This window comes from Lepidochelys olivacea (genome assembly GCF_965140295.1).
Source record: "Lepidochelys olivacea isolate rLepOli2 genome assembly, chromosome: 9".
In the NCBI taxonomy this organism is placed as follows: Eukaryota; Metazoa; Chordata; order Testudines; family Cheloniidae; genus Lepidochelys; species Lepidochelys olivacea.
The window spans coordinates 18327065-18439186 of NC_140419.1; the positions used below are offsets into that span (position 1 = coordinate 18327065).

A 112122-nucleotide genomic window follows, 5' to 3' on the forward strand; every position below is an offset into this window, starting at 1 on the left:
CTTTTCTTACCATTCATGGACAAGTATTGGCAGGGTTGAGACCTCATAAAGTAGACCCCTGGCAGTAAGTCTCAGAGCTGAGGTCGACTGATTTGCATGTGCAGAGCTCACACTATGGGGCTAAAAATATCAGTGTAAACATTTGGGCTCAGGCTGGAGCCTGGGCTCTAAAACCCTGACCTGGGTTCTGAGACTTGCTGCCTCTTTTTTTGGCGGCGGGGGGGACGGGACAGGACGGGACTAAGGGGACGCTTGCAGCCTTGACATACCCATAGGCTGCATACTCTTTAGGGCAGGGGAACCTGGTCTACCTTTGTGCTTATACAGCACCTTGCACATAGGCATCCCAACCTGATATGGGTCTCCGAGAACTACCGTAATATAATTATGATCTAAACCCAAACATAGGATAAAAGGTCAAATCTTGCCCACTCTTTTTGCCAAGTTGCATCATTTATTACCTGGTGAAACTTCACTGAAATCAATAAGATTGTGCCTGGCAGTGGGCACGATGAGAATTGGCAAGGTCGGACTCCAAATTTGCTGTATACTGTGATGTAAAAGCTGGTTCACTTAAAACAAATCTTATTTTGTAGTATGTAAAAAAGGTCGCTTTGACAGGAGGGCTTTGTAGTGTATTTGATTAAATGGTGCCATTGCCATTCCTTTATAGCTATACTGTACTTCTAGTCATGCTTGCAAATAGCCCTCTTATGCAAACACCTCCATTTTAACCAATAACCAGAGGAGAGAAGGGAGGGAAGCTTAGCTAGCTTTGTATACGTTGCCAGGAAACATTTGTAAGCACCAAGAATAAGGAAAGCAAAGGACTCTGCACATTCCTTTAGTTTAAACTCTTTATTCGAGAGTAAAAAAAGTTGTAGAGCTTACCAAAGTGTTCTGCAAAAATAATGGAGTTATAATCACAACATTAATTATCACAATATTAACGACAAGGTAAGTAAAATGGATTTTCAATAGCTGACTTTCTAATGCGTATTCAGATATCAAATGGAAATGTTTGTACACTTGCTTTCAGTATTAGTTAGTTACAATCCAAGGAAGCCAGGTACACCGTACCTTTTACAGATAGAATGTTGGAGACTATCTTTAATGGTCTGGTATGTTATGAAATAAAATTAAAAGTCAAGAGTTAAAAATGTTTTTATTGCTTTATTTAAATTGACCTTTTCCATCTTGATGTACGTTGTCTCAGAATTTGAGCTATTGGATTTCTACAAAAAAAACTTTAAAAAAAAATAAATAAAATTCTTCTTCTTAAAGGACAAATACTGAGCCAAGTACTCCCCAATGTGCCAGAAGATGTTAAAGTGAATCAAGCATGAGCTACACAAATCTTTCACTTAACGACTTCCAGCCCAGTGCTGGGTGTCTGACCTCAGACAGAACAGAAGACACTGCAGCAATGAAAAATGTTGTGGAACAACTTGAAAACAGACTAAGTATTTATGATTTTATGAAAATGCAGGAGATTTTTATGGTAAGTGAATTTCCTAATTAAAATATTAATTGAAAGGATTTTGAGTTGCGTATCAAGGAAATATAGAAAGCATTTTCAATTGTGTTTATACTGTCATATGGTATCAAGAAAAGCGTGTCTGTGTCTGCATAAGGAAATATAGGATGTAGAAACAGACAAAATTCTGTTAGTTGGGTGTGAATCCAAGATTAGGACAAGAAGCAATGGGCTTAAAGTGCAGCAAGGAAGGTTTAGGTTGGACATTAGGAAAAGCTTCCTAACTGTCAGGGTGCTTAAACGCTGGATAAATTTGCCTAGGGAGATTTTTAAGAGCAGGTTAGACAAACACCTGTCAGGAATGGTCTAGATCAGAGGTGGGCAAACTACGGCCCGCGGGCCACATCCGGCCAGCGGGACCCTCCTACCCTGCCCCTGAGCTCCTGCCCGGGGAGGCTAGTCCCAGCCCCTCCCCTGCTGTTCCCCCCTCCCCTGCAACCTCAGCACGCCGCAGTTGCAGAGTCTGACCCGGTGCTCTGGGCGGCGTGGCTGTAACGTGGAGAGGGGGCGGAGGGTTGGATAGAGGGCAGGAGAGTTCGAGGGGGCGGTGAGTGGTCGGGGGTGCGGATAGGGGTCGGGGCAGTCAGGGGACAGGAAGAAGGGGTGGTTGGATGGGGCAGGGGTTCCAGGGGGCAGTCAGGAATGAGAGGAGGGGTTGGATGGGAGCGAGAAGCAGGGGGGGTTGGATGGGGGTGAGGGCTGGGCCACCCCTGGCTGTTTGGGGAGGCACAGACTCCCGTAACCGGCCCTCCATACAATTTTGGAAACTCGATGTGGCCCTCAGGCCCAAAAGTTTGCTCCCCCCCGGTCTAGATAATACTTAGTCCTGCCATGAGTGCAGGGGACTGGACTAGATGACCTCTCGAGGTCACTTCCAGTCCTGTGATTCTATGATTAGAAATACTAGTCAAGTGAAGAAAAAAAAACACCCAGTAATCAGGAATAATAGGTTACTATCTGGGAAGGGGAAGAGGCAACAATAATCTCACTGCCTAAAAGTGAGGCAATCAAAGAAAGGTTTATCTTTTTTTTCCCAGGACCAGCTTTAAATAAAACTCCTGTACATATTCAACATGACACAATACAACCCTAGCTTTAGGCGAACAAGGGGCCATTCACCTAGCACTATTCTTCAGGAAGCCATGCTGCTTTTCTGTGCAGCCATGACTCAGGCAAATACTGACCACAATTAGAGATGGGCTGAAATCAGAAACTTCGATGATTTCAAACCTCTTCCAGTTTCAGGCAGATTATGTGGCTCAGATTTAAATTCCTGGACTAGAACCCACCCCATCTGTTTTGGTGCTGTGTTGGATCTAGGAGAGGAAGGGGCCTGTTGTCTGGTTGAGATGCGGCCAAAATACCATGAGTAAATGATGGAAGTCATATGAAAATATCCGGTCTCATGAGATTTCTGCCCACTTGGAGCTGAAATATCACAAAAACATCTTGTGATTTTGGGAGTCATTTCATTCAAATCTTGATTTGCTCCTAAATCTGAGCCTATAGGCTGGGGGCAAATTCTGATGTCAGTTACACCAGTGTAAAATTGGAGTATCTCCACTCACTACAGTGGTCTCAGGATTTACAGTTTTTCCAGATTATGTCTGTGTAAATTAAATCAGAATCTGACCCACTTCCTTTTCAGTCTATCTCTAATCATGACATCTGTTGTTGGAGTGCAGTGGCAAAACATTTCCATGAAAAATAATGACACTTGCAATGGCCCAGTTGCCTTGAGAGAGCAAGATAACACTCTTCACTGCTATACAAGGTACCTGGCTTGAGCCCCTGTCCAAGTCACACAGCTGATTAAAAAGGGGCTTTGACATGCATATAAGGGTGTCCCAGTAAATGATCAGATGCAAAATTATGACAAAGACACAGGGATTTAGGAGGTTGAGTGAAGAGGGACCAAAAAGGTTGATGTGGGGGAAAAATAGAGTTGTTCAGACTTACAACTTAGATTCAGTGTTTTCCTGTCCTCAGACAGAATAGCTTTTCTTGATGGTAAATATGTTCTCTTGGGAGGACAGCCCTATTAGCAGTTGCCATCAATAATCTCCACAGGCGCTGCATTCATAAAGCGGAGTCTTAGGGCTTGTCAACACAGTGCGGGAAAGTGCTCTACAGGGGTGTGATTTGTAGAGCTCTCTAACTGCCTCCTGTAGACCCTGCTGGCATGCGCTTTTCAGTAGCTTTTAGTGTGTGCCAGCAGGGTCTACATGGGCCAGTTAGAGCACGCTACAAATCACATCCCTGTAGAGTGCTTCACTGCATCATGTAGACAAGTCCTTATGTAAAACATGGGCTGCATCCATGAAGCAGACACAGAATTAGGAAAGGTGGGCTTGTGCCTTAAAGCACTGGATTGGGATTTGGAAAATCTGGGGTTCATTCTTGGTTCTGAGAGGCTAAATTCATTAAGGTACTCAGATACTACAATTATGAGGGGTGGAGTGAGGGATAAAGTGCTTAGATAGATAAAGTGACAAAGTAGCCCAGAGAAGAGAGGCCTATGACACTGCAAAAGGGAAAATGCCCTTTCTTTTCTTCTTCTTTTTTTTTTTTTGGTACAGTATAATTCTCTTTTCACTTACAGTGGGATATATCTGGAGTAACTCTGGTGAAGTTGGCAGGGATATACCAGTATGAAACTGGTTTAAATGAGGGGAGATTCAGGCCTGATAGCCAAATGTTCTAAACCTACTTGAATAAGCCTCTGTGACACCTGAGCACTGAAGAAAAAAAAATATGAACTGAGTCTTACTTACAGTTTATATACTGCTGTGAGTAATGAATGTTTTTAGGTAAACTGCCCCAGAGCCCAATTTATTTGCACAGAAATGTTTCCTCAATATCTAATTAAGAGTCATGGAATCATAGATTTTAAGGTCAGAAGGGACCATTATGATTGTCTAGTCTGACCTCCTGCACAACACAGGCCACAGAATCTCACCCACCAACTCCTGTAACAAACCCCTAACCTATGCCTGAGCTACTGAAGTCCTCAAATCCCGGTTAAAAGACTTTAAGGTGCAGAGAATCCTCCAGCAAGTGACCCGTGCCCCACGCTGCAGAGGAAGGCGAAAAACCCCCATGGCCTCTGCCAATCTGCCCTGGAGGAAAATTCCTTCCCGACCCCAAATATGGTGATCAGCTAAACCCTGAGCATGTGGACAAGACTCACCAACCAGACACACAGGAAGGAATTCTCTGTAGTAACTCAGATCCAACCCCATCTAACATCCCATCACAGGCCATTGGGCATATCTACCGCTAATAGTCGAAGATCAATTAATTGCCAAAATTAGGCAATCCTATCATATCATCTTCTCCATAAACTTATAAAGCTTAGTCTTGAAGCCAGATATGTCTTTTGCCCCATCTGCTTCCCTTGGAAGGCTGTTCCAGAACTTCACTCCTCTGATGGTTAGAAACCTTCATCTAATTTCAAGTCTAAACTTCCTGATGGCCGGTTTATATCCATTTGTTCTTGTGTCTACATTGGTACTGAGCTTAAATAATTCTTCTCCCTCCATGGTATTTATCCCTCTGATATATTTATAGATAGCAATCATATCTACTCTCAGCCTTCTTTTGGTGAGGCTAAACAAGCCAAGCTCTTTGAGTCTCCTTTCGTAAGACAGGTTTTCCATTCCTCGGATCATCCTAGTAGCCCTTTTCTGTACCTGTTCCAGTTTGAATTCATCCTTCTTAAACTTGGGAGACAAGAACTCCACAGATACCTAAATTAGACTTTTCAAAGAGGAAATATGTTTTGCTCACTTCATTAGATTGTAGATTTTGGCACAGCAGAACTTTATTTTATGAAATACAAGCAATAATACCACCTGAAGATGAAGCTGAGGATCAACCTGTTGACTGCTCTTCTGTGTGGAGGTGCTTCTCATGAACATGCAAGCAACACTGCTGTAATTTCCTGCCAAGATACAGTACGATAATACGGAAGTAGCAGGCATTAGCAGAGTAATGCCCAGGGAAGGTACAACTAAGGCAAAGGAAGCTATTTGTAATCACAGACTTCGTTAGACCCAAATTTAACCACCTGCCTGACACAATGGAATAATTAGATCTCAAAAGCTCGATTTGACCAATCCTCGCTTATTGAGAAGTCAAGTATTACGGGTGACCTCACTCTAGTGCTTCATCTGCAAGGACGTTGAGCCCAGCAGGACATGCTCAGTGATCGCACTACGTGCTTCACAGGGATTAAAAGAACTTGTCTGCTATTGCTCTTCATTTGCCAGTTTACCAGTATCAACACACACAAGAAGATACCACTTTAAATAAACTGTGCATAGCTACCATTTCCCCCCAATGCACAATATACATTGCACGTACAACATGCAAGACAAGGAGACAAGAGACAGACAAGGATGAGGTATAAACATCTTGACAGATCAGAGAGCCTTTATTTAGTGATTGCAACACAAAATTATTTGTGTTAGCTTGACATGATAAAAAGTTGCTTCTGAGCGTAGTTTTTGCTTTTAAGGCAAAAAGCATTTGTGGCCTTTGGGTCTTCGTGTTCAGGGCAGATGGACTGGACTGCATTTGGATCCCCTTCCTGTCTGTAGCTGTGCTGTGCTAGGAAATAGCTTTATAATAGCTTTCAGGGGTATAATTTTTAGTGCAGGCTTCATATTTGTTTCCAGTTGCTCTGCTTTTGTGGCCTTTGAGACTGCTTAAAATTGATGGAGTTCATTTTGTGCAACAAACACCTGAAAACTGCCATTTATTTTCATAGCTGCAGTCACTGTGTGTGTTCAGCCTAAGAACTGCAATTTATATTTCTCTCCAGACTATCGGTCACTGTCCTTTGAGCCTAATTTGGGGAACAAATGGAATGATGCATCACCTAACATGCTTGAGATACATGGACTTTACTATGGGTGTGGTCCAGCTGCAACCAACCATTGTTTCTATTTACCTCCAAACTATGTCCTCAGTGCTGTGTGCTGCAGCCTTATCTGGACACAACCCTCCCATCTCCATCCCCACCCCTGGCATGCCTGTCTAGCTCTCAGCCTGGTTTCTGAAGGGGTCCTCGAGAGGCAGCCTTATATATGGCTTCCACAGTGCTTGCACCAGGGGAATCCCCACACAGCTGGCAGCAGCAAATTCACAGGTCTATGTTGTAGCCATGGGGGCCTGAAGAATGGACTTTCATCTCAAACAGTCCCTTTCAAGTCTTCTTCCTTTGGCAAGAGTCAGCATGGGAGGGTGTGACAAACTGACACTTTCCTGAAATAGCCTGACTGAACTTTACTGAGTTAAGTTAAACCTTACTGAATTTATTTTAATATCTTTAGGGTCCACTGTATTAAAAATGCAATTGGGTATGTGGTAGTGTGTGAATACACCTTTTCTAGGAGACAGACTAATACAATCTGTGGAACTTCAATGGGTTTTTTGGAACAATACCCAGGAAGTGGATTTCCTCGGAGGTACCAGGGGTAAGGGACATGCAAATGGCCCGCTTCGACTCACCCTTTTGAAGCTATTCTCTGGAGAGGAAAACCCATTGTCTACTAATTACCTCTTCCTGGCAACTCCAAATCAAACACCCCTGAACTGTATCAAGGGTGGACTAAGCATTTTATGAGTATGCTTGTTCTGAACTGAAGCTGTGTTGGACTTGTGACTGCAAAGGAAAGCTCTAGGGTGGGATGTTAATGGACAGCTCCTGCCAGAGCACATGTAACAGTTGGGTGATGTCTGGTAAGCTTGTGTAGGTTCTTCTATTGTTTTTAATGTTTTCCATGTAGTGCTTTTACCTTAAGAATAAAATAGGCTTGCATAGAAAAAGCTGTGGGGTGACCATAACTGTGAACAGTCACACTGTTAACCATCTCTGAAGAGAAAGCAAGCAGGCATGCTTGGAGAGCCTCTCTCTGCTGGGATTAATACATGGAAGGCAGGGAATTGTGCAGCCTCGGAATGCCCTGATCAGAAAGGAGAGAGATGTGGATCTTCACCCAAGAAAGGCAATGGCTGGAGTGCTGGAAGCCTGAGAGTGGGTACCCTTGCTTGCTCACTGAGGTGAGATACAGATGCAGTTGCTCTGAACTGACAGAGGGTTTAGGCTTCTTAAACCCCTCAGAATTGCATCTTCCAATCTCATTTGTAGTCAGCCTCATTCTCATTCCTTCAGCCTAAGTTCTCTTTAAAAGTGTACCTTGAGCATGTTGGAGATCACCCCACCATTTGCAGTCATCTTGTTCTCAACTGCTGCAAGACTGCAACTTGCTGGGATCATCCAAGTATCTTCTTATTTGTGACAAAATCAAACCAACTGCTGTTAAAAATACACTGTAACTTTTGACACCTGTTTTAAAAAAACTTTAAAAAACCTATTTAGTTTCCTCTCCTCAGATGTTAATGGCCATGTTTCTGCTCCAAATAACAGAGATATCATCACTACTGCATTTATCATTCTTATCTTAGTTGTCACACAGCATCCTGCCACCCAGACAGAGGCCCTGAAGATGCTGAAATGCCATCGATGCAAAACCTATCTGGTGTGTGACTTCTTCGGCTATAGAACCTTCCGATGTCAACCAACAGCCCAGATAGATAAAACTATTCACCTATAGTTCCCCAGATTCTCCTTCTTCCCTTTTTTAAAGATGGGCCCTATATTTGCCTTTTTCCAAACGTCCGGCACCTCCCTCCATCACCACAAGTTTTCAAAGATAATAGCCAATGGCTCTACAATCACATCAGCCAACTCCCTCAGCACCCTTGGATGCATTGTATCTGGCCCCATGGACTTATGCATGTCCAGCTTTTCTAAATAGTCCTTAACCTGTTCTTTCACCACAGAGGGCTGCTCACCTCCTCCCCATACTGTGATGCCCAGTGTAGCAGTCTGGGAACTGACCTTGTCTGAGAAGACCGAGGCAAAAAAAGCATTGAGTACTTCAGCTTTTTCCACATCATCTGTCACTAGGTTGCATCCCCCATTCAGTAAGGGTCCCACACTTTCCCTGACCACCTTTGTGTTGCTAATATACCTGTAGAAACCCTTCTTGTTCCCTTCATATCCCTTGCTAGCTGCAACGCAAATTGTGCTTTGGCCTTCCTGATTACACCCCTGCATGCTCGAGCAATATTTTTATACTCCTCCCATGTCATCTGTCCAAGTTTCCACTTCTTGTAAGCTTCTTTTTTTTTTGTTTAAGCTCACCAAAGATTTCTGTGGTCTCTGGTTGCCTGCCTTATTTGCTATTCTTTCTGCACATCAGAATGCAGGTTTGTTCCTGCACCCTCAATTAGGCTTCTTTAAAATACAGTGAGCTCTCCTGGATTCCTTTCCCCCTCATATTAGCCTTGCAGGGGATCCTGCCTATCAGTTCCCTGAGGGAGTCAAAGTCTGCTTTTCTGAAGTCCAGGGTCTGTATTCTGCTGCTCTCCTTTTTTCCTTTTGTCAGGATCCTGAACTCAACCATCTCATGGTCACTGCTGCCCAGGTTGCCACCCACTTCTACTTCCCCTACCAATTCTTCCCTGTTTGTGAGCAGCAGATCAAGTGGAGCATGGCCGATAGCTGGTTCCTCCAGCACTTGCACTAGGAAGTTGTCCCCAACACTCTCCAAAAACTTCCTGGATTGTCTGTACAGTGCTGTATTGCTCTCCTAGCGGATGTCAGGATGATTGAAGTTCTCCATGAGAACCAGGGCCTGTGCTCCGGAAACTTCTGTTAAGTCAAGTTCAGGAAAATGGTCTTTTCCTGCAATTACATTCTTCTTCAGGTGCTTGCTTATGTCCATTCCACTCCACGGACAGGGAGGCCATTTGCTTGTTGGACTTCTGTGTGAAACACTACATCCACCTTGAAGCTTCCCACTTCCTGGGAGCCCAGAACGCTCTGGCAGATCACCTCATCAGGTCTTTCTCTTCTCACCACAAGTGGTCCCTTCATCCAGAAGTGACCAGATCATCTTCCAGAGGTGGGGGTTCCCCTTGTAGACCTGTTCGCAACCAAGCATAACAGGAAATGTCAGCAGTTTTGCTTTCTACGCAGTCATAGCAGGCTCTCTCTCAGATGCCTTCTTACTACCATGGACAGAGCTCCTGTTCTATGTATTTCTGCCCATTCTTCTGGTGCACAAGGTCCTTCTGAAAGTCAAGCAGGACAAAGCAAGGGTTATTCTTATAGCCCTTGCATAGCTGTGACAACGATGGTTCGGCATGCTGCTGGATCTGCCAGTAGCATCCCCGCTGCTGCTCCCACCCCTCCTGGACCTGACTTCGCAAGATCATGGCTGCTTGCTCCACCCGAACCTCAGGGCCATCCCCCTGACCATATGGAAGCTCCATGGTTGAACCTGGTGGAGCAGACATGTTCAGAACAAATCTGCCAACCCTTGCTAGGTAGTAGGAAATGGTCCACTAGAGTGACTTACCTAGCCAAATGGGAGCGTTTTTCTGTGTGGCCTCTCACAAACTTGGTCACCCCTCCAGTTGGTGTTGGAATACCTGCTCCATCTGAAACAACAGGGCCTAGCCATTTCATCGATCAAGGTGCATCTGGCAGCAATCTCAGCCTTCCACCCTCCAATGGATGGTAGGTCGGTCTTCTCACATGAAAAGTCCATTTGCTTTCTCAAGGGGTTAGAGAGACTTTACCCTCAAATTCAGAAACCTATCCCACCTTGGGACCTAAACCTGGTCCTCTCAAGACTCATGGGCCCTCCCTTTAAGCCAGTGGCATTGTGCCCTCAGTTGTCTTTCTCCTGGAAGGTTGGCTGCCTAGTAGCGAATACTTCATCCAGGAGGGTCTCAGAAATCAGAGCCCTTCTGTCAGATCCTCCCATATACAGTGTTCTTTAAGGACAAGGTTCAACTGCCCCCTCTCCTCCCCCCCAAATGTTCCTCTCAAAGGTGGTCTAGTAGTTTCATAATAATCAGGCTATTTTCCTACCCATTTTCTTCCCAAAACTGCACAAGCATGCAGAGGAGCAGAGTCTCCACATGCTGGACCTGCCCTGGTCTTCCACGCTGAGAGAACCAAGCTAGTCTGTAAATCCATGCAGCTCTTTGTGGCAGTAGCAGACAGGACGAAAGGCCTACTGGTTTCAACCCAGAGAATTTCATCCTGGATCACTTTCTGCATTTGTATGTGCTTTGAGAAGGTGGTGTCCCACCTCTTGCCATCTTGAAAGCCCTATCGATGGAAGCTCAGGCTTGGCTCTGGCGGGGCTTCGGATGTAAGGGGCAGGGCTGAGGGCTAGCCTCCCCCAGCTGGTGGTTCACACGCCGCCCATGCTTCAAAGACTGTGTTATCCCAGACTCTTAGGCAGAAAACCATCCAGAAAATAATATAATTGAAATTTTAATAAACAAGTGAAACCACTGATGTGGGATGGAAGGTTGGAGGGGTTTGTTTTTTTCCATCAACCTGCAGACTAGTTACATGCTGTCTGCCTCCTTACAATCTTTCATTAACATACCATATTCAGTGGATGGTGAAAATAGTGGAGGAGTAAGATAGACTGGTGCATCTGTTCTGGAGCAACATATCAATCTACTTGAGAGGCTTTTCACAGTAGCTGGCAGTGATTCTGCTGTACATTTTCATTAAAAGTATATTTAGTAGTTGAATCAAATTGACCAGAGAAGCACAGAATCAAAAGATGGGGGAAAATAAAAGGAAGGTATATCAATAGAGGGAGTACAGAAGAATCCTTCTCACTGGGGCACCTCAGTAGACAATTTATCCTGATTAAGGCTCTGATTCTGGAAACACTTAAGCTCATGTAACTATTCATTTGCTTAAAATTGAGCATGTGCCTATGAGTTTGCAGGATCAGGGCCTAAGAGCTGTGCCTATTAAAAATGAAAAATCTTGAAATAAAAGACTCCAGTGAACCTTTTTTTTTCAAAAAAATCTTTATATTCAATGCTCTTTAAATAAAGCATGCTTAGCTCTCTCTCTGTACTGCATCTTTAAATTTCTAAGCCGTGTGATTCTCTGCAGGGATGGCTGATATTCTGAGAGTCCTAGGCTAAAAAAGGAGCAAACTCTTTCTCATGTCACATTTTAACATCTCAGTGAATTGAGATCAAATTGGGTAAATACAAAACATATCCCTGGAGATGGCTGTCTCATTTACATGGCAATGTCTTGATGCTGAACACATCACAGTGGGAAAATGTTAAATTAGCTCCTGAATTAATATTACATTAAGATGTAAATATATGATGCTGGGAAATGCAAGATTGGGAATGGGTATAGAACTTTTCATTTCTAAGCTGCTGCTATCAATCCTCCCCAGGTTGAGAGCGTAACCATCTGAGGGATGTTAGGTATCCCAATGAGATTCTCAAGGTGTGCATGAGGGGGGACTCAGCCCTGTTTCTGATGGACAACTGTTCACCACACAGGGCTGGCCTTACCATAAGGCGAACTGAGGTGGCCGCCTCAGGTGCCAGACTGGGGGGGGGGGGAAACCACTAGGACCCAGAATGTAGAAAATTGTGTCTGCTGCTGGTGCATCTGTATTCTCTCTGCTTGAGATGCACAGAGATGGTGGAGTGCTGTGCTGGAGGAAGGAGGGCACAAGAGACATAACAGGCAGGCAGGAGAAAAGGTGAGAGGGAATAACAGAAAGCAGCAGGAGCTGCAGGGAGAGAGAGGAGGAGGAGCCTCTTATGTATCTCTCTAGCACCCCCAGGAGCCTGGACTGATTAACACCAGCTTCGCAGGGAGCTGCCTGTTTCCTGCTGCTTCCCTGAACCCACTTGAGGAGAACAGGCAGTCAATTGAAGTAGTAGGAGCCAGTTAGGCCCTTAAGACGCTGATATCTTCCCTCACTAAGGCCCTGCTACCAGCCTGCTTATTTGTCCCCTTCAGTTGAGTGTTGAGAGCCACTATAGCTGGCACAGAACAGCAGTCATGAGTAAAAGAAGAAAACGCACCTCTGGGGCAGCATTCAGAAAAAGAAAGAAAGCAAAGGAAGCTTTTCTATCTAAGCAGGAAGGACCTCTCCTGAGATACATAGACACAAATGTACACGGCGAGCCTTCTGGCCCCAGTGAGGATGTGAGTGGTGAGGAGATGCCTGATCTTCCAGTTAGTCAGAGTGCAGGTGACCAGGCAGCTACTGCAGCATCCATATCTCCATCTCAAATGGATGCAACCATGCACATTCCTGAAGAAAAGTGTAGATCAGAGAAGAGTGTGGTGGAGGTGCAAGAAACAGCTGCTGCTGAGTTTAGTTCCTTAAGTCTAGATGATCCAGGACTGTAGACCCACTTGAGCAGTAGCCTGAGGGACTTCCTTGTACTGCGTGGACCACAGCAAGTGAAAAACTTCATGTTCCCCAAAGAAAATGAAAATAGAAGTTTCCATCCAACACATTACTGGCATGAAATCCCCAGTGGTGACAAAGTGGAGAGGCCATGGCTTATGTACTCAAAACCCAAAATGCTGCATACTGTTTTTGTTGCAAACTCTTCCAGTCTAATGTTCCAGCCACACTGGGTTCTACAGGAACAAAGGACTGGAAAAATCTGGCTAGAAATCTGGCATGCCATGAGAAGGCATAATATCACCAGAGAGCATTCCATAGGTGGAAAGAGTTTGAGATGAGACTAAGGTTAAAGGCCATCATAGATGATCAGCATCAAGAGAAGATTGCATCAGTCTCTTTATTGGCAAAATGTTCTGAAAAGGCTCATTGCCATTGTGAGAATGCTTGCTACCCAAAACCTAGCACTGCATGGCACTTCAGATCAGCTGTATGTGTCAAACAATGGAAACTTCCTTAAAATTATGGAGCTGATGGCTGAGTTTGATGCTGTACTCCAGGAGCATCTAAGAAGAGTCACCACCCAAGAAATGTACACACACCACTACCTTGGAAAAACCATTCAAAATGAGATCGTACAGTTACTGGCAACAAAAGTCAAACAGAAGATTGTGGCAGATCTGAAGTCAGCAAGATATTTCTCTGTTATTCTGGACTGCACACCTGACATCAGCCATATGGAACAAATTACTTTAATGGTGTGTTTTGTAACAACAACAGAACCTAGTGAAAATGTTCCTGCAATGGTGACTGTCAGAGAGCATTTTCTAGAATTTTCTAGAATTTATTGACATTGATGATACTAAAGGAGCTGGTATGACAAATGTGCTTCTTAAAAAGCTGGAAGATACGGGAATTGTGATAGCTGACATGAGAGGTCAGGGCTATGATATTGGTGCCAACATAAGAGGAAAGAACAGAGGAGCGCAGACACGGATCCAAGAGTTAAACCCTTGAGCGTATTTTTGTCCCATGCAGTTCTCATTCATTGAACTTGGGGGTCAGTGATGCAGCGTCAGCTTCTAGTGAGGCTGCTGGATTTTTTAATGTAATTCCAAGCATCTATGTATTTTTCTCTGCATCACCTCATCGATGGCAAATTTTGAAGCAACATTTGGGAACATCCTCTCTGACACTGAAACCACTGAGTTCCACACGATGGGAAAGTTGAGTGGAGGCGATAAAGCCTATCAAACACCAAATTGGGAAAGTAGATGATGCCATAGTTGCCATTATGGAGGATAATGGTATGACGGGAACTGTTTGTAGGAGAACAGTGGAATCACCAGAAATATACATAACTTCAAATTTCTGTGTGGCTTAGTGTTGTGGCATGACACACTGTTTGAAATAAATGTTGTAAGCAAGAGACTCCAAGGTGTTGACCTTGCTATATCTGGAGCAATGGAACAAATGGACAAAGCAAAGTCATACCTACAGTCTTACCGGTCAGATGAGGGATTTCAAAACGTTCTGAAGAGTGCACAGAAGTTGGCAGAGGAACTTGACACTGAAGCTATTTTCCCACCCATTCAAAAATACAAAAATCACTGAAGAAGATGACATTTTGATTACGAGGCATGGGATAATCCCATAAGAGACCCCAAGCAACAATTCAAAGTGGAATTTTTTTAACCAGGTGCTAGATTGTGCAATACAGTCAGCTGAAGAATGTTTCATGCAGCTCAAGGAACAGCAGTATATTTGGGATGTTGTATGATATTCCAAAACGCCTCACTATACCTGAAGAAGACCTACACCATCAATGAAGGGCACTAGAGACAGTGTTGACACATGATGACATGCACAATATTGATTCAAGTGATTTAGGCGATGAACTGAAAGCCTTTTCAAGATACATTTCAGCAGGATTAACGCCAAAGGCTGTTCTGGAATATATGTGCACAGATAAGATGACCACTGTCTTTCTAAATGCTTTTGTTGCTCTGCTCATACTTCTAACACTTCCTGTAACAGTTGCCAGTGGAGAACGCAACTTCTCCACGCTGAAGTTAATAAAAACACATCTATGCTCCACAATGACACAGGAGAGGCTGGTCGGCCTTGCAGCCATCTCAGCAGAGCATGAGCTGGTCCAGACTGTTGACCTTCAGCAGGAAGCAGTTCAAATCTTTGCAACCAAGAAGGCACGGAAAGCACCACTTTGATTATTCAAACCGATAAAAATGCCAGTGTTTACTATGCAGACAAGAAAAGTTACATTTGCTGTTCAGGCGTTTGAAAGTTAAGTGTTACTTAAAATTTTTGAACAAGGCATTTTAAGTTGTTAGTTCTCTTTTATTGGGGTAGGTAGCAGAGCAGTACCAAGAGAGGAGTAGAACAGGAAGAAGGCAGAATTGAGACCTCTCAAAGTTTTGGCCCAAGCGAGGGGACATGGGGGCATCATTTGAGCTCCCTGCCTCAGGTGCCAAAATGTTGTGGGCTGGCCCTGTCACCTCATCACCATTGCAAAGGTGCTGGTCATCCAGAACTCCTACTGCCCTCACTGTGGGCACGGTGCAGCACTTTTGAAAATCAGGCCACAAAAGTGGAGATCCCTGTTCTCCTACACAAAAGTAAAATAAAAGTTCCTGTGTCAATACAAGATAATTTGCATTCTAGGATAGAGTGTCATTGATGTGAGACATGGAAAAACAAGATAGGTAACAAAGAAATACTAATGGGATGCAAATAGGAGAAATAATTAAACCTGATTTTCCACAAAGTAACGAATTTACTTTTTCTTTTCATTTCTTTTATCTTTTTTACTTAATATAAAAACGGATGTGTCAGCATCTGCTTGTTTTTTCAGTAACTAATTGCAATAGTGAGCTTGCATGAGGTATTGCATTCAGAGCCTTTTTTAAAAAAAAATGTAAGTACACTTAATTTGATGGCATGAGCAAATGAATGGACTCAGAAAAAATTTGCAGAGTTGACTGAATGGCTCAGGAGATTAGTAATAAGATGCAGAGCCTTCCAGCCAAGTTCACCAGGTCAAATCCAGCCCAGTGACTAAAAATCACTACTATCTGACAGCTATTCAATAGTCCGTATGCAAAGAGGTTTTGGTCACAGGGGTCCACAGTTTAAAATAAAATGCACCATTGCAACTTTGTTATCAATCTCAGCAGAATTTTCTTTTGGGGGGGGGTGATGGGTGATATTCATCCCTGTGCAGAGAGCCACAAGGGTTAAGTGGTGCATGTGGCCTTGTGTTTGGTCCTCTGCACAAAGGAAAATTTTATCCTGGCTGTCTAGAGAACTTTGACTCCAGGGCTGTCAATCTGGTGTGTTATACAGATATTTCATTGTTAAAATATCTACATGACCCTCTTGTGAAGGGGCAGACTCCTTTGATCAGGTTTTGTAAAATAGTTCATTATTACAAACTGAATGTGCCTTTAGATACACGGGTAAGATTACCACTTGGTCTGTGGCAAATCCATGTTTTTGCTTGTTAGCAAGGGGGCACCAGTGCAACTACTGTTGTCTCACTCTGTCCTTTTTGAAGTCTCCAGGTTTAAATGGAAGAGTGGTCATGACTAGAGAAGAGTTCACAGAGCAGATGTGTGCAGTGATCAGACCAAGTACTAAAGAAGAATTTGGTGAGATGTTTGATAAGATAGATTTGACCCGAGATGGTATCATTGACTGGGACAAAGTGACCTCTTTCATGCTCTTAGACCTTAATGAGAAGGATGAACGAATGAGATCATCAGTCATTCCCCAGTGGAAGAATCTCCGACTTCTTTCACCCATCCACAAAGATATAATTCAAAAAGTAACTTTTTTGAAAGGCTCCAGCTGTTACCTGACTGTAAGTAGAAATGGATTGCTGGGAGTCTGGGGAGAAAACTTAAAGCTACAGAGAACTCTGCAGGTTACTACAGAAGCTATCAAACTGAAAGATCTCTGGGTGACAACGCTGGTCTCGCTAGCAAATGTAAACAAGGTATAAAACCCCCTTTTTAAAAAGTCTGTTAGTACTTGTAAAATATGAAATTGATAACCGCTGAAGTTCTCTGGTTATTCGCCAGACCGGTACAGCATGAGGAATGATGAAGACTATTGCACTTTTGCCAGGTGGTGAATGTCAGCCAAAAGTGCTGGGTTCAAAGTCTGTAGAATCCCTCTTGGCAAATAAGTAAACCAGCACCCAGAAACCAGGGGAAACTAAATGCACCTCCCTGGGTGCCTTTAAGAGGCAAAACTTCCACACATTCAAACACTTAGACTGTGCAGAAACAAGGACATCTTTATTAAGGGAAAGGCACACAGTCATAAGCTTGGAAAAACATAGCAACAAAATAGATGTATAGATAAGGAGTAAAATATCCACCCCTTCCAGTAGCTTTGGCAGTAACTCTGGGTAACTCCCTTGCCACCCAGCTTACACAGTTAAATAAGGAAGTTCCCACTCATGTCATTAGGTCCTGGGGTATCTTCTGTGACCTTCAGAGAGTCAGACACCCCCTCTTTTAAATCTTATTCCAGTCCCATTCACTCTTATGGCCCACCCCAAAACTGCCATCCTTAGGTCAAGGAGAGTTTGAAAGGGCTCCCTTTACAGGGTCTTAGATCAGCTAGAAAGGGCACTGTTTAAAAGCAGTAGTATTCCCTCCCCATATCTACACCTTGCTGAGAGTTGAACGTGCTTCCTTGTTGCTTTCAACCCATGTTATCCCAAAAACTGAGAGACCATAACTAGTCCTGGTCTATACTACAAACTTATGTTGGTGTAACTACATCATTCAGGGGTATGGAAAATCCACACTCCTGAGCAGTGACACTCGCCAAACTCCTGGTGTAGACAGAGCTTTGCTGATGGGAGGGCTTCTCCCCTTAACATAGCAATTGCCTCTTGGGGAGGTGGAGTACCCATGTTAATGGGAGAAGCTCTCCTGTCAGCACAGATAGCTTCTTTGCTAAGTGCTAGAGTGGCGCAGCTGAATTGCTGCAGTGCTGTAAGTGTAGACAAGCCATATATCCCTGAACACTAACAATGGACTAGCCACATACTTTATATTAAATGAAGCTCCATGTGGTTACTTTGTCTAAGAATGATATCCCCTAATAAAGCTTAGCGACATTTGTAAAGTCAGGTGTTAAGAGGATAGCAGCTTCAATGCTCAGATACCGGTAGGATCTGTAAGAGTTTGAAAGTCAGTCACTGGATTTGCATGCGGTACATTCAGATGTGTTTTAACTAGTTACCGTATCTTTACTAGGGCTGGATGAACAATTTACACTTTTCAGAGAAATTGTAACCTTTTGTTCAGTTCCTAAATTGTCAGAACACATTGCAACTTTCTCACTTTTAATCTTTAGTCAAAATGATACATTAGATCATATTTGCAAACAAACCTTGGTTCATAGTTCATTTGCTCAGTTTGTTGCAAGTATTTGATATTAAAAAAATTGAAGCTGTTTTGATTGGACACATCGGTCACTTGATGGGGGCAGATCCCCTGCTACATTCAGCTCCCACTGGTACAACATAATGTGCAACTCTCTCAAGGAGCCAGTTATGGCTCCCTGATTCTGTGCCTTGGTCTAAGCACAGGTTAGCACAGGGATATAGGGACCTTATACTGACTGGGAATAGCCTGAACACAGAGTTTTACTGAGAGGAAGTTTCCAGACTTTTGAATCTTCCCTATCCTCATACATTTTTGCTACCTGCCCTGGCTGGATGAGAGTAACTCTTAGCATCACGTTTGCATAATCTTAATACTTACAATTTTGAATTTAAAGTTCAATTTTGGAATGAACATTCCTGCCAGCCAGTTTGATTGCTAGAATTCCGAAAGGTAACCTAAAGGAGTTTTAAATGTAGGCTGTAATGTTCCAGAAAATAATTGGAGATTCTTTGTTGCAAATTTGTCTTCCTATAATTTTGACCAGTTCATTAAAGATTATATATACAATCTGTCCTATATTAAAGGATATTTTAACTGCTTAATCTAGCAATGTTGTTCTACCCCTCCCCATCTCCTTCCTCCAGATAGCTATTGCTTTTACGAACAAAGAAATCTGCTTCTATGATCTGAATTCCAAGCAAGGATTGTCTTGTCAGTACAGGCTGCATGGCCTCCAGGGAACAGTGATATGTATGGACTATTGGTATAACCCTCATGATGAAAATGAAGCTATTCTAACATTGGGGGATGTCTCTGGACAGGCAAGTATGGTATAAACAAGACTAAAAGGTTGGCACAGAGAGTTCCCTATTTCTCAGCAGATAACTGTCGTTAGTGGCTGAATCATATAATTGTATCATCGTTATACTTTGTCAGATAGCTGTGCCATTTTCACCCTGGATTTGTTTGAGTAGTAACAGCAGTCTAACAAGGTAGCGACTGATAAAATCAGAAAGCCGGCCCATTCTCGAATAAAACACTAAAGTGAATGACAGTATTAAAAAAAAAAAAATCCAAGTAGCACACACTGATACTATGCATAGTATTACATATGAAAAGGCAGAATACAGATTATAGCTATGTTACAAAATCATAGTGGTCACAGATAAAAAAGACCTCTCAGGGCATTTAGGCTACCTCCTGCCAGTGTAGAATTATTCCCTACAGTGCATTTTCTACAATTTTGTCCAGCAATGTGATTCCTACCTCCTAGCTTGAAAGATTGAAGCCACAGCTTCACTATTAAGGAGCTTCTCCTACTACTCAGAATAAATTGTCTCAGTTGCATCCCATTACTCAGCCATACACCTTATACTGCACTAAACAATCTGTTTCCAGATTACTCCTGTCAATTACTTTTAGATTTGTCACCCCCTTATTTGTCACATAGCCAAACTATACAGATTTAGCTCTTTTAATCTCTGCTCATAAGGAAATCCCTGAAGCCTTATTAAAGAAGATAACCATAGCAATGATACTGAAACTCTAATATCTGAAAGTTATGAATTTGTAATAAGGTAGAGAGTTTGTGCTGTATCAGTTTAGCTACCTTGCTATCAGCAGGGATGGATACCACTTTGTACAAAAGCCCAGTTTGAGCAGCCTCAGTCAGTCCTTGACTTAGTCAACAGTGGCTTAAATCACATCAACTGGAGGAAAAAAGGCACACTCCGTAAACATAATATAAACAAGTCAAATAGCACTTTATCCTCAGGGCTTCTACTTCTATCTTCCTCCCTTGTACTTCCAAATGATTTTAAGTCTTTCAGAGGCAGGTTCTGATTACCAGGCGCTTGGCCTTTTCTTGCAGGATTGTCAAACCTGAGAAGGGGCCTGTTAAGCCAATTGGCTGGCAGAAAATTGTTATCCTGTGAAGTCCCAAGTTCATCTACACCCCCCCTTCCCGCCCTGGCCTTTATACTTGGGTTTGCCCTTATTAACTACATCCGGTGGGGGCTTGTTCCTCCATAATTGACATTTCTCCTAAATGGGGTTGCATTTGCTGTCTGCAGGCAGAGAATGTTCTTAATCTCTTCCTGCCTGCATTTGGTATGGGGTCTGTAGATCACCCCCCTTTTTTTTGTTAAATAAAAGTTCTTTCTTTCTTTCTCAGGTTCAAGCCATTTCCTTTACCACTGCTCTGATCTCTTTGTTTGAACGACCTGCTAGCTCCCCTGAAGGTGAAGAAGCAACTGTGACCATTAATTGGCAGGAGCTGGTCTCTGGGTATCACAAATGCTGCTATACGTTAAAGCACAAACTTCATTATAAAGATTGGGTAAAGCAAGGTACTGAATCTGAACAACAATGAAAGCTTAAAAAAATCCCATGCTGTAATTATATTCGTTACTAAAAGCTGATGGTCTACTTGTGTTTAGAAGCTATTGCTAATTGCATGTCTAGGGAAACTGGTACTGTATCTATAGTAATGAGTATCACTCATGCGGAGAGAATTATTTTTCCCTTGAAGGCTTACTGCTGGACACAGTTCATCTTTGCACCTGAACTCTCATGATGAGCAGAGGGAAGCAGTTGTGGTTACTAGTATCTGTGTAACTGCAGCCTGGTTCTCTTCATAATAACTATTATTTTCATGTCAAGAGGTTTGTGATGGTGTACACAGGCTTATTGGTGCCCCTTGGAAAGGATCCTGAAGCCCTGCCCCAATAGTGTCTCTGGCCAGGCCTTGCAAACTAGTAAACAGCATGAGGCACTGGGGATTAATTTCTGGGCAAGTTCAGAGACAGCACAGGGCGGTGTTACCAGCTAATTTGCTAATTAGGTACAGCTGAGACCATTTTGGCTAAGCTCCTTAAAAGACAGGAGATAATGACATACAGGAGACCAAAAGCCAGGGCAGGGAGTTCTGTGGGAAACATAGGAGCTGCCGTATATGGTGTATGCATTTTGTATGTTTTGAGTTTATGTGGAAAACTACCTGAATTGTATGGTTAAAGACTTTTGTCAACTTGGGGTGCAGTGCGATCCTGGTCCCACTGAAGTCTGTGTCAGTGCTCCCATTGACTTCAATGGAGCTAGCATATCATGTTTGTCGTTAGCTGGGGATAAACTAGAACATCCCAACTCAGGGAGCATGAGGTGTGCTCAAAGCTGTGAATTTCTTCTTTTAAAATTCTGCCTTAGTCCTGTTACAGCTTGGTGCTAGGAGTAGGGTATTGGACACCCTCTGGGCAAGAGAGGGGTATTATCAAATAACTAGTACAATAGCAGCAAGTACTGCAACAACATTAGTGGTTCTAGGAGCTGCTGCTTTAGAGGTTCACCACCCTGCCCCAATAGGGCTCTGGAAGATTACTTGGCCAAAGACCATGAGGGTCTATAGGTGACAGTATTGGGCTGAATGGGGGGTATCCTCTGTGACTCGCTGGTACAATTCTGGTCAGACCTGTTCCTCCTGAATCCCTACCACAGCTGGGAGCCTGAAGGATGGATTGGGCCTCTTATTAGATCCAGCTCAAGACTCACCCAGTTGGAGATCTATTGGACTCCACTGCACTGGAACAACAAGATGGACATTCTGACATAAATGAGCATAACTCTGGTACTATGGAAGAAGTAGCTTGTATAATAGAACACTATGTCCCAACCAACTGGCTTAACAGGCCCCTTCTCAGGTTTGACAATCCTTCAAGAAGACACCAAGCACCTGGTAATCTGAGGAATCACTGGAGTTGTCAGGGGCGTGGCTTCCAGGTGGGTGCCTGGAATCTTCACGGAGATACTTCCAAGGGATCGCTGGCTATGGTTTCTCTAGAGGATCAGACCATGGGGTGAAAGGCATCTGACTCAGTAATTTATTTTTGGTGTGTGGAACCAAGGCAGGTTAGCAGGGGTTTCCTCTAGGAGGCATAGAAATAATAAATATGAGGCCAAAGATCCTTGCAAATATACCTGCTCACTTCTTCTCCTTGTGAGATTTTGATTACAAGGATTCCTTGCCCCTTTCTGTAGATCAAACAGCTGAATGTTTGTATTCATGCACACCAGGCCTCTGTTCATTCCTGAGCAGCTATATGGACCAGACTGTGCAAACCCAGGGAGGTGTATGGGGGCTGCAACTGTCTGTGCGCCTGTGCAGGAGCTGAAAGGATGGAGAGAGTGGGCAGCTCCTTTACACTTTTCCCCCAGGGACTCTCCCATGGATCAGTCAGAATCTGGCTGTGAGTAATAAAGCACAGTCATGGTGTCTGGCTCTGGTACCTACCCTAAGAAAAGCCAGCATTTTCATTACTTCAAATCAGCTCAGTCATTTCACATTAACATGCAAGCATTTCAAAGTGTGTCTTTAAAAATCTAGTAGCCCCAAACGCTGTTTACCCCTAGATGACCCTGTTAGCTGCTGGGACTAGTAGGTGCACATAGGCACCAACTTCTCCTGGCGCCGGTGGATGCTCGACCCCCACTCACCCCTGGCCCCGCCCTGACTCCACCCCCGCCCTGCCCCAATTCCAACCCCTTCCCCAAAGTTCCTGCCCCAACTCTGCTCCCTCCCTCCCCTTTTAGACTCCTTCCCCAAATTCCCGCTCCAACCCCGCCTCTTCCCCTGAGCGCGCCACGTTTACACTCCTCCTCCTCCCTCCCACAGCTTGTTACACCGCGAGGAGTGCTGGGAGGAGAAGCGGGGACATGGCGCACTCAGGGGAGGAGGCGGAGGTGAGCTGGGGCGGGGCAGGGCAGGGAGCTTGGCTGCTGCCAATTTTTCCCCGTGGGTTCTCCAGCCCCTATTGGTGCATGCTATGTTCTGCGTGTTTTACTACAGCTCAGTGCTGATAGGAACACATGCTCTCCTGTAAAGCCCTCCCTTTGCTTCTCCTGCATTCAAGGGTGGGGAACAGTTGCAGTCTCTGCACTGAGCAGGTACATTGCTTACTCCAGGCACCCCAGCATTGGACATCACTCTAATGGAGCAGGGATCAGGCAGAGCCTATTGCCCCACCACTCCTACAACTAGCCATACAGAGTGGGCTGAGGTGGGGGCAGGGGGGAGGCAGGCTGTACAATGTGCACTCTCCCCCTCTGTAGGATTGACAGTTAGGAACTGTGCCTCCCCCAGGTACAATCCCTTCCTGAGCATCCCTGGGGCAGGTGTGGCTCTGACCTGCTTCCTGCTCTGGCCTGAGCCTAACTGCCACAATTGGGCCCGCAGGGAGAGCGAGTGCTTTTTGTTTTTAACTACATAAATTCTGAGAGAAATGTGAAATGTACACCGATCTAAGTAACTGCAAATCAGGCATTTAGGTCTGCTTTTTATTGATGTGGGATGCACGAAGCATGAAAGATAGATCAGCGGGGTATTATAATGAATGCCCCTCTAGAGTGCTGCACAAATTCAGCATTTAGGGCAAAGGCAGTAAAGTCATACAACATTCTGATCTAGTTCCAAATGGATCCCATTAAAGGGAGTTTATTGCATTCTGAGCTGTAATATCTCGTTTTCTTACATTGGCAAAGTAAGCAGTTTTGCAGTTTGAGACTTAGAACACCTAGTGGTGTCTAGAAGGACTTTTCGCTCTATCCACACACACAAATGCATCGTGTGAGGGCACAGATCCTGGCGCTCCATTAAGGAAACCTATTTATCCAGATGGATTTATGGCATGGATTTCCTGATGTGCTCATCTGGGCCATACATGGGGAGACTACATAGTTGGTAGTGCCCAAAAGTACCTTCCAAAAAAGTGTCCCAAAGCAGCTCAGGCTTCTTATTACTAGCCTGTGTCATCTAGTGCAACTCCCAGCACAAGTAAAGAGCTCCTCTACCCTGTCCTACTGAGTGTTAAAACCATACTACTCTTCAGTATGACCTGCGATGGCATCTGAATGACACCTCCAGGTAATTCTTGGGTTCCTCTTCCTCATCTCTTCTTCATTTCCTGTGCTGAACTATTATGTAGTGCTGCGTTGAACCCAATGTACATGCAGAACTAAATCTTGAGGTGCCTGAGCACCAACTCCTCCCATTTTAAGGTGAATAGCTTGCAAAAGCACTTCATAATTCTTCTGGATCAGCTATATGAGATCAATGCAATAAGTAACATTAGTGTTTACTGTTCCATCACCTCAATGACCACTTCTTAGGTCTCTTTGTAATAAACTTGTATTTTCCTTTTTCTGTTGTCAAGCCAGTATACTTGATCTTGGGTCCTCACTGACAAACTCCAAATAATTTCTCCTCTTTCTCTTTGTTACAACCCCTGAAGGACATACAAACCACCATAAGAAAGATTCTTTGCAACACCTCTTCAAAGCTTCTCATATCTGATGAGTTCAGCTTCTCTTTAAGGTTGCATCTTGGAATCCTTTTTGTAGCCCTTCCTGGAACTACTTTCATTTTACTGAGACCCCTTTATTATTTTGGCATTCAAAATAGCATAATTAGCTGGTTTTAGTCTTTCTACCTAGGCCTACTGAAGTCAATGGAAAGGCTCCCGTTGGCTTATCGGTCTTTGGATCAAGCCCTTACTAAGGCTTATGGGTGAAATTCACTCTTGTGCAGAAGGCTAGTTCAAGGTCAATGCACTACTTAATTCCTATTTTGAGGATTTAAGTGGTGTGTAAGCCTTGCCTTGGGCCTTGCTTAGGGGTGAATTTCACTCTATTTGTTGGTTATCATACAATCCCTGGCTAAACAATTTCAGTTCAAAATTCACCCACTTCCTAACTGCTCCCAATCTATGGTACTTTCCCCTGGATTTTGAGTAGCTCATATAATTCTCTTCAAGAGTCAGAATTTTTCATTTCTATTTTTTCTTTTCCAGGAAAAAAAAATCTAAACCCTTCTGGCAGAACCATTCATGGAGCACTGTAATAGAAGTAATTCCATCTTTACAGAAAGGATTTTTCTCTCTTCTCAGATTGGAGATGTATAATTTTGCATTTTGAATGGAGAATATTTCAGATGTGGTATTAAATGACCTTGAAATACTATCAAGGGGAGGTAGCTGGAGGAGGAATTACACATACTCAAGGGGCTTTAAATAAGTGAGAAGGCCATTGTTACTAACAAGTGGTTCATGTATAGAAGGGGAGATGATAGAATACAAGAAGCCTCAATGCAGTGCAATATGGATAGATTCCAGACATACCTGAGTTACCACAAGGACAAAAGAAGTTAAGGGGGAGGGGGGGAAGAGAATAGAGGGAATAAATACAAGCTCAGCATTTCCAAATGATGTTGGAGCCTTGAGACCATGAATGTGTTAAAGTTGAGAGGAAAATAACACAAGAAACAGCATAACTTATAAAGGCAGAGATAGTACCTGAGACCTTGATAAAACACTTTATAGATAGCCAATGTCATTTAGATGTCCTGTACTCTCTGTCCTTTATTTGTCTACCAAGGCTAAAGTTACAGATTTGGGGAGAGAATAGATTGGTAAACTCACAGTACAGGGAAATGGTTTATTCAACGTGTGGGAACTTCAGATAAAAGGCAAATATATATAGGGTTTTTTTGGTTTTTTTTTAAAGATGGGATTTAATCAACTTACATGAAGACTTGAAAGAATAGTGATAAGTTTTCTTGTCTACTGTCATTCATAAGAAAGGGCTATAGTTCACTGAGAAGGATGCAAATACTGCAGCAAAATGATACTTTCTGAAAATAACTGGAAGTAATTTTGTGGCAATACAAACAGTGTTACAATGGAACAGGAGGTGTTATAGAGAGGGGAAAACAAAGTCTAGGGTCCCCATTCCACAGTCCTAATGCAGGCAAACCCTCATTAAAGTCCATGGAATTTTTGACAGTACACTTGTGCACAAGGAGGTAGATTTTCAAAAGCACAAGTAACAGTTAGGCACCTAACTCCCAAGGACTCTCAGTGTGATGTAGGTGCCCAACTGCCATTTGTGCACTGGAAAATCTCATCTTTGGTCTGAAAAACGTGCATGAGTGGGGAAAGGTGAAAGACGTTACATGCTTTCTTGATGGGAAGGAATATTTTGGGCTTGTTGAGGTTTCTGTTGAACAAAACATAATGAAAATTTACTCAGAGTATTCAAAATCTGTTGGTAAATACAATGGTGAGAAGGGGCATGGTTGAATTGCAAAAATGTTAGGAAATATTTTAGTGAGAAAGGCAGTAATGGTAGATCCAGGAAAGGAGTGGGTGTGCCTTTCCCCACTTCCCAGATGGGAGCAAAATGGCAGGAATCCAGCATAAACTGAGTCATGGGAGCTGGATGAAGGGGAAAGCTTCTCCAAGGAAGGCTCCATCTTGCCACAAAGCCCCTTTGCCCTTTGTAACATGGAGTGTAGCATTGTATGGCCACAGAGTGTGGCCTGGGACATGAGTTGTGAAATGCTTGCTCAGCATGGCGCATTCCCCTTTCAGAACAGTGATTCTTACCCTAAAAAAATCCATCTGAACAAGCACTAACTCCCTCTTCCTGGCTTTTGCAGAACACACATGAACTGTAGTTGCCTGGGGGAGCAGGACAGCAAATCACAGTGTGGCTTGTTGCCATTGCTGAAAGGACAAAACAGAGGGGCTCAGACCCACATAGGAAACTGCATATGATCTGAGATTCACAAAGTCTTAAGTGACAATTCCAGAGGATCTTTGACTCCTCTTAAACTTGCTGGTCCCATGGGATCGTGCACTTTGCTGGCTGTTCTACAAAAGCTACTGGACCCTGGAGAGCCACGTGACACTATTTGCAAAGATGAACACTTATTACAATAAAAGGGATTCCTTAGTCAAAGGTGCATCAATGAGAATGGAAAGTAGAGGTAGCTGTGGGTCCACTTTCTGTCAGTTATAATTTGTGATACTGCCTCTATTGTGGGGCTATATTCTGCATTTGCAAGGACTTGCTGATCTAATTAGGTCTTTTAATAGGTCACTAATTTTTCTGATAATATCAGAGGGTAATGTTAGGATTGTCCATGTTTGTGAATGGAATAAAATTGTTCATCACGCTTATTGGAAGAACACTTTGGGGTCAGATCCTTACCTGGTGTAAAATAGGGTAATTCCAAATGAAATCAATAGAGCTATGCTAATTTATAGCACCCGAGGATCTGGACATAGAGAATATTTCCAAGGACAAAGCTACTCGTTGCAAAACATTTGGAAATAAAATTACTTTTTTTCAATGCAGATTCAGATATTTTCATGGCCATATTTTGATTGTTTCCACTCCCTAACCTATGTTTGACACTAAGAAGTCCTTTCTGTCTTAATCTGCCCCTTTTTCTCCTTCTCCATGCAGATAAGCATTTGAATTTGCTACATACTTTGATGTTATGGAAATTCCTTTACCCTCACCTTTTAGTCAGACATTCTTCAAGGAGCTTGACTTACAATACAATTTAGTCAGAAACAAGTTTGTTTTTGTAACAAACTGTGCAAATCACTGAGCTCCTGAAACATACAACATTTTATTCCCGCAAAAGTCACTTATAACCTCCAGATTCAAGTCCTAGGGCAACACTCTGAGTTTAAGATTTCCAATTTGTCTTTCCTGATGGACTGCAGAGCAAGAATTGTAACAGTATTTGAATGTAAAGTGGAAATATAACAAAGTAATTTCCCAGATATTTGCACTTTTTGATCACACAGTAATTAGACTGTAGCATTGCCATGTATTTGTGTAGGAATAATTGTTGTATAATGTGGACTTTAGATTTCAGTATCGCTTTACTGAATAAAGAATAACTAGCTTAGTAACATGGGGTCATATTGTGTCGCCAGTTTTATATCCAACCTCCTCAGGGATTAGAAACCAGTGGCAAAGCTCTGTAGTTCAGAAGGGATTACTGCAAGGAGAGTTAGTTGTTACCAGTATATAGGATATGGTATGTATGGTTCATTAAGTCTCTATACCAAAAATGTAAATGAGACTTCATTGTATCAGCAAAGCAGTGTGATGTATTTTTACCATGCTTCTGTTAGATTTCTTGCTTGTCCAATTACAAAGTATTGAACGCCCTCTAATACTGCTGAACTTCATGAGAGATGAAGCCATTGAGCACTTTATTAGACCCACGCTGTATATTGTATGTCCTTGACATCTAGGGACTCATCCCTGAATTGTGCTGAGAACTCTGGCCACAATCCAGCAAAGCACTTACGTGTGTGAGCAGTCCTGGATCAGGTCCAGAGTGCTCAGCACCTTGCAGGATTGAGCCGTGTGGGCCTGATCCAAACCCCTTTGAAGTCAAGGTTAGTTTTCTCCCTGACAACAATTGTTTTTTAAAATTAGGCTTAGATTTAATATACCTTGTTCTTTATGAAACTAGCTCTGATTGGATTATATTAAAAGAAATCAATTCAAGGCTTCTCTCTTTCTTTTCTCACCCATTAGTTGCATACAGCTCTTCTTTTGATGCCTTTATTTCCAGTACAACCAGTAACGTTAACACATTGGTGCTGGCTTGGAGAGAAAAATTAAAGCCTCGTCTTAAAACTACATCCTTTGACATTGCCCGGGGAATTAATGCTTTTGACTTCCACTCTCGACTCAACTTAATCGGTATGTTTTTAAAAACTGACTAATTTATGTTCTATAGTAAAACCTAAGGGGCTAAGAAAACTGTATTCTGTATGTGTACATATATAGGCATTTTCTTCCTTTGTATGCATTCTGCCTGCAAAAGTGAAAGACCGAGTCCTAGTGTTTTATATTTATGTGATGATGTTTTATATTTCTGGCTTATGAAGTGGAAGACAAATTAGCTGGGGGGAAGGGCATGAGAGAAATTTCTGCTCAAAAAGTGCAAGTTTAGGGAAGTTCTGAGTAACTGCAGATGCGATTACAATGGAAACTGTTCTGCATTATTAATTATTGCAGTCACTACCGTTCTCACATATTCACTGGTAACATAAACAAACACATTCTCATTTAGCAAAGCCATTATCACTGTGTATTTCAGAGAGATGGCAGTTTCTTTACTATTAATTGAAATAAAATCCCCTTTCAAGAGTACTTTTGGTTTTAATGTATTTTGCTTTATGATTGTGAACAGCTACTGCTGGCATCAATCACCGAGTTTGCCTCTGGAACCCCTACGTCACCTCGAAACCTGCTGGAGTTCTTCAAGGCCATTCAGCCAGTGTAATAGCTGTTCAGTTCATTACTGAACGAAAACAGCTTTTCAGCTTCTCGGAGGACAAGGTAAATATAGAAACTGCCTACAGGGCCTGATCTGCAGTCCCTGCATTGACAAACAGAACTGGATCCACAGGGCCAGATTTTCAGGTGTTGAGCACACACAAGTGGAGCATTTTCAGAAATGCGCCAGCAGCTCCCATTGTGACATGATTAAATTTTCAAAAAAAGCTCCATACCCAACATATGAGAATCTGGCCATTTATCTTGCTGCTTAATTGAGAGCTGAGGTCTTCTGGAAATATGACCCCAGTTGTGGATGCGAAACTTTCTTGAAAATATGGTCCATAGTGTGTCCTAGTGCTGGTCTCCACTAGAAAATTAGGTCGAACCAGCCATGTCACTGAGGGGTGTGAAAAACTCTCACTCCTGAGTGAGGTAGTTAAGCTGATCTAAGCCCCTATGTAGACAGCACTAGGTGAAAGGCTGAATTCTTATGTCAACCTAACTACTACCTCTGAGGGAGGTGGATTACCTATGCCAATGGGAGGTAGTGTCTATGCTCTCAGGAAGCTCTCAGCAATCGCCTTACCCATCAGTGTAAGGAGTGTCCACGCTAAAGTAAAGTGAAGTAGTGTCCATAGCTGCAGCTGTGCCGCTGTAGTGTTTTAAATGTCGACAGGCCTTAGTTTATTTTCACACTCAACATTTCTCTAATGCTAATTTGAGACTGTGATCCAGGTTTGTCATTATAAGGGCAAGAAAGGACTTGCTGATCAACACCTGAGCAGAACAAGTGAGGCCAGCACCAATATTAAACACCACTGTATGTCTTTCAATTGCAGTGTTAAAATTGTGTTTTCTCTTTAATTGCTAAACCCAGAGCAGTGCATGCTGTTCTTGGCATTAGTATGAATCTATTTCACTCTGATGAATGCATGGTAATCTGAGTCTCTATGTCTATATAATAAACAGAAAGCCCCCTCTGCTACAAAGAGCACTCTCTGATTTACTGCCAGCAGAAACCACAACAAACTTTTTCCATTCGACGTTATGTGGGATGAGAGGGATGCAAAGAGGTAACATTCACCATTTTAAAAGGCGGAATTTTGACAGCACAAGAGAAATTCTGAGTCACTGATTGCACCATGTGTTGTAATGGATAAGTCATGGAGATAGAGTGGGCTTGTTTTAAACCAGCACAAAGTCACATGTTTTAACACTTTTAATCAATGTATGGCTTGTGAATTGAGCTGTGTTCACAGACCTGGAGACAGAAGCCCCATATCCATAGAACAGATTCAGTATGGGAATACTCAGGATTCCAACTAGGATTTACCAGACTGGGTTAAGATGGCAGCTATTGCTCCATGGCTACTCATTCTCTCCCCAGTAGACTTGTTTCTTGCTTGTCTCTGTATAATCTACTTGATGCTTCTGCCTACCCACTCTCCGGTAGTGTTCTGGGATTTGCCACACTGCTGTGACCACATTTAAATAACTGGGTCACCCAATGCTTGGGATTCTTTAAATAGATGAGAACTGGTGTATGCAGAGACCTGTAGGCTCATTGAGTTTGGATGTACTCCTAATGACTATAGCTCTGGAGAGGGGCTTTAACTTAGCACATTTGTAAGTCTTTGCTTCTGGTGAGAAACCTGGTGTAAAAAAAGAGCCAGGTTAGTGAGGCACACCAAGGGAAGTGCATTGGCAATGCTGTTTGAAGAAGCTTGCATAGCAACTACTTCTCTGCATCCACTTGCTGATATATTGCTGCTTTATGCTTTCAAGAAAGCTAAAAAATAGCTCCCTTTTATCCTCCTCCAGAACGGGCCATCTCTTATTCGCTATAGCTGTTGTATATTTATAACGAGCCTTTACAGTCTACCAAGTAAATAATGGCATAAAAATTACCTTTTTATTTATACACACAACAGACCATAACATTTGCCACTAAGCTGTTAGTCTCTTGTGTCAACACTCATACCATTCTATAAGAGAGATTTTTATTGTAACTTTTACTAACCTGCCTTAGTGGATCCAAAGCTCATATATATCACTTCTAACTCCCTGGGGACACTAGTAAAATATAGACACAACAAGGTTGATGTTTCAACCTTGTTCTGACTATTCTGACTCACTAATTGTTTTTCTAAGGGTAACTGCCAGAGGCTTTTAGATTCTCTTCTCAACTGCACCCATATAAACCAGGAAACCAGTGGAGTTACAGTGATGTAAAACCTTGGACAAGTCACTTCACCGCTGTTTCCACTCCCCCCTTTCTCTGTCTTGTCTGTCTAGACTGAAAACTCCTCAGCACAGAGGTTGTCTTATGTGTTTGTACAATGGCTGGCACAATAGGGTCCTGACCTTGGTTATAATACAAATAACAATAAAACAAAATACTCACTGATAGCTTTTGTAAAATAAACTGAACAAAGATGGCCTCTTTCATCTTGTATTTGGTGGTAAATGTTAATCAGGCAAATGAAGCAAGCCAGAGCTATCACTGCAATAACTAATGACTGCAATGCATTCTGAAACAAAACAAACAAAAAAAGCAGATAATGTGTGATTTCTTCATCATTATGTGCACAGGTGTTAAGGCTCTGGGATATTCAGCATCAGCTGTGCATCCAGAGGATTGTGGGCTCATTTCCAAAGAGTCTGGACTTCCAATCCACCCTTTATTTTAATGACGCTCACGGACGGCTTTTTATCTCATTTAATAACCAGCTGATGTTATTGGAAATGAAGCAGGAAACCGGCAGAAAGGTCACAAGTCATGGGAAAGCAGTTACTTGTGTTCTTTACAATTCAGTTTTTAAGCAGGTAAATGGGGGAGAAATAAAGAACCTTTCTGCATTTTCGTGATAAGGAACTTGAAAATGTGTATTACTACAAGGTGATTTTCTTAATTTGATTTCAGAAGGTTACATTAGAGATGGAGAGACCATTTACTTTGGAAAGAAAATTATCTCATACTAAAGCATGCTAATTACAGTCTTTGTTTGATTTTCCTGCAAAGGACAGTGGGTATTTTAGTATCCCAACAGTTTAATTGAACTAGTAAACTACCTGTTTTCTTTAAACCTTCTATCACATTTGAACGATAGAATCATCTGTGGTTTGGTTTCCAATAAAGGTTCAGTGTTAAAAAGTGATATCAGATATCAGGATACCCAACATTTCTAAGAAACACAGATGATAAAAATAAAACCACTATTGTGAGATGGTCTAGGGTTATCTCTGATGTAGGTTAGTCCTGGTATGACTGCCAATTGCAAATGAACTTAATTATAAAATTCTTCTTTATAGCCACCTTGCAGTATCTCTGAGGATAGTTCTGAAATATGCATGAATTGTAATTAGTGAAGATTCATTTTCGCTAGAAAATTTTACACAAGTGGCTTACAGTGGCAGACCTGGATGTATTCATAATAAAATGATTCAGTTAAATGTAATACCACTTGGTATGCAGTGAGAGTGTTGTTTGTCTTCACAGTACTTTAATGATGCACTGCAGTCTTTGGTATCAGAGCACTACCTGCATCTCAATGAAGAGCCACAGTTACTATACAGGGAAATGTCTCTGTGATAGATTTTCCTGAGCTCTGCCCAACCAGCCCCTTTTATCTATAGATTGAGATTCAGCTAAGGCAAACCTCAGAGCATATAGTGGTCTGATATGGGGTATCAACAGATCATCATGGTTTTTGGTGGTGATTTGTTTGGTACAAATGAGCATTTAAAGCATGGTAGCAGTAGCCTGACTGATTAAAAGAAAAAGGAAAAAAAAACAGCTTTCCTGCATGCTGTCAAAGAAACAACCATGCTGTAAATTAAACAACAAAAAACATCCCACTTTGATGGAACAGACCCTAAATTTACATTAAAAATAAGTGTTTCCATTTGTTCAAGCTTTAGAAACTCACCCATCTAAGGGAATGTAGTTTATTATATTATCACTAGGGGACTATTGCTGTATTCCTCTTCTGCTAAAAGCTTGTGTGTTTAGGAAAAGCCCCTTTACATACAATTACTTTTTAAAATGCCACTCATGGGACCAAAGTTGGTTTCGAAATCATTGTATTTTATGCCAGTCTAATTCAGCTGAATTGGATAATTTAGGGAGCACTTTAATTTTTTCATTGCAAAATATGGAGAGTATTTAGATCAGCAAGACTAGTTTATGAGATGGGTACTGGAGAGTTCCTTCCAGGCACTAGGAGTTAAAGTGAAGCAGGATAACCACTTATGGCCTGACTCTGTGATCTGTAGTATGGAAGTGGACTGTGGCGCAGGTCTGAAGCCCTGCTGAAGTCAGTGGGGCTTCATGTGGATTCAGCAGTATACTAGGCACAGTGAATTGCAGGATTGAGATTTTAAGGTAGTGGGAGCCCCCGTCACACCTTCTTGTGCTGTAATCCATTTAGATCTCACAAGCCAACCATGACTGGACTGGGTCAGCAGAATTTGGCTGGGCAAGGAAGGAATAGTCTCAGTTGATGGTCCTTGAACCAGTGCTGAAGCAATACCTCAGATTGGAGTTAGGGCGAAAGGTGCTTTGCTTTAAGATGCGAAACTGATGTCCTGACCTCTTGTAATCACTGGAGACCTTGCGGTGCTTTTTGAAAGAGTAGGATTTTTAGGCTGGGTGTCCAGGCCAGATTCCAATTCTGTTCATTGCATTCTGCCTACCTAAATCCCTCTTGCATTTCCACTTGGCTGACATATTCTTCATTTCATTCATTAAACAGTTGTGCATTGTGGCTGTGTGTTGTTAAAGAGGGGACAAGTTTTCACCCTTGAGGTAGCTGCATTTCATTGAGGAATGATGGGATCCCTGTATGTTTAAGTTTCCAAAGCCATTTAGGACATGGTAAAATATTGTAATATAGTTTTTTATTATTAATAAAAATACTGATTAGCCCAGGCCCTAGCAGAGCTTGTGTCCCATGACATTGCTAGAGTGGCTGATGAGACATACCAGCTGCACTGGCTCTGGTGAAAAGGAGTGCCGTGGAATTCTCTGTGTACTAGGCATTGAGCAAGGCAGGGAATCAGAAGTGGGGGCGGGGGGAGCAGCGGGTCAGAGAGAGAGAGAGAGAGAGGAGGCATTAGAAAAGGATAGATAGAAAGGGAAGAAAGGTAAGCAGCAGGATACAGACCCTGGACTTCAGGAAAGCAGACTTCGACTCCCTCAGGGAACGGATGGGTAGGATCCCCTGGGGGACTAACATGAAGGGGAAAGGAGTCCAGGAGAGCTGGCTGTATTTCAAAGAATCCCTGTTGAGGTTACAGGGACAAACCATCCCGATGAGTCGAAAGAATAGTAAATATGGCAGGCGACCAGCTTGGCTTAACGGTGAAATCCTAGCGGATCTTAAACATAAAAAAGAAGCTTACAAGAAGTGGAAGGTTGGACATATGACCAGGGAAGAGTATAAAAATATTGCTCGGGCATGTAGGAATGAAATCAGGAGGGCCAAATCGCACCTGGAGCTGCAGCTAGCAAGAGATATCAAGAGTAACAAGAAGGGTTTCTTCAGGTATGTTGGCAACAAGAAGAAAGCCAAGGAAAGTGTGGGCCACTTACTGAATGAGGGAGGCAACCTAGTGACAGAGGATGTGGAAAAAGCTAATGTACTCAATGCTTTTTTTGCCTCTGTCTTCACTAACAAGGTCAGCTCCCAGACTGCTGCGCTGGGCATCACAACATGGGGAGTAGATGGCCAGCCCTCTGTGGAGAAAGAGGTGGTTAGGGACTATTTAGAAAAGCTGGACGTGCACAAGTCCATTGGGCCGGACGAGTTGCATCCGAGAGTGCTAAAGGAATTGGCAGCTGTGATTGCAGAGCCATTGGCCATTATCTTTGAAAACTCGTGGCGAACGGAGGAAGTCCCAGATGACTGGGAAAAGGTTAATGTAGTGCCATTCTTTAAAAAAGGGAAGAAGGAGGATCCTGGGAACTACAGGCCAGTCAGCCTCACCTCAGTCCCCAGAAAAATCATGGAGCAGGTCCTCAAAGAATCAATCCTGAAGCACTTACATGAGAGGAAAGTGATCAGGAACAGTCAGCATGGATTCACCAAGGGAAGGTCATGCCTGACTAATCTAATCGCCTTCTATGATGAGATTACTGGTTCTGTGGATGAAGAGAAAGCAGTGGATGTATTGTTTCTTGACTTTAGCAAAGCTTTTGACACGGTCTCCCACAGTATTCTTGTCAGCAAGTTAAAGAAGTATGGGCTGGATGAATGCACTATAAGGTGGGTAGAAAGTTGGCTAGATTGTCGGGCTCAGCGGGTAGTGATCAATGGCTCCATGTCTAGTTGGCAGCCAGTGTCAAGTGGAGTGCCCCAGGGGTCGGTTCTGGGGTCGGTTTTGTTCAATATCTTCATAAATGATCTGGAGGATGGTGTGGATTGCACTCTCAGCAAATTTGCGGATGATACTAAACTAGGAGGAGTGGTAGATACGCTGGAGGGCAGGGATAGGATACAGAGGGACCTAGACAAATTGGAGGATTGGGCCAAAAGAAATCTGATGAGGTTCAATAAGGATAAGTACAGGGTCCTGCACTTAGGATGGAAGAATCCAATGCACCGCTACAGACTAGGGACCGAATGGCTAGGCAGCAGTTCTGCGGAAAAGGACCTAGGGGTGACAGTGGACGAGAAGCTGGATATGAGTCAGCAGTGTGCCCTTGTTGCCAAGAAGGCCAATGGCATTTTGGGATGTATAAGTAGGGGCATAGCCAGCAGATCGAGGGACGTGATCGTTCCCCTCTATTCGACATTGGTGAGGCCTCATCTGGAGTACTGTGTCCAGTTTTGGGCCCCACACTACAAGAAGGATGTGGAAAAATTGGAGAGAGTCCAGCGAAGGGCAACAAAAATGATTAGGGGTCTGGAACACATGAGTTATGAGGAGAGGCTGAGGGAACTGGGATTGTTTAGTCTGCAGAAGAGAAGAATGAGGGGGGATTTGATAGCTGCTTTCAACTACCTGAGAGGTGGTTCCAGAGAGGATGGTTCTAGACTATTCTCAGTGGTAGAAGAGGACAGGACAAGGAGTAATGGTCTCAAGTTGCAGTGGGGGAGGTTTAGGTTGGATATTAGGAAAAACTTTTTCTCTAAGAAGGTGGTGAAACACTGGAATGCGTTACCCAGGGAGGTGGTGGAATCTCCTTCCTTAGAAGTTTTTAAGGTCAGGCTTGACAAAGCCCTGGCTGGAATGATTTAGTTGGGGATTGGTCCTGCTTTGAGCAAGGGGTTGGACTAGATGACCTCCTGAGGTCCCTTCCAACCCTGATATTCTATGATTCTGTGAGATAGAAACTGGCAGAAGAATTCAAGAAGAGAAAGGCATGGCCAGAAAAGATGGGAGGAGTGAAATAATGAGAAGTAAGGTTCCATGAGAAAAGGAAGGCGGAGGAAGAGAAAAATCTCTGTTCTAACAAAGGGCTTTGTGAAGGACTTCAGTCGTCTTTGTATTTCCCTGTTGAAGACCACAGTTGCTGGGCCCAGCTGCTAAACAAGTCACAGTGATATGTATCCACCACCTAGCTTTAGGGTGCATGTTTTTCAAAGAAGCAGTATGGGATGCTGGAGGCTGTGCTAATGAGCAGCACATGTTTTCAGTGACGTTATTAATTTTAAAGGCTTCTGTGAGCCATGAGAAAGGGAGACAGAAGAGAAGGGAGGTACATTCCTTTAAGATGCAGGCATTCTGGAAAGCTGATGTCTAAGAGATAAAAGTGTGGTTCATATGTACACTCACTTCAGGAATGGTAATAATACTTGATACATCATATTTTTGGAGCACAGAACCACCCTTAATCCTCATAACAACCCTCTGAGGTAGGTAATCTACTTTCCCTCTAAGTGCATCTAATTCCAAAATACTTATTACAAATTAAATACCAATAGCATAGACAGAGTGATGCAAAATGGTATATGCCAACCAGAAAGGGGGAGCAGTGTAGTTTAATTGGCTGGGTCACCGGTCTGGAACTCAGGCAGGTATATGTTCTGGTCCTAGTTCTGCCATGAACCTGCTGAGAGATCTTGAGCAAGTTTGTGTTTCTGTTGTAGAGCTTGTCTACACAACAAGTTACTGTGCAGTAAGCCAGGGTGTGAATCTACAATGCACCAGATTGTCCTGCAGTGACATTCTGTCTGGATGCTGCTATAATGCAGTGACAGTCCCAGAGGATGCTTTCAAAAAGTGGTAGTAAAGAGTCATTTGGAACAGTGAGAGAGAGCACAGCATGAGAGCGACTCCTGGTGGTTAGAGCTCTCACCTAGGATCCAGTTTCCCTGCTCCATTGTCTCTTTAATTATTTAACCAGAGTCCAACATCTTCAACAAGAGAGACTAAGGGAGCTCCACATCAGACTATGCCATATCCCAATGGTTAGAGTGCTCACCAGAGAGATGGTAGATCCTAGTTCAAATCCCTTTGCCCCCTGGGTGGAAGGGGGACTTGACCCAGGGTTCCCCCACATCCCAGGGGAATACCCTAACCAGTAGGTTAAAATTATGATGGAATTCTTCCTCCTGCTTCTCACATCTTGCTAAAATGGCTTAGGCACCTAACTCCAAAAAAGGGTTGCCAGCTGTGACTCGCAAGCACAGCTAGGTACCTCCCTGCAGCATGGACTTAAGTACCTATCTCCATGAGAGGGGTGGCACTTAGCATGCACCACTCTGGTTGGCGTCTTCCATTGATTAGTATGCTGGCTTTAGTTCATTGCAGACTACGGCGCCTATGTCTTCTCCTTCATTGTATAGGAGCTTAGGCACCTAACACAGTATTTGTGGATTGCAGTGATTTTCCAGGGACTCAATGTCACAACAACTAACTCCTTTTGTGCATTCAGGTTTTAATCTTTCTGTGTCTCAGTTCCCCATCTGTAAAATGGGGATAATATCACAGCCCCACCTCTCAGGGGTGTTGGAAGGATAAATGTTACAGATTGTGAGATGCCTGGATATTATAATAATGCGGGCCATATAAAGTACCTTAGATAGAGCACAAGATTGGGAAACTTGGGATTCCTCAGTTCTAACCCTAGCCCTGCTATTGCCTGGCTCTGTAATCTTGTCACAGTGCCTTAGTCCTCAAGCAGTTTCTACTGAACTCCTTAAACTCAATAGGTCTAACAACACTCACGGATGCATGGTCATACTGATATAGAAATAAACACTTTTTGCCTGAGAATACATCTGAGGCCTGCATTCATGCTATGATTTCATAGTCTTATGTCGTGTATTATTTTAACACCTATATGCAGAGAAGTAGCCAAAAAAGTTGAGTGTGCTTAGTAATTACTAGCATATCTAGCAAAACCTGTCAGTTCTGTTATTGGTAGCTCAATACATGACATTTCCCTGAGATCAAGATCAAGTGGCCGGCCTGTGCATCAGTATTTGGCTAGGTATTTATAGTCTGCTAATTACTTAAAATAAATAAAATTAATTGGAGACTGACTAAACCCAAAGCCTTTAGTCCAAAGCACCTTGTGCTTTTGGAAGAGCTAGGAAATGGGGGCATCAAATTCAAATCACTGGATTTAAACCCATCTATACCGTTCTGGTTCTGGTTCTTAAACTGGCCGGCCCTGCTTGAAGGTTCTGATTGACCATTGCTGTGAGAAATTGAATGTAGTCATTATCCCAAGATTGAGATGAAACTCTTCTGAGATCAAGTGATCCTGTTAGTTTTCTCTAATTTGGGGATGAAATCTCACAAGAACATCTCATGAGAGTGTGACCTCTGATCCCTGGCCTTGATTCTGACTTGAACTGTGACTGCTGAACACTCACTCATCCAGAGTCTCACTTCCTCTGGCCATCTCTAATATTAATATAACATTTTCAGCTTCTTTGGTGTCCTTCATCAAATAATCTCAGTGCACTAAGTAGGCCTCATCAGGTAAGTAGGTATTATTAACTTCATCCTACAGATGGGGAAAACTGAAGCACAGAAGTTGCAGGACTCCCCCAAAATCATACAGTAAAGCAGAGGCAGTCAGCAACAGAATTTACATTTCTTGACTTCCACTCCTATGTCTTAATGGCTAGACAATGCTGTCTTGTCTCACACTCCTTATTTAAATTATCTAGGACTCCTTAGATAATAGAGTGAGAGTTTAGAATAACAAAGGCAAATTGCGGAACTTGTATTCAAAACAGACTTGGTTATAATTAGAGTTCAATTTGGGTCTCCTTTGGATGGTGCTTTTAAGAACATGAGCAACATATCTAATTTAACACAATAAATTTGCAGTATTTTGCTTCTCAACAAGAAAGCCTCATTTAATTACTAAAATTTGAAGGGAAGCGACCTTATTTCAGTGGATTTATAGTCTTTTTTTTTTTTTTTATTAAACAATTAAGGGAGTCCTTTATTTATTTATTTTGCCAGGAACTAATAAAAAAACCCTGTCATTGGAATAATTCCGTAATGGTATCAGGTCAAAGAACATGAGTTGTGCAGAAGCTGTACTTCATTGTGTTTGTGGTCAGAGGTATTATGAATGAAGATAAGTGGTTGATATAAAATTTCCACAGGTGCTGACAGGTATGGCATTGGGCACATGACTTTGAACTTCTTGAAATGTGAATCATCATGAAAGAAATTTGATTTTTGTTAAGATTGCTGAGAACTCTTTGATTAGCATTTTCTGGGGGAGGAATTGGATTCCTTCCTGGAAGAAATAGCCAACTATCTTTTTGAGCACCTGATTTTAACTAGGAGGAAAAGTGTTTTGAAAAGAGTGAAGAACAACTAAATCTCAGCAATTATTGTGTATTAACTTACATGGGCAAGGTGTTTAAATAACAGCATGTGTATAGTTAGTGGGTGCCATTTAAAAATTCACCACTTGCCAACAGTTGCCATGCTTGACTGAGATATCACTGTTATTTCTTATTGTAAGAATAGGACTAGAATAGTGATACCAGTGTGGGGACTGTTGATGAAACTTAACCTCTTTAATGATGAGCATCAAAGGCAAAAAAAAAAAAAAGTAAATCCCAGAATGCTTTTTTTCAGGCAAAACTCCCATTGACTTCAGTGGGAATCTTGCTTGAATTAGGACTGAGGTGAGGACTGAAGATTTCACCCAGCAGTAAGTATATAGCAAATGGAAGTAAGAGTGAGTGCATCTCTTTTGAGCAATTTAACACACCACACGCCAAAAAAGAAATAACCATAATCTGTTCAAATGGACTTTTTCCTAATTTATGTCTGCTCTCACTACTGAATTCTAAATTGAGGCTAATATATGCTGAGAGCTTCCCTAAACTATTTCCCCTTCCAGAGATGTTGTTTTAAAGATCCATTACTCGGTGGATCGGTTCTCTGAAATAAGCAGGGAAGATTTATCTGACCACTTAGCACAAAGCATTCAGTTGAGCATGCCTGCAAGATTCCAAGCTGAAGGGCTGTGGACGTGTTTCATCCCTGCTGAGAACATTTCTAGTTCCCGCATGTAACTTGGGATATTGTCTCTTGAGGGAGCTGATCACCCTGTCTTCCGTGCTGAAGGATAATAGGGAGTAAATCATTGCTCTTTGGCTAATTGGAACTAGCTGTGGATGCAGGTTTTACAAGGAACAGACCTGCCCATAAACTTTGATTGTGGGGAATGATAAAGCTTGTAATGAGATGAAAGGGAAAAGATGGGGAAAATCAATGCAAAAATTATCTGATTTGCATTTCAGATGTTGCTAATTATATAAGTGCAGTGCACATATGTATGAGGTTATTGTTTTATATATGTATAAAGATTGTAAATTCCATCTCAATTTCTGCTCCCCCCCCCCAGGTAATCAGCTCAGATACAGGATCTACCATTACCTTCTGGCTGATAGACACTGGGCAGAAAATCAAACAGTTTACTGGTTGCCATGGCAATGCTGAGATCAGCACTATGACGCTGGATGCAACTGAGACAAGGCTCTTAACTGGAAGCACAGATGGAACAGTAAAGGTGTGAGGGGAAAACATTTCAAACTATTTGCTTCCATTGCAGTCTTTTCCACATAGATATAATGTGCCAAAATACTCAGCTACTAAACAATGGCTGCTTTTTCCATTGGCCTTGTTAAAGAGGAGATGGGATGAACTCGGCATGTAGAGGTTGAAATCCTAACACTGTTGGGAAAACGCAGTTAAATTTAATTGCTTGTCTAACACTTTGGAGACACACAGTGCTTTACAGAACACTTCCTTCTTTGTTACCTCCCTTCCTTCCTTCCAAGTAGTTTCCTTACAATCCATGACTCTGTACAGCACATGGCCCTTATTGCCTTAATCACCAGACAATCATTTCCTTTGCTTTTCTTGGAACACTCACTTGTCATTACACAAGGGCATATTATCATGGTAGCCAATGCATGACTGTAAAACAACTATTTTGAAATGGTGACTAGGTTAGTTAAAACACCAGCCTTTTACCCCTGGACACATTAATTCAAATTTTAGTTTATTGAAAGTTAAAATGAATTTTAAATCTTCTTAATCATCTCAGTGAGAATTTGACCATATCAAAAACCACCATAAAATTTAATAACTTGTACTTTAGTTTCTACTAAAGAAAGATTCTTGTGTTTAATACCAAGGGTGTATGCTGTTAAGATCAAGATATAGATGTATTGACAGAACACTGCCCAACATTATGACAGGTTTTAAGTCAGTGCTGTTAGTCTTTCACTTTAATGTACACTAAATTCATATCATTTAAAAAACTTAATAGGTTTGCCAAACAGATTTCTAGCTCTTCCTATTTCATTGGCCGAAGTTGCTGAAAATTATCAACCTGAGAGACCATTTCCCCAGATTCGGCTAATTTTGACATAACTAGTCAGACTTAAGCTATTTATTATATTACGTTAGCTCCTAGAGGTCTCAACTAGACTGGGGCCTTGTTGTGCTAGGCACTGTACAAACACATAATATGAAAGGACCCTGCTCTGGACAGCTTACAGTCTAAACAGAGCAGACAAAGGGTGGGAGGGAAAACAGAAAAGTGACCTAACAAAGATAGCACAGAAGTTCAGTGGGAGAGCTGGCAATAGAATTCAGGTCTCCTGAGTCCCAGGGCAGTGCCCTATCCTCTGTGCCATGGTGTCTGTCAATTTTCTTGCTTATTAACTTGTGCCTGTGGTAGAGATGGGCCTGAGTCATAAAGTTCAGATCCAAATCCAATGTTTGGATTTCTGTCCCATTATAGAGATAAGACAAAGCCACAAATTCTGGACCAAATGCTGCCAAAATCTGGCAGTTGGGGAGAGTGGTGTGGAACTTGTATCTATTATTCCAGTTTTTGCCCATCTCTGGTACCATTCAAGGTATTTTTGGCAGTTGAGCATCTCCCAGAAAGGTAACCTTTCTGGATAACAAGACAAAATGTACTGTATTGCTTCGTCTCGTTACTTCCTTGACTGCCCAGGTTCTAATATGGGAAGATCAAGCTAAAGTTTATAAACACATTCTTAAACACCAGAGTCTGCACTGAAATTTGGGATTGTACTGAATTATACTGTTGGCCTTGGCTGAGTAGAAGTGGCCTGCCTTAAATGCTGCCCAAGGAGCACTCTGCTATTTCCAAGCAGTGGAAATCCTAAGGACAAAACATTCAGTACCTAGGAGGTGGGAGGGAAAAGTGATGGATTCAATTCATGACAAAATACCCATCCTAAGGGCTTGTCTGAATACAAATGCTGTACCGTATTAAGTATACTAGTATAGTTAAAACAACACAACCAGCCCAGTGTGTGTGTGGGTAATACACAGCATAAAGGTGGTTTATACCAGTATAGTTTATTCTAATATGGGAAACAGAATAAGCTATACCCGTACAAGGCACCTTTATACCAGTATAATTGTGTCCCCACTTGTTGTACCAGTATAACTATTTCAGTAAAAAAACCCACATTCTAAACTGTGTGTAGCTCAGGCCTTAGTCAAAGAACAAACTGAAGAAAATCCACAATTAGGATGTAGACAGAGTCTTGAGCTAGTGTCAGGAAGCACAGGGTAAGTCTGTCCAGCAGTAATACTACAGGATGACAATGTCTTATTTCAGTTTTTCATACTGTCAGTACAATTTGAAAAGGAAGCTTCCCAAACCTCATTCTTATGAAAAAATTACTTCAATGCCTTTGCAACGGACTCCTATGAATATAAAACACACATCTATGTAAGAATATGGAATACCAACATTGAAATGAATGTATTGTGTTTAAATGGCAAATACATTTTATTTCAAATCCCTACATACATACATTATTGCTGTATCCAATAGATTTATATGTAAAATGAGATGTTTGAGCAATGTTTTCCCAAACCATGTGTCTTTTTAAATGTTATTTTAATTTACAGGAGCCCATGAATGGTAAATTAATTAATAATAAGCTGAGCACATACCTGGGGGAGTGGCAAATACAGAGCTTATTGGCTTGTGTATAGGATGACTATAAATTGGTGAACACATGAGTGAATTATGGAGGTCAACTCGAATGAGTGCCAGAAAGCCCTTAACACCACTCCAGAAAATCTATTAGAAATGAGAACTACTTGTCTCCCTTCACCTGTAAAGATGATTCCTCACTACTGTGAGTCCAACTGAGCAAATGTCAGTTTGACAGGAAAAGTAGAACTCATGGTCTAGTGCTTAAGATATTGGACTTGAGAAATCTTCATTTAATTCCTTGGGCAAGTTACTCAATGACTCTGTGCCTCAGTTTCCCAGTTGGAAACTCTCTTGCCCTTTGTCTCGTCTATGTAAGCTCTTTGACTCTATGTTTGTACAGCACCTAGCACAATGGGGCCTTGATTTCAGGTAGGATCTCTAAGTACTAGTGTAATATAAATAAAATTAATTTTTCAATGGTTTAAAATGTATCCAAAATAGCTTTTCTCTAAATGAGACTGTCATGATTTTATAAGGCTCAGTCTTGCAACTGGCTACATTTAAAAGGTCAGACCTTCAAAATATCACTGGTCCAAGACACAAACATGTCAATTCAAGATCTTGGACCAGCATAACTTTTTTTTTTTTTTTTTTTACGAATTCTTCACGGTGGAGTAGGGAAAAGTCTTTTATGGCAGGTAAATGATTCTTATTTCTAAGAAGAAGCTGTCACAAAGATGTTCAAATTGCTGGCATATTAGTAGAGTCCCAGGAAAGATTGCTTAGCGGTGAACAGGTGAGGCAGTCAAAGGTGCAAAATAAATGCGCTTTTGCATATGGTTTCAAGGGGTTCCATGGATAAAGAAGCTGTCACATGTAGGTCATCTCAGTGTGTGTTTGTGTGTGTGTGTGTGTGGGGGGGGATAGGGCAGGCACAGAATGGAGTATCAGACTTGGATTTCAGTCCTGGCTCTGCCACTTCATTCTATTCCTGACCTGCTGTTTGTGGTTGGACAAGTCATTTCATCTCTGTCTCTCAGTTTCTCCATCTGTAGAGGGGGGTAATATTTGCTTCCTTTTTCCAGTATCTTGATATCTATAGATGAAAAGTGCTATACAAAAGCTATGGAGAAGCATTATTATTATTTGCTTACTATTCAATCCTATGAGCCTGATTCTGATGAAGACTGAATTGTCTTCAATGCAGTCACCTCTGATTTACATCAAGGTATGAGGCAAATCCAATCCAATAGATTTATTTCTTCCTTGATCCTTAAATTACAAGATGATTGTCTGCTTTGCCTATGCTGAGAGGTTATGGATAACTTATTTATTTTTTAATTGAAGATTTGGGATTTCAATGGACACTGTCACCATAAACTCAGTGTTGGAAGAGACCGAGCAGTTGATATCTCCCAGATCATGGTACTAAAGAGGACTATATTAGTTACAGGCTGGGACAGGTACTGTATGCATTATTCAAAAATGCTGGAAGAAATACATTCTTAAAATGTATTCTTTGACTCAGTTTCTGGAGATAAAATCTATCTTTTAAAAGTCTAATTTTTTTCCAAGCACAGTAACTCACTGAGTAGTTGGCAACTCAGTTCAGGAAAAGATTTAGATCTGGCTGCACATCAGTGGAGAAAAAGTGTGTTGCTTAAAAGATACAGCACAGCTAGGGAAATTGCTTGCTTTTTCTTGCAAACTAGGGCCCCAATCCTGCAATGGCATTGCAATGATGGATCCCTAGAAGCCAAGCTGAATCCCATTTGGAATCTAAATTCTGTCCACTTTGAGACCATTGTAAAATTAGTGCCTAAAGCATGGAATTACCACAGGTTTAGCCTTGCTTGGCCTTATGAAGTATTATTCCCCTTGCTTTTTGCTAGTGGAAAAATCTTCTTTAATGTTGCTTGAGCTTCTGGAGGAATAAAAAAATAAAATAAAAGATACTTCTCTTTTCTGCGTCCAGACAGTATACGGATGCTAGGATAAATTATAGCAGGACATAATTTGAAAACATTGTGTCCATAAATTAGAAAACTCAGAGAATACAGATGCTACTGTACCTAAGGAAGTAATTTATAGATCAGTTGTTCACTGTAGAATTATGCTAATAGGTTGGGAATAGGATGGGATAAATTGCTTTTGTGTCTTTTCATCCCCTTTGAAACTCAGAGAACCAAATATATATTTTTCTGACTTTTAACAGCTATAGAATCAGAAGGAAAATCCCCACTAATGACCATGAACATGTCATAGACAGAAGTAATGTTCTGAAAAAAAGGAGAAAAAGTGTCTTTTAATATCAAGACTGCTCATTGCACGTGTTCTGAGGCTCAGTCCTGAAACATAAATTTACCTTATAAAGACAGCTGCTGCTTACACATACTAGCAAAGCAATCATTGCTCATTGGTGACTCAAATCCACTTCATTACTCTGAATCGCAGTGATATTCATAGCGAACCACAGAGAAGTAAATGAGTAAATGATTTGGACCATGCTCATCTCCTCCTGCCTGCTTCAAAGAACTCTGCATGGGTGCAGCTTTGTCCCCAGGGAAACCTCATTGGTTTTCATTAAGCTCTGTGTGAGTGCAGGGGTCTACCTGTGTGGAACCTTTTGGAGTGGGACTGCAGGTGGTGAAAATGATGTTGTGGTGTGAATCTTATGCGATTGTCCCATAGGTGGTATGATGTTTTACTAAATTTATCTTAAGCTACAGCCAACCAGTCAAGAGAAACTGACACCATCAAAAACTTTTTTACCCTAGAAGTCATAACCCCAGTACAGTTCTCTGTCACAAACCTTCATCTTCATAACAGTGGGTCAGATGCCTGATCTGTGAATCTAAGTGAAATGGATTTAGTGGAGGCCTTCTAGGAGAAGGAGAAGAAGAAATAACAGTCTCTAATTCAAAGCCAACACATGCCATTAAGAAGAGTTTCAGAGTAGCAGCCATGTTAGTCTATATCCATAAAAAGAAAAGGAGTACTTGTGGCACCTTAGAGACTAACAAATTTATTAGAGCATAAGCTTTCGTGAGCTACAGCTCACTTCATCAGATGCATATAGTGGAAAATATGGTGGGGAGATTTTAAATACACAGAGAACATGAAACAATGGGTGTTACCATACAGACTGTAACAAGAGTGATCAGGAAAGGTGAGCTATTACCAGGAGGAGAGCGGGAGCTGGGGGGGGGAATTTTGTAGTGATAATCAAGGTGGGCCATTTCCAGCACGTTACAAGAACAGTAGGAGAGGAAATAAACAAGGGGGAATAGTTTTACTTTGTGTAATGACACATCCACTCCCAGTCTTTATTCAAGCCTAAGTTAATTGTATCCAGTTTGAAAATTAATCAATCCAGTCAGCAGTCTCTCACTGGAGTCTGTTTTTGAAGTTATTTTGTTGAAGAATTGCCACTTTTAGGTCTGTAAATCAAGTGACCAGAGAGATTGAAGTGTTCTCCGACTGGTTTTTGAATGTTATAATTCTTGACGTCTGATTTGTGTCCATTTATTCTTTTACGTAGAGACTGTCTGGTTTGGCCAATGTACATGGCAGAGGGGCATTGCTGGCACATGATGGCATATATCACATTGATAGATGTGCAGGTGAACGAGCCTCTGATAGTGTGGCTGATGTGATTAGGCCCTATGATGGTGTCCCCTGAATAGATATGTGGACACAGTTGGCAATGGGCTGTGAAGCAAATACTCACCAGCAGCCACACACCACACAACAAAACCACTACCCCAGGAACCTATCCTTGCAAGAAAGCCAGTTTCATCATGTCTCAGCTCTGGTTAGAGTATATATATATATACGAGTTATATGTTAGTGTATATATATATATATATATAGAGAGAGAGAGTATATATATATAGAGTATATATATACTAACACTGCAGGGAACAGTATGTGTGATGATGGGGACAGATTCAGCATTTTGTTTTGGCAGAGTGATAGAACAATAGCTGCTAAAAGTATAGTGTTTGGATTGTAACTCAGAATTTCAGTGGTAAAGGAAAGCAAAAGGACAGAGCTTTTAAATTTTTCCACTCAAGATTATATGATCATATTAAAAAGATACCAATGACATTTTTTGGAGTGGTCAGATAGGATTAGTTCACTTATGCTTTTTTTTTTGTTTGCATGTCTCTTTTATTAGAATAATTACTGTCTTCCGACTGAGCAACTTGACTCAGTTTTTTGTTCTGCCTGCAGAATGGAAAGGAGGAGTGCAGCATCAAGATGACATCCTATGTGCTGCGTTTTTACCTCCACATACTCTAGTTACAGGTAGCCTAATATTTATTGCCTAATATATCATCCAGGAATTGGGATTTGGGGACATTATTATTATGCAAGGCTGACTCTGTTACTGCATGGGCTGGCATAGCTAATGTGCTGCTGGCTGAGGTACATAACTTACAAGATGTGAACAAATTAGAACTTCTTAAAGAGACAGAAAAAGCACACTTTTGGTTCTCTTCTGTTTTATTCCAATGAATTTCAATTTGTTTCATGGGGTTACATCAGCCTCTCACTGGAGAAAATGACAGGGAAGTCCGCCCCATATTTTTCATATCCGAACAGAATGATTAAACCTGGATATTTTTCATGTACCAAAGCATGAAGACATTTATAATAGGAGGCCCATTATCCTGGATTCAACAGGAATTCTATGGAGGTGGTGATTGGAGTTATTAAGACTTAATAGGAAAAGATTGAGAATAAATGGTTCAGTTTACCAAAAATTACACACACTAAAATGTTGTGGGTTGTTTTTTTTTTTTTGAGAGGGCACAGTTATATTAATTTATTTAAATATGGTGGCATATAGACTTATTCTTCACTTGAATTCAGTGGAAATTTAATCAATTGTACTTTGCTGGCTTAGTCCATATGACTGTCTCCCTCTAGTGACTAGCCTCAGTAACAGCCTGCTACTTACAAACAGCTAAAACAGTTATTCCTCAACTCAAGTGGCTGGGGCTTATGCTGAATATCCCTTGTTTGATTGTTGCTAATAGTCATGGTTATTGCCCGAGGACTGAGTGTGGGATGTACGGTTTGGTTCCTCTTTAATCTGGTGCTTGTGAATAGATATTCCTGGCGGCTGAAGACCTGTCCCCTAGCAAGAGCACTGTCTGAGATGGCTAAAAAGTGTAAGCTTTGTGATATGGATTTCTTACTAGAGTACAATTTGAGGCCACAAGCCACTAAATAATCCTCAGATAGTAAAAATGCTTATTGCTACTAGATATAAACCAGAACCTCAAGGTCTGGGGGAAGATGGTTTTATGCAAAGAGTTGAGAAAAGGCTCTGAATCAAATTTCTGGGTCCAACCCAATAGTTTGATTATCAGTTAGATAAAAAACTGGGAGATATTTATTTTTATTTTTGTTTATTTATTTAGTTAGTTTGCATGTGGCAGAAATCTTGTAAGAGCAGCTAATCGTGTGATATTTAAGCCTAGGGTGCCTGACATATAATATCAGCTCTCAAGATTTTGGCATCTTCCAGTCTCATACTGAATCCTAGCTCTAGTCTGGCTTTGAACCAGCACCCAAACCCTAGAGGCTAAAGCTAATTCAAACATCTCCTCCATGGCCCATCTTTAATTAATGAACAAAGGAAGTCATACGAGTGGACTGGAGATGAAAGGCTTCCAATATGGTACCTAAGAGCAAATGCCATAGTCAGTGAGCTACTCGGAGGTGATCGGAAAGTGCTGTGTCTCCATTCTTACACAAATACATGGACAAAAAGGAAGGCTTTTTTCTTTAAATTAGGTAATACTATATATTAGTTATTTTGCTTTATTTACCCCCCAAAGCTTTATTCTTCCACTGGAGAAGGGGGATTAAGAATGTTCTCTATATTAAATTTTAATAAGTAGCCCTCTCCAATCTCACTAAGAACTGCTTGAGATAAGCATTATAATGGGCTTGATTCTGATCTCACTTAAGCAATGTCTACACTTGGAGCTAGTAATGTCATTCCCAGCCAAGTAGACAAACTCGCGCTAGCTTTCAATAACCTAGCGAGCTAAAAATAGTAGTGTAGCGCTGGTACATGCTCTCTATGGCGAGCCCATGCCACTGCCCATGTTACTGTGGCTACGCGACTATTTTTAGTGCACTAACTCGATGAGAAGTTAGCTCAGCTCCAGATGTAGATGTAGCTGTACAATGATCTCGTACAGATGTATCTCTGGTGGCTACTTGTGAATTACTCCAGTGGAAGTGAGAATAGCATCAGGTCCAATGTATGGTAAACAGCTTAGTTTGTCAAATCAGGGCAAGTCTGACCTTATATTTTGTTAAACTGAAAGCAAGAATTAGAACTTCAGCCATCATCCTCATTCCGTCCTGCTGATGGCAGGTATATTCCAGCCATTAGTTGCTGAATGTACCCAAAATCACAGGGCTCCAGAGAGTCATTTGTGCTGCTTATGTCTAAGGGTAGTTTTGGCTGAGGGGTCTGAGATCTGTTACTTTTTGTTTTGTGAACTGGTAGATTTTCAAAGCATTGTAAGGGATTTGGACACGTTACAACTAATGGAAGATACGCATCTGAATCCACTAGACTGCTTAGAAAATCTCTGTCAATTTCTCCAGGGTCTGCTTTTCTGTGAAACCAGAGAAATGTCCCCTTTACAGCAATCTTTGTAGGAGAGGATTAAACATTGAAAGGTTACAGACACATAGAAATACAAGCACTGCTAATCCTTTTAATCCATGCGACCTATCATGTAAAAAGTGAAAATATTGCTGTGTTGGCAATAAAATAATTCTAGCTGCCTGAAAGATCAAGGTTGGCTAGTGACTGTAACAATGTTTTGTCTTTTCTTTGCCCAATGCAGGGAGCTGTGGTGGTGAAATTGTTGTCTGGAATAATAATACAGAAAATGCTTACCTTAAAATGTACCTGGATCCCCAAAAATCTCTGAAATCCAAATCAGGTGAATGAGCATCTTATTCAAGCAGCACTGCTTCCAGGCTCTAGACAAAACATACATACTGTTTGCCTTATGCATATAATATTAAGTGTGCCACTAAATTACTGATAATTGAGAGGAGATTAGGGGGATTATTTATATCTTTGTCTTGTCAGAGTGACAGAAAGCAGCCTTGAGGTTATACTTGCTTTATACCCTTTAGTTTATTCCCTATACGTCTCAAGGCTATTGCTTCTGTTTATTGTCACAGTTCTACATCAGCATTTTTGTATTACCTTCAGCAGGGAGCATTCCCTTAATTTTTGCCTTGTTCAGTGTTGGGTAATAAATAATACCAACTGAACCTTGCAGAGGCTGCTACCCCTGAGGCTACCCAGAACCTGAAAACTTCACTGGGTTGATAGTCTGCACAGACTAGCAGCATAACATATATTAAGCACCATGCCAGTTGGAAATCTATAATTATTCCCCACTGTAATCTGTAGTACATTTTATGGTAGCGCACATCTAGTATAAAGAAAATGGCTTGGAAAAAACCTTCTATGGTTCTTATTTAGACTTCCTTAGGTTTCTTCCAAGTTTTGTGGGGGAATAAATACTGAAATATATATATCATGTCTTGAAATTCATTTCTTACTTGCACATACTGTACTCAGCAGGGCCATAGGAAAGGACTATCTGGTGTACTGCCACTTTATAATGAGCAAGACACTTCAGAGTGAGAATGCTTAAAAATTGTGAATACAGTAGATATGGCAAAGGAACCATATGAGCTTTCTGATCTTTAAAGGGTCTAAACCCCAGAGGAGCAGATCTTAAACTGATGTAAATTGGCATAACTGCATTGAACCACACTGACTTTAATCAGCTGAAGATCTGGTCCAGGCAGTGCAGATCAAATTACAGCTAAGTGACTCTTAATGGTCCTGCTGTTCAGTAAACATTCCGCAGAGATCATGGGTCAGATGTTCAGACAGTGTAAATTGGCACTTCTGCACTGACATGAATAGAGCTATGTCATTTTATACCCTCTGAGGATCTGGCCCCCCATAACTGGGGAAAACTTCTCTTCAAATAGGTATTTCTTCATAATACAAATTATGTATGCAACTCATTGATCCAGCTGCTGGCAATAGAAAATGAGCTAGTTAATATATTTTGTGCTCATTAAACAGGAGACTGGAAATCTCATAGAGCCAGAATCCACCATTTTTACTGCTGAGGAAAAACCTTATTCTGTGAATAGTGCTATTGAAATCCAAAGGGCAACTTGCAGGGTGAGATACTGCTCACCAAGAGTAAGGGTGGCAGAATTTGGCTCACATAAATAGTTTCAATAGTATGAACATCCAAAAGATTTCATTTGCATATGTAAAGTAACAGATAAAAAAAAAAACTTGGAAAAAATCAGATGCCAAGTGTTTTTGACATGTCTACTTATACACATAAAATCCTTTTATTGACTATCATAGGGAATGTCTCTTACAGATACTCTGTTACTACAACAGCAACTTAGTTCTGCTCGAAGAATGTCCTCTAGAAGACATACAATGTCTGTAGCTGACTTCTATGACACTGACACTGAGTGCAACAATGCTATTACTAAGCTTTTATTCCTAGAAGCTAGAAAGAATATTTCAGTGACAGGTACTGTAAAGTAATTTCTACACAGTAGAATGGTGGCTCTTCTTACTTTGCCCAAACTGAACATCAGTACTTGGAAAAGCTCATTATTAATGGTGATAATTGATTATTGCTTTCACAGTTTCCTTTCCTTCTTGCCCCTCAATAAAGACCTTACAATACTTCTCCTATAGCATGTTAGAATATTTTTCAAACAATGTTCTTTTGTTTTGCATTCATTCTCATTGTCGTCTGAATTGATTTGCCCAGAACTCATATTGACAGTAAATTTAAATAATCCAGCGGAACTGGTCTGTATCTGAAGCCTGGCTACATACAGACATCCAAACTGTGTATTGGATTATACCCCCTGCAGTTCCAATTAAGTCAATGAGCTTGCACAGGATGCAAGTCATGGCAGAATTTGGTTTCGTACTGGTATATGCAACTCTGCCTTTAAGAACGTAAATTATAACTTCTGCTGCTTTAATCAGACATTTTCTGAGTCAACATCATGTATTTGACAGGTTTCAGAGTAACAGCCATGTTAGTCTGTATTCGCAAAAAGAAAAGGAGTACTTGTGGCACCTTAGAGACTAACCCATTTATTTGAGCATAAGCTTTCGTGAGCTACAGCTCACAATGTCTTCTGCAGTTTCCACAGTATGCATCCGATGAAGTGAGCTGTAGCTCACGAAAGCTTATGCTCAAATAAATTGGTTAGTCTCTAAGGTGCCACAAGTACTCCTTTTCTTATCATGTATTTGCAAAGCATATTGGAAAACGTCTGCAGATTTATCTGCAACTATTAAGAAATCTGTTATTAAAGGCTCTATTTAGGGTTTTTTTTCTGTATCTATAAAATAAATTGATTGACCAGGTTTCCTTTCACTCCCATAAAGAGAACCAATTACATAAAGATTACAGTGTATCACAATATTCATGAAAAGGTTAACAACAGGTCCCCAAAGAGTGTTTTTAGTACTAGACTTTGTTTTGTTGTATTGCTCTGAACTACATACCTCAAATATCTATTGAGTAAAACATATTTCATGTGACTGGAGTTTACTGTGCCAAGGTGCTCTGCACAATATTGAAACAGTGACAAAAATAGAAATATGGGTTCCTGCATAACAGAGAATTGCTTATAATAATAAATGCTGCTGATTCTTTCTGCTTATTCAGCCACATTTCTGTGTTTTAGGTGGAGCAAATTTAGTGTCATGTGGAGGTGCTGGCTATGTTAGGTTTTGGAATACCTTGAAAAGCCAGCTTATGGCAGAGTTTGAAGCACACAGTGGAGCTGGATCCATTATCATGACCATTGATAAAATGAGTCAATACCTCATTACTGGTGATCTAGCTGGATGGGTGAAAATATGGAATATACAGGTACAAGGAAAGTATTTGATTCTCTCTTTGTATTTCTCATGTTCCCAGTTTGTTGTGATACATGCAAATAAGTTGGGTTTTACCTATTTTCTAACAAAGTAAAAAGATTGACCAACATTTTCAAACTTGGGGCCTAAGTACCCATTGAAGTCAGTGGGAGTCTTTCCATTGATTTCAGTGGGTGCTGGATCAGACCCTGGGGCACCTAATACAAAGCCTGACTGTCAAAAGTATCTCATTTTTCTTTAAAACACAGGGGAAAGAAAATCTTAGAGTTTTGCCCCCATCCTTCCTTCAAGGGCAGGGTTTGCTCCTCCATCTATCTCACACAGCAAGCTATGGAGCTTGCTCAGAAGATCTCCAGGTCCAAAATACACCTTTCCTCAGATAACTGCCATTTCCTTTTCACCAGGACTACTGCCTTGGTTCCAGTGAGAACAAGGTAACCCAGCCACCTCGCCTGATAAGATCATTTCAGCCACACAATGACTGTGTTACTTATCTGGAGATCTGTGTGCGAAGCAGTTGCCTGCTCATCCTCTCCTCCTCTTCAGACTGCAGTATTGTTCTTAGTGATGTGTGTGGTACAACAATTGGAATATTTGGCCAGGTAGAAACACTTCTCTTAGCAACTCTTATGGGTAGCGCTGGCTGACAGAGAACATTTCACTTCCAGAGACATGACTTTTTAATTAACTGCTTCACTGCTGGTCCTTCACATCAGCTTCTATACTGCCAGAGCTGTCCTGTGGGGGTCTGCCGTTCCATTTAACCATGTTTGCTCTTCCTGTGCAGGACATAGCAGAAATAGCTTGAACAGATTTTCTCTTTAGATTTTGGCATGTCTACTTGAATTCTTGTCTGGGAAAACAGAATGCAAATGAAAACATACATGTGGCTAGGAAGTCATCCACACTTTTTATTTAAGTTCAGAATGCTTGGTTTCAGTCCCACTCAAGTTTTGGGCAAAGATTGAGTCACTACTGGAGCTGATCTGGAATTTCCTGACAAAATGGTTTTTAGATGGAAAATGATAAAACATTTCATGGAAATGTATCCGTTTTTGACAAAACTTTTATTGGGAAGGTTTCTTAAGTCCAGGGTGGAACTTCTGGCCAAAACAAGCAAGAAAGATACTCTGCTTCTCCCAATAGCTGATTTAGAGCAGGGATTTGAACCTGGGTCTGCACAGCTCGGGGACTGACTTAAACCATAGGCTACTGGCTATTCTAAATTAGGCTTCTCTGAACCTTGCCTCTTGGAGCTGCACAACTTTGTACCAGTGGGCCAAAGAGAAAGTGGTTAGGGAGACCCAGGTTCAAGTCCCTGATCTGTCTGATTTGGAAAACTTTTTTGGTGCAGGAAAATTGTTTACTGTCCAGCTCTAGTCACCACTGACTTTTTCTTACCTACCACTACTCCTGAAGCCATGTTCAGCAGATAATATCTGAATCATGGAGACATGTCTTCTAAGAAGAACAGATGGAACATTGTGAAACCATCATAGCTCTAATAAGGATAAATAATGATTTAATAATATATCACATTTAGTCACTATGAGTGGGGTGAACCTCCCTGCCTAGTGGTAAGAGTCCACCTAGTGATATGGGGTAGGGAAATCTGGGCCCACTCCACCAGATTTCCCACCCAGGGTCCTCTTGAGCACTGTAAAGCAGGAATCTGCTACCTGTGGTCCCATGACCACTCTCCTCTGGGTCCCTTCCTACAGCTCTGCTCCCACCATCATGATGTGTCATGACTGGTGGCTGTCCTTGGCAATCTGGGGGTCTCAGTAGGCTAGGTATTCGTGGCTCTGTTCAGGACACATCCACATGAGGAGGCCTCCATGGTGTAGTCCCTCTGCAGCAGTGAGTGCAGCTCTGCCTCTTTTGCCTGCCACCCTGCTGTGCTGAAGAGACTCCCTTTTGAGTCCCTCTTCCAACTGGAGCCGGGCTGTGGAGGTGGGGCTTTCTGGGCCCAGAATTGTTCCTATGTCCTTAACTCTCCAGTTTGGGGTTTATTCACCTCATCATAGTTGCTCATTCCTTAACTACCTAAAACATTTAAAACATTACAAGCTTCTGCTCAGTATGTTAGTAGAGGTGTTAGGAAAATTTTTGTATCCCTTTGGGGGGAAATTTTGGCTTTTTGAAATTAGTTTTTGTTCCAAATAAGAACAAAGAGTCAAAAGATCAGAAAGTTTTGGGAAATGAAAATGTTTGAAATCAGAAATGCCGAAACAGACAACTGACATTTTTAACAGAAATTATCTGACATGTTGCTATAAGAGTCTTCAATTTTTCTGATCAGCAATGTGAAAAATGTAATCAAAGTATACATTATTCTCTCAAGAAACTAAAATATATTTTCAGTGGAGGTGGAGGGGGGGGTCAGGAATTTGTTGAACTAGCTCAAATGATTAGTTTTTCAAGGCAGGGTCTTGTGTTTGTCTCAGTCTCTGAGTTTATACAGTGCCTAGCACAACGGGACTCTAATCTTGGGTGTAGCCTCTAGGATAGTGGTGGGCAACCTGCAGCCCGTCAGGGTAATCTGCTGGCGGGCCGCCAGACAGTTTGTTTACATTTGCACGGTTGCCCGTAGCTCCCAGTGGCTCCCGGCCCCGGCCATTGGGAACTGCAGGAAGTGGCGTGGGCCACAAGGACGTGCTGGCCACCACTCTCATTGGCCAGGAACGGCAAACCACAGCCACTGGGAGCTGTGGGCAGCTGTGCAAATGTAAACAAACTGGTGGCCCGCCAGCAGATTACCCTGACGGGCCGCAGGTTGCCCACCACTGCTCTATGAGGTACTGTAATGTACATAATATGGATCTGGGTCCAGGGGACCAGTTGCTCACGTAAGCATGCAAGAAAATAATGAAAACCAATAACTGTCTTAAAATTTTGCATCTGGTGATACTTCTATATGAAAGGGGTTTTAAAAAAAAGTAGTAAAATATTTCTAGTTCTGAGCGGCTTTAAAATGCTTTCTGCTCTGCTTATTAGGAAGAGCACTGGCGAATTGAAAATGCTCCTTCCCACCACAAAGGAGAACAAAATCAAGATGAAAATATGGGCCAAAGGGAAGAAAAGGATGACGTTCTAAAGAAAAAAGAAGCCCCTGTTCTTGGAGGAGAGCCATCTCCTAAACCCCCAGAACAAGCTATACTTGGTATGGAAGACAAAGAAGAATCTGTAAACATGTAAGTCATTTATCAAAAGGGGGGTTGCAATGGCAGACTTTGGCATTTAAAAAAAAACACATTTGTTTTCATCCCCAACTGAGACAAAAAAAGTTTATTTTTGTTATGTATGTGTTTACTTATTTATTGTGGAACAGAAATTACAAACAATTTTTGTTTGGAATTTTTGAAATGTTTTATTTCTTCATTTTTGATCAAAATGAAATGTTTCTACATTCCCCAAACTGAAATGTTTCATTGTGGTTTGTTGCCCGATGGAAAATCTTCTTTTTTTTTGGCAAAATTGAAATTTCCCCACAGAAAATGTCAATTTTGCAAAAGTGCATTTTCTGTCAGAAAATCATGTACCCTTTGAAGAGACAGAGCCACAATGTCTCTGCACAGAATTCCTCCTGGAGTGTCCCATTAGGCAGTGCAGGGCCATACCATACCTATGTTATAATACCACCTAGCTCCTTCTGTTCATCAGTAGATCTTAGAATGCTTTATGAAGGGGTTAAGTTTGATTATACTTTCTATTTCCCCCCCATTATATTACTGTTTCATATACTTTATAACTGAGACAGAGAGGTGAACTGTCACAGCAGGCCAGTGGAAGAGCTGGGAGCAGAACTCGGGTGTCCTGAGTCCAAGTCAATGCTCAATTCACTAGGCCATGCTTCTTTCCTATAAATGAGCCCTAGCGTGGTATGTGTTAGTTTGTTAAGCATTTAAAAAACTCTCTGTGATTGGATTACTTCCTGACACATTTTATGCTGCTTTAGTGATATTTTTTAGACTGTACTGTTCCTTCTATCATAACCATAATAAGTATGCAATTCATTACCTCCCATTCCAAGGGTTTATATTTGTTCTTAATGCTCAAGTAGTTACGTCTATATCTCTGAGAAAATACAGTGTACTCCTAAATGTTACATCTTTAATGACTCTTTGTAACATGGACTGTGTCAAGGCATAAGAGCAGTAAAATTAAACTGTACACAAGTCCTTCTTTGGCTTAAAAAAATTCCTGAATGTAATAGCATGAAATATTTACATTAATAAAAGGTTATATTCTTACATGAGATTATTAGAAATGTCACATAATGTCAGCAAAGTATGAGCAAAATGGATTCAAATTAACAGCATTTTTGTGATAGATAAGAATGTTTGTGCAGAGCATAGTGGTACGTCCTTAAAGATTAAAGAGCAAGTGATAAGTATTTATTGTGGTGAGCAGCATTTTTAAATATAATGGATCTCGTTATAATCTTAGAACAATTCCAGTGATTTCAGTGCAGTAGTTCCTGATTTACTCTATGGTAAATGACTTCTGAATCAGGCCCAGTATCCACAAGTTTTAATATTTTAATAGAAAATGAAAAAAACTGCCAAAAAATAATCCAAGTTGAACCACTGCAATATAACAATGAGCACATACCTTGCTTAAGCATTCTCCAAATGCTCCCCAGCAAAATCTCTGGGCTCAGTAAGATTGCAGTTTCTGCTGTTTTCAGAAACATACTAAATGTGTGCTTAGAGAAGTGCCAGATTTCCCTTCTACCCTGGAGCAGAACAGGTGGTTTAGTAGACTTCTCTTGAGAGAGGAAGCTGATTTTTTTTCAGAAGCACCTGAAGACAAAGAGGTGGAATTGTTCCAATTCTAATACCTTTTACAAGCATATGAGAAAGGAGAATGGTGTTTGTGTACTCTAGCAAATATTTCACTAGTATGTAGTCTTGGGAGCAATTACATCTTCAGTCAGGGCCAGATGCATCAGAAGTGGGGCCTCTTAGTGCTTATTGCTAGAACACGTTGATGTGGTTCCAAAGCATTAAAGGTGCAATGACACTCCTTTACAGCATGTTCTCTTTGTAGACCTATAATATCATGAGGCTGTAGCTCGTGTAGTAGGTTAATCATATTTATTATTTCTTAACAGAATGACCGTGAGTCTGGATGGAAAGTAGTGCTGGTCATAAATATTCCAACAAAACATTATTTTCTCAAAATATTCTGATTTGAGAGAATCAAAACGTTTCACAGAGATGGTTCGATTTTTGCCAAAGTTCCAATGAAAACCTGCCTGCCAAGTTTCCTGCTAGCCCATTGGCCCAGTTCCTTGGCAGCTGGGGCTCCAGGCCTACAGTTCTGATAGGCTACAAGGCCCCAGAGCTGGTACTCCACTCTCTTTTTCAGAGAACTTCAAAATATTGGGGTTTTGTTCCAAATTTTAAAAACCTCTGCGAAACAGAATTGCTTTTCTCTGCACAGTTATAGTCACAAGGAAAAGTGCTTACTCGCCAGGAGGATGGCTTGGAGTCTTGGTAAATGGCCTAAAAGTGCTTTCTCTCATGGGATCTTAGTGAAAGAAAACTTCTTTCATTCACTACAAAGAGATTTTTGCAATCATTAGATTCTTTTTTGTTAAACATCCAGCCTCATACTTCAATGATCAGTAAGTCATTTTACACATGAATAATAAAAATGACTATGGGCCCAATCCAAAGCCCACTGAAGTCAATGGAAACCTTCCTATTGATTTCAATAGACTTCTAATCAGACCCTATAAGATTATATGTAGTCATGAAGCATTTGGTTACTGAAACAAAATCCATATGGAGCTATATACATGTACTATATTCTGACAGTCAGTGTATTTGGACCCAGAAAGGTGTGACCCTTTGAATGCATGATAACATATGCCAGGCAAAGGATAAAAATAGAAACTTCAGGAGGAGACAAAATAGATGCCTATCATTTTGTTTTTGCATTTAAATTTTAGCCAAAAAAAAAAAAAGTCACTTGTATCTTTCTAGGATCAGTCCATGGGACAACACGATATTGGGTAAAAAATACAAAATCCAGAAAGGAAAGAAACATAAATTCTTCAATGGGAAGACCATGCAAAACTCCACTGGTAAACAGTCATTTTGACTTCATAACCTCAGTAGTTGTTATCTTGCATATTTGTAAATACAGAATCTTATGGGGTCTTTCCTGGGGAGCAAGCCTGAGCGAACCAATGGTAATGGAGTTTTTCTACTGATAGGGAGTTAATAACGGTTCTGGTCTCTTCCTTGGGCCACCTTACAATAGATGTCTGCACTCAGACACAACCTGCTCTCCTACAAAAAGAATCCAGGTGGAGACAAGAAGTCCAATTTGCAGTGAACTCAATGAACTACATGATTTGTGGGTGGGGGCACATTCATTTCTTACAGGTGCACTTTAGGCATCCCTACTTTCAAATTTGGCCAATGCAGCGTAAAGGAGGTTGGGGCACTATTGATTTGGTTGAGATGTGCTACATAAATATTATATCATTTTATCAAGTGCATTTGTAATTTGCTTCAAATAACTTTGAATTACATCTTTAAGAAATAATTGAAACTCTTTTAGTATCTGGAATTTCACAGGATGGACCCATTCTTGTTCTCAGTGATAAAACAAAAATAAGTGGGTGGCCCTTAACATTGTTAATTATCTTTAGAAACCTAATCCATTTTCTTTGGTTTTACTTAAATAGGTATAAGAAACTATTTTCACTCTGTATTTTATGGAGGATGTTATGTATTATAGAGAAGAAATTGGAGAATATCCAAATTGACTTGTGAAAAGTGTCACTTCCAAGTGAAAACTGGGTGTTTTTTTCCCCCCTTGAATTCTCAGCTAAGAACCGACAATCTTGAGCTTTCTCTGGTTGTTTTAAATAAAAATGATCATTGATTTAATCTGTACAGCTGTGTTTACAGAGCTGAATGTTTCTTGTCTCTGAGTATTATAGCAGCACAAATGGAGTAATATGAATGAAGATAGACAAGAAAAGTTATCTTATCTTCAAAATACAATTGGGCTGTTATGTGGAATTAATTATGGTTTTTCAGTAATCCTGCTGTTTTAAAGGAACATTTAGGTCATTAAATATTGGAGCCCTTGAGGACGTTGTTGAAATGAACAAGCCTGACTTTGTTCTAAACCCTGACAAATACTTCAGGGAAATGACTGAGGAGAAGTGCCCTGAAAATCTGAAGCTCCCTACTCTTTCAGAAAGTAAGTAGACCTTGATTATATTCACATTTCTCCAGCTTTCAGTACAGAAAGGCAAAAATAAAGGTTACTAGCTTTTGCCATCTGTGCAAAAATAAGATGAAGGTAATAGAGAACTCTAAGATTTATTGCTTAGCTGCTGATCTGGGGCTTCAACACAGCAGCAGGACACATAATCCTATTTGAACAACTTCTCATTTTGTAAGGGCTTGATCCAAAGTCTACTGCAGTCTGTGTCAATGGGAGGTCTTTCTTTCAGTAGGTTTTGAATCAGCTCCTAAATGTTCCGAGACAGGATTACTCTGAAGCATTCACTTTTGATTCTGTTCTTGGCAGAAAAGAACAATCTTATTTTTAACAGGTTTTGACAAACGAGAGAGAGAGAGAAAATATATATTCCAGTGAATTTCTGCTAAGCTGATTTGTGTCCCGATAAAGCGAGATGTTTCTGGTAGTATGCTGAGGAGTCCCCCTTTACGGAAACTTTCAGAGCACACACTGGACTCCTTCCCACTGACAATCAAAAAAAGATAGGAGGTGACAGATGGGGCAGAAGGGTGTCTAGACAAGCATGAGGAGCAATGCCATCTCTGACGTAGCCCCATTCAAGAAATGGCAGAAAGAGACAATTCTTCAGTCAGCTTTTCACACCCAACTTCTGAATCTTCATATGGCTGGCAATAACAAAAGCACTCACGAAAAACAAAAATTCAGTGAAACAAGGAGGGAAATGGTGAGAAGATATGTGCAGAGCAGTTCTATCCAGGCTGACTGGAGAAAACATTTACTGCTATACTCAATGATTACAGAGTGATCTTGAGCCATTACACTGTGCTTTACATATTCCTACAAAACAATCACAAAATGGATCCTCAATAAAATAACTATTACATCGGACTGTTCTTTAAAATACATATGGGTTTTCTGTACCTCTTGCCAACCTACACTTTCCCTCCCACACAAAACCAAGCTGACTTTTTTGGCAAGGTTTATATAACTGTTTAAGTGTTGATCCATAAAGAAAATTGGCTTGTCTGATTGTTTATTGTTTACTCTCTCTGGCATTTTCCTTGATGACTCTCCAGTGCTTCTCCTTTTGCTGCTCCTTCAGAAATCCTGATGTTGAAACATCACTGCTAACCATTCTACTATAGCATTGAGGGCCTGTTGTAGAACACATCATTGTAATATTTATTTGATAAGGCTCATCTACAAAATTTAGCCATTTTAATGTCAATAATTCATGGTTATAGTGAGTTACTGTTAGGTTTGTGTGAGCCAATCAGCAGGGGTCAATTGAGAAGTATGAGGAAAACACTGCGAGTGCATGTGTGTGTTGGGGGTTGGGAGGGGGATGAACCAATTAAATGAAAGCCTTTGCAGCTGAATCAGCAAGGCCAAATTTTGGCATTGCATGTCTACATTTTAATTTTAAAGATTGCTTCTGTAATCTATATCTTGAGGTTGGATTAATTGCCACATGAACTTTATTTACTAGTCAGGTGCCTGTTCCCAGCTGGCAAAAATATCTTTTTTTCTCACAGTGTATGTTTACCAACCTACTGGTGTTCTCTCTCTCTCTCTCGCTTTGTTTCTGACTTGCTCCTGTGAAAGATTCAGATGTGGAATAGTAGGGTTATATTTATGTCTGACTGATTCCATGCTCTTTTCATTAATCCAACTGAAATTCATGACGCATAGACTGAAGAAGCAGATTTTACACTTCCATATGTACATTCTATTCTATTAACCAAAATAACATAAATTCACAAAAAGTAAAGATTGGGATCCAATGTGTAATAACATGAATTGAATTAAGTGTAATTTGGTAGGTTCAAAGGTAATAAAACCAACAATCAAATGTCACAAACATAACACTTAGTAAATCCAAGTTTATAATAAAGTGGTGATGGCATCTCACTAATCTGGGAAAGCAACTATTGGCCAAATATGGATCTTTAATATAGATCCTTGTCAAGTCAGTCAAGTTTCTGTCAATTAGTAGTTATGGGCTATCAGTTACCAAAATCAAGGTAAGAATTTTTTTTAAAATGTCAACAGTTAGACCTTATCTTGCACGTGCTTAAGCAGGTGACTAACTGTAAGCATATTAGTAGCCATATTGAAGTCCCATGAAGGTTAGGCATGTGCTTGATCATCTTGTTGAATCAAGGCCTGGGCACAAGTGCACCATTGTTCTTGTGCAGAGCCTCACTGATGTCATGGGAATTCTGCCTGTCCCAGGCACTTATAGAGCCCCCACCACTGTCGTATCTGACCACCTTACAACCTGAAAGTGTATTTATCCTTACAAAACCACTGTGAGGTAGGGAATTTGTGTGGATCCATTTGCAAAGTCTAACCCTTACTCTGTTTGCTGTCCTGCTCCAAAACCCATTGAAGCCAATGGAAACACTCCCATTGACTTCAGTGGCCTTTGGGTCAGGACCTAAATGCCCAACTCTTTCCCTAAGTATTAATAACAACAAATTATAGTGAAGATTATTCACACGCAAGCACACACCTAGATATTAAAAACTGTAAACTCCAAATATATTCTGAATGATTTTAGAACTGCTCTCTAATTTCTTCAGAAATTTACCAATTAGTAAATTACAAGTTAATTATGTATTAAACATAGATAATGTATTCATTAGTCTTTTCTCTGTTTACCTTTGTTTCTGCTTCTGTTTAATATCAGGATATGGTCAATTATTTAAAATTCTAATCCTTTAAATCATTAAGAATCTTATCCAAAGCCCACTGAAGTCAATAGAGAGATTCCCATTGAGTTCAAGTCTCATGACTCTAGATGAAGTTAGTGTGAGCTGCTGATATTCAGCACCTTTGGAAATTATGCTCTTAATTCTTTGAGCCATGTGCTTCTGTCATAAATATAAAGGGAAGGGTAAAACCCTTTGAAATCCCTCCTGGCCAGGGGAAAGCTCCTCTCACCTGTAAAGGGTTAAGAAGCTAAAGGTAACCTCGCTGGCACCTGACCAAAATGACCAATGAGGAGACAAGATACTTTCAAAAGCTGGGAGGAGGGAGAGAAACAAAGGGTTTGGGGGTCTGTCTGTAGTCGTCTTGGCCGGGGACAGAACAGGAATGGAGTCTTAGAACTTTTAGTAAGTAATCTAGCTAGGTATGTGTTAGATTATGATTTCTTTAAATGGCTGAGAAAAGAATTGTGCTGAATAGAATAACTATTTCTGTCTGTGTATCTTTTTTGTAACTTAAGGTTTTGCCTAGAGGGGTTCTCTATGTTTTTGAATCTAATTACCCTGTAAGATATATACCATCCTGATTTTACAGGGGGGATTTCTTTATTTCTATTTACTTCTATTTTTTATTAAAAGTCTTCTTGTAAAACACTGAATGCTTTTTCATTGTTCTCAGATCCAAGGGTTTGGGTCTGTGGTCACCTATGCAAATTGGTGAGGCTTTTTATCCAACATTTCCCAGGAAAGGGGGGGTGCAAGTGTTGGGAGGATTGTTCATTGTTCTTAAGATCCAAGGGTCTGGGTCTGTAGTCACCTAGGCAAATTGGTGAGGCTTTTTACCAAACCTTGTCCAGGAAGTGGGGTGCAAGGTTTTGGGAAGTATTTTGGGGGGAAGGACGCGTCCAAACAGCTCCATCCCCTATATCGCTTCCAGAGGGACCAAGCCTATGTCCCCAATCCAATGAGGAACTGATGTCTCCAGCATCAAGGGAACAGTTCCAGACCGAACAGGAAGCAGATGAAAGCCTCCAGAGAGCTTGGACGGCGGCACGGAGCAACCCACCGCCTCTCAGCTCTTCTAATCGATCCAGGTTTGTTGTAGAAAGAGGACTTTTATACAAGGAAACTCTTTCTGGGGGACACCAGGAAGACTGGCATCCTCAGAGACAGTTGGTAGTTCCAACTAAATACCGGGCCAAGCTCTTGAGCTTAGCCCATGATCACCCTAGTGGCCATGCTGGGGTGAACAGGACCAAAGACCGTTTGGGGGGGTCATTCCACTGGGAGGGAATGGGCAAGGATGTTTCTACCTATGTCCAGTCTTGTGAGGTGTGCCAAAGAGTGGGAAAACCCCAAGACCAGGTCAAAGCTCCTCTCCAGCCACTCCCCATCATTGAAGTTCCATTTCAGCGAGTAGCTGTGGATATTCTGGGTCCTTTTCCGAAAAAGACACCCAGAGGAAGGCAGTACATACTGACTTTCATGGATTTTGCCACCCGATGGCCGGAAGCAGTAGCTCTAAGCAACACCAGGGCTAAAAGTGTGTGCCAGGCACTAGCAGACATTTTTGCCAGGGTAGGTTGGCCCTCCGACATCCTCACAGATGCAGGGACTAATTTCCTGGCAGGAACTATGAAAAACCTTTGGGAAGCTCATGGGGTAAATCACTTGGTTGCCACTCCTTACCATCATCAAACAAATGGCATGGTGGAGAAGTTTAATGGAACTTTGGGGGCCATGATACGTAAATTCGTAAATGAGCACTCCAATGATTGGGACCTAGTATTGCAGCAGTTGCTCTTTGCCTACAGAGCTGTACCACATCCCAGTTTAGGGTTTTCCCCATTTGAACTTGTATATGGCCGTGAGGTTAAGGGGCCATTGCAGTTGGTGAAGCAGCAATGGGAGGGATTTACACCTTCTCCAGGAACTAACATTCTGGACTTTGTAACCAACCTACAAAACACCCTCCGAACCTCTTTAGCCCTTGCTAGAGAAAACTTACAGGATGCTCAAAAAGAGCAAAAAGCCTGGTATGATAAACATGCCCGGGAGCGTTCCTTCAAAGTAGGAGACCAGGTCATGGTCTTAAAGGCGCTCCAGGCCCATAAAATGGAAGCATCGTGGGAAGGGCCATTCGTGGTCCAGGAGCGCCTGGGAGCTGTTAATTATCTCATAGCATTCCCCACCTCCAACCGAAAGCCTAAGGTGTATCATATTAATTCTCTAAAGCCCTTTTATTCCAGAGAATTAAAGGTTTGTCAGTTTACAGCCCAGGGAGGAGACGACGCTGAGTGGCCTGAAGGTGTCTATTACGAAGGGAAATGTGCTGGTGGTGTGGAAGAGGTGAACCTCTCCATGACCCTTGGGCGTATGCAGCGACAGCAGATCCAGGAGCTGTGCACTAGCTACGCGCCAACGTTCTCAGCCACCCCAGGACTGACTGAACGGGCATACCACTCCATTGACACAGGTAATGCTCACCCAATTAGGGTCCAACCTTACCGGGTGTCTCCTCAAGCTAAAAGTGCTATAGAACGGGAGATCCAGGATATGTTACAGATGGGTGTAATCCGCCCCTCTGAAAGTGCATGGGCATCTCCAGTGGTTCTAGTTCCCAAACCAGATGGGGAAATACGTTTTTGCGTGGACTACCGTAAGCTAAATGCTGTAACTCGCCCAGACAACTATCCCATGCCACGCACAGATGAACTATTAGAGAAACTGGGAAGGGCCCAGTTCATCTCTACCTTGGACTTAACCAAGGGGTACTGGCAGGTACCGCTAGATGAATCTGCCAAGGAAAGGTCAGCCTTCATCACACATCTCGGGCTGTATGAATTTAATGTACTCCCTTTCGGGCTGCGAAATGCACCCGCCACTTTCCAAAGACTTGTAGATGGTCTCCTAGCGGGATTAGGAGAATATGCAGTCGCCTACCTTGACGATGTGGCCATATTTTCGGATTCCTGGGCAGACCACCTGGAACATCTACAAAAAGTCCTTGAGCGCATAAGGGAGGCAGGACTAACTGTTAAGGCTAAGAAGTGTCAAATAGGCCTAAACCGAGTGACTTACCTTGGACACCAGGTGGGTCAAGGAACTATCAGCCCCCTACAGGCCAAAGTGGATGCTATCCAAAAGTGGCCTGTCCCAAAGTCAAAGAAACAGGTTCAATCCTTCTTAGGCTTGGCCGGTTATTACAGACGATTTGTACCGCACTACAGCCAAATCGCTGCCCCACTGACAGACCTAACCAAAAAGAAACAGCCAAATGCTGTTCAGTGGACCGGAAAGTGTCAGAAGGCCTTTAACAAGCTTAAAGCGACACTCATGTCTGACCCTGTACTAAGGGCCCCAGACTTTGACAAACCGTTCCTAGTAACCACAGATGCATCCGAGCGTGGTGTGGGAGCAGTTTTAATGCAGAAAGGACCTGATCAAGAATTCCACCCTGTAGTGTTTCTCAGCAAAAAACTGTCTGAGAGGGAAAGCAACTGGTCAGTCACTGAAAAAGAATGTTATGCCATTGTCTACGCTCTGGAAAAGCTACGCCCATATGTTTGGGGACGGCGTTTCCACCTGCAAACCGACCATGCTGCACTAAAGTGGCTTCACACCGTCAAAGAAACTAACAGAAAACTTCTTCGGTGGAGTTTAGCTCTCCAAGATTTTGATTTCGACATCCAACACATCTCAGGAGCTTCTAACAAAGTGGCTGATGCACTCTCCCGTGAAAGTTTCCCAGAATCAACTGGTTAAAATCGTCCTTGAGATGTGGAAAATATTGTTAGTCTTTATGTACTTGGTAGTATATTTAGAGATGCATGTGTCTTATTAACTCTGTTTTCCTAGAGCTCCAGGAAGAAATCCCAGCCAGTGTTTCACCCTAGCTGAGATTTGGGGGGCGTGTCATAAATATAAAGGGAAGGGTAAAACCCTTTGAAATCCCTCCTGGCCAGGGGAAAGCTCCTCTCACCTGTAAAGGGTTAAGAAGCTAAAGGTAACCTCGCTGGCACCTGACCAAAATGACCAATGAGGAGACAAGATACTTTCAAAAGCTGGGAGGAGGGAGAGAAACAAAGGGTTTGGGGGTCTGTCTGTAGTCGTCTTGGCCGGGGACAGAACAGGAATGGAGTCTTAGAACTTTTAGTAAGTAATCTAGCTAGGTATGTGTTAGATTATGATTTCTTTAAATGGCTGAGAAAAGAATTGTGCTGAATAGAATAACTATTTCTGTCTGTGTATCTTTTTTGTAACTTAAGGTTTTGCCTAGAGGGGTTCTCTATGTTTTTGAATCTAATTACCCTGTAAGATATATACCATCCTGATTTTACAGGGGGGATTTCTTTATTTCTATTTACTTCTATTTTTTATTAAAAGTCTTCTTGTAAAACACTGAATGCTTTTTCATTGTTCTCAGATCCAAGGGTTTGGGTTTGTGGTCACCTATGCAAATTGGTGAGGCTTTTTATCCAACATTTCCCAGGAAAGGGGGGGTGCAAGTGTTGGGAGGATTGTTCATTGTTCTTAAGATCCAAGGGTCTGGGTCTGTAGTCACCTAGGCAAATTGGTGAGGCTTTTTACCAAACCTTGTCCAGGAAGTGGGGTGCAAGGTTTTGGGAAGTATTTTGGGGGGAAGGACGCGTCCAAACAGCTCTTCCCCAGTAACCAGTATTAGTTTGGTGGTGGTAGCGGCCTGTCCAAGGGGTAATATTTTGTACCTTGGGGAAGTTTTGACCTAAGCTGGTAAAGATAAGCTTAGGAGGTTTTTCATGCAGGTCCCCACATCTGTACCCTAGAGTTCAGAGTGGGGGAGGAACCTTGACAGCTTCCTTATCTCCTATTCTGCATGAAGGATGCAGCTTCTTGCCTAAGAAGTAATGAGCAGTGCACAGTACACTTGCTCACTCATGCAGTCAACTATCAGTTTAAATTCTTTTGTTTCAATACAGGATAATTTGATTTCAGCTTTTTATGATCCCTTAAGAGCAATAAAGAGATTAAAATAAATTAAAAGAACAGTGTTTTGTTTTTTTGTTTTAAAAAACCACAACAACCTCTGTTCTTTCTCCCTCTATGTTAGAGGATTCATAGCTTCACATCTTCAGAGGCAGACTGGAATTTTAAGGTCCAGATCCTAGAATGAGCACTCCATATGAGGCACAGGACTTTACCCACAGGGCATTCTTTGCAGAATCTGGGCCTAAATGCTTAATGTACAGATTAAGCCAAAAAGAAAGAGCAAAATGTAAAGTAATTTCCAAAAAGCCACAAACTTTTCTTAGCAGATCTGGAAGCAAAAAGTCAGTATTGTTCTCTCAGATTTATTCTGGTTTTGTTTCTGTTTTTTCCCCCCTTCTGTGCCTTTCTTTTTAAGAGTGCATCTTACCCAACATGATTGATTTTGATGTGAATTTCATTCCTGTTTTTTAGCCTTGAAAGCTGTATTTGATGAGAAGTGCCTGTTCCCAAAAGAAATTCTGGATCGTGAACAAAAAGCAAGGCAACTATGTGAGCAAATGTGCAACGAAGGCAAGATGAAAAGAAATAAGAAGCAAGCAAAGATGAAAGAAAAATAAACCTTCCTGTTACAAAGAAGGTAAGTGCAAAGAATACCATATACAGAATGAAGTTGGCTTTGCCACAAACAGTTTAACAAAGTAAGCCCTACTTTTAGGGTCAAATCTTCCAGTATTTGCTTGGGACTTGCTCCTGCAGCCAGGCACTCAGTGAGTAACTTTACTCATGTAAGTCTCATTGAAGTAACAGGAGTCAATCAGAGCACTCCATGCATGTTTGTCTGCAGGCTCAGCCTTTTGGAAAAAATCTGCCTGAAGTTACTGGCCATTCCACATGCAGAGGGTTGCTAATTTGGATAATTTTGCAGGCCTAATCTTGGAAACTGTTAAACATGTGATTCCCCACTGAGTTCAGTAGGACTACTGATTTATGTAAATAAACTCATATGCATAAAGAACAGGAGTACTTGTGGCAGCTTAGAGACTAACAAATGTATTAGAGCATAAGCTTTCGTAGGCTACAGCCCACTTCATCCGATGCATAGAATGGAACATACAGTAAGAGATATATACACACAGATAAGTTGGAAGTTACCATACAAACTGTGAGAGGCTATTTAGTTAAGATGAGCTATTATCTGCAGGAGAAAATGGAATGGAATGGAAGAGAATGGAAATCCATCAACTTCATGAAAAAACTCGTACAGATACAGACAGACATCATCTTCCTTTCCAAATGCAAACAGATGGACATCGTACCAAAAGGACTAACGGTAAAAAATCCATTACAATCTCTATATCACACAGACTGTGCGGAACCACCTGATCAACATCCTCTACAGCAAACAGGGAAAGATTAAGAATGAGCTCTCAAAACTGGATACTCTCATAAAAAACAACCTTCCACACAAACTTCCTCATGGATAGATTTTACAAAAACTAGACAAGCCATTTACAACACAACTTTGCTTCTCTACAAAGGAAAAAGGACACTAAACTATCTAAATTACTACATGCCACAAGGACCCACAACAGTGGTTCCCTTAACACAGCCAGCAATATTGTTAATCTTGCCAGCTATACTCGTAGTCTGGCAGAAGAGTCTGTCCTATCTCGGGGCCTCTCCTTTTGTCCCTCCAGGTCCACAAACATGATACAGTTCTGTGGTGACCTAGAATCCTACTTTCGACGTCTCCGACTCAAAGAATATTTCCAAAACACCTCTGAACAACGTACTAACCCACAGAATCCTTCCTACCAACACTACAAAAAGAAGGAGTCTGCGTGGACTCCTCCTGAAGGTCGAAACAACAGACTAGACTTCTACATAGATTGCTTCCGTCGATGTGCACGGGCTGAAATTGTGGAAAAGCAGCATCACTTGCCCCATAACCTCAGCCGTGCGGAACACAACGCCATCAAAAGCCTCAGGAACAACTCTGACATCATAATCAAAAAGGCTGACGAAGGAGGTGCTGTCATCATCATGAATAAGTTGAAATATGAACAAGAGGCTGTAGGGCAGCTCTCTAACTCCACATCCTACAGACCATTATCCTCTAATCCCATTGAGGATTGCCAAAAGAAACTACACCATCTGCTAAAGAAACTCCCTGAAAAAGCACAGGAACAGATCTGTGCAGACACATGCCTAGAACTCCGACCAGGGGTATTCTATCTGATTCCCAAGATCCGTAAACCTGGGAATCCTGGATGCCCCATCATCTCGGGCATTGGCACCCTGACAGCAGGATTGTCTGGCTATGTGGACTCTCTCCTCAGGCCCTACGCTACCAGCACTCCCAGCAATGTTCGAGACACCACTGACTTCCTGAGGAAACTACAGTCCATCGGTGATCTTCAAGAAAACACCCTCCTGGCCACTATGGATGTAGAAGCCCTCTGCATCAACATTCCACACAAAGATGGACTACAAGCTATCAGGAACAGTATCCCCGACAATGTCACGGCAAACCTGGTGGCTGACCTTTGTGACTTTGTCCTCACCCATAACTATTTCATATTTGGGGATAATATATATCTTCAAGTCAGTGGCACTGCTATGGGTACCTGCATGGCCCCACAGTATGCCAACATTTTTATGGCTGACTTGGAACAATGCTTCCTTAGCTCTCGTCCCCTAACACGCCTACTCTACTTGCACTACATTGATGACATCTTCATCATCTGGACCCATGGAAAAGAAACCCTTGAGGAATTCCACCATGATTTCAACAATTTCCATCCCACCATCACCTCAGCCAATCCACACAAGCGGTCCATTTCCTGGATACTACTGTGCTAATAAGCAATGGTCACATAAATACCACCCTATAACAAAAACTTACTGACTGCTATACTTACCTACATGCCTCCAGCTTCCATCCAGGACACACCACACGATCCATTGTCTACAGCCAAGATCTAAGATACACCTGCATTTGCTCCAATCCCTCAGACAGAGACAAACACCTACAAGATCTCTATCAAGTGTTCTTACAACTACAATACCCACCTGCTGAAGTGAAAAAACAGATTGACAGAGCCAGAAAAGTACCCAGAAGTCACCTACTACAGAACAGGCCCAACAAAGAAAATAACAGAAAGCCACTAGCTGTCACCTTCACCCCCAACTAAAACCTCTCCAGCGCATCATCAAAGATTTACAACCTATCCTGAAAAATGATCCCTCACTCTCACAGATCTTGGGAGACAGACCAGTCCTCGTTTACAGACAGCCCCCCAACCTAAAGCAAATACTCACCAGCAACCACACACCACACAGCAAAAACACTAACCCAGGAACTTATCCTTGCAACAAAGCCCGATGCCAACTCCATCCACATATTTATTCAAGTGACACCATCATAGGACCTATTCACATTAGCCACACCATCAGGGGCTTGTTCACCTGCACATCTACCAATGTGATATATGCCATCATGTGCCAGCAATGCCCCTCTGCCATGTACATTGGCCAAACTGGACAGTCTCTATGCAAAAGAATAAATGGACACAAATCTGACATCAAGAATCATAACATTCAAAAACCGGTAGCAGAACACTTCAATCTCTCCGGCCACTCAGTAAAAGATTTAAGGGTGGTAATTTCGCAACAGAAAAGCTTCAAAAACAGACTCCAAGGAGAAACTGCTGAGCTTGAATTAATATGCAAACTAGATACCATTAACCTGGGTTTGAATAGAGACTGGGAGTGGCTGGGTCATGACACATATTGAATCTATTTTCTTAAGTTAAGTATCCTCACACCTTCTTGTCAACTGTCTAAATGGGCCATCTTGATTATCACTGCAAAAGTTTTTTTCTCCTGCTGATAATAGTTCATCTTAACTAATTAGCCTCTCAGAGTTTGTATGGTAGCTTCCAACTTATCTGTATGTGTATATACATATATCTTACTATATGTTGCATTCTATGCATCCGATGAAGTGGGCTGTAGCCCACGAAAGCTTATTCTCTCATAAATTTGTTAACCTCTAAGGTGCCACGAGTACTCCTGTTCTTTCTAAGGACACAGACTAATACAGCTGCTACTCTGAAACCTGCCATATGCATAAGTGTTTAAAGTGGTAGAACACTAGTTTTGACTGGCAGGAGGAACTCCAGGTTTTTTTCTATATGAATTTCAAAACATGTTAGATAAACTCATGGTAAGAGTGATTTAAAGCAAACAAAATGTGCTCTGTAACTACACTGCAGTGACATTCATAAATAGTCATATTATAATGTAAAAACTAAAAAGACTTAAAAATAAAGCATATGTATAATTAACTCAACATCTTCCTTTCAGAACTGTTTTTGATCACCTTGGCAATATGGAAATAAATATCAGTGAACAATTGAACCAATAAGTCAAGCACAAAACAATTAAACTACAGATCTTGAATGTGAAGAATAAATTTTCAGAACACTTTTATAGCTAGAACTGTTACTCCTGTTTTTGAGTGTTTGTAAACTTTATTTTGTTCCTAAATGTTGTACATTTCTTTCTAAAGAGAAGCAGTGTATTAAAAAATCCCACTTTTTTGTCTGAAAATTATTTACTTACTGTAACAAGTAGTGCCTAAGATCAATTTAGATGTACTTTAACATTGCCTAAATGTTATTTATACAGTATCATAAATGTGTATGCTGTTTTATAAAATATGACAAGATTACCCGCAGCCATTTCACATATTCCATGTTATTATTATGACTTACTGTGTTTTTATGGTAGTGCTCACAATGTGCTTGGTGCTTTCCAAACACTGAAACATGATCTCTGCTCTGAGGAGTTTACAGTGTAAGGATAGACAAGTGCACAGAGGTTAGGGGAAAGGAAACACGTGTGACAGATATGGCATTTTCCTGCAATATCCTTGGGAGACCTTATGGAATTAACTTTAAGTATCTTTGGGGTCCATTGTATTAATGAATGTACGAATGGTTTATGTTTTATTGTGGGCCGGGATTGTATGTGACACCTCGGGAGAGAGGGGATGCGATGTGAGACCTGGGTGTTCAAAAGACTATATTGAACAATGTGCCACGTAAGAATGCACTTTTGGAACAAAGTGTGTTAAGTGGTTTCCCTGGGGAATATGTAGGGGGTGGTGAATGCAAATTCCCCACCTCCGATGATGCCAAAACTCAGCCCTTTGAAGCTGTGCCTTCAGGGGTGGGCCATTGTCTGCTGATTACTTGTTACAAGAGATCAAGATCAAAGACCCAAGTTGTTTAAAGGAAAGACTGAGCTATTCATTGTAACTTTGAATCTGAGACAGTTATGAACTTGCAACCATGGGGGAAACCCCGTTGTGGGTTTTGAAGAACTGATACCTATCAGAGAACTAGATTGAAGTTGGGGGGTAATCTCTGGTAAACTTTTTGTATGTGTGTAGGTTCTTTTATTGTTTTCTGTATCATGTTCACACCTTAAGAATAAATGTGCTTGCTTAGAAAGAGCTGGTAACTGTGGCAATTATACTGTTCATAGCCTCTGGCAAGAAAACAAAGTGCTGACCTAGCTTGTTTAGGCAGCCTGGCTTGCTGAGGATAGCACAGTTTAGGCAGGGAATTGTGCAGCCTGGGAAAACCCCAATCAGGAGGGAGAGGGACATGGGTCTCTGAGGACCCTTGAGTGAACGCCCTTAGTGGACCATGGAGGGGGAATATAGGCAACAGGCACAACACGCTCCTCACATACAGGTCATTTTAATTTACTGTCAGCACCGTGGCAGGAGTCTTCAAGAGGAATTTGGATGCGGCAGGGCAAGGGCACTGCAGGTGAACTTGAGCTGTACCATGCATAGGGGTACATGTGGATGAAGACATAGGGGTAATTTTCATGAAAAGCTGAAGAAAAGTGAACAAAGCCGAGAGCATTGGTAGAGCAGAGGATACTGTCCCTGTCAACTGTGTGGTGCTGAGTAACATGAATTAACTTTATTCTGATCTCAGTTCCACTTACATTTCAAATCTGACTAGCTTCAAGCAGAAGCCTTTAAAAAAAAAAAAAAGCAACCTGCCATTGAAATGCTCCTTCTTGTCTTCTAGAAATGGAAGGCAACGCCCTTCCACCCTTGTCTCAAAATCATACGGCTCTGAGGTGCAAGCTGGGAAATATGTTTATGTATAAAATTCTTCTTCTTCTAAAGCTTGTGCAGTTGTAGTTCTGTACTAAGGAAGCCTGACTCATAGAAATAATAAATATTGGCACTAATGGTTTCTCAAACTTCTTAAAATACTATTTCTGTAATACGTACAGGCTATGTCAAATGTCTGATTGGGGCAGTATTTTATCAATTTTTTGATTGGCATGCATTTGGGATTACTTGCATAACTCGTGATGGGCCCATCCCATACTCAGACTGACTAAAGGTACATTTACACTGCAATTAGACACCTATGGCTAGCCCACACCAGCAGACTTGGGCTAAGGTGCTGTTTAATCGTGGTGTAGACATTTGGGCTTGGGCTGCAGCCCTACGTCTGGGACCCTCCACACTTGCAAAAGCCTGAGCCTGAACATCTACAGTGCAGTTAAACAGCCCCTGAGCCTGAAACCCAGAAGCCTAAGTCAGCGGGCATGGGCCAGCCGCAGGCTTTTAATTGCAGTGTAGACACACCCTAAAACCTCTACACCACACTGTCATGTATTCCTTATATCTATTATATAATGTTGCAGTATTTTATCACTGCTTGCTGCACTAAACTGTTTAGGCTAAAATTGTGCCAGCCCTTATGTAGCTGTATGTGTGCGGATGGAATAAGGAGCCTTTCCCCAATCATTGCCCCAGAACAATGGGGAACTCCAGGCAGTACTGTGCCTTGTGGAGGCAAGAGCCTCCCAGTGCTCTGCACTACTCTATTACAGGCTGGAGCTAAACACATGTAACCCTTTATCCCTTTTCCCCTCTCAGCTATGCTTAAAATATATACATCCACAATGGCTGATGTATTTGCAATTTGCAGGTGAAACCATGTGGAAAAAATAACCATTATTTCTGTGGGTCAATTCAGGAGCATAGTCCATAGTTCTGCTTCAAATACAGACTCTCTCAAGGTAAACTAAAAGGATCAGAAGGGCACATTAGAACTGAGGTCATGTTTCTGAGTTACGCTGTCATCCCATTAAACTGAAACACAGTTCTCCCCATTAATTTCTTACACAAGGCAAGACATCCCAATTAATATTGACACATTTTAGAAAGACAAATTTTCATAATAAACTTTGTGGCCACCTGTTATGGGTTTTGGTACATTAGTCATGCTGCTTTTCATGATAAACATAGTAGTGTCCTTGTCCTTGTTGCTCTTTATTTTTCGTTTCAAGGCAAACCAGTTTTTAAGTGTAGTGTTGCTGTGAAGTGTGGAGAGAGAGGTGAAACTGTTTTTCCGGGTAAGCATATGCATTAATTCTTTAAATTGCTTTGGGGAACAGGAAACGCTGGTTGCTATTAGTATAAAACTAAATATTTTAAATGATGTAGGTGTGTATTTTTATTATTGCCTAATCCAAATTCCTTTAAGCTATAGCTTTCTTAAGATAGGACAGAGCAGTAAGTATAGACCTGATTCTTATTCCCATTGAAATCAAGAAGTGCTTTCGGTGACTTCAACAGGAAGGGAGTGGGTAATTGTAACTGAATTCAAAATATAGTTCTGCAACTTAACATGTTAGGGCTTAAAGCCATTATAGTCAATGGAAAACACCCAGTGATTTTCAGTGGATTTTGGATTTTGAACTAAGTAGCAAAATCTAGATCCCTTAGACTCCTTTGAAATTCCAATCTCTAGTTTCCTAACATGATTGAGGCTTATACTCAATGCTGATGTTGTTAGAGGTATCCTCTCTCTGTCTGCCCTTGATGCTTGCTCATCTGGAATTTAACAATTCCAAGGTAACTCCTGAGTAGGAGGGATTCCATTGAATTTCAGGCTTCATGTGAGTTAATTTTGAGTTTTGTAATATCTGCTGTATTACAGTGCCAGAATGTAATTAATTATTTAGTAAAATGCTTTTTTGATAGACTTAGAGTGCTTTATAAAACCAGATCTATTCAAATGTACATTTGTATTATGAGGCTACATTTCTAAAGCAATATTTGTCCTGGAATTCAAGAGCGACCCACACCAAAATCCTGGATTCAAACACACTTTGGGGTCTGAAAGCTCATCCCTGATCAGTGTACTCATATGATTCAAAATCCCAGATCCAAACACCCTAAAATTCAAGATGCTAGAAGTATAGATTCAGATTAATATTTTACAGCTACAGATCATTTAGAATAGTATATACCACCCCAGATAAAATCAAGCACAGCATGGTGTTTTCTACTACATACAAGTGTGGTAATACAGCTGTGTGTACATATTCGTTGCTAGCATCAATTAAATGGATCAGTTACTTAACTGATTGCACAGAATAAAGGACATTCCTTTTCCCTTCCTATGACTTGTTAAAGGATAACTTCTAACTGTGGTAAACAGTGAACTTACTATGGGAACACTACATACATCATGCCAAAGGTACACAGAATGATACTTGCAAACAATCTTTAAATATTCACGTTAACCTACTCTTATATAGGTTTTTGTTTATCAAGATTAAACCTCTTTTCAGGTATAGAAGTTTACTTTACGGGATGATTTACGGGATGATTTACATAAGATTCTATTAGAGATCAAAGGTAACATTTCCTTGTGTTAAAAAGTTTCTTTTATACTGGGTGTATAGTTTATGGGTGAGATAAAGAAATTGACCAATAGAACTACGGGAAAGAGCTAGATGCTGTTTATCGTAACTTCTTAGAGAAGTGTGGTAGTATGAAGTTAAATCACTATTCTGGTTTTTATAATGTGATTTCAGTTCCAATCATTCAGAGGGGAAAAAGCTGCAATAAACTGTGCTACGATGAGAAGTGCTTTATTTCAGAGCCTTCTCTTGATTACAGCTGGAATGTCCTTAACTTGCAGCCCCATCTCTAATCCTATGGCTGATAGCACTACCCAACTTGCAGTGGAGCTCTACCAAGTTCTTCATTGTTCTCTTAAAAAGGAGAACATCATACACTCACCACTTGGTGTTGCTTTACTTCTTGGAACGGTGCAGTTGGGGGCAAAGGGAAAAGCACTTAAGGAGATAAGACAAGCTTTGAAACTGCAAGGAAATAAAGATGGTGAGTATCGCTTGATCTACTGTCATTCATGCTGTGTAATAATGGTGAAACACACTGGTGAGTGGCATTTAGTACCCAGCTCATGTCACATGACATGACTGTCAGGGTTTTGAATGATTATATCACTGTCACATGGCACTAGCTCCTTTTGCTAGATCTCATTCTCTTATCTTAAAATGTAAATAAAATATCAATCTCAAACTAATGAAGCTAACTAGTAAAACAGAAATGGACATATCTAAGATGCAGAACAGGGTAGAGGACATTGGCCAGTAGCTACCATCTCTGATCCTCAGTTGCTTTCTGATCACATAGACATTTCTTGTTCTCAGAACAGGTTCTTCCATAGCAGCCAGCTCAGTCACTGACATGGATACCATACCATGCCATCCTTACTTCTGTGCTTCTGCTGGCAGCGATGCTGCCTTCAGAGCTGGGCTCCCGGCCAGCAGCCACCACTCTCTGGCTGCCTAGCTCTGAAGGCAGCGCCGCTGCCATTTGTAGCACAGAAGTAAGAGTGTACCCCCCTACAATAACCTTGCAACCCCCCCTCCCACCACGACTGCCTTTTGGGTCAGGACCCCTACAGTTACAACACCGTGAAATTTCAGATTTAAATATCTGAAATAATGAAATTTGTGATTTTTAAAAATCCTATGACTGTGAAATTGACCAAAATGGACCGTGAATTTGGTAGGGCCTAATACATTTTATATATACAATTTGCATAGCACCTTATCCATTAATCGTCCCGTTGAAGTCTTGAGACTACTTACGGAGGGCAGTGCTCCCAAACATGAGTTAAGAGTATCAGAATCTGGCCTATGGGGTATAAGAAGTCAACTCCAGCCACTCACCCCTGGCCTCCACTTCCTTATTTATATTTAATATCATCTTAATGAAAAGTAATAGGAAAGTCATTACAAGTTTCAAAAATAACCCTACAGTAGGTAATTCTACAGTGAAAAAGACTTACAAAAATTTGTTGGCTAAATTATTTTAAAATGTGTACATTTTGTACAAAAAACACTGCATTCTTAACAGCTAGAAGTAGAAATAATTGAAGCCCATGTTCAATTACAGGTTCCAGGAAATGTAGTAAGTCCATTTTAATTGCTTTGAATAGTTTTAATGCAATCTGTCCTAATAGAGATCATTGATCTGCAGATCAAATCCAATGTGCAAAGGACATTTTTAACATTACTTTGCAGCACTTTGTTTGGTACAATGGTCTTTTCCCATAGACTCCCAAGAATAATGACTTATCAAGGGACAGCTGGGCATTTATAGCTACATTTGTAGATCTTCAGTGCATGACATAAATCCATTCATTCAAGAAGATGATTATTAACCATTTTAATTTTTTTAGAAAATATTTAAACAGACAAGTTACTTAGAAAATCAAGTCTCTGACCTCTGCTATGTGTCATGCTGCCAGTCACTGGCAGAAAGGGATGTTTCCAAAATGCCTATGCAATGCAATATGGCACTAACAGAAACTAGTTAGAGTGGGTGGTTACAACACTGAATGGATTTCATATCTCCGTGTTGTTAAAAGATGTGACACAACAGGAGAGGAATAGAATGAGATAAACCTGGGACATAAGAGGGAAGATACCTGTAAAAAAATGCAGCTTGCAGTGCATTAAATTATAGAGTTAAATGAATCCTTGAGGCCAAAATTCAGCCCTGTTATAATAAGTGACTTCAGTGGAGTTACTTCAGGAATTTATTTGGCCTGGGAACTATAAAAAATCAAACATGTAATCAGTACATTGTGCATTTTAAAGTGTAACTACACTCGGTAGGGGTGACCCGTTATCCTCCCTCAGGGTGTCTTTCAAAGATAAGGTTAGCCTGAGCATGTGCAAGTGACTTCAAAAATCTTCTCTATCAGACATGTTACCAATGCTGAAAGCCATACAGAGTCAGACACTTGGAATACTCAACTCATAGTATCTATTTAATTAGTGCACCAGTGAGATTCATTCACCCTGTCTTAAAATATATTTAGTTCATGCTTTGCTTATTCAATATTATCCTCTGAAAGAGGACATAGGTTAAAAGAGCCAGACTTTGCCACCCTTACTCACACTGAGTAGTACCTTACTCTAGGTATAATCCCACTGATTTCACTAGCCCTGCTTGTGGAGTAAGGTACACCCAGTGAGAGTAAGGAGAGGCATAATCTGTCTCTGCACTAAAGCTGGTGATGTGAATTAATCTTGTATGTGTAGGCTAATGCATGTTGTTCCTTGTATAGAATATGTTTATACCTTTCACTCAAGAGGACCAGGAGAGAGAATGGTTTCAGTGGGGTGTGAAGGAGGTATGCATAGGAGAGTTTTGAGTGTGGGAGAGAACAAGAGGAGTTCCTACTTCTCTCTCTCTACCCCCACTCCTTCAACAAGCAATCCCTGTCACTTTCAGAATTGAACTTTGTGGGGGTAGCATTTGCCCCCTTAGGGTTTTCCAGTCTTGAACCCTTTTGTTGTAGTTTACTTCCCTGCATCTGCAGGTGGCTTGTGCCACAAAAACATTCTTTTACGACACTGACAGGGATGGTTGGAAGAAGACTGGTTTTAAAACCACTGACAGTTTTGAAGAATATTGTCAAGGTTCCTCCCCCACTCTGAACTCTAGGGTACAGATGTGGGGACCTGCATGAAAAACCTCCTAAGCTTATCTTTACCAGCTTAGGTCAAAACTTCCCCAAGGTACAAAATATTTCACCCTTTGTCCTTGGATTGGCCGCTACCACCACCAAACTAATACTGGTTACTGGGGAAGAGCTGTTTGGACGCGTCTTTCCCCCCAAAATACTTCCCAAAACCTTGCACCCCACTTCCTGGACAAGGTTTGGTAAAAAGCCTCACCGATTTGCCTAGGTGACTACAGACCCAGACCCTTGGATCTTAAGAACAATGAACAATCCTCCCAACACTTGAACCCCCCCTTTCCTGGGAAATGTTGGATAAAAAGCCTCACCAATTTGCATAGGTGACCACAGACCCAAACCCTTGGATCTGAGAACAATGAAAAAGCATTCAGTTTTCTTACAAGAAGACTTTTAATAAAAATAGAAGCAAATAGAAATAAAGAAATCCCCCCTGTAAAATCAGGATGATAGATATCTTACAGGGTAATTAGATTCAAAAACATAGAGAACCCCTCTAGGCAAAACCTTAAGTTACAAAAAAGAAAAACAGACAGAAATAGTTATTCTATTCAGCACAATTCTTTTCTCAGCCATTTAAAGAAATCATAATCTAACACATACCTAGCTAGATTACTTACTAAAAGTTCTAAGACTCCATTCCTGGTCTATCCCCGACAAAGATAGACTATAGACAGACACACAGACCCTTTGTTTCTCTCCCTCCTCCCAGCTTTTGAAAGTATCTTGTCTCCTCATTGGTCATTTTAGTCAGGTGCCAGCGAGGTTACCTTTAGCTTCTTAACCCTTTACAGGTGAGAGGAGCTTTCCCCTGGCCAGGAGGGATTTCAAAGGGGTTTACCCTTCCCTTTATATTTATGACAAATATCTAATCACCTTACCAGTTACACCTTTACAAGGTAACTTGGGTAGAAAGGGCCTGTATTCTGGGGATGGGGTGGTGGTGGGGAGAGTCTCTGAATCTTCTGTTTTTTTTCCAAATGTACATGCAGCATAAAGGAAACAATCAGAATATTGCAGCTCATTTTCAAAAGCAGCCTTAGTTGTACTGCACCTGAACCTTCAGGAGATTATGGAATGCATTTTGTATATGGAGAATGATGCTATTACACAGCTGCTTTATGTTCTTCAAGTGAAGATGCTACTATTAACATTTATTTTCCTTAGGTGAAGAATTCTCTCTGCTCCAGACACTTTTCTCTGTCACCACAGAAAAGAAAGAATTTACATTTAATCTTGCCAATGCCCTCTACCTTCAAGAAGGATTCATTGTAAAAGAACAGTATCTCCATAGCAACAAGAAATTTTTTCAGACTGCTATAAAACTGGTGAATTTCCAAGACACACAAGCTTGCACAGAGGCCATAAGAACCTGGGTAGAAAACAAAACAGATGGTAAACTCTCTCTACAGCTTTCATAAAATCACTGTTTGCTAGTTAAGTTCTTCCCCTTTAATGCCCGAAAATATATAGAACGGGTTGGTGGTTGTATCATTGATCTGTGACAGATATGAGACTTTGCAAGAAGGAATCTGGAAGTTAGTACCTTCTTTCCAATATAGCCTGTTATTAAGACCAGCAACTAGCCCTTAAAAAGAGAAAAATACCAGGCTGTTTGCTAACTCTAATGATCTTCTTTTGATTCACAGTCATGTGAAGCATTTTTTCATAAAATTATTTAGTATGGCATTTTTACACAGCTATAGGTTTTGGGACGCTGGAAATCATCACTCCTTGCCAAGTAGATGATTATTTAATTTGTTAATAACAAGTGCTCCATTTCTCACATTTACTGTAAATCATTAATACATGTTAGTAAAATCTATTACTTTTCATAACACTATACAGCTGCTAAATAAACTCTGATACTCCAAGTAAATATAGAAGCTAGACACCAAAGCCCCATGTCCAATGTGAAACGTTCAGGCTTAATTTTACAACAGGGTCCACAGAATTATGTAACTCTGCCTATAAGCCCTCTCTGACCTTCCTTCACCAATTAATATAGTATACTGTGTGTTATTCTGTTTGATAATGTTCCATTTATTTTATGCTGCTCCTATATTTTAACTCTGACGTGCTGCACATTTTTGTATTGACATCGAATAACTGAACCAAAGAAGTTGCCAGGGGAAAGCTGGAGGTTTTGGAAGCTGGGTATGGGACAAAAGGGGATTTTGGTATCTAGGAGTGATAAGTGGTGGGAAGGCTGCTGATATTCTGGAGTCATTTAGCGGGTTGGTACCAGGGAGAGGAGATAATTCTTCCCCTTTCCCTTTCGGACAGGTGGAGAGCTGACTTTAAATCTGGAGGCAAAAGGCATTTGAACGGCTCATTCCTTGCCAAAGCAACTATTGACACCAACTATCTGCCCCACTGTACCCATCCTAATATCTGCTGCTCCATTCAACAACAGTGGAGAAGCCCATTCAAGTTGCAGTGGGGGAGGTTTAGATTGGATATTAGGAAAAACTTTTTCACTAAGGGTGGTGAAACACTGGAATGCGTTACCTAGGGAGGTGGTAGAATCTCCTTCCTTAGAGGTTTTTAAGGTCAGGCTTGACAAAGCCCTGGCTGGGATGATTTAACTGGGAATTGGTCCTGCTTTGAGCAGGGGGTTGGACTAGATGACCTTCTGGGGTCCCTTCCAACCCTGATATTCTATGATTCTATGATTCTATGATTAGCTTGATATTTCTGCTAAAATAACAAGCAATTAAATTACCCAGATGTCATTGTTAACACCTCCTTTTAGATAATGTTGTCTGCGGACTCAGATAGACATCCTTACATCGCTTACACTCGATTCATAACATGAAGGTTTTCTTTATAAGGGAAAGATGAAAGTTCATTGAAAAATAAATCCTGCATTCTGGAGCAGAGCTCTGTGATAATATCAAAATAATCTGGAACTCTGCAGGAAAGTATTATATTCCGTATTATACACAAAACCGTCCTAACATAATGAACATGCTCTGGTTCCCATTTATGTCAATGGCAAAATCCCATTCACTTCACTGGGACAAAAGTATAATGACAAACTATTCTCTAATGTCAGAGTGCAACAGCCTTTTTTTCCAGAGTGTTATCGTAACAGGGAATCTTTAAAATCACAGCCTGTATATTACATGCATGCTCATTTTAATTGCGTTTAAGATAGACTAACTGGCGTTTATAGCGTCTGAATATTTTGCTCATGTCCTTTTTCCCCCCCATAGGCAAAATAAAAAATATTGTTTCAAGTGAAGAATTTGGTCCCCTTACTAGGCTTATTCTGGTGAACGCTATTTACTTCAAAGGAGACTGGACACAGAAGTTCAGACCAGAAGCTACCCAGGAGATGGATTTTACTAAGAGAGATGGTTCTGTAACTAAGATACCAATGATGCATCTTCAGCTGAGAACAAAGTTTGGTAATGTAAAATATGCATGTCTGTGTCGTGACCATAAAATCATATATATTGTCTTAGTGGTTGCAGTTTTCTTACTGAAGCCCATGGTTTTGTATTTATTCTAGGTTATTTTTCTGACAATAATGTGAGCTACCAGGTGTTGGAATTATCTTACAAAGGGAAGGAGTTCAGCTTAGTTTTAACACTTCCTTCAGAAGATGTAACTATAGAAGAAGTAGAAAACCTAATTACAACTCAGCTGATAAAAAACTGGTTTGCTGAAACACAAGAGGAAGACGTAGAAATAAGCCTCCCTAGGTGTGTAATGTACTTCTCAATATTCTTATTTTTCATTATCCCATCTAATCTTCCGTTATGGAAGCATTAGGGATTAAATACAAAAATAGTCAAGAAAGCCTACTGACGACAGGCCCTGATTCTGCTCCCACTTAAGTCAATGGGAATTTTGTCATTCGTGTCAGTGAACAGAGGATCAGATTGGACCTGATTTTCCACTACCTTGTACCTTGTGTAGATCTTTACACCTGTTCGAAGTAGGTGTGAAATGCTACCGGATCAAAACTCTTCATTCACTTACATGAGTGGTGGCATTTTATACCGGCTTCACTCTCTCTTTGTAAACGAGCCTGGCAAAATGAGAACCCAGGTTTCCTGGATGGCAGAGCAGAGCGTGAACATTGGCTTGGAAGTGTGCCCTCATTTGGTTATTTTAGCCACCAATGATCTAAAAAGGTGATTTAGTAACACTACATGGACAAATTAAAGTTAAATTAAAGGTTTGCGCTATTTAATATCCACTGGTAAGTACAGCTGCTCTCAATGACGCTTTACATCTTGAGTTTTCGACCACGTAATGCCTCTATGTCTGGTTTCTTTATAATTTTAAACGTTGTCTCCCTTGTGCAAAATAGTAATAGTACGACTATGAAACCCTTAGATGGTGCTTTTCATCCGTATAGCTCTGAACACTTTACAGTAAGTGGGCAAGTAGCCTTTAACTACTTACTCACTACATCGATTAGGAAACGATTAGAGAGGTTAAATGATTTGCCCAGGAGCACACAGCAGTGGGATATAACCTAGATTTTCTATCTTCCTGCCTCCTGATCTAACCACTAGGCTTGCTGCTTCTATTGATAATCATTTATTGACTGGGAAAATATTGATAGTTATACAATGAGTCTCTTTTCTATACGCTCTATAGGTTTAAAATAGAACAGACAGTGAACTTACAAGAAACGCTGCGCTCCCTCAATGTAACAGAGATATTTAGTGGCGGCTGTGACCTTTCTGGAATAACAGGTGCAATGATTAACAATTCTGATATTACAATTATGAAACTTTTATCTCTGTTTTCAGTTGTCATCACTTTTTAACCATGTACTTTTTGGTATATACTCAAGGCAAAACTGCACGTGCATGCATACACACATCCGTGCGCACACACAAAAATTTTTCCCCCACTCTACATCAGAGAACAAGGGTGGCTTATTCTTAGATTCACGTTAAAATGTGGGGAGCAAGTGAATTGTAATCTTGAATGTATAGAAGATCTAAGGTTTGAAGTTCATGGACTCCTAATTTCTGGAAAATGTTACACACGTGACCCAATATTGTTTAAGATCTAGATTTCTCAGATCCCAGTGTTCCGACAAGACCATTTTCCTTATATTACGTGAATAATATATGTGTGCATCTAAAGATAAGTGTACATGCTATATTTTCAATATACAGTACCTCTCCTTTAGCCTAGACTTTGCTTCTTTGTTTCTTCACCCTTTAACTCATCAAACATTAATGGGAGAGTGGGTGGTGGTGGAAATCGCACATGCATTTTTTGAGGCTGGGAACTAGGAAATGAACATAGAAAGGGTCCTCTGATTTTAACAGTTAAGCATTGTGCATGAGCCTTCATCTCTCAATATAAAATGTAATAATTTATATATTTCCCCTTCAGAATCATCTGACATACACATTTCTAAAGCCATCCAAAAAGTTTGTATTGAGGTAAATGAAGATGGCAGTGAAGCGGCAGCATCCTCAAGTAAGATGTGAATATTTTCTTTGCTTAGGAGAATAAACACTTATCACTCCAATGTATTTTGAACTTGATGCGAGTGGCTCTTGAGTAAATTTTGGATGCAAATCATTTGGTGCACTTTTCACCCATGGTTCTTCCATTTCAAATTAAATTATTAAAATCCATGCAACAGGCTTACGTGTGTCTGGACTTTATTCCTCAACCCATAATCGGACAAAAAAATCCAACCTTTACCCACATATTTGGCTATAAGGTGATATTTTTTTCTTCAGTATGCTTACAGTCAAAGGCACCTGTTCTTCCAAAATAAATGATTTTTAAGGCAACTTTTACAAAATGAAAGACTCCGCAACTATTTTTATTCGTAACTTTGTATCAATGCAGGTCATGCAAAATCATCGCCCTATTGTTGTTTTTAAACAGATTTTTGACACTGTACCTATTCTGATTTTCAGTATGTTTTCCTTGTCCCTACCCCCAAAGTAAGCAAATTTTTAAAATATGCATGCCTATGCATGAGTGCAAGGGGGTTAGAGGAAGGACAAAAGGATCTAGTGCAATGCACCTTGTGTAGTGAGAAATCAGAATTTCATGTTTGGTCTTCTTTAATGCAAGCCATAAGGAATCATAGCACTGTCAGGGCCCCGGATCCCATAACATCGATGTGAGGTTGGAGTGTGGCTATGTTACCATCTCCCCAGCCTCCTTCCACACCAGCAGAGACTTTCCCAGGTCAGCTTTTGGGTAGTTATATACATTCCACTCTGTGTGTCATAAGGTGCTCTGCTCTGCACACCACCAAATGCCCTGGCAGCATTTTAATTAAGTCTGTCCTTCACAGGCACAATGTCTCTGGCCATTATCACTGCTGCACCCCTCTCGTCCCTAGTGTTGGGTAGAGCAGTGACTGCTAAAGCTACTGTCAAAGCCTGTATTTTCATATTTGGTGTCCTCTGCAGGAATTGTTTTCTAAGTGTCATGTAGGTCCTAGGAAAAAAATACACCTTGGACTATTTATTTTTAGGGGTTTTTAATTTAATATATGTTTGATTTGGATTTTGAACACACACACTAAAAACACAGCTAACAAAGTTAGGTAATAATAGCAAATTCTGCATCGTGTACCTTCATGGACCATAATGCAGTTACTCTTGCTGTTTGTTAATGTATGTGAGAGGAGAATTTGGTGCATTGTGTCTCAACTCAGCACTTAGTAAAGAAGAATATTGGAAGCAATCCGCTTGCTAGCAGCTATTAAATGAATTCATAGCTCCCAGACACGCTACTTGAAAGTGTTCTCTATATTAAGTACTTAATAAATAATCTGTCCCTGGATTGAACAACACTAATTGAATTACACAGTGCATATGATACTTATAACACTATCTGCTGGAAGTCAGAGGTTGCTCCAACACCGAGTATACCATCTATTATGTTTTTTGGTTCCTGTCCTCATTTTCTTTCCTCATAGTGTTCCTCCCAAGTGTTTCTTAAAGCCTAAATATCCCCTCTCAATTTTTGCATCTACTTTTTTCTGTATCAGAAGGATGACTGGAGAGTGGGGTGGGAGGAGGTATTTTTTCATGCTTTGTGTGTATATAAAAAGATCTTCTACACTTTCCACAGTATGCATCCGATGAAGTGAGCTGTAGCTCACAAAAGCTTATGCTCAAATAAATTGGTTAGTCTCTAAGGTGCCACAAGTACTCCTTTTCTTTTTGCGAATACAGACTAACACGGCTGTTACTCTGAAACCTGTTGTAACATTAGGTATTTTGGTGGACAGTTATTGACTGGCATATGCTCAGATATTACAGTGATGAGGAGGGCATCGTCGTATCAAAGCAACTCAAAATCATTAACTACCCCCACCAAAATGACCAGTGTTGTGACAACCATCCCTCCTATTAAGGCCTGTTGAAGATGGTTCCTTCTGAGCTCATCAACGTCACTCTCAAAGTGGCTAATGAGTGATAAAAGGCTCTGTTCTGCAAAGGTTGAGTTCTCGGTCTTCTCAATTTTCCCAGTTGCTGCTGACCCAGGAGCAAAGGATTTGAATTCTGCTCCCTCACATAGTAACAAGTGCTAGACTGCTGTGCCCAGCCTGTTGGCACTTAAGTTGTATTACACTGCATGAAAAAGTTCATCTTGTCTTTATGATAATTTCTGCTCTAGCTTTTAGGAGTGGCAAAATTCCATATTGGCTGCTTATGAAGCCCTTTGTAATGGAGATGATTTACTGTATCTAGCAAGGATGTTAATATGAAACAGAAGATAACCTGATTTTATTTTAATGACAGCCTTGCAGTATCATATCTTAATTCTTAACCAGCCCATTTTCAGTGGTAAACCATTGTTCTTGAGCACATATATCACTGCTTAAATGAGCCATTTTAAGCTTTCAGTTTGACAGATGCCTGCTAGGAAGATAATAACTATAGTTAAAGAATATAGTTACAATATTCCATTCAGATGAGTTTTAAAATGAAATGCCACATCTTGAGCTGAAGAAGGTAAAGTCTCAAGATATATCCAGCAGGTTATTATCTTAATAGTTTGTGCTAAGTCCTCAAAGAAAATGTCATATTACAAAGCAGCTGTATAATAGATGAGTGATTTGTTCTTGTAATTGTGCAGTTGTCTTTATGATTTGTAACTAAAGAAAAAATCCAGTTAAAATACGTTTGTCATTTGGTAATCAAGAACAGCAGTTCATCCAGTGTGTGTGTGTGTCTCCGTGAAAGGCATTGTACATAGATTTATCACTTCTCCTTACTACACCATATACTAGACACCTGACATAATGGGACAACAGTCTGATCTGTTATAGCAAAATCTCTTCCGTAAGAATGACTAATATTTCTAATCTGTGATGTAGAAATCCAGCCCATGGACCATATACAGCCAATCTCCATGGCCACAGAAGGCCTCTGGTACCAGAATGGGTGTGGTTCCTTTATGCTGGGGGGAGGTGACTGGCTGTATGGTGCAGAGGCTAGCTTTGCTTATGCTCCCTGCACAGTGACTCATTCAATCCCCTGGACATTAGAAAATAACCTGTTTCAGTCACTGGCCTCAGGTAGCTCCGTTCCCCCGCTCCACATAGGGTGGCTTCTTAGCAGCTTCCTTGGCTTGCGGGGAGGATGCCTTCTTTACCCCAAAGACACTCCTCCAGCACCCAGACCTTCTGCTTAGGCTTTGTGTTGGGCAGAGGATTTATCCCTAACAGAAAGTCTATTGCTTTGTGTTTGTAGGCACGCAGATGGCAGCGATCATGAGCATGTCACATAACCAGTTTGTGGCTAACCGCCCATTCCTATTTATCCTGAAACATAATCCAACAGGTAAGTTATTGCAATTACACTCCCTCTCCTGGGATTTTTCAAAGGGATACGTGTCAGATAGCACTAGCCCAAAATGTGGCTTTTGTGGGGAAAATATGGAAAATAAAATTAAGAAAAAATGTTCTTGTTTGTATTTAAACATTCCTGGGCAGTGTCTGCAACCCAACCAGGACCGCACATTGTACTAGTGTGGGGGAACAAGGAAGTGAAATGGACTATGAAACTTCTCATTACAAATAAAAGTGAAACTGATTAGTCTGACTATTAGAGAAACAAGGTGAGTGAGGTAATATCTTTTATTGGACCAACTTCTGCTGGAGAGAGAGAGACAAGCTTCTTGTGTAAGCTCGAAAGATTCCCTCTTACCAACAGAAGTTGGTTCAATAAAATATATTACCTCACCTATACTGTATTTATAATATCCTAGGACCAACACAGCTACAACAACACTGCATAGTCTGACCATTATCTAAGATAAGTGAAATGCAAAAAGAAAAACAGTAAAAAGAAAACTAAGTACTATTAATAAGGAAATTAGGAAAGCTGTTGATTTGAATTTGTGTCTCTTTAACAAGGTCTGTAAATTTCATATATATTCACATTCAGACCATTCTCTGTCTTCATTTTATCTTCTCACATATGTGTTTCAAACTCCAGGCCTGACAGCCTGATGTGGCTTTAATCTATTAATCCAGACCCCACACTGGTTGAAAATTCTTCAGAATTTCTACTTTCTTTACCTGTTCTCTGCTCCTGACAGTCCTTATGTCCTGTTGAGCCCCACTGAACCTTAGATGAGCAGCCATTATGCTGGTAGGCCTAGCTTCAATCTCTCTGAAAACAGTGGGAGGTGGAAGCCAATTTTATTCAGGGCAGCTTCCCTTCCACATGCAGATAGGCTGTAGGGAAGTGGCAGCCATCTTGCTAGCTTCAGCTCCATTGACAGGTAGGAAAACACCCAATGTCACAATAAGATTGTGAGATTTAGTATGGTTGTCCATTCAGCCAGCACGTCTACTGGTCAGGGCCTGCTGCTTTAGTCTCTTTTTTAGTTCAATGTGTCAGGGACAGGGTTCAGAGGGGTCAGCTTTCTTATCAGTAACTCCCTAGTCCTGCCCGTCTCAGGGCAAGGCATAGGTGAATCTTATGTGGGTAAGGGGACCCAGTCTCTCACTCCTCCAGATTCTAGCCAAGTGAGACAGCTCAGGCTGACCTATGCTTTGCCCACCTCTTGTTCACCTTACTGTGGGCCACTCCTTACCCCACCTGATGTCTCAGTTTGGGGCGTGGCTGCTGTTTGATTACAGTCCTTTGCTCGAAACCCTGAGTCTCAGGGCTGACGCACGCAGGCAACCCTTTGGTGCCCTGTACATGGTTCTCCCTGCCTCTTGGATGATGTCTCAAAGAAGTGGGAGAAAGATTCATTGCAAGACCTCCTCAGTAAAAGCTCCTCCTCCTGGAAATGATTTCTCTCCTCCCCTCCGCCTGGGTTGCTGGAGCTCTTTTTATAGTGCTAATTTCCCCAAACAAATGCTTGGCAGTGCCCGAGAGGCAGCTCTTTCCTGGTTCAGTACTGCTCCAGCCTTTCCCCTGCCTCCACCTTAGTGAGGGGTTTGTAAACCCCATCACACGAAAGCTGACAATACTGCTGATGTCAATTAGCAGCAGCATAACAGAGCAGAATTTGGCCTAGTATAGCCAAAAAGTATCCCCTTCACCTCAGTAGGATAATAAATATCAACATTAACTATTTAACTGCTGATCACTTCAGCAGAAATATAGTGGTTGGATGTAGGCAGGGATCAATATAGGAGGACTGGACAAAGGCAGTTGGCATTCTGCTTCATATTCACATCAATTTTAAAAGTACACTGCTATAAGCAGTGGAGTATGTGGTGCTTTCACTTCATTTCCTGTCTCTTAATGCTTGTCCTCTGAGCTCTCTACCTCCCTCCCCCCCCCCCCCCCCACGGGTAGGGGCTCAGAGAACAGATACTGTTCTGTACACAGAACCCCATAAAGAGCTGAATTTATGGTAGTCCTAAACATTATTTTCATTCTCCACCAATCAAGTGGTACTGAATGCAACGTCTAACTTTGCTAACTAAAATATTAGTTACTACCTAAGTACCATATTTTTCCCCTTTGCAAAACTTCTAGACATACATGTTTTGATTGAGAGCAGGATATTGCCTGAGCTTTGTAGCCCTGACCTAGGTATTAATTTAAAAAAAAAATGTAATTCAGCCATTTCCACAGAATGAATGTGGCACCCATATTCTAATGATTTTGGAGGAAAGTTTGTTCATGGAGGCTAATATAGTTATTTAAAAGTTGGGCATGACAGAGTCCATAAGTATCTTTTAGATAAGCTTTGTGTCAAACTATTGTTTTGAAGTTATGTGAAATCAGTTTGGTTTTAAGAATGTTTTATTTTTTACTAGTAATAGACTCCATAATTCTATAGGTAGTAGGTCCCAGCAGAAGTTTTAGGTCAGCTTCTTGCGTTAATATTTTAGCTTTAGTTCTTTTCACATCATCATTTTTCTTTATTTTTTCCTTTCTACTGGTCATCATAAATGATTCTGCTGAACTAAGATCCTTTAAACCCCTTCCAAATAAACAGATAGAGCACTTATTTTCCAGAAATATTCAAAGCTAAGACCATGTATCCATCCCACCTATGCATAGGAGTCAATTGAGGAAGACCAGTTTTGATTTTAACCTTTAGATAGTGCAAATTCCTTAGAACAAATACATTTCATAAACCTCATGAATCAAAGAAGCATGTGGCATTGATGCAATGGGAAATCATAACATTCAAAATAAACCTTTTTGATTTCATTACCACATGGCAGCAGTTATTGGTTATTTTGTATTACAGAGCCATGTGATGGCAATCAGCACACAAAAGTGTGTGGGGCAGGGAATACCAGGGGAAAATTCCTCTTTTTTTTTTTAAGCTATAACTTTTTAAAAACAATGTGTTTAATGAAAATCTCTACTGTTTTACAATCTGTGCCGAAATTAAAATGTCAAAACTAAATCTCTAATTAAAGGAGTATCTAAGATGAGTGACAACTCATTTATAGGAGATGGTAATGGCTGCCATAAAAGAGGGAAAATTACTGTTATTTTTAACAATTACACAATCAGTAGTTTGTTATAGCAACTTTGGAAAGGAGTTTCAGGAAATCTGTCATAATGATAGGCATTTGAAGACCAATATAGGCCTGATTCATGCCTGACCTAAATAGGATGTATGGGCCAAATTATTATTTTGGAATATTTGTATCAATTCCCTGTCTTCTGATGAAATAATCCCCTTTCCTGGAGGCTGCTATACTGCCCTTCCCACATACGATTTGTCTGAACACTCATCCGGGAGAGAAGATGAGAAAGAGAATAAATTACACATGACAGAGGTTAATTATGTCACTTAATGCTCTAAAGAAAGGCGTTCAGATATTACAGTGATGTGGAGTGATAGGAGAACAGTAGCCATCACAGTTAATGAACACCAGTCCCAGACATGTAACAGGAGTATTAACCTTCTGTAACTCTGAACCATGTCAGACATCAGCAAATTAGGTTCAATCTCTTGAATATACAGTACATATAGCACTGGTAAAAAAGAGCTTCAAGGACTCCCATAAATAGTGAAAACCAGAGACTGCTGGGAGAAGAATCTGAATATGTAAATAACTCAGTCAGATATTTCCATTTAAAAATAAAATTAGAGATGCTCAAATGTGCAAAAATAAAAATTAAATAAATAAATGACCCAACCTTAGATCAACTTGAGAGAGTAATTTGAGACGGATGGCCAACAGGAAAAGCCATGGCGATCGTGAAGATAAAAAAAACCCTATTGAGACCAGGAGAATAAATTGCTGTGTGAGATAAGAGTCTGGATAAATAACATTGTATCACAACACTGAATAGCATGGGGACAAAAATGCTAAATACAGACACAGCCTAACTGGGCAATGTGAAGAGAGGACCTTTTCTGGCCTTATATGAATGCTGTAATCCAAGATAAGTTATCTAAGTTGTAAATCTTCAGTGAATTCACATGCAAAAGAACCAGTGAATCTACATGGGATTTTTGGTAAACATCTCTAATTAAATGGGAAAGATATGACCTCTTACTAATGGACTACTATCTGGGTTTTTAAAAAGTTTAAGCACACAGCACACTGCATAACAACTTAATGTTTTATAAATGTCAAGGAAGCAGGGTCTGCCATGGCTGAGAACCAATGCCTTTTGAGTAGCCTCTGAGGAGGAGATGTAGAGGCAGCTCTGTGAAAAGACTTCCTCCCCCAGAGCCAGACTTCCATTTCGAATCTGACACTTGTCCTGGGTAGTGACTTTACTGCAAAAAGAGATTTCCAGTTGGGGAGAAAAATGGGATTTTACTATGTATAATACTAGAGTCAAACTGAAATGGCCTTTGGCAATAGCAGGAAGTCACAAAGAGGTCATACCACAAAGGGATTCGTTCCTGAGGCAAAGTAAAAAGTCTTTAATAATGGTAAACTATTCCGGTGTGTGTGTGTGTGTGTGGGGGGGGGGTAAAATTCCCTAGGTTTCGTAGTCTGAGTTATTGGAGCTGTCAGCAAGTAACAGGAAGAGACTTGAGGCACAATAGGGCATATACTGTAAAAATGTCAAACCCAGGGGTAAAGATAAGATTTTTTGTCACAGAGGTTATGAAAATCATGGCCTCTGCGACTTTGAGGATTCCGTGACATTTTCTGTTTCAGCCTCATGCCCTGGGGTAGCAGGGGCCTCACAGCTCCCAGCTGCTGGCCCCAGAGATCTGAGTTGTCACAGGTGGCGGGTGCCCTTGAGCTCTGAGATGCCAACCCTGAGCTGCTGTGGGCGGCAGGGGCCTGGAGCTCCTGGCAGTTAGTGCTCCCCCTCCCCCAAACCTTATTTTTAGTAAAACTCAGACAGGTCATGGGCTTCCGTGAATTTTTTTTATTGCCCATGACCTGTCCGTGAGTTGTGTTAGTGAATTCACTTCAACAAAAAACAAAACAAAACCGACTCCAATGAGACACTGCAGAATTGGAATTAATTTCCAAACTGGACACCATCAAATTAGGCTTGAATAAAGACTGGGAGTGGATAGGTCATTACACAAACTAAAAACTATTTCCCCATGCTAATTTCCCCCCCTACTGTTACTCACACCTTCTTGTCAACTGTTTGAAATGGGCCTTCCTGATTATCACTACAAAGGTTTTTTTAATCCTGCTGATAATAGCCCACCTTAATTGATTTGTCTGGTTAAGGTTGGTATGGCAACCCCCATCTTTTCACGTTTGACCAACCTACCGTGTTTTCCACTCCATGCATCTGATGAAGTGGGTTTTAATCTGTAGTGATGGGACGACTCACCGACATGGCACCTCCTACTGGTCATCTGGGAGGTCGCTCTTTTCCAGCTTTTGAGCACCCTCTGCAGGCCAGTGTCTCGCCTGCCACTGCCCTCCCCACCCCATGTCCCTCCTGGACCCCAGTGCCCCTTTACCTTGGGGTGCTGCTCCCTGGCAGTGCCCCCACACTCTAGGTCTCCCCTCCAACCCTCTATTCCCACCTTGCCTCAGTGGCTACTGCCAGTCCTCATCTAGCCCCTGCTCACTGGGGCAGACTACAGTCTGTCATGGCCACTCATCATTGGCAAGGAGGTTGGAGAAGTTGCTTCTGCCTATTCCCAGGCTGTACCTCTGTAGCCCCAGTACGTTTGTAGGCCTTCACCAAGGCCTGCAGGTCCCCAGCTCCCTTTGCCCTTTTCTATTGCTCTGCTCTAGGTAGCTTGCTCCCAGGGCCAGAGTGAGACTCCTTCTGCTCCTGGACCTCAGCCCTCTTATCAGGGCCAGCTGAGCCCTAATTGAGCTGGCCACACTTGTGGCTAACTACTCAGGTGCTTTCACTCCTTTTCCAAGCCACAGCCCTTTCCACGGCTACGTTTAGTATTGGCTCCCCAGGGCAGCCCTCTCCCAGGGCTGTTTTAACCCCTTCAGGGCCGGAGCGAGGTGACCACCCAACTACATAGTCTCTAAGGTGCCACAAGTACTTCTCGTTCTTTCTACCACAACTGACCATAATAAAATCTCTGGTACACAAGAAAAAAAGCAATCGCCGTTACAGAACTACACATACACCATACTGTACATGCAAAGAAAGTATGATACAAAATAGTGTATCTTAAGTATTCCAAGCCATACAATTGTAGCTTAGATATAAATGAAATTTTATATGTTTAGCATAGGATTTCTTCTTCGTACAAATAATAAGGGCTTGCAGGATCAGTTTGGCCAGATAGGGGAATAGAATTTAATGTTGTTTGTGTCACTACATTTAACTCTGATATATTTTCTATTGACAGAGAAAAGTAGGAATAGATGAAAAAAAGTTATGTTCTTATTCTTAATAATTGGTACTGAAATCCACACTAATGCTTACCAGCAAACATATGTAATATTCTTTCAATTTCTAGGTTCAATTGTGTTTATGGGAAGACTGGCAAATCCTGACATTCAGAACACAAGGAGAAGAGATATGGAGTCACTATAATCATAACAAAGGCAGAAAAAATGTAATGTTCTAAAATTAAAGTCTGATCATTATTGCAGCCAAACTTGCTGTTTTTCCTTTTCATTCTTTCAATGCTAGAGCATGAAGAAGTTTGAAATTTCAGAATAAAAATGTTATTTGCTTAGTAGCTGATTTTCTGACTTCACAAAGACAGAATGATTTTGTGTTCCTTGTAGAGCCTATACTAAGATGACTAACAACAAGATTTCTTTGTAATGTGTGTATATTAAAACATACTTAATCTAGTCACTTCTCAACATGTATCTAATTCTCTCTGTTCTCAGCTTCTTGGAATGCGAAGAGGTAGTCTGATCTTATCCTCTGATGGAAAGATCTTATATTAATTTTCAGACAATACTCTGTCCACTTTTGTTGTACTTTGAGAACTAATGCTTTAGCATGATTGTTACCCTAGCATGCCACCAGAGAAGATCATTTTCATTGCATTATGGGACAAAAGAGGACTCTAGTGGTGTTAGTGATACAATAGATGTTTTTGTGTTTTTTTACAGGCACTCTTACAATTTCTCTCATATTAATCTCTGATATGCTCTCTCTTGTCAGCAATTTGTTGCTGGGGTCTCTATCTTATCCCTTCCAGTTAATGATATTGTACTAATGATCTAATAACACTTAGACTGCTATGTCTTCACTGCCAAAAGGTGTGTTTTTTGCCGTGAGAAAATTAATGTGAGTTAGCTATCTTGCTATAAAATGCTAGTGGAGATGACTCTAGTTTTTACTCAGATATAAGAAGGTGAGGGATAGTATAATGTTGACCTCATGTAGATACAGTGAGGCAGTAACTAACTGTGCCTTGTCTCCACTAAGATTTTAAAGTGAGAATGCTAACTTGTTAGTTACCTTGCTGTAAAAATATCCACCATTTTTGGCAGTAAAGACATAGTCATAAGTTCCCAAACTGTGAACAATTCATAGTGTCCGGAGCACTTGCTGGTGGTCTGCATATAGGTAAGCTGGTCACAAGTTGCTTGTTCACTTTGTTTCCGGTTGACAGACACAGAACACATGGGTGGGGTGGATGGAATGAAGAGTAAAAATAGACAGTGTGAGAATTTATTTTCAAAAAGGACAACATAGTTACCACTAAAGAGAACTAAAACTACATCAATATTTCCAAGTTCCATACATGGAAAAGTAATACTAGGAAACCTTTGCTAGCAAAAATGGAAGGAGAGACAGACTGTGTGATCATGAAAGGCAAGGAGGGGTTGGTCCATGAGATACTCTTTCTATTAAGATTTGAAAAGTTTGAGAAGCCCTTTTCTAACCAGACCTGTCTGAATGGTTAAGTATCGAGTTATGTGGTCTGGTTCTCCTTCCTCCACCTCAATGCTACAGCAGCTTCCAGATACTTGTAAGAAACTGAATGCTTTTTCATTGTTCTCAGATCCAAGGGTTTGGGTCTGTGGTCACCTAGGCAAATTGGTGAGGCTTCTTACCAAACCTTGTCCAGGAAGTGGGGTGCAAGGTTTTGGGAAGTATTTTGGGGGGAAGGATGCGTCCAAACAGCTCTTCCCCAGTAACTAGTATTAGTTTGGTGGTGGTAGCGGCCAGTCCAAGGACAACGGGTGGAATATTTTGTACCTTGGGGAAGTTTTGACCTAAGCTGGTAAAGATAAGCTTAGGAGGTTTTTCATGCAGGTCCCCACATCTGTACCCTAGAGTTCAGAGTGGGGGAGGAACCTTGACATGGTGGCAACCTTGCACCCCACTTCCTGGACAAGGTTTGGTAAAAAGCCTCACCAATTTGCCTAGGTGACTACAGACCCAGACCCTTGGATCTTAAGAACAATGAACAATCCTCCCAACACTTGCACGCCCTCTTTCCTGGGAAATGTTGGATAAAAAGCCTCACCAATTTGCATAGGTGACCACAGACCCAAACCCTTGGATCTGAGAACAATGAAAAAGCATTCAGTTTCTTACAAGAAGACTTTTAATAAAAATAGAAGTAAATAGAAATGAAGAAATCCCCCCTGTAAAATCAGGATGGTAGATATCTTACAGGGTAATTAGATTCAAAAACATAGAGAACCCCTCTAGGGAAAACCTTAAGTTACAAAAAAGATACACAGACAGAAATAGTTATTCTATTCAGCACAATTCTTTTCTCAGCCATTTAAAGAAATCATAATCTAACACATACCTAGCTAGATTACTTACTAAAAGTTCTAAGACTCCATTCCTGGTCTATCCCCGACAAAGACAGACTATAGACAGACACACAGACCCTTTGTTTCTCTCCTTCCTCCCAGCTTTTGAAAGTATCTTGTCTCCTCATTGGTCATTTTGGTCAGGTGCCAGCGAGGTTACCTTTAGCTTCTTAACCCTTTACAGGTGAGAGGAGCTTTCCCCTGGCGAGGAGGGATTTCAAAGGGGTTTACCCTTCCCTTTATATTTATGACATGCCCCCCAAATCTCAGCTAGGGTGAAACACTGGCTGGGTTTTCTTCCTGGAGCTCTAGGAAAAACAGAGTTAATAAGACACATGCATCTCTAAATATACTACCAAGTACATAAAGACTAACACTATTTTCCACATCTCAAGGACGATTTTAACCAGTTGATTCTGGGAAACTTTCACGGGAGAGTGCATCAGCCACTTTGTTAGAAGCTCCTGAGATGTGTTGGATGTCGAAATCAAAATCTTGGAGAGCTAAACTCCACCGAAGAAGTTTTTTGTTAGTTTCCTTGACGGTGTGAAGCCACTTCAGTGCAGCATGGTCGGTTTGCAGGTGGAAACGCCGTCCCCAAACATATGGGCGTAGCTTTTCCAGAGCGTAGACAATGGCATAACATTCTTTTTCAGTGACTGACCAGTTGCTTTCCCTCTCAGACAGTTTTTTGCTGAGAAACACTACAGGGTGGAATTCTTGATCAGGTCCTTTCTGCATTAAAACTGCTCCCACACCACGCTCGGATGCATCTGTGGTTACTAGGAACGGTTTGTCAAAGTCTGGGGCCCTTAGTACAGGGTCAGACATGAGTGTCGCTTTGAGCTTGTTAAAGGCCTTCTGACACTTTCCGGTCCACTGAACAGCATTTGGCTGTTTCTTTTTGGTTAGGTCTGTCAGTGGGGCGGCGATTTGGCTGTAGTGCGGTACAAATTGTCTGTAATAACCGGCCAAGCCTGTTTCTTTGACTTTGGGACAGGCCACTTTTGGATAGCGTCCACTTTGGCCTGTAGGGGGCTGATAGTTCCTTGACCCACCTGGTGTCCAAGGTAAGTCACTCTGTTTAGGCCTATTTGACACTTCTTAGCCTTAACAGTTAGTCCTGCCTCCCTTATGCGCTCAAGGACTTTTTGTAGATGTTCCAGGTGGTCTGCCCAGGAATCCGAAAATATGGCCACATCTTCAAGGTAGGCGACTGCATATTCTCCTAATCCCGCTAGGAGACCATCTACAAGTCTTTGGAAAGTGGCGGGTGCATTTCGCAGCCCGAAAGGGAGTACATTAAATTCATACAGCCCGAGATGTGTGGTGAAGGCTGACCTTTCCTTGGCAGATTCATCTAGCGGTACCTGCCAGTACCCCTTGGTTAAGTCCAAGGTAGAGATGAACTGGGCCCGTCCCAGTTTCTCTAATAGTTCATCTGTGCGTGGCATTGGATAGTTGTCTGGGCGAGTTACAGCATTTAGCTTACGGTAGTCCACGCAAAAACGTATTTCCCCATCTGGTTTGGGAACTAGAACCACTGGAGATGCCCATGCACTTTCAGAGGGGCGGATTACACCCATCTGTAACATATCCTGGATCTCCTGTTCTATAGCAGTTTTAGCTTGAGGAGACACCCGGTAAGGTTGGACCCTAATTGGGTGAGCATTACCTGTGTCAATGGAGTGGTATGCCCGTTCAGTCAGTCCTGGGGTGGCTGAGAACGTTGGCACGTAGCTAGTGCACAGCTCCTGGATCTGCTGTCGCTGCATACGCCCAAGGGTCATGGAGAGGTTCACCTCTTCCACACCACCAGCACATTTCCCTTCGTAGTAGACACCTTCGGGCCACTCAGCATCATCTCCTCCCTGGGCTGTAAACTGAAAAACCTTTAATTCTCTGGAATAAAAGGGCTTTAGAGAATTAATATGGTACACCTTAGGCTTTCGGTTGGAGGTGGGGAATGCTATGAGATAATTAACAGCTCCCAGACGCTCCTGGACCATGAATGGCCCTTCCCACGATGCTTCCATTTTATGGGCCTGGAGCACCTTTAAGACCATGACCTGGTCCCCTACTTTGAAGGAACGCTCTCTGGCATGTTTATCATACCAGGCTTTTTGCTCTTTTTGAGCATCCTGTAAGTTTTCTCTAGCAAGGGCTAAAGAGGTTCGGAGGGTGTTTTGTAGGTTGGTTACAAAGTCCAGAATGTTAGTTCCTGGAGAAGGTGTAAATCCCTCCCATTGCTGCTTCACCAACTGCAATGGCCCCTTAACCTCACGGCCATATACAAGTTCAAATGGGGAAAACCCTAAACTGGGGTGTGGTACAGCTCTGTAGGCAAAGAGCAACTGCTGCAACACTAGGTCCCAATCATTGGAGTGCTCATTTACGAATTTACGTATCATGGCCCCCAAAGTTCCATTAAACTTCTCCACCATGCCATTTGTTTGATGGTGGTAAGGAGTGGCAACCAAGTGATTTACCCCATGAGCTTCCCAAAGGTTTTTCACAGTTCCTGCCAGGAAATTAGTCCCTGCATCTGTGAGGATGTCGGAGGGCCAACCTACCCTGGCAAAAATGTCTGCTAGTGCCTGGCACACACTTTTAGCCCTGGTGTTGCTTAGAGCTACTGCTTCCGGCCATTGGGTGGCAAAAATCCATGAAAGTCAGTATGTACTGCTTTCCTCTGGCTGTCTTTTTCAGAAAAGGACCCAGAATATCCACAGCTACTCGCTGAAATGGAACTTCAGTGATGGGGAGTGGCTGGAGAGGGGCTTTGACCTGGTCTTGGGGTTTTCCCACTCTTTGGCACACCTCACAAGACTGGACATAGGTAGAAACATCCTTGCCCATTCCCTCCCAGTGGAATGACCCCCCCAAACGGTCTTTGGTCCGGTTCACCCCAGCATGGCCACTAGGGTGATCATGGGCAAAGCTCAAGAGCTTGGCCCGGTATTTAGTTGAAACTACCAACTGTCTCTGAGGATGCCAGTCTTCCTGGTGTCCACCAGAAAGAGTATCCTTGTATAAAAGTCCTCTTTGTACAACAAACCTGGATCGATTAGAAGAGCTGAGAGGCGGTGGGTTGCTCTGTGCCGCCGTCCAAGCTCTCTGGAGGCTTTCATTTGCTTCCTGTTCGGTCTGGAACTGTTCCCTTGATGCTGGAGACATCAGTCCCTCATGGGATTGTGGACCTAGGCTTGGTCCCCCTGGAAGCGATATAGGGGATGGAGCTGTTTCTGCTGACTGTGAACCGCTCTCCGCTGGTGCACTATGTTGGGATTCAGGCTTCGGCTGAGCCTCTTGTGTAGGGTTATCGGCTGCTGCCAGTTCAGGTTCGGTGGGGCCCTCTGGTGTTGAGGTTGCAAGTACTGGATTCAGTGCTGACATGGGGTCTGGTGTTGGTTGTTCGGCTGGTTCCGGTTCTGGGACTGGTTCCGTCTGGGTCTCTGGGACTGGATCCACTACTGCTGTTGCAGACATTGGCCTGGGGTCCGGGTCCATCACCTCTGACCGGGTCCTGATAGAAGTTTCCGGAACAGAGCTAGGCCCCACGGCTTGTTTAGCCTGGCTGCAGGTGACCATTCCCACCTTCTTGGCCTGCTTCACATGATTGGCCAAGTCTTCCCCCAACAGCATGGGGATGGGATAATCATCATAGACTGCAAAAGTCCACATTCCTGACCAGCTCTTGTACTGGACAGGCAACTTGGCTGTAGGCAAATTGAAAGAGTTGGACTTGAAGGGTTGAATTGTCACTTGGATCTCTGGGTTGATTAAATTGGGGTCCACTAAGGAAGCATGGATAGCTGACACTTGTGCTCCGGTGTCCCTCCACGCGGTGACCTTCTTCCCGCCCACACTCAAAGTTTCCCTCCGCTCCAAGGGTATCTGGGAGGTATCTGGGCCTGTGGACCTCTGGTGTGATTCCGGTGCAATGAACTGTAATCTGTTGGGGTTCTTGGGGCAGTTGGCCTTTACATGCCCCAGCTCGTTACATTTAAAACATCGTCCAGCTGACGGGTCACTGGGGCGAGGAGGGTTGCTGGAGAACGGGGTGGTGGGACGATAAGGGGTCTGGAGGGTTCTTTGGGAGGTAGGTGGGGCTTTGGGCGGCCCCCGGTAATAGGGTGTGGTCTGGGGTGGTCCCTTCTGGTCTCCGCTCCAACTGCGACCAGTTTTCTTCTTCTCTGCCACCTCCACCCATCTGGCTCCAATTTCTCCTGCCTCGATTACAGTTTTGGGCTTCCCGTCTAGGATGTATCTTTCTATTTCCTCAGGAACACCCTCTAAGAATTGTTCCATTTGCATTAGGAAGGGCAAATTTACTGGAGATTCAACACTTGCTCCTGATATCCAGGCATCCCAATGTTTCACAATGTGGTAGGCATGTCGGGTAAATGACATGTCTGGTTTCCACCTTAGAGCTCTGAACCTCCGACGAGACTGCTCGGGTGTTATCCCCATTCTGACTCTCACCTTGGATTTAAACAGTTCATACTTGTTCATGTGTTCTTCAGGCATTTCAGCTGCCACCTCAGCTAAGGGTCCACTGAGCTGCGGTCTCAGCTCTACCATGTATTGGTCAGTAGAGATGTTGTACCCAAGGCAGGCTCTTTCAAAGTTTTCTAAGAAGGCCTCAGTATCATCACCTGCCTTGTAGGTGGGGAACTTTCTGGGATGGGAAGTGGTACCTGGAGAAGGATTGCTAGGGTTTGTTGGTATATTCTGCTGGGCCTTTATCCTCTCCACCTCCTCCACATGCTTCCTCTCTTTTTCCTTCTCCTCCTCCACATGCTTCCTCTCTTTTTCCTTCTCCTCCTCCACATGCTTCCTTGCCTCCATTTCCCTCTTGTGGGCAGCCTCCTGTACCTCCTTCTCCAGCCGCATGAGTTCTATCTGTCTTTCATGTTCCCTTTGTTTTTCCTCAGCCTGAAATTTGGCTAATTCCAGCTGTAGTCGAGCTGCGGATTTGGTCATTCTAACCTCTCTGTTTTTAACTAACTTTACACCCGAGGTTTAGAAATAAAAACACAAAACTTGGCTGTAAAATTTTGCTGTGCTGGAATAGAATACTGTTGGATCATATTAAAGAAGTTCTGTATTAAAATCACAAATGAGTTTGATTCCCCAGAGTTTAAATTCCAGGGTATTACTAATTAAGAGGTCTCTTGGTTTCTGGTACTGTTTCTCTCCCTCTATGTGTGAAAGTTGCAAGCTGCTAATTGTGTTAGTACATTCTAAGACAGAGTCTGTTCTCAAAGCAATTCACAGAGAGAGAGACTCAAAGCAATACTCTAACAACAGAAACAGCACCCAGAGACTCCCCGCCGTTTTGTTGTATTAACCATTGTGATTAAAATAGAGATAGAGGATGTACGTGGATGGATGCTTGGTGTGGATAATAACTGAATGATCAGGGAGGTGCCAGCCTAAGAATCCAGTGTCCATCGGCTGAAGAAGGCGTCAATTGGAAATAACCAGAGGACCCCACCCGGAGGGCAGACTGGAATCCACCCAACAGCCTCAAGGATGGGAGAACCAAAGAACAAGATAACATCTTGGAGCCGTCAGGAATGTGCTATCTGCTGATTGATTCAGCAACAGCATGATGAAGCAATTCCCATAGACTGGCATAGGAAGAAATTCCTATAAAAATAGACTCTAAAAAGTGAGAACTTTGGGGTCTGATTCTGCAAACCAACTTCCAGGAGCATCAGATGAGCATCTGACAAGGCCCTGCTCCCTCCTCATGTCCAGGCCACCTGGCCAGTGACTTGGCATGAGCAACTCTAAGGCTGGTAACTATGATAACAACCTTGCAGAACCTGTGTGTGTGTGTGTGTGTGTGTGTGTGTGTTTGTATGAATGAATGTGAGAATAAATATGAGATTGAATGGAATGTTATAGCTATAACTAACTGCTTACTATGATTCTTTCTGTATTCACAATAAATGTGGTATTTTGCCTTTTTCCCTTTAATAAGATCCTGCTGGTTTTTATTTTATTGGTACGACAATACCTATTCTCTGATAGTGATTGTCAGCCTACAGAAAAAGACAATTCCCTTGTCTCTGCTCTGGGCCTAAATTAAAGCAAAAAACCTCCAACTACTTGGAAACCTGCTTACCCAGCCCAAAGGAAAAGCAAAAGGGTAGAACACACACCCCCTATTTACTTTTAGGAAGAAAAGAAAAAAAACAACTCTGGGTTGGAAGACTGTGAATTTCCCTGCAGGAGTTAAGTACCCTGCCTCCAGGCAAAGAAAACCTGCAATTCACAAAGATAATCCCCTTTTGTCTCTGCTTGGCCACAAAGCAGAGAAAAAACAAGCTGCTTTCAGTTTCAGCTGCTTTCTGGACTTCCTTTCCAAAGGAAAAAAAAATTTCCTTTTTAAAATCTGTATTTCTAGTTCAAAAAATCTCAACTGGATCTCAAAATGATTTCAGGTTAATCCCACCACTATGCCACCATGTCAAGGTTCCTCCCCCACTCTGAACTCTCGGGTACAGATGTGGGGACTTGCATGAAAAACCTCCTAAACTTATCTTTACCAGCTTAGGTCAAAACTTCCCCAAGGTACAAAATATTCCCCCCGTTGTCCTTGGACTGGCCGCTACCACCACCAAACTAATACTAGTTACTGGGGAAGAGCTGTTTGGACGCATCCTTCCCCCCAAAATACTTCCCAAAACCTTGCACCCCACTTCCTGGACAAGGTTTGGTAAAAAGCCTCACCAATTTGCCTAGGTGACTACAGACCCAGACCCTTGGATCTTAAGAACAATGAACAATCCTCCCAACACTTGCACCCCCCCTTTCCTGGGAAATGTTGGATAAAAAGCCTCACCAATTTGCATAGGTGACCACAGACCCAAACCCTTGGATCTGAGAACAATGAAAAAGCATTCAGTTTCTTACAAGAAGACTTTTAATAAAAATAGAAGTAAATAGAAATGAAGAAATCCCCCCTGTAAAATCAGGATGGTAGATATCTTACAGGGTAATTAGATTCAAAAACATAGAGAACCCCTCTAGGGAAAACCTTAAGTTACAAAAAAGATACACAGACAGAAATAGTTATTCTATTCAGCACAATTCTTTTCTCAGCCATTTAAAGAAATCATAATCTAACACATACCTAGCTAGATTACTTACTAAAAGTTCTAAGACTCCATTCCTGGTCTATCCCCGACAAAGACAGACTATAGACAGACACACAGACCCTTTGTTTCTCTCCCTCCTCCCAGCTTTTGAAAGTATCTTGTCTCCTCATTGGTCATTTTGGTCAGGTGCCAGTGAGGTTACCTTTAGCTTCTTAACCCTTTACAGGTGAGAGGAGCTTTCCCCTGGCCAGGAGGGATTTCAAAGGGGTTTACCCTTCCCTTTATATTTATGACAGGCTCTCTCCCTGCTGAATTTCAAAATCCTGCTGCAAAAATGCAATGTTAATGACAGCTTCTCAAAAAGAGCTTTAAATGGAAAGTGTTAAGCAACCTAAAATAGGGGGTCACTCCCAGCTCTGCCTATAACAAAATAAAGTCTTTGAAAGTGCACAGATCAGTTTCCCCTAAAAAAGTTTATATTCCACCACCTTCCCCAACCCAGCTGATACCAGTAGCTATCTCAGTGAATTCAGTAACATTTGTCCATTTTTCACAGTGCTTCCCAGTCAACTGATAAATTATTTAGCAAGTTTAGAAATGGAAATGATATGAAATAAGTTGTTTTCCTTATAGCTCAGCTCTCTACAAGCCCAGACAAATGTTATCTATTTTCTGTCAATTTTCACCCATCCCCTTCATATTGGCATGTGATGGCAGTGCCTGAACAATGAAAGGTTTTTTGCAGGTGAGTTGAACCATCCTTATCCGCATTTTGCAGATAAACTGCTAAAGACACAGCAGTAGGTGAACAGTCTGAGTCTGGCAAAAATATGTGGCTCTGTGCATTTTACTGTTGATTATATATATGTATAAAATCTTCCTGGAGAAGCAGTTCCTCATCTGTCCCTCTTCCCTCTAGATCTGCTGAATCAGCATTAATGTTTTTGATTGCTGCAGGTACTTTTGGTGAAAGTTCACCTGAAAAATTACTTTTTCCCCAACTACAAAAGTGTGACTGTTGTCTAAATTCCTTTTGATACTTTAAAGATGCTTTCTTCTCTCTATATAAAATGTATAGTATTCTGTTACGCTAAGGGAGTTGATTTGGTCTTGCTGTTAAGGCAAGTCAGTATTGTTCATAATTGTGAACTATCCCATTTTACTTGTTGGCATGTCCTAGTTTTTGAAGGAACCGTTTAAGTAGAAGTAGAAATCTGCTGAGGATTTTAAAGAGACACTCTAATTTAATTTTAGAAATAATTTGAAAAAATTTATGGCATAACTCTGGCACTCGATGATGACCGGACATCAAAAAAATCTGCGAAAGTCTGGATCCTTATAGGAAGTTTGTCCACACTACTTAGATTGTAAGCTCACTGGGGCATGGACCTTCTTTTTGTTCTGTCTTTGTACCATGCCTATTACAGTGGGGTCCAGGTTCATGACTGAGGCTCCTAAGTGTTACAGTAATACCAACTATAAATAATAATTCAGGCCTGTTCTGTCTCGAAAACTGGATTCACGCAAACCAGCTTTCTTATTATATCTGGCACTTCTGATTCCAGCTAAAACCTGGAGAGGCTGAGGTTAAAAAGTACTGAAAATTAAAGAAAAATATTAACCATTTCAGACCTCAGAAAAGCTCAGCTCAGTTTAGGTAAAGTCTGCAGCAGTAAACTCAGGGTCCTGAAATGACTCCGATCCTTTCTTTCAGACTGAATCCAGAAGATAGTTATAGGCAGTTGTGCCTCTGTCTCCAAATCCCTCAGCTGAGAGTCCACCAGAATCAGTCCTCTCCCCTATATTATTCACCATGGCTATGAAGCCATTGGAAAAAACTGATGAAAGAGCAAGGACAGAAATGCCACCAAGACATGGATGACATCCAACTGTAGGTCTCCTTTATGTCAATCATAGATAACAACATCTCTCACCTTCCTCAATGTCTGAATAAAGAGCAGCAAGCGAAAGCTGAACACAAGCAACACTGAGATGCTGACTGGAAGAAGAAGATGCCTTGAAGAAACTTGTCATAATTCTCAGTCTGGCACATGCTGTTGTAGACATCTGTCCTGGGATTAAATTGGTCCATAGCATTGTTAGACTCCTCAGTGCCACAGGATGCTTAAATAGCTGTGTCAGGAAAAAAAAAGAAAGGCTGGGGTGGTGGTGGAGGGAAGCACAACAAACCAACCAACCATACCACATGCTTCCATATGCAACTGGCCAGAAGACTGTGGCCCATCTTACTGAATACAGTGTAGACCATGGTGAGCCATATGTTAGTGACCCGGAGGCTTGACTCTTACATCTCATTGTATCTAGGAATTAATCCATATGCCCAGAAAATAGCTCCAAATGGTACAAAACACAGCAGGCCATCTGCTTAACAGTATAGGTGACCATGGGCACATCTTGTAGCTCTGCTCTTTGCACTGGTTCTCCACTCAAGAGAATTCAATTCAAGGTACCTCTCCTTATATTCAAAGGCCTACCAAGATTTGGGACTGAGAGAGTGGCTTTCCTTCTGCGACCATGTCTGTCAATGACAGCTATGTTCCACTATAATCATAAACCTGTCAACCAGGAGGAGGAGACAGAACTTTCACAGGAGCTGGATTTTGACTATGGAAGTCTCTCCAGCAAGAAATAGGAATGACTACGGGGCCTCACTGTGTGTTCAGCATTCATCTCTTTGACTTGGCTTTCCCTACCCCCCACCTCCACAAGTTTATTTTCCTACAGGCTGGAATGGAAAAAAGAGTGACACTGTTGTTTCTATTTTTAAATACTTGGAGTCTACTACACAATAGTGAAGAGGGCTTAGATAAATTGATGGACAGACAGGCAGAAGACAGCAGCTGCATTCTGTTTGGATATCATAATCAAGCAGCAGTTAAGTGGTTAAAACAAATATTGAGTCATTTTGTTACATTTATATCTTAATTTATCTTTTTAAGAACTCTACTGTTGTTTTTAGTCTTCAGATCTTTTATTTTCTTAAGTCTTTGTCACTACAGCTCTCTTAAACTTTGTAAATAAATCTTCCAGTTTGTGGTATTTTTCCTTAAGGCTTCAGTTGTCTTCAGTCTTTTCATTTCATCACATTTAAATATTTCAGACAATTTCAAGACATTCATAAATGGATATGATTAAGATTAGGTCCTAAAAAGTGGTAGGAAAAAAAAACAAACTTGTCTTCCAATCAAGACAATGAAAGTCCATCACAAGCCTCAATGGATTAAGACAAGTCTTTTTTTTCTTATCCTTACAAAATGAGCAAATTAAACACTATCCCAGCAGCGGTATTCACTAGAAGCACTAAAGATAATTCCTTCCATTTGTTATTGGAATGTGTTTTCCTTTGTAAGTATCAGCCTGCTTTACTGGCAGCCATGTAGGCCATAGATTAGAAAGCTGAGCAACACTTGGTAATGAAATCTGAAACTCACCTGGTTTTACCACAAAGCCAAAGCTTGGCTCAGATTTGTGATCCTTTGGTGTGAATGAGAGTAGTAGTAACATTTTATCTTCTAAGCCATTTGCAATCAATCATTAATTACATAGTCCTTACAACATCCCTGCAAGATATGAGTTTGTCTCCATATTTTTCAGGGAAACTGAGTCACAGAAGAGAAGCACTCATTGCTGCATCAGATGTCAGAAGATGTGCGCACATGCTGAGCTGCATGCATATGCTTAGCAGGGAACAAATCATGAGTTTTTAATTAAACAAATGCCCAAGGACTTCCAATGGGAGTCGTCCCCGAGTACAGACTGTTGAAACTAACGAACATCAGGATTTAGCTTTGAGATGTGCAGGCAGCTACTGTCTAGTGTGTCTAAAGAACACTTTTTACAATGCTGCTAAACCTGTAGATGGGGCATGGATACTGGGGGCCCTTCAGTGACAAATTTGTGTGGTATTTTAGTGCCTACGGTATGGAATGTGAGCAGCTGCCTATTGACCACAATGGTAACTTCAGTCCCATAAGCAAGAACAGTGGTTTATGACAACCCTGGCTGGGGCTCTTTGCAAGTTCTCATCTCCTCCTAGCTAAGATGATACCTCTGTCTAATGTTCCTCGGACTTCTTCAATAAACATAAAGCTTCAGGACACTTTCCCTGTGACCTTGAACACCCCTCGCCTAGCACATAAAGGATGCTGGAACAAAATCAAATTGCACATTTAATTTTAGAGAGAGAAGGTGGGTGAGGTAATATCTTTATTGGACCAACTTCTGTTGGAAAGAGAAACAAGATTTCTCTCTCACCAACAGAAGCTGGTCCAATAAAAGACATTACCTCACCCACCTTGTCTCTCTAATATCCTGGGACCAACATAGCTACAATAACACTGCATAATTTTAATTTTACTCTGTTTAGGGGTTGTCCCAAATAAATGGGTTTGCAAGACCCAGACTTTGTTGAACTGTAGTGGTGTGATTAAAAGCGCAATGTGCTCAGAATGTTGGTACGTGGTGGGTTATAGGAGATTGATTGCACAAATTATCTGTGTCTGCTCAAAGTGTGTTGATTAGTTGTGGGTACTCAGATAAGTAAAGTGGTATTGTTTCTATTCCCTGACTGGATAATTGCACAAGGTTTTCCAGAGCAAATTTAAAGTTAATTTCCCACAAATTGTATAGGAGATTTTGAAATTTCCTTTCTGTGAATAGTTATGCCAGTAGAATTCAATTGCATGAATGTTTTGCAGAAAGTAAACAAAAGAGGCATGAGAATGGCTGAAATAATATTTGCAGATTTATTTATTTATTTACTCTGAGACCTCGTACATAGTATGGAAATGGTGTCGGTCTTGCTTTGAGCAAGGGATTGGACTAGATTGTTATACCAATAAAATAAAAACCAGCAGGATCTTATTAAAGGGGAAAAGGCAAAATGCCACATTTATTGTGAATACAGAAAGAATCATAGTAAGCAGTTAGTTATAGCTATAACATTCCATTCAATTTCATATTTATTCACACATTCATACACACACACACACAGGTTCTGCAAGGTTGTTATCATAGTTACCAGGCTTAAAGTTGCTCATGCCAAGCCACTGGCCAGGTGGCCTGGACATGAGGAGGGAGCAGGGCCTTGTCAGATGCTCATCTGATGCTCCTGGAAGTTGGTTTGCAGAATCAGACCCCAAAGTTCTCACTTTCTAGAGTCCATTTTTATAGGAATTACTTCCTATACCAGTCTATGGGAATTGCTTCATCATGCTGTTGCCGAATCAATCAGCAGATGGCACATTCGAGACGGCTCCGTTCTGCCATATGTTATCTTGTTCTTTGGTTCTCCCATTTTTGAAGCTGTTGGGTGGATTCCAGTCTGCCCTCCGGGGGTCCTCTGGTTATTTCCACTTGACGCCTTCTTCAGCCGATGGACAGTGGATTCTTAGGCTGGCACCTCCCTGATCATTCAGTTATTATCCATACCAAGCATTCATCCACATACATCCTCTATCTCTATTTTAATCACAATTGTTAACAAAGCGAGATGAATACAACAAAAGGGCGGGGAGTCTCTGGGTGCTGTTTCTGTTGTTACAGAGTATTGCTTTGAGTCTCTCTCTGTGTGAGTAGTTCTTGTTACAAAGAATTGCTTTGAGAACAGACTCTGTCTTAGAATGTACTAACACAATTAGCAGCTTGCAAGTTTCACACATAGAGGGAGAGAAACAGTACCAAAAACCAAGAGACCTCTTAATTAGTAATACCCTGGAACTTAAACTATGGGGAATCAAACTCATTTGTGATTTTAATACAGAACTTCTTTAATATGATCCAACATGATGACCTCCTGAGATCTGTTCCAACCCTAATATTCTAATTCTATGAAATGTACACTAACCAGGAAAATAACTAAGAGGGCAAAACCATTCCATCACTGATCTTGGTGAAGGATGGTGTGTCACCTAACTGAACTGCACTTAGCAGACCTCCTCACTTCCCTGTGGTTCTCTTAATGCTTCCTGTCTGTACAATGGAGAGTCAAATCCTAAGTAATTTACCCAAAGGTACAAACAGGGTCAATTTCAAAATTTGATTAGAACTTGGGAGTTCCTCACAGGCCAGTGGGATCTGCACCCACTTATTCCACAGCTGAATTTGGCCTTTTATGTAATTTGAAACTAAAATGCTAAGCAAAACTCTGTTATTCCTGAATAGAACCAGAACAAAAGTTGGCATAAACCCTAGCAAACCAATCCTGCTAAGGCCCAATGAGCTGTACGTGATAGATATGGCAAATTCCTGCAATATGCTTGCAAAATCTTATGGTATTAAATGCAAACTTTATGTATCATTATGGGTTGGGATTGTATGTAAGGGGGAGGCATGGGAGTTCAAAGGATTATATTGAAATTGTGCCAAATGAGAATGGACTTTTGGGACAATAAGTGTGAAATGGATTTCCTGGGAAAGATCTAGGGAAAGGTTAATACAAAGTCCCTACCCACGGTTATAGAAAAACTCAGCCTTTTGAAGCTTTGTACTGAGAACAGCGCGATTGTCTGCTGAATACCTGTGCCTGGAGGTTGGAGATCAAAGGCCCAAGCTGTAAAAAGAAACAGCTGATCCACACAGTTTGGGTTCTGATTCTGAATCTGAGACCATTATGAACTTGTAACCATGGGGAAACAACAGTTGTGGGTTTTGAAGGACTGACATCTACCTGTGCCTGACATTTCTCTGTAATGCTTTCACCTAAAGAATAAATGTGCTTGCTTACAAAGAGCTGTGCGATAACATAAGTATGGGTAATTACTGCTGTTCATGGCCT

General features: G+C 41.5%; 2 protein-coding genes and 1 long non-coding RNA gene across 7 annotated transcripts; 2 read left to right on the forward strand and 1 right to left on the reverse strand.

The window, feature by feature from the left end:
• Positions 1 to 851: 851 nt before the first annotated feature.
• On the forward strand, positions 852 to 73284 carry WDR49 (WD repeat domain 49). Of its 3 annotated transcripts, XM_084640020.1 has the most exons (20): positions 852 to 957; positions 1285 to 1501; positions 16391 to 16831; positions 18884 to 19060; positions 20413 to 20587; positions 28632 to 28799; positions 29293 to 29441; positions 32112 to 32207; positions 41215 to 41379; positions 45151 to 45266; positions 47984 to 48114; positions 50685 to 50783; positions 52269 to 52427; positions 53608 to 53795; positions 54208 to 54405; positions 56801 to 56997; positions 59797 to 59897; positions 60884 to 61030; positions 69187 to 69352; positions 69917 to 70185. In XM_084640020.1, exons 2-19 carry the CDS (start codon positions 1343 to 1345, stop codon positions 69330 to 69332), a joined length of 3012 nt encoding a protein of 1003 aa, XP_084496146.1. In that variant the 5' UTR covers positions 852 to 957; positions 1285 to 1342; the 3' UTR covers positions 69333 to 69352; positions 69917 to 70185. The 3 variants fall into 3 exon arrangements, with proteins under 3 accessions (XP_084496146.1, XP_084496147.1, XP_084496148.1); XM_084640021.1 differs by lacking the exons at positions 32112 to 32207; positions 69917 to 70185 and adding an exon at positions 73084 to 73284; XM_084640022.1 differs by lacking the exons at positions 852 to 957; positions 69917 to 70185 and adding an exon at positions 73084 to 73284 and having other exon boundaries at positions 1473 to 1501; positions 16398 to 16831.
• LOC311526724 lies at positions 5865 to 51229 on the reverse strand. Its single transcript, XR_014713115.1, has 4 exons — positions 50738 to 51229; positions 31786 to 31912; positions 9970 to 10051; positions 5865 to 9682 (listed from the first exon to the last, which is right to left on the reverse strand). It is a non-coding gene; the product is annotated as an uncharacterized lncRNA (long non-coding RNA).
• Positions 73285 to 76064: 2780 nt separating the features above from the next.
• Positions 76065 to 96081, forward strand: SERPINI2 (serpin family I member 2). Of its 3 annotated transcripts, XM_084640142.1 has the most exons (10): positions 76065 to 76173; positions 77398 to 77464; positions 77751 to 77953; positions 81798 to 82025; positions 83849 to 84043; positions 84148 to 84340; positions 85248 to 85345; positions 86001 to 86087; positions 89339 to 89428; positions 95940 to 96081. In XM_084640142.1, the coding sequence occupies exons 3-10, from the start codon at positions 77767 to 77769 to the stop codon at positions 96014 to 96016; spliced, it is 1155 nt and encodes a 384-aa protein (XP_084496268.1). In that variant the 5' UTR covers positions 76065 to 76173; positions 77398 to 77464; positions 77751 to 77766; the 3' UTR covers positions 96017 to 96081. The 3 variants fall into 3 exon arrangements, with proteins under 3 accessions (XP_084496268.1, XP_084496267.1, XP_084496266.1); XM_084640141.1 differs by lacking the exon at positions 77398 to 77464 and having other exon boundaries at positions 77644 to 77953; XM_084640140.1 differs by lacking the exons at positions 76065 to 76173; positions 77398 to 77464 and adding an exon at positions 77270 to 77303 and having other exon boundaries at positions 77644 to 77953.
• The last annotated feature ends 16041 nt before the right edge of the window (positions 96082 to 112122 follow it).

Bases quoted from the DNA above. Each gene is read 5' to 3' on its own strand.
- WDR49 (XM_084640020.1), top strand. From the start codon at position 1,343: ATGAGCTACACAAATCTTTCACTTAACGACTTCCAGCCCAGTGCTGGG. The intron at 1,502-16,390 runs GTAAGTGAATTT...TCCTTTTTGAAG, and splicing joins AAATGCAGGAGATTTTTATG to TCTCCAGGTTTAAATGGAAG. The intron at 45,267-47,983 runs GTACTGTATGCA...CTCTTTTATTAG, and splicing joins TTAGTTACAGGCTGGGACAG to AATAATTACTGTCTTCCGAC.
- SERPINI2 (XM_084640140.1), top strand. The intron at 85,346-86,000 runs GTGCAATGATTA...TTTCCCCTTCAG, and splicing joins TGACCTTTCTGGAATAACAG to AATCATCTGACATACACATT. The intron at 86,088-89,338 runs GTAAGATGTGAA...TTGTGTTTGTAG, and splicing joins TGAAGCGGCAGCATCCTCAA to GCACGCAGATGGCAGCGATC.